Source organism: Rhinolophus hipposideros, assembly GCF_964194185.1.
Source record: "Rhinolophus hipposideros genome assembly, chromosome: 18".
Classification (NCBI taxonomy): Eukaryota; Metazoa; Chordata; class Mammalia; order Chiroptera; family Rhinolophidae; genus Rhinolophus; species Rhinolophus hipposideros.
Window position 1 is genome coordinate 9,027,770 of NC_138064.1, and position 144,179 is coordinate 9,171,948.

Consider the following 144,179-nt stretch of genomic DNA (forward strand, 5'->3'; position numbering starts at 1 on the left):
AAAGTGCTTCCGCTGTTGTGGGAGTTGGGTGAGGCAGGTTCCCAGTGACTCCGCAAGGTGGAGCAGTAGAGCTCACCAGGCCAATCAGATTTAGATTTGGCCTTATGGGGGAGGGCTCAACACAAGCAAAGTGGTGACTGTCCTTCCAGTCTTCCCTCTGACGCCACACAACTCAATTGCTCCTCATATGTCTCCAATGTCACCCCGAGTCACTCTACCTCTGCTAGAGCCCAGGGTGAGTGCCTGTGAGTGAGTAGGTATGTTGGGGTCCTTTAAGAAGGCATCTGGGTTTCCAGTAGCCTTCTATCTTACCTGGACAGTCAGAATCCTCACTGTTTTTCATAGCCAGGTGCTGTGGGGGCTCCTCTTCCTGGCCCTGGTGCTCTCGGCTGAGACCCCTCACTCCTCAGGAGGGAACTCCACCGAGATATTTCTTCTGGTGCTTAATCACCACACACAGGTGGGGCCCGCCTGTTCTGTGTCTCTGTTGCTCCTACCAATCTCATCGTGGCTTCTTTTTTATCGCCTTCGTTATAGAACTTCTGTTCCGCTAGACTTCAGATGGTTCTCCAGGTTGAATGTTCTATAATTTAGTTGTCATTTTAACGTGGTCACTGGAAGAGGCAAGCACAGCATTTATTTACTCTGCCATCTTGGATCTGTTTTCTACAGTATGTTTTTAAAGATATTTTTCATGTTGTGGCAAGCAGCTATGTTTTGTTTTGTTTTTTGTTTTTTCATTTTTGTGGTTGTAAAGTATTCCATTTTATGAAATATACCACAATCTATTTATTCTGTTGATGGGGACATTTGTTTTGGCTCTCGTTCTTATAAGCAACACTGTGATGACTATCCTTTCACATATATCTTGGTGCACATCATTATACTCTTCTGTAGTCTGTGCACTCAGGAACAGAATTCCAAGGTCACAGGGCATGTGTATCCTTGATTTTACTAGTTAAAGAAGCATAATTTTCCAGAATGATTGGATAAATTATTCATCCACTTGAAAGAATGAATGATCTACATCTGATGACCTACATCCTCACAAACAATTGATATTTTCAAAGTTTTTAATTTTTGCCAATCTAGTGGGTGCAAATCTGTAGCTCATTGTGGTTTAATTTACTCGTCCCTGACTTTTAATGAGATAAACACGTTTTCATATGTCTGTTGGCTATTTGGATAACCTCTTTTCCGAAGTGAGTTTTGCCCATTTACTCTGTGTTCTATTGTCTTTTCAATATGCTTCAGTTTTTATATATTCTAAATATTGTGTCTTGGTTAATTATATGTGTCCCAGATATCATTTCCTATTCTATTGCTTGCATTTTCACCCTTGTTATGAAGTCATTTGATGAAGAGTTTCTAATTTTAGGTTGTCAAATTTATCAATCTTTTCCTTTATGAGCAATAGCTTTGTGTTTTAAGAGCTCTTTTCCTGTTATAGAACTTAAAGATATTCTCCTATATTATTTCTCCAAGATCATTTGGTCTTTTACAGTTATATTCCTAATCCACCTGGAACAAATTTTGCATATCATCCACTAGGCTTCCATTTTAATTTTTTTCCCATGTAAGTGCCCAAATTGTCCTCGCATCATGTATTGAAAAGAATGCACTTTCCCCATTTCTCTGCTACCTTTGAAATAAGTGAACTTTTCCTATATGTAGGCATCTTCTTCTGGACTCTTTTTCTGTTCCATTTGCTAATTTGTGTACTCTGGAGACAATACCACAATCTTTATTATTATGGCTTTATGATAAGATTTGGCATCTGGTTGATCAATCTTTCCTATTATTTTCTTCTCAGTCAAGAGTGTGTTGGCTATTCTTGGCCTTTTGTATTCTTATATAAATTTTATACAAATTATACAAACTTTTCGAGTTCTGCAAAATTCCTGCTTGAGCTTTGACTGTCATTGTATTAGTATTATAGATCAATTGGAGATGAATCAATAATTGTATGACATTCAGACTTCCAAACAATAACAATGCTACATATTATATAATAATTTCTATATTACATGATACATATTACATAATATATGTATAATTTCTACATTACATAGTCTACATGATTTTCTGAATTTCATTTATAGTTTGAATTTGTTTTGGCATAAAGTTGATCATAATATCCTCTTACTACCTCTTTATTGACTCCAAGACCTACAGTGATATCCTTTTAAAAAAGTGATACTGTTTATTTGTGCCTACAAAGCTTACAGTCTGGAGTCATTTTCTTCCAGTCTGACCAGAGGTTTATTAATTTTATTATTTTTTCAAAGAACAGAATTTTATCTTTCTTGAATCTTTTAAATTACATGTTGCTTTCTATTTCATTGATTTACTCCTAATCGTTATTTTCTTCATTATATTTCCTTTGGGTCTAAGTTTTTGTGAATGTTCTACCTTCATGAGATAGATGATTTATTCATTGACTTTAATTTTTTCTTCTTTTCCTTAAAGTATTACTTTATCTGTATCCCACATATTTGATATATAATATCACTATCATTCAGTTCAATTGTTTTCTAATTTCCATATGCTTTCTTCTTTGACCAGAAGTTATGGAAAGTATATCACTTAATTTCCAAACTTATGGGAATTTCCTAGTCATATCCCTGTTCTTGAGTTCTATTATAGTATAATGGCATCGTGATCAGAGAAACTAGACTGTATAGGCTCTGTCTCTTGCAAGTTTTGAAGCTGATTTTATGATCTGGCATATTGTCAACTTTTGTAATTGCTTCATGTGTGCTTGAAAATACTGTTTATTTTGGGGTGGTGGGGTAAAGTGCTCTACTTGTGTGATTCATGTTGTTCAAATTATCAAGATGATCTAATTTTTCTCTGTTTCAATTACTGGAATGAAATATGATAAAATTCCCTGCTATGTTTGTGGATTTGTCTATTTGTTTTGTAGTTTTGACTTCAAAGTTCATATTTTGAGGCCATGTTGTTAAATGCATAGACATTTAGAATTATTATGTCATCATATTGATCTAACAGTTTATCATTTAAAGTGTACCTGTTTAATTCTACTAATGCTTTTTGCCTTAGAGTTTGTTTAATCTTTATTAATATAGTCTCACCAATTTTTTTTTGAAACTATTTCCATGTAATGCCTTGGTGGTTCTTTTACTTTCAAACTTTCTGTATCTTTATATTTTAGCATGTCTTTATAAACAACAGAGAGTTGTTTTTTTAAAAAACCCAGTGTGACAATCTTTGATTATTAACTGGAGGATTTAATCTGCTTACATTTATTATGGTTAGTGATATATTTGCATAAAAATATCTACCATCTTCCTGTGTGCATTCTTTATGTCCAGCTGTTCATGTTCCTGTTTCTCTCTTTTCTTGCCTTCTTTTGGACTGCTTGAGTGAGTTTTATCATTCAGTGTTCCTTGTCTTTTACTTAAAAATTATATACTTCTTCATTACTATTATTTTAGTCATTACAACATGTATTCTTGAAATTACAATATGCATTCTTAGTGTATCAATGTCTAATGGCAATCAATATTCAACCCTCATTCCAGGTAACTCAAGGACCTCGAAACAATTTACATTTAGTTTACTCTAGACTCATATGCTATTGTTGTATATATGAATATTAATACTTAGTCACCTCCTTGGAACTTTTTGGGGGTCCCTGAGCTGTTGAAAACCGTGAGACTAGATCATCCAAGCCTTTCTCCACTTTAAGATTCTATAAGCATGGAATTGCAATTTTAAAATATTACCCGGACTAGCCCTGTTGTGGATGATGCATTGTTAAAAGACAATTGCACAGAAATGAGGCATGGGTTTTTCATGTTTCCCAAAACAAGGGAGTTGGTATCTAAACAGTCATGCCCATCTCCTTTCAGTCAAATGCAATTGAAAGCTTCAGGGAAGACTGGTAGATCTGCATATAAAATGAGGTCTATTCAAAAGAGGATAAAAGAACTGCAATTGACAGCAGGTCTACAGCTCACCTGAGATGATTCTACAAAAGCAGAATCACTTTATTTCCTACTAGAAATCTTTTTTGTTTTCTTGTTTCCTTAGCAGACGTAGGCTTGGGGTCCCTTCCCACACTGTGGATGTGGAAGGAAGAAGTAAAGTTATTTCTGTATATGTGTACACATAGTTGTCCAAATTAAGTGATGAATAAAGTTTAAACTGCATGTCGTTTGGTTTAAAAGGTATCTTTTTTCCCCCCTCATGATTAGTCCCAAGTTAAAGCCATTAAAAAGGTGTTACCACTTTCTGGGGAAAAAAAGGTGGGAGATTTCCTTGGTGAAATTAAACTTTAATTAAATTATGTTTCACACAGGCCCAGAAAGCAGAGGTTTTTACCATTCATATTTAATTTAGTTCAATAAGGTGGAAACATTTATTTTCTGTAGCGTGGCTAAAGAAAATGTTTATCCTAAATTTTTACCTGTGCCTGAAGCTATGTGATGATGTAACCAGAGACCTCTTTGACATCTTGGAGTGGGAAGTAAGCATCTTTATTTTACACAGCACCCTGTTGACTCTCTTGGGCTCCAATGGTACAAATAGTGACATCACAGCACTAAGCTTCCCCTTTTCTCCAGAACTCAAACTGCATTTTGCGATTGGGAAATGATGTTTCTATGGCTTCATAGTGAAGGATGTGGAAGTTATGACTTCTTTTTTTCCCTTTTTTTCTTTATTATTTATTTATTTATTTTATTAGTTTCAGGTGTATAAAACAATGTAATAGTTAGACATTTATCATTTATACCCCTCACAAAGTGATACCCTCCCTCTCCCAATCTACTACCCCTCTGACATTGCATACCGCCATTACATTTCCACACGACTTCTAAAGGGCACATGACTCAGGGTTGAGTCACTGAGTCATGGATCCCCTGGGGAAAGAATTCCAGAAGCTCTGACTCTCTGGATATAATGTAAGCCATTTGAATCTCAGGACTTGTATCTGTAAAGAAACCACACGATCCTGTGCTGCAGCCTTACTCTGTTTCCATCTAACAGATGAGACAATTGATGCCCAGAAACATTAAATGATTTATCAAAGTCATGAGACTAGTGATTACCAGTGTTCTTTCATAATGTTTAAATCATGTTTCACCAAGCTCAGCAAATACATGGAAATGAGGATTCCAGAATCCACATCAATAGCTTCATTTTAATGGCAGCTTATCCTGTAGCAACCTGTACCATGATCCTTATTGATCTGCAGTCGTCTTGGGGAATGGGAGACATAGCATTACAACTACAAAATCACATTCACAATTTTTAAGAGAACAAAGCCCCTCACTTGACTCTCTCCTTCACTTTCAGAATCTATTGATGGATGAGGTAGGCATGTAATGTCTTTTGCAGACCAGAACTTGACGGAGATTGAAACCTTCTGTCAAGAGAACCCAAGCCCCCTGTCTTACCGTCTAGGACGCCCGCCAGATTTTGCTGTTAATTGGCTCCCATGCAGGCAGCTAGTTTAGCAACGATTCTGTGGGTCCTCTGTGGCTCATCTTGATTTAAAGTGAAATGTTGGAAACTACTTCTCAGCTACTCAAAGCTTCCAGGTGTACCCATGTTTAAGCGATTGGCTAGAAAGGGAGGCAGTTCTCGAAACTGTTGTGCAGACACGAAACTAGATTATTCAGGCTCCTTCGATTAGAAATTAATTCTCAGAAAGATAGTGGCTGAGGAGTTTGCTTTCTATCTAAAGAGATACATTCCCTTCGGCCACATGGAATTGAAAAGAGTTTATGAGGGAAAAAAATACCTCTGTGGCCTTAAACATGCCACAGTCTCTAGGTTGATGCCATAATAAGGAAGAGAGTGCTGGGAAAATATACTGCACATTTTAATGACTCCACTAGCAGTAGACAAAAAAAAAAAAAGTTGAGCCCAGAATAATTCTGGGAAGAAGGATTTTTGCCAAGGAGATTTTAATGTCAAGAATGTATGTGAGTCTAAAAATAAGAAGCTCACACACATCCCAGAGCTGTGGGTGGGGATATATATATAATCAAATTAAATTATTCCACTTCCACTTATGGAAAAATCCAATGGTAAAAAATGACTAGAAAACATTTTATCGTATTTCACTTGGATTATGCTTATAAATACCAAACTTTAGACTTGTCAAAATAAGCCCCACCAGCACTTCCTGGCCGAGGTGTTAAATAGACCATGACAGCCAGCGATATGCAAAAACGAAAAAGAGCTTACAGAAACATCACGTCTGGAAAAAGCCAAAGGAATTCAGCTCCCCAGTAAAGAGAGGGTTCAGAGAAATCATAGGGGAGAGTGTCCCTGAAGTGTGAGGAATGAGCCCAGAGTGGCTCAAATGTTGAAAGCAAAGAGAGGGGCCTTCAGAGAGCCTCAGACACATAAGACCCAGGTCCCGACTCTGCAACTCGCAGACTGCAGGTTTGACACCCATGATATTTTAGCACTATTTCTTTAGCACTATCAGAGAAAGTACCCCTTAACTTTGACCTTTCTCTGAAGAGCCAGCAGTTGTGTGTCAACTTGTTTGTTGATACAATTGTACTGTGAAGATGGCTGCTGCCAACACACCAATCTGCAAACCGAGGTCATCTGCAGAGTTGACACTAAGTCCCAATGCCTGGAAATGCATTTGTTGGCATTTCAAGGACAAACATCTTCTTGGCTACAACTACTGAACCTCCAATCCAAGGCTGGGCTGGGTGCAGGGGCATCTAGGCCTCTGTAAGTCTTTTATTTACATCTTAAATTGCAATTAGAAGACTCATGTACAATCATGCTTCTTTTAGTCCCCTCTGTTGCCCAAGCTTGGCCCCTGGGCCAGTGATGGCTCTGTCCATAGGGTTCTGGTGCTGACCAGTGGGAAGGAGGAGACCACTTCCCTGCTGCATGAATAGTGGGTGATCTCATATTGGCCAATACTTGCTAATGCAGGTGACACAAACTTATTAGGATGTTTGCGTTGTGCATCCCCCAAGAAATGAAAGGAGCATGGTGAAGCAGTTGGTTCAGGCCCCATGCGCACGCCCAAGGTGGTGAGGGGGTCCCAGAAGAGCGAGTGGGCTCAGCTCAGCACTACCTCTGCCCCGGGATCTAGATGAATTCTGGCTGAGACAGAACCTGCATCTCGTGCCTCTCGATTCTCTCCCGGCACGTCATTTTGGAATCCCGTGATCTTTGCTTCCTAGGGAAAGAATAAAACAGGGAGGGAAAATAATTTGACTTAATGAAAAGGGAAATAAGAACATTCAGAGATAATAGTTGTGGCAAATGAATTAAGGGTCAGACACTGTGCTAAGCACTTTCCACGTAATACCCCCACTTTCCCTCCCCACTAATCATAGCCCTCATTCCCACTAGTCAACACGAGAGCCTGTTGAACAGACATCACTGGCCAAGAGGTAGGCACTGCTATTAGCCCCATTTTAAAGGTGAGCAAACTGAGGTTTATGACATTAAATAACTTGCCCAAGGTCATAGGTAGCTATGAATCCACTTTGGCAGGATTTGGACCTCAGCCACAGGGTCAAACCCAAACTTTAAACCATTCTATTATTCTATTTCCTATGAATTTCTCCACCTACTTCCTGTGGCTTGTTCAGGAACACAGCTGAAAAACAGCAAAAGGATGGAGCTATGCAGGTGGGATCTAATGGCAGCTCTGTTACTAATTATTTCTATACCCTCACTACTATTGTCACTTAGCGTCATGAGCCTTTATTTATCTGGAAGGTGGTAAGAATGGTCCATGTCTTGCTATCACTACAGCATCGTATTGAGGCAATTCTCTGAACAAAAGAAAGATCTATGTGTGACCAGATTGAGACAGTTGCTATAGAAGGTGGTTCAGGAGAAAAAGCATGGGCCACAGCCTGGGCCTGGGTTTGCCTTTGTTAAACTAGCAGGACCTTTCCGGCCCTGACGTGTCTCATGTCTAACCTGCTGGGGAGCTCTGGAATGAGGAAGACACACATTGGGGTCCCAGCGCAGTGGGCGTCGGCATGTGTGACCCAGGCAGGAGTGACCCTTACCTGCTCCACCGGGAGCTGCTGAAAATGCAGTAGATGAGAGGGTTGATAGCGCTATTCAAGGTCGGCAGGTTCTGAATGATCACAGAGGCATAGAAGCGCTCCTTGGTGTCTGGAAGGAAGCTGAAATTGTCCAACATGTCGAAGAGGAAGTACGGACTCCAACAGCAGATAAAGGCTGGGGAGGAGAGAGTCAGGAACAGCATGGCGGGCCGGAACCGGGGGTGCTCTGTGTGACCCCTGACTGGAGCCTCAGCTGGGAGGTTGCTTAGCACCCGGGGTCTCTCAGAAAGGTATAAAATAGCTGGGTGTGTGAACATTCGTGTCATATTTACTGAAAGACATACCCATGTGCACATGCACACAAATACATCCCACAGATACATTTCCAAACCAGGACATGTCCTGGAGCTTCTCTATCTGTAAAGGGAAGGTCCGATTTGATCATGGTTGTGACTGTTGAAAGCTTGGGAACTTCTGAGCATGGAAGGGCAAAATTGCCTTTTGGGAGCATTTTGAAAATCTGTGTTTCTGTATTTGAGGGTGTGTTTGTTGGGGGTGTGGCTCTGGTTTATCCAGAGAGGCCAGCTCCCTTGTGTGAGGCAGGGCGGTCCCACCCATGTCCCATGCATCCTTTGAATTCCCACCTGGACATTTACATAGCAAAAAAACCCCATTTGTAATCATCACAGTCTATTTTACATAGGAATGCAAATATTTTTAATAAATATAGACTTTTCTAGAAATGCAGTTCCCTTGCAAATGAGGAGTGATTACTTTGTTTAATTTGGAACATTAGCAGGGTTTGTTCACCTGCTCAAAAAAATCAAATCACCGACAGCAATCTGCTTAATTTTTTATGTTTCCAGGAAAACACACCTGTATTGGTTTTCATTGGTAACCATTGCGACGTCTAGCTGACTGCTTCATTATTCTTCCAGGGTAGCTTTGCCCAAGTATGTGCACACTGAACTCTGTATTGCTTTATTATAAATTATTTTCTTTCTATTCGTCCTTTATATTATTACATATTGATTGTTTAAGAATTATGTGAGGTCAATAGTATTATGTATACATTCTGTTTCAGGATGGTAGAGAGGCATTGCACAATATTTGTTACAGAAAGGGCTGTTTTGGTCTGCTTGGGCTGTCGACATTGGCTGACGTTCTTGCAGGTTTTCCCTGCTCTCTGACTTAAAGGACACCAAGTCCTGGGCATGTGGTTCCTCATTACGAAAGGTTATGTTGGCTCTGGAACACACGTATAAGATATGCTTCCTGAGTGAGACTTCAGTGGATGTGGGTCTGTGCTTCTGATTGGGAAGGCAAGGGAGTGTTTGATTTACTTCAGAAGCTTCTGGGATAGGCTTTGGAGCCCTGGTGGGTCATCTATGCTTTATCCCCAGGTCTGCCTACAGTGTTGTTTTGTGCCTATATTCTCCTGGCTGAGTCACACCATGTGTGGTCTGTTTGGCATTTTGCTGTTGTGTTTTCAAACGGTGAGAATAGCTGTTTTGGTAACTTGACAGGCAGCTAACAGGAGGGCTATGCTTTCTCAGACCTCCCAAGGGTCACACAGGAGGTAGGGAGGGGTAGTATGTGAGCCACATAAAAAAGAAATCACACAAACCCCCTTCCTTTTGCATATCCTCATTCATTCCTTCATTCACCAAATATTAATTAAGCACCCAGAATATGGGGGCCCTATTAAGGCCTTGGTGATATGTTGTAAGGAACACAAAAGTACAAGTCTTGGCTCTCATGGAATTATGACTCCAGCAGGAGAGACAGACAATAAGCAGATCAATATATATCTGAAAATGTCAGATGGAAGTAGGAATATGAAGGAAAATAAAGCAGAGTAATGGTTACAGGAGGGCTATTTCAGACTAGTCAAGAAGACCTTTGTAAGGAAGTGGCATTGCTGGGAAAGAAATGATGTGAGGGGGTAAGCCATGCCGCCACTTGAAGGCAGACTGAAGGAGAACTTGTGCTGGAAAAGGGAGTGGTGAGATGGGTCTGTTACTAGAGTTCATGGTGACAGCTATTATTATAAAGCTATTGAATGTGCATATGATCATGTCCAGGGGGAAGTTTGTGGGGGAGAGGAGATAAATTGGAGGAGCAAAATTCTTGAGTAGGCAGGTAAGGTTGGAATTCAGGCTCCAGTGAACATTTTGGACATAGAAAGAAGCAGTGCCAGTTTATCCACAGAAGTAAGAGAAAAGATAGAGCACACGAGAGAGACGCTTCCCATCGGAGCAGATGAAGTCAGGAGAAGGAGGACGTTCTAGTCTGTATACTTGTATTTTTCCAGTGAAATAAGAATCAAGGTCATTAGCTGAGGGGGACTAATGGAGAGGAAGTTTGGAAGGTTTGAGAATAACAAAGAACACACGCCAATCTGACACATATTAGATGCTCTAGAAATAACCTTATTTTCTGAGATGAGGTGACTTAATGGGTCTTAAGAGTAGAAAGAAAGGAAAAGAAAAAGGGAGAAGACAGGAGAGTGAGAGAGAAGAGAAGGCATCCATTATGGAGGAATTTACAGTGACCTTGAAATTAAATACCCAGAAGAAATGGGATGCCACTTCTGTCCCCCTTTTAGTCGTGAACTTCAGCCCTGAGGGAGACAATGTCTTAAAGAAAGCAACAGCGTCAGCAGGTGACAGTGAACATCAACTTCATCTAGTAATCAGATTTTCTCCAAATTATCCACCCAGGGCCTTGGTGGACAACTATATTGATAAAGAGAGGAATTAGGAAACAAATGTCATCCTTTGACGGAGCCACAAATAGACTAAGTTCCATAGACTCCTCTCCAATCAGACAGAGGTAAAAGTGCCCCTAGAAAAATTCCTTCCTCCGGTGGGCTTTCCACTACCAGGTCCCAGGTACAAGTTTGCATTTGGAATGTCCACTCAGTTCTGCAACACCAGGAGAGGTGTCCCTACCGAGAATGATGACCATGCTGTACTTGATGGCCTTGATTTTTGCCTTTGAGATGAGCCCTCGGTTGTAACTTGTGCACAGCTTTCCATCTGCAGATACAAAAAGGGAAAGGTAAAACGAAGTGCTGTTTCTGCCAATACGAGCATGGAAGTTAGTCCCCAGCTGTCACAGGACCCCTTGTATCCTGCTTTCCTATGCCCAGGAGGGCCTCCTTGGATATTTTCAGAGTAAAGATGGCTCTGCGCTGGATGTTGGAAACTGTTCTATTTGCAGATTAATATAAAATGCAAATGTATTGGGACATCCGGACTCTCTCAAGAGGTTGGCTGGAGGCCCTGAATCAACTGAAGCTGGAATTAGCCATGTGACCACAGGGGACGATGCTGGGACAGCCATCTGGTTGCTTTAGCAACACAGGGCAAAGCCATTTTCGTAGAATGGTTACTCCAGACTAACTCATTCATCTAACTCTGAAACTCCACTCTCAACAGAAGCTCAAACCAGGGAAATTAAAAATGAAAACTAAAACCTGTCCCAAATAGGAGCCTGGGTATAAATTTAATCCAACTATTAAATTAAATTGTGGGCTATTGTTTGCTGGTAATCACGTAAGGGGTAAATATAAAAATCCATTAGAATATCAGACCGAGAAAAGAATATTTTTTCATTCCTGTATCCTTATCCTCTAAACTTAATGGGTGGATTCATATCTGTTGAATGAATTAATATAAACCTCTTTCTAGTCAAGAAGTGGTAAAAATAAAGGTTGATTCGGAGGGGCAGAATTCAGTGCAATCGCTCTTAGTAAAAGGAGTGGGTAGACGCCACGCTTGGGGAGGGAGACAGTGGATGCAGGGTCCCTGGACGCTGTGGAAGAGTTTTTACTGTCAGGGCTTCTGCCAGCTCATATGGTGCCTTTGTGAAAACGGGGAAGGGTGCCCTTCCTCTGGCTGGATGACGCACCCCCACCCCAGAGCACACCTTAGTGAGGGAAGCAGGGATAGGATGCCAGCCCCATGCATGTTCCGCTAGGTCCACTGATGGGGGCTCCGTGGGCACCACCGTGTTGGTGGCCCAGGCCAAAGGCCTCCCAGGGCACCTAAGTCATCCGAGGCAGGGCAGGCGTACACTAGAGGCCAACTGTGGTGCTCATATGTCCTCTCCACTGCTCAGATTTCATGTTTAAAATGTATTTTAATCCCCATGGAAACTGGCCTGAAGTTCACTTTGCACTGCTCCTTCTGTCCCCTCTCCAACCCCGTCCAGCCCAACAGGCATAGCACATCTGCTAAGAGGTAAGAACCGAACAAAACAGGCTAAAATAGCGTTCCTGTTCTCTAGGAACTTCCGATCTAGTATGAAAGATCACACACTCCCCACGAGGCTGGATGAGATGAGAGAGATGAAAACCAGCTATGAGCGGAGAAGAGAGCCATCCCCCCAATGCTATTGGGGAGGCTGAGCGGCAGATTCCAAAGGCGGAGCTGGGGGTGTGGGCGTGTTACTGGGAAAGACCCATGCGGCAGAGGGAACATGCTCAGCCAGACACAGAAACGACAAGATGTAGGGTGTGTTTGGACGCTGTGCGTCATCCTGACAGCACATTGGGTTTGAGGGTGGGGAGAGAACTGAGGCCCAGGTGGGAAGACCTGGAATGTCTTCCTGAGTTTGGGCTGAATTTCCGAGGCAGCACCAAGCCATTGACCGTTCTGAGTGTTTTCACAGAGTGAACATTTACTCCTTGAAAAGGACAAACTGTTATCGGGAACAACAGGAATAAGGGGCGTTTTATGTGCAATGAGCTGAAGTGCTAATTATAATTGATTTTTAAATTTCTTAATGTATACCCCGTGAGACCACTCTTAGGGCCTTCAAAGTATTCTGTGCATCACAGAACCACAGAACTTCGCTGGGGTGAGGAAGCAGAGGCTTCGGAGGCATTTACAGCAGTGGTTCTCACGTGGGGGCCATATTGCCCCCCGGGATTGATTTGGCAATGTCTGGACACATTTTTGGTTGTCGTATTGCAGGAGGGTACTACTGGAATTTAGTAGGTAGAAGCTGGGAATGCCGCTGAACACCCTTCAATGCATAGGACAGCCCCCCAAAGCTATCCAGTCTAAAACACTGGTAGTGCCACGGTTGAAAAACCTTGATTTCCAAGGTGGTATCTTGGGAAAGATTCAGGCTTCAGGATCAGACCTGAATACATCCCCCAGGTATACCAATTCCTAGCTCTGTCCCCAGCCTCAGTTTCCCCATTTAAAATGTGACACGTAAAACACCAAATTCACAAATTTATTTTGAGGATTAAAAGAAAATAATGTATTCGGGATGCCAAGCCCCGTGCCGAGAATGTCAATTCCTTATTAGTTGGGATGAATGAGGTCTTACAGTATTTCAGGAGGAATATGAGCTGCCTTTATGGAAGAGAACAGAAGGTATTGCTACATTTACATCATTTATTATACAATGTTGTTATCTGTGTATAAGAATTATAGACATCCAAAAATTATCAGGGTGGGATTGCACCCATGCAATGTAAGTAAAAAAAAGCCAAATTACATCCATCCCATTTGCTGGAGTATCAGCTGCTCCTAAACTGTGTGGCTCTGAAGACTTAGTTGGTTTTTCAGAAAAGTTCTCAAGAATGACATTTGTGAAATGTCTGAAATCTGCTTAAAATGGAGACTTGCAGTACTTTCCACAGGGCAACTGGGTGACAATTTGATGAACCACCTGCCCTTCAGTCTCTCAATGAGATCAGTGAAACGCGTCTTTAATCTGACCACTCTAGGAAACGCAAAGCCTCCAGCTTCTAAAGATGACTCTTCAAAGACAGGCGAGCTACAAAATGCCGGTAATTCTCCTTTATTGGGAGATAAAAGGATTATTTCTGCCCAGGCCTTGGCACTGAGCTGGAGTGAAAAGCAGTTAAATTCAGCCGTCGCTGTGCATTAATAGCTGGAGGAGCCGAGAGGCAGCAGGTCCATTAGATTCAGGACTGGAAGCTGCGCACTAATCTGCCTTAGGCTGTTTCAGTTCAAGTATGCGTCCCTGAGGGTGCAGGGGGCAGGGGCACGCTGGAAATTAGTCTGCAAGCGGCCAGTTCCTGCTCTCCTTCCTCACATTTCCTGCCCCTTGCAGAGGCACGGAGAAGCCATTCTTCTTGTGAGCACCAGAAGGGGGAGCAGTCGTTATCCTGAATTTAAACATAAGGCCGAATTTATTCCTGGCGGGTTGGGGGCGCCCTCCGAGGACCCATAACAAGTGCAGGTTATTTGTCAGCAAGGAAGTCTACTTAGTGATGTTTTCAAATGAATAGTTTTCAGATGTTGGGAACTTGTTTGATTTATAAAGTTAAACATATTTTTAGAAGTTATGCCTGGTTTCTAAAATTTTTGAAACTTGAAATTCATGTTTGATTTCCGATCCATGATGGCTTATCTACAAATATAACCCAAATGTTAAATATTTTTAGCACAGATGTCTCATCTGCTTAACTAAGGGACTTTGGCTACTTCCTTCCTTCAGATTTTTTTTTTTTTTTTAACTCTTTAGCCAACCAGAGGTCACAGCTAGATATGAGGCGGTATGACCTAACTCACAGCCTTTTCCGTTCCTCAGCTCCTCAGCTCGGGGGGAACCAGGAACCCTGACAGGCCTCAAATAATTGTGGCAGAGACAGGTTAGCTGTTCATCAAATCCTTTCCTTTCCCCGCTGGAGCACAGAGCTAGACTACATTTCCCAGCCTCCTTTTCAGCAGGATGTAGTCATGTGACTAAGTTCTGCCTATAGGAACATGGGAAGAATCCATGTATACCAGTCCCAGGCCTGACTCAGATAAAGCACCTAAGAAATCCTCCATCTTCTCTTCTCCCCACCCTGCCTGCTGGATGCCGAGGGGTACCTAAGTAGTCATCTGTTTTACGTGACACAGTCTCTATCTGCTTCAGTTTCTGAATGACTGTGTGGAGCACTGTCCTTCCCTTTGACCTTTAAGCAAAGGTCAACTGGACTTTAATTAAGCAAGAAACAAACTTCTATTTTGTTAGGACTACTGTATTTTAGGGTTTCTCTGTTGTAGCTGCTAGTGTTTCCTTAACTAAAGCAGAAATTGGTACCTCATAAGCAGTGCTGTCATAAAACCTTAAACATGTGGCATTGGTCTAGTGGGTAGGCAGCAGGTGGCAAGAAAACTGATCCTGGAAGCTGGGACACTAGAGATGCATTTGGTAGAAGGGTCACATAGGATGCCTGGGAAGGCAGAATCTGTGCCTACTGAGCCTAAAGCCCAAAGTACAGGGTTGGTGTACGACTCAGGGCTCTCCAGAGAAATAAAACCAATAGAAAACACATGTACATACATAATGACAATGACGCTGGCTGTGGTCCTCAAATTAAGCTGTAACATTGAAAAGTTTTAGCCAGCAAAAACCCATTATGAATCATTCCTGAGGCAAAGAGTAGACTAAGGATATGGCCTCCCACCTACTACTTCTGATGGCTGTAAGCTAGCTTCCTTTAAGCTGAGACACAGATTGATTGAGGAAGCAAAACACAAGTCAAACCTGAGAATTATATTATGGAAGACTTTTTGGATATGGTTGCTGGCACATGAAACTGACTGGAAGCAAATATCAGAAGCCTATTATGTTTTTGAGAAACAATAATTGCCAAATAAACCATGAGCTTTATATCTTTGTCAAGACTTAGAAATATCAGACTTTAAAATTTTTAGTAATCCTGGGGTAGAAAATTGTATCTAACTGAGATTTCAATGTGTACTTTCCTGATTATCAGTGAGGCTGAGAATTTTACTTTTGGCCGTCACTCTTTCCCCTTCTGTGAAATGCCTTTGTCTTACTCATTTATTTTTTCTATTTATCTTTAAAGAAATTCTCTTTAAATTGATTCTTAGGACTTCACATATGGATACTAATCTTTTCCCAGGTATATGTGTTGCACATAGTTTCTCCCACTTTGTGGTTTGCTTGACCTTATACATATTAACAGAGTCAAGTTTATCCATCATTTGTTTTCTGATTTAAGGTATCTTTTACCTTGTTTAAGACACTTTCCTTACCCCAGTGTCATAAAGATATCACCCTACATTTTCTTTAAAAAAATTTAAAAGACAAACACTTCACACTTAAGTCTCTAATTCACCTGGAATTTGTTTTGTCTGGGAATCGAGGTAAAGATCAAATTTTATTTCTTTCCCTATGATCTTCCAACATATAGCAAGTTCTCTTATATGTGTAGGTCTGTTTGGGGGATGTTTTATTTTTTATTTGTCTACTGTATTGTGTCAATACCACACCCTATTTATCTCTCTGACTTATGATAAATCTTAATATTTAGTACAGTAAACCTTTCCTCTCTCGTTCTACTTCTCCAGGAGTGTCTCAACTATTCTTGGTTCTTGAAATTCTTGTATGTATTTTTAAATTGGCTTGTCAAGCTCAATAAAATGTCCCATTTCAATTTTGATTGGAATTGTGGATCAGTTGGGGAGAACTGACATCTTTATGCTGTTGAGTCTTACTATCCACGAACCTGTTGTAAGATTCATTTATGTATGTCTTTATGTTTTTTCATGAAGTTCTTTATAGTTTTTGCTAAATGTAGTCGTTTACATTGAAGCTATCTTACCCACATGTACTGAGGAAGAAAAGTGCTAAGGGCAGTTAATGGGCTAATCTTACATTGATTGAGCTAGAAGTCAACAGGACTCAAATCATTCGTCATCCAAAGCTTTTTGCTCTAACTCATTCTACCTCATTTAATTTGAAACATGCAATTTGGATATAGTATGAGTTACGTCATATCTTCTAAGTCATAACGGCCAGACATAGTTGTATCCAGATATGTTACACTTTGTCTAGCTCATGGGTGCCCCTCCCCCAACGCCTGCCCCATGCAATTAATCGTCTGTTTTATAGGAACAGATAGATACCCCTGGGCATCAAGAGCATGCTTGTTTACGAAAGACAACAATGCACAAGTTTGGAAATCTCATCTTCTCTACCCCGTGTTCTCCGCACTTGTTTGTGGGAGTCTCCCAATCATTTATTAAATAGTTCTTTTTTTTCCTTCTTTCTGTCAGCCTTTGTGGGGGAGAAACTAGAGATATTTGGCAGTGAGAAGAGTGGCTATTAAACTAATGATGACTTGAATTTTGCAGCCTGTGTTTACAAAGAGAGCTTCTGTTCAGGCTAATCATTGCTGATGTCCCCTTGTTGATGAGCAATAATCCTTGCGTGCTAACACCACTGGAGATTCTATTTACCAGCCAACTCCAGAGCTGCTTGGCTGTAATGACAGCCAGGAAATAAGTGAGTTCCATTTATGAATAAGATACAGAGAATATACGGGCTTTTGAGAGTACCGTCCCCTGCTCATTCCAGAACAGGGTCACTGATGGTGATATAAGGATAAAGACAACTGAAAAAATAGGGATAATGGAGCTATACATTTGTATTAAAGAATGAAAAGTCATGGTAGCAATTTCCACCTTGAGGGAGGGATAATGTCATACTGTATGTCAATGGCAAAACAGATCTCTATGTGGCTGTGTAATATTTCAGAGACTGGAAGATGGGAACCCAAGAGTACAAGGACTAGAAAATCTAGTAACAGGGAAATATGGGAGACACTGGAAAGAGACAGGGGCCCAACCACCGTGGTGAAAGGTTGGTGAGAAAGGGGTGGTGGGAGATATCTTGGGTGGTGGGGTAGCTGATAGAATGAGGACACCTTTTAACATCCCAAACTGCCAGCAACGTTTGCTCTGTTCATTTCTGTGAGAGATGAACTCAAGGAGAATGAGGTAGATTCCATGGCCCGTTGGACCAGGAGCAGAGCGACGAGAAAGCTCTCGGTCTCCAAGTCTCAGGACCAGCCGCCTAGGTGGTCTGCATGGAGGTTTACTGAAACAAAACTGGGGAAGGTTATAGCGGTGATCTCAGGCTCAGTCTGGTGGGAGCTGGAGTGTTGGGACAGTGAGGAAAGCATGACCCACGCTTTGATTGGCTTAGGACTGTTCTCTGGAGAGATGACAGTTTTCTCTGTCTGTGAACTCAAGCCCAACAGAAATGTGTGTTCTCTTGCTGAATGTATGGTGATTTCCTTGGACAGTCCTCTCTTTTCATCCCAGAATCCTCCAGTGTGCTTCACAGCCAGGCCTGAGACACTGGGGCCACTCCAAATCCTGGCTCTAGGGCTGCTTGGAGAGACTTTGCTGCTACAGCTTGGCCAGACCCCAAACCCCAGCTTTTAGGGAGACCAGGTGGAGAAGGCAGAGCCTGCCCGGAACAGCCTTTGGTGGTTTGATATGCCTACTGGGCCTGATCTAACAGAGCAGGCATGTTATAGCCAGAGCCCAAGCTGACATTTGCGAGAGGAAAACCTCTGTAGAGGCCAAATTAGCCAAGAGTTAGGTAATGCATGTTGGAAACTTACTTACCTGAGCAGTTGGAAATCACCATCTCACAGCCTTTGCTTTTGATCCAAATGGTTCGGATCACAATGGCATAGATGACACTGTGGAAAAAAGCAAAGGTAACATTAACATAGCTGGTGTGACCCTAGTGTGACACAGAGAGAGGACCACTCCCACTTACTAAGTGCGAGGAATGGAGGGCAGGGTCCCTTAACCATGCCTGCCCTCTGTATTTGCTGATTATAGAATCACAGCAAATTGACATTGAAAACCCCCAGGAAGATCATTTGGATACAGCTACTTCTTTTTCTGGTGTGGAGGCTAGGACTGATGGAGTTAAATTTCTGTAAGATAACCTCGGTTGTTAGAGGTATAGCTGAGATTAGAATCTAAACACAGGGTTTGGGGTCAGAAAGATTTAGATTTGTGACTGACTCTACTTCTTGCTAGTTGTATGACCTTGACTTTAGACAGTCTTTCCCATGGCCCCATCATTCCTGCCTTCTGTGCGCGTGCCTTTGTGTGTCCTCTCCCCATGAGTGTGGCGGGAACTGTGGCTTGTTTCTAATCGATGCATTGGCATGAAGGTAATGGGATATTCATGATTCCATCATAGTATAGTGCTTACTGTGTTTCCCTGAAAATAAGACCTAGCTGGACCATCAGCTCTAATGTGTCTTTTGGAGCAAAAATTAATATAAGACCTGGTATTATATTATATTACCCAGTCTTAGTTTACTATAATATAAGACCAAGTCATATAATATAATATAATATAATATAATATAATATAATATAATATAATATAATATAATATAATATAATATAATATAATATAATATAATAAATATAATATATTATAATATAAAAATATAAAACTGGGTCTTACATTAATTTTTGCTCCAGAAGATGCATTAGAGCTGATGGTCTGGATAGGTCGTATTTTCGGGCAAACACGGTAATAGGGACCTTGACCAGTTAGTTCTGGGTATTAGGGAAGCTTTCCCAGAGGAAGTGAAGTTTCAGCTAGGATCTGAAGGACAAAATGGTTTTTAACTGTGGAGTGAAGGGATGATCATTCCAGCAAAGGGAACAGTATGTGCAAAGGTTCAGAATAGGAGGGAGCACTACACATTCAAAGAACTTAGAGAAAGCCAGTGGCTGAAACCTGTGTATAGGCAGTTTGCGTGGCCTAAGGTGAGGATGGAGCGTGAGGTAAGGACCGGAGCACGCAGGGCCTTGTGCACAGAGTTAGAGCTTTTGGACCTTGTTTGGAAACTATGGAAATTCAATGAAGGGCTTTTAGCAGGAAAGTGAAATGGTTGGTCAACACTTTTTTCAAAGATCAGACATTTTTCGGTGCATATAACTTGTTTCTATATAGACGTATATGCTGGTATAGGAATTGAACATTCCTGGAAAGGTATACAAGAAATTCTTAGCAGTGCTACTTCTGAGGACAGGATGGGGGGTGAGGTGGGGTGGCAGGAATACTTTTATTTTCTATTTCATACCCTTTTGTAAGCTTAACAATTTTTCACATAATGGCTCTGGCCGTCGTGTAGAGTAGGGATTTAAAAGGGGTACGAGTAGATAGGGAGCTATTGCACTAGACTGAATGAAAGATGGCAGTCTCATGGGAGTGTAGACCGACTCAATTGTCCTCAAATTTTATTCCATCTTTTTGTGAAATGACTACAGTAGCGCGGCCTGATGATGGGGAGGAGGGACTATGCTCCAGAAGCAACTCAAGCTACTAGGTGCAGGAATCCTGAGATGGGAGCAAGGGCTCACGTGTCTCCCTTCTCACTCCAGTGCCCACATAGGGGATGGTCGGAAGGGAAGCAGTCAGTGTTGAGCCCTGCTGTGTGTCAGGCCCTCTGGGAAGTGCTTTACATCTGATCTCATTCATTTTATTGGTTAACACAGTTCTGGGCACCAGATGCTAAATGCTTACTACATATTGATTGTGGCTTTTGTGTCCTACACATTCTTATTTTATAACTGCATGTGTGAACAATGGGAATTACAGTGTATTGTCCCCATTTTATGGATGACAACGCGGAGGTCCCATGACTAGGAAGTGTCAGAGGCCAGATTCAAAGCAAGGTCTACAGCCCCCAAAGCTCTGATGTAATGTTGTGATGAAAACAGTGTCGATTTGCTCACCATAACAGCTAACTAGGAACTGTGCTAAGCCCTTTATGGAAATTACCTCATTTAATCTCTCAGACAACTTTATATGGTTGGTGCTAGTATTATTCTCATTCTCACGATGTGAAAGCTTCCGTGACTTGTGTGAATTCACACAGCTAGAGAATGGCAGAGCTGGACCCTAGCCTCCCTGGGTCCTCTGACTGAAAAGTCTTGTTAACCAGCGTGAACTCTCTCAGAACGGGGGGTGTACATGCTCCTTTGGGGGCGTGTATTTCAGCTACATATGCTATATGTGGTTCTAGTTACTCCCTGAATGCCTTCTTTGATCCGTAGACCAGGTTAGCACCCCCTGCTAGGAGTCCCACTGAACTATCTATTTACCTTACCATCATACTCCTAACACTGTGTTGTAAGTGCTCCCTTAATTGGCTGCCTTCTCTGTTAGACAAGACAGTTTTTGAACCCAGACATCATGTATGTCCTGTCATTTCTGTTTCCCCCTTGGCTGGTGCAATGTCTGGCAGAGGGTGGGTGTCTTACAGGTATTTCTAGAAATAATGAGTAAGTGGAAATAGGCATAAAGAGTCAGGGCTCACAAGCATATCTGTGTGTAGCTGGGCTCAGGGAGATATGAAGGCAAAACCATCTTTGGGGGGAAAATGTAGGAAAAGCTTGATACTTAAGAGCTAAGAAAAACTTAAAGTTCTGATACATATAGTCCATTGGCACCAGGTTTGATAGGCTCCCAGGAGAGAGAAAGTCAAAGGGATGGCCTGAGTAATCCAGTTGGTGCCACTGAATTAACTGAGATTTCTTAAATGTCCCTGAACAAGAGCTCATTATGATGGCTTCAGAGTTCAGATCAATTCACTGATCAGCAAGTATGGACCATTGGGTATCAGTCAGAATGCTTTTTGTAGCTAGTTGCAGAAAACTCCCAATTCAAACTGGCCTAAGCAGTTAGAAATACTTCTTATCTCTCATGTTTCCAGTCTCAAAGGGTCAAAGCTGAACTTCAGCAACTTGGGTCCTTTCCATCCCTTTCTTTTTTCTTTCCGGTGTAGATGTTTTTCTAAGTCAGGCTGTAGCAATTCCAGGTGCCAACCCAGAGACAGCAATGTCCAGAAAAAGAGGAGAAGCCATCCTCTCCTGGACTTGTTTTCTAAGAATGGAGAAATCTTTTCCAAAAGCTCTTCAGAAGACACTCCCTCAAGTCGCGTTGGTAGAATTGGATCATATGGTCATTCCTGAACCACTCACCTGTCTGGGGGAGGGGTTGCCATGAGTGACTTAGGGTGGAAGGAATATTGGAGATCCAATCACAAACCTCTGCCATAACCTAGCAAAGCAGTGAAAATGGCTTCTTCAAAAGACGTAACTCTTGCCACTCCTCAAGTAACAGTATACAGGATGTCACTTCCCTCATTGATATAACAGGTGATCCTCCTTGGTCTTGGACCTCATGCCCTGGGGCCCTTTTACCCGCCATGGCCTCGTACTCTACAGAGCTGTCACAACTTCAGCACGGGGCTGTCCCGCACTCTGATCCCCATTCTCCAAGCAAAATAAATGGATATAGATATAGATATAGATGTATGTAAATATAGATATATATATATATAAATGGATATATGTACATATATATATTAAATATAACACAAATCAGTGCTCAATGACAAATGTGCTTTTTTCCCCACTATTTCTTGGCAGTTGTTGGCCATGGATATTTTATGCCTCTCCCTTTACCTCACAGAGATAAAAATGATAAGAGAATCAGAAATCCATTAAGTAGCAAGAAAATAACCACAACTAAAGTAATGCAATTACACCAGCGCTAATAACCTCCTCTAGAGAGCTATATCAAGTGAATTTTGGAACAACAGGACTTGTGTTGACCCAGAAAAACAATGTATTGTTTTTATTGTCAGTCATTATGCTTTCAGGTCCTGAGAGCCTGATTTAACTGGTGATAGAACAGCTAAATCTTGATTCCTGCACAGCTCTCTCATGAGTTTGCCTCAGACAATAGAACTCCTTCCATCCTTTCTCCTTGCCGCCCTGTCTGCCTTTCTTCTTCCCTCCCATCTTTTTTTCTCTCTTCTTTCTTTCCCTCCACATATATTGATGGAGGATCTACCCTATGCCAGAAATTTCCGTGTCAGGTGTGTGCGTGAGAGAGACAGAGTGAGGTGACACCTCTGTCTTGTGATTGGAGCAGTGGACAGTGGTCAGTGAGGCTTGCATTGTCTACTCAGTCCAACATGCATAGGTGTCTATTGTGGGGTGGATTTGGAATCCAGAACTTAAGAGACAACAGTTCCTGTACCCAAGAGATGCAGCCACACAGGCTTCCTGTGCACAAGCCGGCGATGACACTACCACAAGCCTCCAAGGTGACACAGACAGCTAAGGGTGAAGGTTGGGAAGGGAGCACCTGAAGCATTACTTGGTGTAGGAAGGGCAGGGACAGCTCCTCGTGGACTGGGTGTGTGAAAGGAGACATGAAGGGTGTGGAGCAGTTTGCCGGAAGTAGGGCACATGAGTTTGGAGGAGGTGCAGCCCACAGGACCGTGCACACAACGCACCACGGTGGCAGGAGTGGGGCGTCCCGGAAGCAACAAACGCTTTGCTCTGGTTGGAATGGTGGGGGCAACGGGAGAGTGTCAGCAGCTTCCCCTGGAATAGCCAGGAATCTGAAAAAGACAAGTGACCTAGCCTATAGTAAATGTATATAAAGCTACAGTAATTAAAACAGTGTGGTATTAGGGGCAGAAAAGCCACTAATTCAGTTTTTTGAGTCCGCTCTCCTTTTCTTAATTATGTCACTCACTATTAACTGAAAATAAAATAAAACCATGTTCAAAATGAAGAAGCAAATGACACACGGGGGAAATATTTGAAAAGTACAAAAAAAAGCTTGTTGCATAAAGAATATCTCTAGAGATAGAGAATAGAGAAAATGAAAGCATAATAAAGGGAACAAAAGTTCAGAAACAAAGAGTATTTATAATATAAATATGCATGTGATAGAATTGCCATTTTATACCATAGAGATACGATAGATTATTTAGTAAGTGGTGTTTTGGATAAGTGATCTAACATTAAAAAAACAAATTTAACTTAGATCTCTAATTCACACCTAACACCAAAAGTAAATGATACTGGGACAATTGGCAAATCAAATCAAATATATTTTTAAGTGATATTTTCAATGTCCTCCCAACCTTGAAATTATTTTCAAATAATTAATGTAATAAATCATAAAAAAGTTAAATCAAAGCATAGATAAGTATGTGGAAGGGACAATTTCCTAAGAAAGACATGAAGTAATAAAATGTAAAGAGGAGCATGACTAGATGTGAATACTAAAATGTAAAACGTCTATATGTTGTCCAAGAGCCATATACATTTCATTCATATTAACACATGTATTTCTAGAAAGTTTTGCAAAGTGCTTTCCTATGATTCTTTTAACTTTTAAAAAACTAGTTATTTGACTTTCTCATTTCTAGTTATAGTTATTCACTCTTTGTTTTCTTAATTATGTCAGTCATATTAAATGAAAGCAAAATAAAACCATATTCCACATGAAAAGGCAAATGACAAACTAGGGAAATATTGTCAACATATAAAAACAGGAAAAGTTTATTATATAAAGAATATCTCTAGAGAATAGGGAAAATAAAATAAAATAAAATAGAGAAAAATGGGTAAAATAATATAAATAGGTAATTTATTTAAAAAGCAAAAATGATGAATATATAAAATGTGTTCAACCTCACTTGAAATGAAAGAAATGCAAATTAAAACAACAATGACATATTTTGCTTATGAATTTGGTAAAATATATATATGTATATATGTATGTATATATATATATATATGATATATGAGAGACAATACAGCATGAGGCATGGGTAATAAAGTGAGTGGCCACCTTATTTGAGTTGTTTCTTTTGTTGACTTTAGCTTGAAATTAAGAGTTTAACCTTATCCAGAAGAGCCACAGACGATAGAATGCTCAGAGTCCAAAGTATGGTAAAGGAAAAGCAAGCCAGCAAGCAAGAAAAGAAAGGAAGCAAGCAAGAAAGAAGTATTGAACTTTAGCTCTGAGAGACATGAACTGTAGTATTGTATCCCAGGAATTAGCTGGAAAATTCTCTGTGGGCCTGGTCTTATTTCAAGAAGAGAGGAGAAGCTGAAAGAGGTCAACAAAAGAAATAACACAACAAGGTGCCATGTCCTCCAGACAGAAGCTCTTTCTACAACAGGAGGAGCCTGACCACAGAAGAGTGAAGATCCTGACTGAGCAGGTAGGAAATGCTTCAGAGAAATTCAAGGACCCAGGGAGGTCACGGAATATTCTTGGTTCTGCCTCAGTGGGAAGCAAGGAGCGGGACTTAAGGAAGCCTTAGTTTGATGAGGGCTGAGTGAAACCCACTTTTAAAATCATCCCCTTTAATCATCAAATTATACTTTGCTTTTTCCAAGGACAGTACAAAAATGCACAAGATGGGCTGTAGACAAGTTTGAGAAGTCCTGGTGGGAAGAAGCAGCTCGAATTAACGGGGGAATTTCAGACCGTGAAAGACCGCCTGACAGATGGGGCCAGCAGCATATTGTGAGCAGGGCGGCCTGCTGAGCAAGGGTTTTGACTGATTTCCGGAGCTGATAGGAAATCAATCAGGAGAGAAGCCAAGACATGCAACTGCCACTGAAATTGATGAGTCAGTTGCCTGTGACAGCCTGAGCCGCTTCCTTCCAAATATTTTCTTAATGGCTGGGACTAGCCTCTCTTCTCTTTTACCTGCCCCTTCTAACGCTGCTATGACTTACCTTTGATTGGATGTCTAAATAACCTTCATCTTTCCTTCAAGATTCCTCCCCAACTTAACTTGGTGGAGAGGGGGACAGTAAGTTGAAATAAAATATAGATGTTGATTTGTCAATTCAGCAGGGATGACTGGACAATCTCCAGTCACAGGGAGGCTGCAGGGCTGGCTATGAGACCACTGTGCCCTGCCCAGCTCACCCTCTGATGGGGAGTAAGTCATTTCACTTCTTTTAGACCTAAGTCTGTTGTAAAAAATTCAGCGGCTGAACTATGTGATGGATAACATTTCTCCAGCTTTAGCCTTTTCTGAGACTAAAGATGAACAAAGACCAAGAACAAGTGATTCCCGTAATGTCAGAAAACCCTTGAAAAATACCTAACCACTTACTGATCAAAGAAATGCATATTGAAACAGTGAGAGACTTTTTTAACCTCTATGTTTGGTAAAGATTTAATAGAGAAATGGCACCACATTCATCGGCTAGGGAAAAGAAAAAGCAGAGCTTGTGTTTGTTGGTAGCAAGGCAGTTTTTCAAAATCCATCAAAGTCTTAAAATGTGCATCATCTTTGATCTAGCAATTCTACTCGAATGAGCTCTGAGGAAATAATCAGATTCATGAGTCATTTTCAGTACAAAGATTTTTTTCCCCACAAAATTATTTATACCATCTAAAACCAAAGGCTGATCTTTCTTTGCCCAGGACAAATTATGTGACACATCCTGGCAGGCTTGGGGACACTCACAGCGTCAGCATGGCCCCCACACACAGGATACATGCTAGGTACCTCCCGCAATCCCCCATCTTGTCCACCCATGCAGAACCATACTTCCAGAGGCAACCCTGCCATGTGACCAGGGAGGCCAGCTGGTTGTGGTCTTTGCTGAAAGGCCCACCATTGGCTGCAGGACACAGGGAACGTCCTATGGCTTGGTTGCTAAGGCCCTTCATGGTTGAGGCTCACCCCACCAGAAAGAGCTTGTTTTCAGCTTCTCTCCCACTGGCACAGCCTTTCTGTCCTTCCCTGTCACCACAATCACTCTGGCCTCTGGGCAACAGGAAACCTGCTTTTTTTCCCTGATCCCCTTCTCCTATCTGGATCCTTCATTGGTGGCTTCCAATAAGTGTTCTCTGCCATTACCTGATTTCACTGTATACACACTAGCATATTTATTGCCTTATTGTGGTTTTGTTGTTTTGTTTCAAGAGGTCTGTCTTTTCAATTATAATATAAGATCTCTGAAATGGGTACTATGTCTTATATTTGAAAGGCTGCATGATATAGGAGAAAGAACAGGGTATGGGATCAGACAAACCTGGGTTCAAATCCTGTGTGATGTTGGGTAAGTTACTTAACCTCTCTGAGCTTGAGTTTTATCATTCATAAAATGGGGACAGCAGTAGTTATTTCCTAGGGTTGTAGTGTGGTTACTGGGATAATTGTTAGTCACTTAGTACCATGCCTGTCCTATACTCCACACTTGGAAATTATGACATCCCTGGCTCCTTACTTTACTTTGGAGGAAGTGGGCTTAGCACAAGCTTTAACTAAAATCGTATGGCCTAGCCAGTTTCCCAAGAACGTGAGGAACAGTAAGTGACCTGCCGGGGAGGAGAGCTGCGGTGGGCAAACCAGGAAAGCTTCTGTGTGAGCCTGGCCTGTTGGCCTCTTACCTGATGATCGTCAGAGGGATGAAGTACACCAGAAAGGCCACAATGGTCATGTACGGGGTCCAGTAGGAGTCATCAGGCCACAGGGCCCAGCACTGCACTTCACCGTTGGACAGTTTCCTTTTCCCGAATATGATCAGGGTGGGAATGGAGAACAGGAAAGAGAGACCCCAGGCAGTCACGATGAGGACCTTGGCTTGCTTTTCTGCTCAAAGAAAAGAGAGGGTTGGCTGGGCATCCAGAAACATTCTTTGGGAGCACACTTGGAGTGTAACATAGAAAAGGCTCATTGTGTGAGAGAAACTCTGGACCTCTACAAGCCTCAGTTTCCTCATTTATAAAACTGGGATAGTAAGACCTGCATCTAGCACTGATGCAGGGACGAAAGAGAACTTCCTTGCCCAGAAGCTGGCATACTGCCTGGCGGAAGGTCCGTGCTCCCCAATTTCTACTTCCCTTCTCCTTCTCTGATTAAACCACCTGACTTGAGTCTTGGAGAGACCAGTTTGTTCCGTATACATTTGATAGGTTGCTGTGCCAATGAGTGTCTCTGGTTACCTCCCTGATCCTCCAGGCAGGGATGGGACTCTTGGTCTGTCTAGTGTCCTTCCATGTGTCGCAGGGGCACCACCCGGAAACAGCCAGTTAAAATTTTGATGATGTGTTCATATATAATATATAAATTACATATATAAAAATGCGATCATAATGTATTTGCTTTCCAAGCAATAAGAGCCTTTCTTGAAATATAATTTTATCTGGAGCTCAGAGCAGGAAGCCCGGGCAAGTCAGGGTGAAGGTGCATGATAGCCAGAACCTTCCAGCCCCGTCCTGGAGTAGCTCCACAGAATGAGCCCTCTGGGGACCAGTGTGTGAAGTGCGATTTGAAAATCACTGGTAAAATAACGTTTTTCCAGGGTTACACTCAACTCCAATTTTATCAATTGCTTAGTATTAAGTATTTAAATAGTTTCCAATTATTTTTTATTGTAAATAATTTATATGTATCTCTTTGCACTGTTCTAATGACTTCCTTAGGATGATAGAAACAGAAGCGTTTGGCAAAAACTGCTAAATTTTTCCCAAAGGGTCTGCAATTTATAGCTCCCACCGCAAGTTTACAGAAGTTCCCATTTCCTTACACTCTCCCAACACAGAGGATTCTTTCTCTTAATATTGTTACCAAGCCAGGAAGAGTTTCTCTCCAACCATTAAATTTTGTAGTTCGTCGATTAGTAGTCAAAAGAGTTTCTTGTTTCTTAATAATTTTTTCATGTTATTTGTCCATTTTTCAAATGGATATGTTCTTATTTCTTTGCCAGGTTTCTTTGTAACAAGGTATCATCCCTTTGCCTGTACTATACAAATATTTTCTATTTGTCAAGTAGCTTTTTAAGTATGTTTCTAATGTTTATTATTTGTATAACAAATTACAATTTTTTCATATATGAAAAACTATCTCTCTTTTCCTTATTGTGTGTGCCTTTGCTGTTATTCCTAGAAAGATCTTTCACCAAAATTATAAAACTTTCACCCATGCCCATACCCTTTCATGTTGAAGATTTGACTTTTCAATCCAACTGGAATTTACTTCGTAATTGGCTATGAAAGGTAGAGATCTAATATATTTAAAAAGTGGTTAGACAGCTATTGGAACACCCTGTGTTGACTAATTTATTCTTTTCTTACTGATTTGATATTCTGTGTACTTTACATAGGTTATTCTGATACCAGTATCCTTTTATTTAAATTATCAAAGTATCATATTATGTTTTAATATCTAGCACTGTGTATCTCTCGTTATTATTAGTAAATGTTTCCCTGATTATTTTTACATTTATTTTTCCTAACAAGTCTTAAAATTGTCCATGTCTCTGGACTTGCTAAGGAAACTACCACTTTAATAAAAAGCAGTAAAAAGTAAGTAAAATATGGCCTCCCCTTCTCGTCTCTCTTGTGGGATAGTTGCCATTGCCTTGTGTCTTCTCAGCCACATGTGGGTCCACCTGCTCCATTCAGTGCGGAAAGGCTGTGCTGCTCTGTGGGGACGGTCTTCTCCCGACTTCTCTTAGCTTAGTCACACACAGCCCTGCCCCTGCCCCTCACAGCTCTCCTTAAATCAGAGGAGTGTCGAGCTCCCTGCACCATCTCATGCCCTGTTCTGACCTATTAACCTCACCCTCTAACTATGAGGATCTTTGCAGCTCCCTACAAGGCCAAGCAGCTTTCCTAGTGGGCTTGGCATCCTTGTTAAACGTGCTCCCAGTGCGCTGGGAATGCCTTCAAGTTTCTGGTATCTGGATGGCTTCTTTCCTTGGCTTCCATCCCAGCAGCAGATCTCCCCCTATTATTTGTATGTTTTCTCCCAGACGTCAGCTGGGGTTGGGCAGAGGAAGGAAAAATGGCTAATGTCTGTTTTCATGCTTGCATCTTTCCCTGAAGCTATTGGAAAGGATTATTTTCCAAGTGCCCTACATGGAGCCTCTATTAATTTTGTAGTGAGGAAATAAATTACTTTACAACTTTAAAAGAACAGTAAAATATTCACTGCTGCCTTTCCTGTAATTTAGACACTGTTCAGAATATTGCACAATGTCTTCCAGAACTTGTGATATTTGCACTGAGCTCAACAGTCGATTTTTTTGAAAACCTAATTAATATGGCAAGACGGGTAACTAACCACGTTTCCTTCTTGGTTCCAAGTCCTCCACCTCCAGCAAGTATCTTGAGGCACTCCTCACATGTTTTCTCATACTTACTTCCCCTTCACTCCTATTTCTTCACCTTAAAATACTCTGGTGTAAATGTCTTTCTGTAAGACACTTCCAGTCCTTTCTGGAACCCGCTGCGTATAATTAAATAGATGGATAAATTAGTGCATTACACCTGTGCATGCATACTCGTATATCATAAAATGTCTCTCCCATTTCCCCTCATTCCTTCCCCTACCTCCTTCTCTATCATAATCACTAGGGCATGACAGTGCCCAGAAAGCTTGGTGCTGGCCGTACACCTTCACTTACACACACACACACACACACACACACACACACGCACACACACACACAAAGCCTACGAAGTCTATTTTTAAATTACCTGTAATTGCATACAACACATCAATATGTTTCTGGTATAAAAACTCCCTTCCTGCCTGTAAATCCCTGTGGTTACTCCCGACCCCGGAAGTGAGGGTAGGCTGGTGTGCGTCCTTGCAGGTAATTGTGTTTTATTCTCGCTTTCTCTCCTCTGCCCTTCTCTTTCTCTCTTTCTCTGTAGGCAATATCTAGCATTGCTTTGAGGTTTTTTTCTTGGCATTAATGTTACCATATTGCATGGATTATTATGTCTGTTGTTTTTATCACTGAAAATGAGAGGCAGATATTTTTATGTCAAGCATATTACTACTGTCCACAGCTCTACCATGTCCTCATTTGGAGAAGCCAGGTATGCCGTCATCAAGGGCGACTGAGCTGGACCCAGACTGAGTTCAAATCCTGCCCATGAACTTCCCAGCTGTGTGACCTTGGGCAAGTTACTCTTCCTTTCTGGATTGTAATTGCCCAGACTGGAAGATGCACATAATAAGAGAACCTACCTCACAGAGCTGTTGTGAGAATTAAAAGTTTTAACATATGTAGACAACTTAGAATCATGAATGGTACACAGTGTGTAATCACTAAACCCAAGCCACTGAAATTTCTCCAAAGGACCTCCAAGGGACACCAAGGTTAGCACTGTCTTGCTGCTATGCTGAACAAGCAACGTTACAATATACAGCACGTGCACTTGCCCACATGTGGGTGTTTCTCCAGAGAAGGTACCGAGAAGTAGAATTTCTATGTCAAAGGGCTACACATTTTATATTTTAATTAGATATTGTTAAGTTGCTATTCAAATTATCTGTGCCAACAGTATCTGATGTACTGAATAGTATCTGAAGACATTAATTCTACTTATAAACTTTGCTTATTTAGGAGTAAATTCTGCAGAGTGATATTTTAGATGTACTATCTGTTTTCCACAGTTTGGCTTTTGTCATGTTTGTTATTATATCTGATTGCACTTTATAGTCAAGATTTCGTATTAGGTTCTTCATTTTATAAATTTTAACTTATAAACTTATAAAATGCCTGCTTGGGAGGCGCCTGCTTGGGAGAGTGTAGTATGGGTCCCCAGACGTTGGATTCTTGCTTGCTTTCAGGGGTCATGGAGGAGAGTGGGCTCTGCCTATGGCAGAGTAATGGACAACGAGTCCTGTGACTATGTCCCCACTACCCCTCCAGGGCATCATTGCTTCTCAGGACGCCACTCTGCCTCTTCATCATCTCCACCACTCAGAGGCAGAGACCTCCATCCCTTGGGGAGAAGGGAGGACAGCAGGCAGGGAGACATGCTGTGATGGACCCTCCTCATTGTGTTCCAGGAATCACCCTGCCAGTTACCTGGAGTCCTAGTCACGGGCATTTGCACGATCTATTCAGGAAGTGCGCTTAACCCTTCTCCCACATGTCTGCAGCATCACCTTTGGGTATTGTGGGCTACGTGGTTTCAGCCTTCCCTCTGACCTATCTGCTTCCTTCTTTCAGGATTCTTCACTATCTCTGAATCAAGGAGGGGTGTCCTTGTTTTCAGTATGATTATCAGGTAAGAACATCTTTCCACTTATGTCTATGGTTTGGGGGTAAAAATGGCAAGGTACTTGTTCCTGGAAAATGAGCTAGTTGAAGTAGGAGTGTTCATTTCTTTGGACTGGTATGTGTGTCAACAGTGCTGTGAAGGAAACATCTGGAAGCATTAGCATCAAGATAAATGGTCAACCAACTACCTTCCCTAGTTAGAGGCTCCTGGCCATCCATGGCAACCATCAATATTTTCCCAGATACCCAAGGATTCTTTTTCACATTGTTTTGGACATCAGACCCATGAAATGGAGGAAATAGAGGGGGAAAGGATAAGGGGAAGAATAAAACCATTATTATGAGTATAACAGTGAAAACAATCCCACCCTCCCCCAAGGATGATCCCTTATGAAATAACACTTGGCTGAGCCAGCTCACCTCCTTGCAGGAACTTCATGGGGTAGACGATGGCATGGTATCTATCTATGCTGAGGGACACCAGGACGTAGGTAGAGGCGTAGAGCAGCACAACCTGGACACAGAAATGAGAGGAGGCGTGTGACTCCAAGAGGCGAGGGACAGCCCATCATGGAAAGAACAACATTTTGTGCTGTTTAGAAACCTGAGCGCTAAACCATGGGAGGGCTGAGGTTTGGGTTGGGGAGAGGAATGACTGGCTCCCTGTTCTAGGAAGCAGTTTGCTGTTCTTGGTGCTGAAGTTTGCGTTGCTAGTGACCGTTGAGAATGCTTCCAGCTCTCACTTGCTCACTCATTCACTGGACTTCTTGGAGACTCCACATTTCAGGATCAGTACCTCTTTCGACATTTGCATGGTACATTTGTGACTGACTTTTAAAGCTAAACTAATTTTCTCTGCCACAATTGACATTCCAGAATAATTAAAAGCAAAAGTTCATTTGTGTTTTTATCTGTATGAGATGTTGAGAGATGATGATAGAAAGGTTTGGTTTCAGGGAATCCATGTGCTGGTTTGAATTATTTATCATCATCTGAGCTGACATTATCAGAGCGCCCCTTCCTCACGCATTTCTCTAGCAGAGCTGTTCTCTAGGGTAGGTCCTTGGCGCTCCTCTTCTTCCTTCCCACTTTTTCTTTTATTAACCTTACCATGCCCTTTAATTATCTGGTGTGCAGTGTTATTTGCATACTTTGCAGAGAAGGAAATTAGTATATAAGAAGTTAATACCTCTTATGTAAAGAGGATACTCAAAAAGTAATTAAATGAAATATCTGAGAGAATGATCAAAGTGGAAATTTTTCAGCTAATGTTGAGCCTCATTTCTACTAAGAGTTCAATCATATCTCTGCTTCATAAGCTTTGCATCAAATCCATAGCCTGTAGGAGAGAAACATGAAGAGTAAAGTCTAAGGGTGAGGGTCTGAATTTCTTCTAAAATGAAATGGAAATAACATGACTGACGATAGCCTTTGTCTGAATCTATACCTTTTTTTCTCTTTCCCTGACTCAGACAAATAACAATCAACTACATTGTTGTTCTTTATTATTTTTATTTCTACGACACAACCACAAATGCATCCCAGCACTAACATTGTGGAAGGTGCCACAGAGAAGGGTTCTGAGGCCTGAACGGAGATTGAAAGCTCCTTGAGGAATATAAGAAGAATTTTCGTCTTGCTAAAAAGGTGATATATGGACAGAAATAAAAATGATGGCCCAATTTAACCCCCCAAAATCAGACAACTGTCTCCATAGAGAAAACTGGGGTTTCTACATGTGATTCATGAATTGTTAAGGCTGGTCACACTCAGTTGAGTAGGTGGCATCGGAGAGGGACGGGCAAGACAACTAACTCCCAAGGGCAAAACCCTGTGGGGTGGAATGTCATGGTGGGAAGCCCATTAGAACCTTGGCTGCCTGTAGCTGTATTGAATGAGGTGGCTGACGCAAGTTCAGAATCTGGAGCAAGAAGAAAGTTCCCAATAAAGCGTGCACGGAGAAGTAGGCGATGCAAACAGAAAGAGCTCGACTTTGGGAACCCAGCCAAAAACTGTATTTAATTTCAGGGGTCTTTACACATCTGGGCAGGATAAAAAATCTTAGAGGTTACATAAAAGAAATGCATCTCACATTGTCATGCTTTTCTCCATGAGAATGAATGCCAGAAAACAGTATAAAAACATGTTCAGAATTTTGAAAGAAAAACTATAGTCCAAAAGTTTTGCGAATATCATTTCTGTGCCAAGGCACGGACTAATTTTCTTAGATATATATAAGAAGGAAGAAAATATAACATCACATAGTCTTCATGAAAAATCTTCCTGGAGGAAATATTTCTGCTCATTGAGAATTGTTTCAAAATTAAGAACTCAAGAAGAGGGAATGGGACTGAATAGTAGCAGCTATGGTAAGCAATTAGTCATAAAAATACAAAATATTTACAAAATAATTATGAATATAGTTATGAAACATTTCAGGGGAAAAATTTGGGGAGTTGAGTGAGAGGAGAGAGTAGAAGGAAAGAAATCATGTTAAATTCCTACTTAGACATTTTAGATATCTCTTGTTTTTTTTACTTTGATAGAGACATATTAATTTAAAATTAAAGGTAAGCTATAATAGCGTGGAATAAAAATGGAGAAAAAATAACTCATTAGTTTCCTATGGCTACTGTAACAAATTACCACAAACTTTGTGACTAAACCAACATAAATTTATTCTGTCATATTTCTGAAGACCAGAAGTCCAAAATCAGTAGTACAGGGTCAAAATCAAGGTGTTAGCAGGACCACTCTCCCTCTAGAGACTGGAAGAGAATCGGTAACCTGCCCCTTTCAGCTTCAGGTAGCCACCAATATTCCCTCATTTGTGGCCACACCAATCCCAGTCTGTGATGACAATGCCTCTTCTGTCTCTGTGTCGAATCTCCCTCTGCCTCTTTTATAAGGAAGGATACATTTGAGCCTACCAGGATAATGCAGAATAATCTCCCTGTTTCAAGATCCTTAACTTAATCACATGTGCAAGTCCTTTGTTAGGACTGTATAAGGTAACATACATAGGTTTTAGAAATTAGGATTTAGATATTGTTTGGGGGCCATTTTTCAGCCTACCACAATTAATAATCGAGTATAAAGGAAAAAACAGGTACATAGGAAAAAAATTAACACAGAAGCAATGAAATGAGGTGACTGAAATAACACCAAACACTATTTGTCACAATAAATATGAGTGGCTTAAGCTCCTTCACTAAAACAAAGACTATTTGCAAAACATTCCCCAAATCCAACTGTTTAGAAGAGAAATTTCTAAAACCAAATGATTATCAAAGTGTGAAAATGAAGTGATGACCAAAAGTATATCAAGCAACTAAAAACTAAAAGAAAACATTCATTACAGTACTACTATTCGATAAGTTAAATTCAAAGCAAATAGCACTACATGGGCTAAAGGGATTATTTATATTAATAGAAGATACAATACATAATGGCAAGAGAACATTAATAAACTTATATGAAACAAGTAACATAACATTAAATATATACTAAGACGTTCAGAGTTTTACAGAGGAAAAACACAATAGTACACATATAGAAAAAATTAAACTTTACAAGTAATACATATTATCGTAAAATATCTAGGTAACATTTCAAAAATTGGTCATAAAATAGACTACCAAGGGGAAAAAAAAAACTCAACAGATTCCAAAACATGAAACTTATGCAATTCACATATTTAAAACAAGCAATAAATAAAAGCTGAAATGAGTATCGTGTTGTTTTGTTTTTAATACCACTTGGAAATTGAAACACCCTTATAATTAACTTGAGTCAAGAAGGAAATCAAAGTACAATTATAGTCAATTCATAAATGTCAACAATGAATATTCTACACATCAACAACATATGGGGTACCACTTGGAGAACAGATGGCAGCTTGAGGACATATGTTTGAATTCGCACTACCCCAACCCTCAATTCTGACAAAAATGACCTAGGAAATATGAAACTAAAGAAAATTTTTGCAGAGAAGTCAGGCTTAAATGGAGGACAGTTAGAGAAATTTTATGTTTTTTAAAGAAAATGCCAGGTTGGATTCATTTAAATGAGGATTCTTGAACTAACGTAAAAAAATTAATGTACTTTTTTTAAAGAACAATTTTAGATTTACAGAAAAAAAAAAAAACTTGAGCAGGAAGTACAGAGAGTCCCATACTAGCGCCCCCCCCCCCCCGCCCCCGGCGTCCCTCCCCACACTCTCCCTTATTATTAACACTCTACATCAGTGTGGTCCATTTGTTAAAATGATGACTCAATATTGACACATTATTAATAACTAAAGTCCATGGTTTATATTAAGGTTCACTCTTTGTGTCGTACAGTCTCATTGGATGTGACAAATGCATAATGTCATGGACCCACCATTAATTACAGTATCATGCAGAAGTTTCACTGCCCTAAAAATCCCCTGTGCTTTACTTATCCAGTCTCTCTAAATCACTGGCAACCTTTGATCTATTTTACTCTCTCCATAGTTTTGCCTTTTCCAGAATGTTGTACAGTTGTAATCACAGCCTTTTCAGACTGACTTCTTTCACTTAGCAATGTGCATTTAAGATTCCTCCATGACTTTTCACGTCTTGATTGCTCGTTTTTTATTATTCCACTATGAGGATATACAATAGTTTATCCTCTATGTCTTTTTTTGTGGCTTGATAGCTCAGTTTATTTTGTCACTGAATAATATTTCATCATGTGGATGTACCAAAGTTTATCCACTCAGCTTTTGAGGATCATCTTGTTTCCAGGTTTTGGTAATTATGAATAAAAATGCTGTAAAGATTCTTGCGCAGGCTTTTGTGTGGACATAAGTTGTCAGCTCAATTGAGTAAATACCTAAGAGCACAATTGCTAGAGTGAGAGTATCTTTAATTTTTATACAAAACTGCCAAACTGTCTTCCAAAGTGAGTGTCCCATAGAATTTCCACAAGGAATGAATCAGAATTCCTATTGTTACACATTCCCACCAGCATTTTATATCGTTTTATTTTTTGTTTTGTTTGTTTGTTTGTTTGGTTGGTTGTTTTCTTGGCCATTCTCATAGGTATGTAGTGGTGTCTTGTTGTTTTAATTTGCAATTCCCTAATGTCATACAATATGGAGCTTCTTTCCATACATTTGCCATCTGTATGTCTTCTTTAGTGAAGTGTGTGTTCAGATTGTTTGCTCATTTTTAGGTGGGTTGTTTTTTTACTTATTGTTGAGTCTTGAGTTCCTTGTATATTTTGGGTACAAATCCTTTATCAATACTGTGTTTTGCAAATATTTGCTTAGTCTGTGTCTTACCTTCTCATTCTCTTACAGTGTCTTTCACAGAGAAGTTTACATTTTTCATGAAATCCAACTTTTCAATTTTTTTCTTTCATGGATTGTCCTTTCAGTGTTGTATCCGAAAAGTCACTGAGAAATCCAAACTCTATATATTCTCCTATGTTATCTTCTAGTAGTTTCATAGTATTACATTTCATTCAGCTCTATGATCCATATTGAGTTAGTTTTTGTGAAAGGTGTACAATCAGTGATAATATTTTTTTTTTCCGTGTAGATGTTCAATGACTCCACCAGCATTTCTTGAATCAGCTATCCCATTCTTTCTCCATTGAATGCCTTTGTTCCTCTGTCAAACATCATTTGACTGTATTGGTGTGTATCTGTTTCTGGACTCTCTATTCTGTTGCATTGATCTATTTGTTGAGTCTCTTGCCAATTTCATGCTGTCCTGATTCCTGTAGCTGTATAGTAAGTCTTGAAATCAGATAGTGTCAGTCTTCTAATCTCCTTCTCCCCCTCCCTCCTCCTCCTTCTTTTTCTTCTTCTTCAGTATTATGTTGGCTATTTTGTGTCTTTTGTCTGTCCACATGAACTTCAGAGTTTGTCTCTCTATATAAAATAATTTGGTGGGATTGTGATTGAGATTGCATTGAATTTGTAAATCACATTGGACAGAACTGACATCTTAACAATAGTGAGTCTTTGTTATGACTCATGGAATATCTATGAACATAAAACATCTACCCATTTATTTGAATATTCTTTGATTTCTTTTGTCAGAGCCTTGTAGTATTTTTCATTTTTATCTTATACATATTTTGTCAGATTTATACATTATTGTTTCATATTTTTGGACCTCACATAAAGGGTATTGTATTTTTAATTTTAAATTCAGATTGTTCATTGCTGATATATGAAAAAAACAATTGACTTTTGTATACTAACCTGGTATTCTGCAACCTTGCTATTTTCACTTAATAGTCCTACAGTGTATTTTGTTTTTTTTTTGTTTTGGGCTGTTCTTTTGGATTGTTTACACAGGCAACCTTGTCGTATGTGAACAAAGTTATTTTTGTTTTGTCTTTTCCAATTTGTATACCTTTAATTTCCTTTTCTTGTCCCATTGAATTAGTTGGGACTGTTGGTGCAATGCTGAATAGGAGTGGTGAGAGGGGACATCCTTGGCTTGTTCCCAGTCGTAGGAGGAAAGCTGGTGGTTTCTCACCATTAAGAATGAGGTTCTTGGTAGGTTTTTTTTCTGTTGATGTTCTTTAACAAGTTGAGGAAGTTTCCCACTATGCATAGTTTGCTGAGGGTTATTTTTTTTTAAAGCATAAATGGGTGTTGAATTTTGTAAAACGCTTTACTGCGTCGATAGATATGATCGTATACATTTTCTTCTTTACTTTGTTGATGTGATGGATTGCATTAATTGACTTTTTTACACATCTTATCATTCTCCTACAGTTCTTGGCTATTTCATTTTATTTTATTTATTGTTTATTGGGGACTATTGGGGAACAGTGTGCTTCTCAGGGCCCATCAGCTCCATTTCGTTGTCCTTTAATCTAGTTGTGGAGGGCACAGCTCAGCTCCAAGTCCAGTCACCATTTTCAATCTTAGTTGCAGGGGACACAGCCTACCATCCCATGTGGAAATCGATCCGGCAACCCTGCCGTGGAGAGCTCGCGCTCTAACCAACTGAGCCATCTGGCTGCCCCTCCATTTTTGAATAGACATTGTTTTTTAGACAGGTTTTATGTTCACAGCACAACTGAGTGGGAAGTACAGGCACTTCCCATAAGTCCACAGCCCTCACAAAGCACAGCTTCCCTCATCATCAAAGGCCCACACAGGAGTGGTACATTTGGTACAATCAACGAACAAATGCCTGGAACCAATATGTCTTCCAGTCATTGCAGAGGGGCTCTGTGTGAATGCTGAGGCATAATTTTGACACTCAGCCAGACAACTGAAGACTGACTGCTTCACGTTCTGCTTGCACAAAGGTCAGCCAAAGGTAAGAGCTTAGGGCTTTCTGTTCCTTCCTAAACATGGCCCGGTCCTGGGCATGCTCGCAGGCTTCCAGATTCTCAGGACTTTGCCAGAGATTTTCAAACCCCTACGAATATTTCATTACCCAGATTATATATATATGTTATTTTAATTAAATTTATTGGGGTGACAATAGTTAGTAAAATTACATAGGTTTCAAGCATACAATTCTATAACACATCATCTATAGACTGTGTTTCCCCAAAAATAAGACCTAGCTGGACAATCAGCTCTAATGTGTCTTTTGGAGCAAAAATTAATATAAGACTTGGTCTTATTTTACTATAATATAAGATCAGGTCTAATATAATATAATATAATATAATATAATATAATATAATATAATATAATATAATATACTGAGTCTAATGTTAATATTTGCTCCAAAAGACGCATTAGAGCTGATTGTACGGCTAGGTCTTATTTTCAGGGAAATACAGTATCACATTGTGTACTCACCACCCAGAATCAGTTCTCCTACCATCACCATATATTTGAACCCCCTTACCCTCTTTTACCATCCCCCCTTTACCCCAGCTTATATTTTTAAGCTTCAGATTAGTCTATTGTTTTCCCCAACAGTTATCCAATATCTCAGACACGTGTGAAGTGAATCAATTGCCTGTAATCCTTTTTGACAAATGCCTTCAGGGAAAAGGCTTTTCACAGTGGGTGAGTTCTCAATCAAGTAAAATACAGGCAACCTTGCAAGTGGGGTCTTCCAGAGAACCACCAGACATGTCAAATAATGACAATTTCCTAGGAATGAGGCTTTTAAAAGAGCTCTGGTCCTCTTCTGCTCTCTCTAGTGGCTGCCAGACTATTTGTTTTCATTGTAAATGTGAGGTGTTAATTTTCAAAGCCACCACAAATCTGGAGACTGGAGGATGAGACTAGTACAAGTTAAAACACCACAAATATCATTTTTCTTATTGAAATTCAGCAATTTTATTTGAATAAATGCTTCTTGAATTATTGAAAACCTTCATTAATTTCCAGAGTGGTTAAAAATTTGATTCTGACAATTTTTAACGGTTTTCTTGTTGCCTCCTCTTGTTGGGGGAGAGAATGATCAGTTTCTTATTCCACCATTTTTATTGTGTCACCAAAATATATTTTGCAAATAGTGTTACCTTGATATTCATTGTAAATACTGTTAGAAGGCATATTACTGACAGGAATAATTCTGGATGAAGAAGACATTTTTAAGTTAACAATTAGAAAAAACAGGTTATAATGTGCTTTTGAAAAATGTGAAGGTATGTGTGACAAACAGCTTCTAAGTTGTTCCCAGGGATCCTTGCCTCCTGGTTTCACTCCCTTTTGCGGTTCCCTTCTCTCCATACCGAATCGGGACTGACTTGTGCGACCAATAGAATACTGTGGAGGGGATGCTATGAGTTCTTAGACTAGTTCATAAACTATATTGCCACTTCTACAGTGGCCTCTTGGATAGCTTATTCTTGGGAAAGCCAGTTGCTATGTTATGAAGACACAATGGAATATATGTGGAGAGGCTCATGTGGAAAAGAACTGAATATTCGGCCACAAAGCTAGCGAGCACTAACTTGCCAGCTGTGTGACTGAGCCACGTTGAAAGTGAATTGTGTAGTCTCGGTCAAACCTTCCAACGACTGTAATCCCAATCAACATCTGACTGAACCTTATGATAAGCCTTTAGCTAGATCTGCCAGGCCAAGCTGTTTCGGAATTCTTGACTAATAGAAACTGTGAGATAATAAATGCTTATTGTTTTAAGCCACTGAATATTGGTGTAATTTGTTTCTCAGTGAAGGATATAGTAAGCAATAGAAAACATTTACTTACATGGAAGCACAAATCCTCAAGAAGAAATTGAAATCTGTTTTAAAATATTTAAATATATCTCTGAGGATAATATTAAGGGCTCTTTCATATCTACTTAACTTTCAAGGTTATGCTCAGAGCACAAAAGAAGATTTTTAATTGTGACTATTCTCTATACATTTTCTGAAGACAGAATAACTCCATTACCAAGATCTGGAAATGATAGAACAAGTGAAAATCATAATCTCACTTATGAATATAGATGCAAATATTTTTTTAAAAATCCGTCTAACAAGTGGAATCCAGCAGGATAAGGTTTTCCAGAAACACATTATACCTCTACAAAGCTACAACAATTTAGACCTGAAATACTGGCATCAGAAATATATTAACGGAAAATAATTTTAAGAACTCAGAAACAGAACGCATCAATCCCAACATCAGTTATGAACTAGTCCATTCTTTTTATACTTAGCTGAACTGCCTTAATATACATTATATACATATATGATGTAATAATAACACAATATATGTATGTGATACATATGTAATATTTTACACCAGATATATATTTTTTACAATTATATTTTTTACATTGAAGCACATTTGACAGGCAAAGAATAAATGTCTTTAATCTAAAATATAGGTATTAGCAATAACAGAAAATAATTATGCTGGTTATAAAAGAATTGAAAAAGGATAACAGACAATTTAGAACAGAAGAAATTCAAGTGGCAATAGATATTTTAAAAGGTTAAACTTAAGTGGTAATACAGGAAATGCAACTTAAAACAAGAGATAATACCTATTTTCTAACAAACTGCTAACGTTTTTCCAAAAGAACAATGGCTAATGTTTAGTTAGTTTGAAGGAAAAAAAGAAAAAAGAAATTGAAAAATTTTGTGGAGATTATTTAGCTAGTGCTAGTATGGTCTGAATATGTCTCCCCCAAATCCACATGTTGGAATCCTAAAGCCCAAGTTGATGGTATTAGGAGATGGTGCCTTTGAGAGGTGATTACGTCGTGAGGGTGGAACCCTCATGAATGGGATTAGTGCCCTTAGAAAAGAGGCCCAGAGCTCCCTGCCCCTCCTACTATGTGAGGATATGATGAGAAGTCTGCAACCTGAAAGAAGTTCCTCCCTAGACCTAGTTGCCACCTTGGACTTTCCAGCCTTCAAAACTGTGAGAAATAAATGTTTGTTGTTTATAAGCCAGCTCTGTAACATTTTTATTATTATAGCCTGACTGGACTAAGACAGACAGAATATGTCAAAAGCTTTAATACTGACCCAGAAATTTTACTTAATGATTGGAATATGAACATTGATATTTTTATTATTTCTTATTTGCATTTTCTTTATATATGTATTATTTTTAGCAAAAATTACATTTAAAAAAATCTTACAAATTTTGCTTGTCCTTTCAACTAGGAGGAACTGAGCAGTTTGTTGTATAGGAATGCCGGGTATTGTATTATTTTCCTTATGAAGAATCTAAGAGCTAATTTTGGTGTCAGTTAGTCTGATCACATTTGGAAGGTGCTACATACCTGCAAATAGCGGACCACTCGGCAAACCAGATCAGGTGCCATGAAGTCTCCAGTGAATCGCCAAATGATATCTGTCAAGATGTTAACAAGTCCTGTGAAAGAGTCTAACAAAAACACACAATTTAATTTCAGTTTCTTTCAAATTTGCAGCCATGCCATAGTAGAAATAAATTTCTTGAAGATTTTTGTTTTCCTTTCCAGTTTATCAGGAGGCCATTGAGGAAAAGTAAGGCAAGATAGGAGTCCCTTGACTTTTATTATTGAAGCTTGTTACCACTTAGATGTAGCCACCTAGGAAGCATCTTGCTATTGACTGACAAGGAATCATACTAATCATAGAGCTGACCTTTTAAGTCACAGAAGAGGAGTTTTAAGGAGGGTTAGACCTGTGCTAAAATAAGGACTGCATGTGGATCAATGAAAGGCAAAATTGAGAAAAGGAAAATATCTTCAGGAAGCCCCTCCAAACTCCCTTTTCTGCATCCACTATTTTACAACTTGGACCTCTTTTTACCTCCCTACCACCAAGTACAGCCCCTCTCCCTCGAGGTTCCCTTGCTTTCTTCTCCTTTCCCCTTTCAACATCTGCCTTTGGTAAAAGTCAAGCGTGTGATCTATCAATTTAATTAACTTGGTTAGACTACAGAGGAACTAAGGCCAAGATCAGAGATGTTGTGATGAACTTTGCTTAATCTTATAGTTATAGACTTATAAGTTGTATAGATGACTACAGCAGAAATGGTAAAATATATATGTCTAGAATCTCCCTCTCTCCCCCTATGATGGATGACACTAATTGAACATGTGATCCAGAATATTCCTCAAAATAATGCTGCAGGGATTCTGTGCTGATTGATGGATAGGACTGGAACTTAAAACTGGATAAGCAAGGATTCATTGACTTAGGGTCACTTTCTTGGGACATAGGATATAACACTGTCAAGGGCCCAAGAACCAGGGCGAACTCATTGTTAGGGTAGAGCTTAGAAGCCTGGAGAGAATCAACAATCCTTCCTACACAACATGGAAATGCTTGGGTTGCTCTGGTAGACTATAGAGGAAAGAATAAAATGGCCAAGGGACGTGGGCATGCTGTAAAGGATATATTATGTGAAGCCAGGAGACCCACCAGAGGGTTACCTTCTGAGGAAGGGCTCAGAAGAAACATCATTTGTCAAGGCCTCCAGGAATGTACATTATGAAGAGGCTCAGTCGTGGCTTCCAGCTGTAGGCCAGAGTAGATGGTAGGAGAGGGGCTCATGAAGCCAGGTCTCGTAACACTATGGTTAAGTATATCCTGCAATGATTCCCCTAGTTCTTCCCCAGAGGGGCCTACGGTAATTATTTGAGTGACTGGGGAAAGAGGAATATCTATATGTTTTGAGAACTGTTAGGCACAGAGCCTATGTTGACATGATACCTAGAGACCTGAAGTGTCATTATGGCCTCCCTATAAGAGTAGAATCTTATGGGGTCAGGTAATAAATAGAATTCTGGATGTAGTGGAACGGTCCACTAGAGCTACAGACCTTTCATTGATCATTCTCCCTGTCTCTGAGTGGTTAATTTGAATTGATATATTTGACAGTTGGAATAACTCCATGCTGGTTTCCGCATGAGTGGGGGAGGCCAAATGGAAGTCTTCAGTTCATTCAAGTCATTCAGTCGAGGTTTGCTCCCTGTAATTACTGGATGAATCCTGGAGAATGACTGCAGACTGCCACAAGCTCAAACAAGGAGTAGTCTTGATTGGAGCTGTCAGCTACTCAGACAGAACACCGGGCAGAACTTTACTCTTAAATAAAGACTATGCATTTGGCTGGCTTGAGGTGCTCAGAAAAGTGAGCTGCTGAACAAAGGAAACTCCAACTTTGGGGATGAACCGAAGACACATCTATTTCCAATGGTTTATTTCTTTTTTCTTTTTTTTTCTGAAAAATGTATTTTATTAGAAACACTGGTTCTGGATGACTGGCTCTTGAAAGCTGAGATAATCAGAAAATGATGACATCCTTTTCTTTTTTAATGAAGCGTATTGAGGTGACATTTGTTAATAGCATTATAGAGGTTTCAAGTGTACAATTCTATAATGCGTCATCTATATGCTGCACTGAGTGCTCATCTCCCAGAATCTAGTCTCCCTCCATCACCATATAACTGACCCCTTCACCCTCTTCATCCTCCCCTCACCCCTTTTCCCTCTGGTAGCCACCATTTTGTTGTCTGTGTCTATGAGTTTGTCTGTTTTGTCTGTTCATTTGTTCCTTTGTGTTTTACGTCCCACATACGAGTGAAATCATACTGTTTTTGTCTTTTTCCATCTCCCTTATTTTGCCTACCATGATACACTCAAGATCCATTTTAATGGTTTATTTTTATTGCTGTTTCTGAAAAGAGTAATAGCAAAAGCTGAAAATCACACTGATTTGGTTAAACTTCTGTGAACTGGAAAATGAGGTTTGTTAATGTAACAGAAGGGTGGCTGGCTTCCTGGGCAGGGTATGACGTGTATGGAGTATGTGCTCAGAATGAACTGTCACTGTAGTTTGGAAAGGGCACCATGGCTTTTTTCAAACTAAACTTTTATTTTAAAATACTTAAAGACTCACAAGACGTTACCAAAACAGCACAGAAGGATTTCATGTCCCTGTCACTCAGTTTCCCCCAGTGGTGACATCTTACATACCTAGAGTTGGCTCTATGGTTTAAAGGAAAATTATTACTCTCCATCTAGGCTGCTGCACAGCACTGAGCGTGCTCTTATGGGTGTCACTGGCAGTTGTGTGCTTGGCAAGATTCTAAGCATTGAAAGTATCTCTACAGAAAATTTAATCTAACAAAAAACTAAGAGATAAGTTCACCATTTTAGACATGGGTAAACTAAATGTGGTTAGAATATTTTAAGATTTTTATAGCAAGTTAGAGATGCAGCTGGACTTGTAACCCAGATTCTGGGGTGTTAGTGTCCATGGTCTTCACCACACTACCCGTGATTTGTTTCTTCCCCCCCACCACCCCTCCCTCCCTCCCTCCCTCCCTTCCTTCCTTCCTTTCTTCCTTCCTTCCTTCCTTTCTTCCTTCCTTTATAATCCTTGTTATATCTGTTTTCTTATATTCCCGAGACTAATGTACAGCCATGAGTCTTCCTCTTGTCTCCTTGTTTCCTGCCCTGATTTCTCTTTTGGCCCCTTCTATTTATAAGGCCATCCCCCACACAGAAGTTGCTTTTATCCCTTTAGAGAACTGGGGAGGTAAATCTTTTTCTTTCTCAGTCTTCACTGTTAACAGGATAAAATCTGAGCCCCCCCGCCAGCTTAGCATAAAAGCCTTCCAGGAACTGACCTTGGCAAGGCCCTACCTGGTATTTTCATACTGAACACCACATTCATCACATATTTGTGTTTTCAAGTATGCATTCCTTCTGCTTGGAATGGTCGTTATTTATCAGTTTGTTGAATTTGTATTTACCTTTCAATACCTAACAGACATGTCCCCCTTTCCAGAAGCTTTCCTTGGCCATTCACATGGCATGGTCCATCCATATCACAAAAGGGTATGTGGACCTTGCAGTCGTATGCCTGTCTGTCTCTTCTTCTTCGTTTCTCTGTAGGTAACAATTAGAAGCATTGGCAAGCCCACAGGAACTACATCAAAAGTTTCAAATGATGGGGAAGAGAAATCTCATGGCAAATCTGGGTAATCAGAGAAGGTCGAACTGAGAAATTCAGACTTAAGCAGGGTCTTGAGAGTTGTGGGTTTTGACCTGATCAAATAGGAATTTCCTGGAGCTTTGCCTGGAAAGAATGGGCTGGATGAATAAGAGGAATGGACACTGGAGTCACCTAGATATTCTTCTCTTCGGGCTTACTTGTTCCTCAAATTAAAAATCATGAGAAAAAAACCCTAAACTTGTGTTTCTCTAGATTGAAGTGGCTAGATGAACAATTGTAATGTACTCCAGTAAAATTTCTTTTCCCCTGGAGCTCGACCTTACATAAGCCCAGATCTGAGAGTAGAGTACATGAGACCATGCCGCAGCATTTGTTATTTGCTATTAAGCAAATGCTGCTCTATCTGACCAGTAAAAAGCTATTTTCTTACCTGTGTAATTGAATATGTTGTGAAAAAACCTTTCCTAAATTATAATTAACAGGACTTTGGGAACAAAGGGTATAATACTTCAAAGGCTTAATCACTTCTATGTTATTACTCCTGCTTTTCAAAATTTATTCAGTAAAAGATCCTAGGAAACAGTGATACTCAGAGAAGCCAAAATAAGCTCACAGCAGGCTTCATTGCTCCTTTGATGCAATTTCTTGCAAACATGAACGTGGGTTTCCAGTTGAAGCAAGTATATGGGTGGAGTAGGGAGAAGTGAAGAATGAAGTGACACCTGAGCTGAACCCTAAAGGGTCAGTAAGGATAGGTCAGGAGGAAAGTGAGTGAAGGACATTCATGCTAGGCACAGATGACAGCACAAACAAAATTATGGGGGTGAGAAAAGGTTAGATGAGAAATTACGTGGTGCATGTATATGAAGCCACCTCAGCTTGTTGCTGATCCCTGGAAAGTGGTGAGAAATGAGGCTGGAGAGACAAGAATCCAGACCTTTTAGGGTCTTGTGTGCCAGTTAAAGGAGCTTACGTTTTTCCTGTATACTGTGGGAACTACTGAATATTTATATATTCAAACACGTGTTTCGAATAGGTTTCTTTAGGTACTGTGTGTGTGGGTGGGGGAGGGGAGGTCAATTTGGTAGATCCAATCCTGGAATTACCATTGTACTTGTGAATTACCATTGTACTTGTTGGGGAACTGTGCAGATATTCAAGAACAAGATAGTTCTTGACCTAGTGTACGTCAAAGAGGAGCAGGGATATAGAGAAGGATGAAAGGTTGAGGTTTACCTTACAAGTACAATGAGGAGGATTTGGTGCCTGAGTATCAGATATTTTCAATGTGAGGTAGAGCAAGTCTATAGTATATTCTGAGTTCCTGGGGTGTCCGTGGTTGCTGGTGGGCCCTGAGAACACCGGAGGGTAAGCTCCTTGTCTTTGGTTGTGTTCGGGTTTGGACTGTTCCAAAGAAAGCTGATCTGAACATTCATGGATAGGATTTTGTGTGATCCGAAGTTTTATTTCCCAAGGATAAATACCCAGGAGTAAGATTGTTGAGCCATAGGTTAAGTATTTGTGTAATATCACCAGAAACTGCCTGGCAGTTTTCCAGAGTTGCTGCAGTGTGCGTTCCTCCCAAAAAGTATGAGAGAGACAGTGGTTCTGCAGCCCTGCCAGCACTTGGGACGATTGCCCCCTTCTCCGCAGGGGGTATGTTCGAAGACCCCCCCCATGGATGTCTAAAACCGCAGGTAGCACCAAACCCCATAAATACTATGTTTTCCCAATGCATACATCATTATGATAAAGTTTAATTTATGTTAGGCACAGTAACAGAATAATAACAAGAATACACAACAAACTAGAACAATTATAACAATATACTCTAATAAAAGTTATGGGGTCATTATTAAGTAAATAACTCTTATTAAGTAAAATAAGAGTTATGTGAACACAAGCACTGTGGTACCTCGACGGTCAATCTGATAACTGAGATGGTTACTAAGTGACTAATGGGGAGCGTGTCCAGCATGGAGACACTGCACAAAGGAATGATTTATGTTCTGGGTGGGATGGAACAGGATGGTGTGAGACTTTATCACGGCGTGCAATTTAAAGCTTGTCAATTGTTTATTTCTGGAATTTTCTATTTAGTATTTTCAGACCTTGGTTGATTGTGGGTTACCGAAACTGAGGAAAGCAAAACTGTGGCTAATGGGCCACTACTGTATTCTCAGAATGTTTCCTTTTAGCATTCTATTAGGAGTACAGTATTCTCTCATCATGACTTCAAACTGCACTTCCCTAATTGTTAATAATGTTGAACATCTTTTTATGTGCTTATTTGCCATGCATATTCCTCTTTCATAAAGTGTTTTTTAAAAGTTGTTTCCCATTTATAATAATTATTTTAAAATTTGTATCTCATGTTCCAATATCTGAGTCCCCTGCCTGGTTCTGTTGATTGTTTAGGCAGCTGACAATGGGTTGTGTTGTCTTTTTGTGTCTCATACCTGTTGATTGAATGGCAGACACTGTGTGGAGAAGATCATAAGAGATTGGTTGGAATAGTATTTCTGCCCGGGTTGGGCACACTTCTCTCAGGCTGTTAGTGTAAGGTGTTGAATCAATCTGCTCGGGAGCCTAGTTAGGCTTGGATTTTGTTGTTGCTATGCTCATCTTCAGCCCCTATAAGCTTCAGATTCCTCCCTGAAGGCTCTATGAGGGTGGGAGCTGGGGTGCTGGAGGGTTTCAATGCTCTACTGTCTACTTTCAGTTGCGTCTGCCTTTCTGTAACACTGCTACTTCTCGTTGCTCAAAGCTTGCCAAGCTGGTGATTGTAGGGCTCTGTTTTGTCCTGGTAAAGTCTCAATCTTACATAGATCTGAGTGTGTGAGCCTGGGGAGGAGGTGGACATTCTCGGTATTATAATTCGTCCCCCCTGTGGTGATCAAACTCTTGTCTTATAACTGTGGGAGGTCTTCTGTGGGAGAGGGTTTCACGCCCTTCCCCTAGTGAAGGGAGACTTCTAATGGAATGAGTATAGTATCCAGCCATTTTATCCCTCCATCCCCAAGAGTTGAGGGGTTTTGTTGTTTGTTTCTGTACTTTTCCTTCAGATCTGGACCAACAGTATTTGGTCCCTCAGGGACCTAAGTTTTTTGTTGAAAAAAGTTACTGGGCATAAGGGCAAGATTTCATGCCTTTCCTGTAAACATGGCCCAAACCTCCTGGAATACCTGCACACTGTCTCTGTAACCGCTCCCCAACTCTGCTGCTGTAGTCTGGAAGCAGTCATAGACAATCCTTTAACTGAATGGGCATAGCTGTGTCCCAATAAAACTTTATAAAAATAGGCTTCAGGATGGATTTGGCCTGTGAGCCGTGGTTTGCAAACCTCATGTCTACAGAATAAACTCCATATGCCCTATTGTGACTTTTGGAGCCCTCCTCCTCTCTCTTCAAGCTGATCTTTTCTTGTCCTATCCCAAAGTCGTATAATAAGAGAAAACTTTTCAACTAGCATATTAATACTGGCAGCTGATAGTTGATCAAAACATTGGTTAAAGTGAAAGAAAGGAAACACACACACACAAACTCACCTTTGAACATTCGAATGTAAAATATTAATGTGCATTTAGGTATCATTTCTTTAAGGCAGGGCCAACACTTTTATTTGATTTTATGCATCATCGTTTCTGTGCGTAAAATACCTCCAGTAATTCACCTTTTATGATATCCAGTTTTGGTTTCTTTAAAATGGAGTGAGACCTTGAGCTGTCAGCAGAGCAATTTGAGGCAGAATCTCATTGTAGAGATTTTCATAATCCTCCTTTCAGTCTTTTGTGCTTGTACTTGAGCTTAATTCTATTGTAGCTTCTTTTAGTGACTCAGTAAAAACAAAACAAAACAAAATCCTCAAGTCTTTCTAAAGTATTCAACTTAACTTTTACAGAAACAACTCTTTAATATTGTTTATGCTAATTATGTAATTGTGATAGTGAGTACAACTGACATAAACTAGTTTGGGAACAAACACATAGAACCCAAGAGGTGGGAGCAGAAATGGACAGGCTCATTAGGGACTGTCTTGCTAGTCATGGCTGCTCAGTAGTCAGGGTGGTTTGCAGAAAGAATGGAATATTGGTTAATCCAGTGAGGCACTTATGAAAATGTAGCTGAGAGAGCTTCTGCTGGGTACCCCTTACTCTTCTTTGAACAGCCCCAGCTGTTAACTCTGCCAGCCCCTTTCTTTATGTAGTTCCCTTGTCTTGGGAGGTTTTTTATGCACCTCTACCTAAAGGATATCTCCTAACTCTTCTAGGTTTAGTTCAAAGTTACCTCCTTTGTGAAGCCTTTTCTGACTAGAGATTGGCTGATTCCCTCCTCTGGACCTTTCCCTATCGTACTATCAAAGTACCTATAACACACCAACACATTCTACTTTTTGTATTTCTAATTCCACTATACTATGGGAGCATAAAGATTATTTCCCTTCATGTCTCTGGACCCTAACATTGTCTTATGACATCGTAAAAGCTTGGTAACTTTTCATTAAATGAGTGACTACATTATTGCTGCTGTGGTTTGATTGGCTGGCTGCAGCAGGCAGGGGTGGTTTCTCAGAGGAGTCTGAGTCACATGACGATCTTCTTCAATGTGGATTGAGATAATGGTTATAGGATCAAGAGAATGAAAGGAGGAACATGATTGGGAACCTTGATCCCCCAGCGGATTTCTAAAAGAACTCTCTGGATTCTGAGGTCTCTGCTAGACCATAAGTTCCTGATTCTCAGTGATCATGCCTTACTCATGTTTCTAATCTTATCGCATTTCATAGACTATTCCAAGGTATTCAGTGCTTGCTAGATAAAGGCGGAAATGCTGGCCTACTAAACAGATTGGCAAACTTCTTGAAAATGCAAAACCAGTAGTGTGGAATTCACCCTGCATAGAGAGCAAGTTGAAGCACCACTTCTTAGATTCCTACTTGCTCTGAGTTGATGTTTGAACTTCCTCATGCAGAGCAGAATTGCAGGAATAATGAATGTCTAGCCAGCTGAGTCTCTCTTTTTCTTGGCACGTGAACATTTCACACACTGGGTAGGGGGCTATTGAATAAAAACACAATTTTTACGGTGACACTGACATTTCCGATAACATAAGATCCTTTTAGCTCCAGCTGTAGTGTTATGGATGAGATGCTCTGGTTTTCCTGGAGGCTCATTGTGGGTAATAATGTCAGCTATGAATCTCCAGGTCATACAATGCTTCCAGCTCAACTCAATGACTCTAGTGTTTATTTTGTTTTTAAAGCAAGGAAGGTTATAATAGCTTGTTTGCTTGCAGTTGCACAAGAAACTATTTTTAATATTACTAAGGGCCCCTCTCTCTTCCACGTTTTTCCTTTTTTAAGGACCATATGCTTGAGGACACTCTCAATGGAACAAGATTTGAAGAGATTATGTGAACGTTTGTTTAATGATAGCGCTTGCATTGCTCAACCTGATGTCAGGTACATAACTGCCAATTAAAATGATTTCTTAAAAAAATAAGTTCTCCTGTCTCTACGTTTGGGCTCATTTTACAATACCAATGTAATCCTGGCACTGTGCCCTTCACCAGGATTAAGTACTGGCTGAGCTTACTGGCCCCAACTGTCCACTCCCGAGCCCTTTATTAATCCCTAGAAAGTGGTCTGCACCTCAGTCATTACTGCTCAGTTAGGTAAATCATCATCACATCCATTCTCATTTGCACACTCTCTTCACAGAACGCTTTGTTCCTGAGATTTTCAATTAGTCTCAACAAGTCATAAATGCCATTAATATCTCTCTTTCTTCGTTAATCCACCAAACAAATAAAAAAAATCATGTTTCTAATGAAAGAAACACAAGTTCTCCCAAAGCCTATTCTCTTTGCTTCTGTTGTGGGCCAAAGCTGAGAATCTCATTGAGTCAGGCCAACTGACCTGCCTGGGTCATTGGTCGTTGCTGAGTGGTGAAGAACTCTTACTCTCATATGTGCAAACATCAGGTTCAGCAAGAGCAAGTGCTTTCTTCAAATGAGGGAAGATCAGGCATTGAGTCACTGCTCTTTTTCCTCCTCACTCCAGTTTAAGGCGAACATTCTCGAAGCATGGTAGTGTACAATCAGCATTACACAGCCTGGGGCTCAAAGTGTGCTCTGAGTGTAAGTATGAGAGACACCCTGTTCCCTCTTCAATGAGATTTTGTTTTCCTAGTAAGAAGAATTGAAATCAATGGTTTGGGATGTTTAGAAATCCAAACAAAGGAGAGGCGAGTTCCATTTGTCATTTTCCAAGAGATTAGTTCCTTGAATGTCATTTTTTCCTTGCAATTCTTGTGCAAGGACAGCTGAGTTGTAGTAGGTTGGTGTGGAAGTGGTAGATTGTAACAAAAAATATTTGGTTCCATCTCACCCTTTCATTCTGCTGTAACCAGGTACAGGCTTACACTTAGGGAGCTGAGGGAGACATGGAGCTATGCTGCTCAGATACCTGTTCAGGAAAAAACTCATTGTCTAGCTGGGAGGAGTGTGTTTCACGGGCATACTCCAGCTGTTAGACTCCTTGGGGTTTGCCTCGGCTTTCTAGTTGAGACCATGCTATTGTTAGTACAGCTCTACCAATGGCTGAGCGAGGTACAGGCAAAAGGGTCTGTCGTTTCCATCGAACACAGGAGCCCTTTAATGAGCTGGCCGAGCCTGTTAGGTTGCCATCATGCTTTGATGGGTCTTTCTGTCCTGCTTCTTCCCTTTCCTTTTCATAGGTGTTACGTCCCCCCAAACCTGTGCGTGGCTAATTCTGTTTCAGTACCTGTTTCCCCAAAACACAGCATGCATCAGGAGGTAAGGCATGAAGGGATACAAGATCATTCACTGTCTAAGGATGGTCTTAATAGCTGCCTCTTTGCATAATCTAAGATCTTAGCAAAAATCCTATTTGTTCAATAATAAATCCACTATGAAAGCCACCAGGATCTAGAAACTACTATGGATAATGACTGCTATGCTCAGAGTCCCTCTGCCATGCAGCCTACATGCCTGGGCTTAGGTATCATGATTTTGGCTCCTAAGGAAGGTCTGTGAGGCTCTCTGATTCACTCATTGTAGGGATGTTGTTGAGGACACTTTACTGATGTACTGTCAGAGTCCTATATATGTTCTTGATAAACAAACATTTTTCAGTGCATTTTTCTCAAGGCTAGGATGAATCATAGCTGATGAGTTTTGCTCTTAGTTTTGGCTGCTAGAAAACACAGAACGAACTATGAGGTCTGACAATTAAGTTCGCGAGCTCATCCTAGACAAAGTGATTCATCCTAGAAAAAAGACATTAATTGCTGAATATCATTATGGCCACCTTCGAAGTACTCCTCTTGGGAAGCTATGCACTGATGCCAGTGCCTAGTCCACCCTTCAAAGCAATTTTGCAACTCTTTTTCTGGCCATCAGAGCTGTCATCCTATTACCCTGATGTCCTGAATGTCACCAAAATGTCTTCCTCTCAATATTTCCTTTATCTTCTGGTAAAGAAAAATATCACTTATTTTTGTACAGTTTTCAAATGAAAAATGGCCTTTAAAATGTTTTAATGATTGAAAAAAAAATCAAAAAAGGAAAAATAGTTGGTGGCACATGAGAATTATATGAAATTCAAATTTCCGTATTTACAAATAAAGTTTTGTTGGAACTTTATGTCATGTCCATTTGTTCATTTGTTCACATTTTGTCTGTGGTTGTTTTCATGCTACAGTGGCAACGTTGGGTAGTTGGGACAGAGACCATATGGCCCGAAAAGTCTAAAATGTTTCATATCTGGCCCTTTACAGAAAAAGCTGGCTGACTTCTGCTCTAGACTTTGGACCTTGATCTTTCCAGTATGCCCAAATACTGGTGAATCCAGATTGCTTGTGACTTTGTCAAATCTTCTGGCATTCTTAAGGAATTATGAAATCCCCATGCAGATTGCCTTTACATGCTCCCTGCTAGCTTATGTAAGAGAGTTTTGAAGGTACCAGATGGGAACAGATGACTTTCTTTCATCTTAACAAAAATCCAGTCTCACGCCCTTTCTTGTTCAAACGGATTTGATTAATTAGGACATGAAGGGGGAAAAAAGAACAACCCAGGCTGTTGCGCTGGGCTGAGCCTGCAGTTTGAACTGCTGGAGGTCCGGCTCCGCCTGCCTACGTCTGACAGGCTCCCTGAACGCCGGGCCTTGTCTAATGGTGGCTGTGTAATAGATAGAGGTTGACTGCACCAGCCTTAGAGTCAGGGACCTGTGTTTGTATAGTGGTCCTCACTTGCTAACTGACTTTGAGCAAGTTATTTAACCTCTCTCACTGTCAGTTTCCACAGGTCTACAAGGGCAGTCATGAGAGTATCTACAGCTTGGGTCATTTGTAGAATTAAATGAGAAAATAAAGTGTTTTTTTTGGTTTGTTTGTTTTTTGCAAGCTGTTGGCTGAGTGAGCATTCAATAAATGTTAGCTATCATTATCATTTTTTTTTTTCTGCTGGTTTGTTTCTTGGAAGATATTTTTAAAACAGTTTTTTTTTTTAAAGAAATACAAGCATGCCATACAAAAGTCAAGCAGCCCAAATAATAAAAATAAATGTCTCACCAAACAATGCATCCTGGAATGTTCGATGCAACACTACTCATACTAGCTCTAAACTGGAAGTTACCCAAATGCCCATCATGCAGAATGGAGAAATCACCTTTAATGTATTCATCCAATGGACCACCGTTCAGGAAAGAGGGCGAGAGGTCTGCAACTATACACAACCTTGTTGACCAAGCTCTTAAGCGGAATGCTGTATAAAAGAAGCCAGACATGAAAAGCATACAGACTGCAAGACTCCATCTAGATAAAGTACAAAATCAGGTGGAGCTCATCTTTGCCTCAGGGATTACCCTTAGTGGAGGTGAGGGGTCATGACTAGAAGTTGCTGGAGGGGGAGTGGGGGCAGCGAGCAATGCTCTCTGTTCCTTGATTTGGGTGCTGGTTACAGAGGTGTAATTCAGTTTGGGAGAATTCATCAGCTGATACTTGTAGTGTGTACACAGGGTTAAACTTCACATTTCAATTTCAAATTTAAAAATAAGAAAGGCAAACATTTCCTAATTTTTTAAAAAACTTTTCCTACTTTTGATTCCCGCTCCCTCAGTCCCCTTCTTAGAAGCAGCCACTGTTACCATCAAAGAGAATATCCAGAGATAGTCACTGAATGTGCTCAGAACATGTCTGCATGGATATATTGTACATATTTTTTTTCTTCTTATTTCCTGAGAGCAAGTTTTTGTTTTATTTTATAAAATCTTATTTTTTAGGGCAGTTAAGTATAGTGAGTTCCCTTGTACCCCTTTCCCCACACACGCACAGCCTCCCCCATTATCAACACCCCACACCAGAGGGGTACATTTACTGCAACTGATGAACCTACACAGTCCCACCGTAATTATTCAAAATCCATAGTTCACATTACAAGTCACTCTCGGTGTTGTCAATCCTGTGGATTTGGACAAATGTATGATAACAGGTAGCCATCACCATAGATTCATACAGAGGATTTTCACTGCCCTAACAAACCTCTGTCTGAGAGCAGGTTTTAGGGGTCCTCGCCTTATGTCCAGTGACCACCTGCAATAAAGGTAGAGCTCAGGAGAAGGTTAGGAGGAGCAGAGGAGATGGAAAGAAGCCCCTATGTTGGGTGAGCCTCTTGGACTTGGTGAGGTTTCTGCAAATGTTGGCGGAACTATGAAAGTGAACTTGGGGGTATGAAGGTGGCTGGGCCTTCTTCCTGGTGCTAGATTGGTACTCAGATAAAGTCACCCCATGCCTTCTTTGTGTTTGAAACTCTAGGTATTTTTGGTCCCAGGACCTTCTGTGTATGATGAGCACGTAGCTGGGTTTGTGATTCAGAATAACATCCATTTTCTCTGTGAAACCATTCTTCTCATTCTGAAGCTGTAACAATGTCTGACAACAGTATGGGATATTTGAACTAAGACCACCTGGGCAGGCATCCTTGTATTCTGGCCTTTTACTCTATCTCATCCTCCGAGCTGGCAGCATCAACAACCCCAAATATTAGTGATCCTGTAAGACCCAATACAAGTTTCACGCCGTCCATGAAATCCCCACCATGCGTCCCCGGGGGACCCTGATTTACATCACTTCTTTTCACATGCTTTAAATGATCATCAGTCTATAATTATTGATTGTTGTTTACTAGGCTTCGGATATCATGCCATGTGCTTGTAACACAGGGAAGATAAGTCCATTCCTGTCCTCATCTTGCTCACATTCCAGTGTCAAAGGGAGTCGTGTTAAATAATTAAACACGGTATTGCATCATATCTGTACAGAGGACAGGATGACTGATTAAATCCTCTCGAGTAGGAACCAAGAATATAAGGCAGGCTTCACAGAGGTGACCTTGAGCTATTTATCTTGAAGAGTGAGCAGAGCTTTGGTAGACAAACCAGAGCGATAGAAGGGCAGCCGGGTAGAGAGAGCAGCACGTGCAAAGGCGTGGAACTATGAAGCACATATTGTCATGTCATTTTATATGCCGTTCAGTTGACTAGTCTTTCCAACTAGATGGTGACAAACTCCTGGATAAGAATCATAACTTAGACTTCTCTATCCCCCACATCCCCAAACACCTAGTAAAACGGTGGATACTAACATCAGATAGAAATAAGAGATTAAGAGCAAATACAGAAAGCGTCTTCTTAAAAGATGTAACCGAGAGTCTGAATTGTAAATATTCAACAGATCTCCATTTTTAGAATGTGAACTTCCCATCAGACTTGGATTATAAAGAAAACCTTCTAAGGAGATAAAAGTGAACTTGAATTGGAGAAGTTATTATAGTCAGGGCCAAATTGTGATTAGCAGTTCGTCTCCTCTGTACTTTCCGTCCTATTCAACTCCCTACCCCTGCGGCCTCAGAGCATGGCTCTCAGTCTCTTAAGAGAATAGAACTCTTTTGAGTGTAATTGGACCTGTCTATGACACTGTCACTACCTGAATCCATTCTTTGCTACTTAATTGCGATGTGACCTTGGGCAACTTAAGTGGACATCTTGGGTCTTAATGACTACCTTATAAAATGGAGGTAATATACTGATCGAGATTAAATGTCGTTTCAGTGTTTGGAACATAATAGTCTCTCAATAATGTAAGCTTTCCTCCTTTTCTCCTCCTTACTTCCCTTTCTATTCCTTCCCTCTTTTTCTTGAAAGGTTTAGGAAGAAATTTTTGGGAAGAGAGCCTAGGAGACAGAGAATGAAGAGATTCTGAGCCGCTGTTGGAGTCTTTGGGAGAGGTAAATGGATGGGTAGAGAGGGACTTTTAAGACATTTTGCTGTGTTTCATGCAGTTTATCACCACCAACCAATATCATTACCTGTGAGAAATTTTGTTAAACCTGAAGTTGGATGTTTGTTTGGGGCAGAACATCAGGGTGAGACTGGCCACAAGGGGGCTTGGTTTTGTAGGGGTTACACGTGTGGCAGAGAAAAGATAGGATGTATTCACCTAGAAGAAGAGAAGGTTCAAGGTCACCCCCTTGATCTTAGTGTGTACCTGTCATACATCCCAAAAGGGCTGTCAGCTTAGACTTCAGACTAAGCGAGGCTGGGAGCAGGGCTTTTCTCAGTCACATCTTAGTGCTTCCAGGTAGCTTGCCTTAGGAGCTGGTGACTATTCCCTTTAGAAGAGGGGATGATACAGAGACCATCAGTCCATTGTCAGGGATTCAGGCACTTGGGGTGGGGCGGGTAGAGGGACGCAGTGACCCACACTTGTCTCACAGACCTGCGTCTATGATTCTGTAATGACTCACCTGTTTCATTCTTGTGTCACCCACCCCACTCCCAGGTAGAAGATTCTCCTCACTCCAGTTAGTCTTTTCTCACCTGCCCCCACCCCCACTCAAGTCCTCCAAACCCGAAGAGCTCTTAAGTGTAAACAAATTTAACTGACTGAAAATTAGTCCTAGTTCTCCAGGGCTAATGGCTAAAGCCACTTATTAGCTCAACAGCATTTTCATTTTACCAAGGGCATCCAACCTTGGCTCAGGAGAGACTCCAATGGAGGGATTCCAGTGTGGAATGCAGGGAGGACCAGAATGGGCTGGCAGCTTGCCCAAGGTCACACAGCAAGGTGGTGGCAAATGATACTGTTTGCCCCAACTCCCAGTCTCACACTGTTGCCCCAGCCTGAGGCTGCCTCATGTTTGGCCACACTGGCGATGTCCAGCCTCATTCTGGAGCTATGTTGGGGCCTGTGTCCCAGCCTGACTGTGAAGAGGCTGTGACGTGAGACCTAAACAGTCCGCCCTCACGGCCAGATCCTAGTATGAGGAATAGTAGCGCTGAGGAGGCTTGATCAACAGGTGTTATGCAAATGCCTAGAGCAACAATGTTCCCTTCCATCACCAAGCTAACAGCCCCCGTAAGGCACGTGTCTCGATCCTGACACTTTTATTTTTCCTGACTTGTCAGACTGAAATCAGGGTCTGACTGATGCCCATATGAAAGCATAAAAGGTACATGGCTGGCCCTGGCCCAATTCCTTTTTCTCTGAATTAGAGGCCCTTGCTCCACAGCTGGCAGAAGTCCCGGCTCTGTGCCATCAATTATGCTCTCTGGCTGAGAGCCTTGCTGAGCAGAACTAGACAGTAAACATGCCTAGAACGACAATGAGCTTCATCTGTGATGTGGTCCCCATAGAAAGAAAGCAGCATGGCAGCGGTCCCCAGGTCCCTCTCCTTCATCCCTTCTTCATCTCCTTCCACCTGTCACCCCAGCTAAGGGATCCTGGCATCTAAGCATGCGTGGTACTTTTGTTTGTAGTTGTACAAGAAAAATAATATTCTTCATCTTCTAAAACTGAAATTCATTGTTAGTATGAACTCCTACTCTGATGGATGTCAAAAACTTAATTGCAGACAAAAAACTTAAACAGGAGACAAATAGGAACATGACACTTGAATTGTAGCATAAGGAATGAGTAAGGTTTGTTTGTAAGGAAATTCCAGGCAGGGGGAACAGCATAGATAAAGGTAGAGAACTTACAAGCAGCCCAGGGCTTTGGAGATTTTCAAGTAGGAAATGGTAGGTTCCAATTATGTTTTAGATGGGTTACACTGGAGTTCAGACAGACAAGGTGAGAGAAGATAAGATGGGCAGGTGAGCAGAGATGAAGAGGAACATTTCATCGTGATATAGATTATAGGCAAGACATGGAGAATCGCCCTGGGAAAATAAGAGGAGAAGATGAGAGGTGACAAGCCAATAGGGACAATGGTTTTCTTTTTTTTTTTTCATATCAGGAGGTGGGGTTGAACCTGAACTCAATTTCCCATTTAGTCTCAAGCAGACAGCTGGCTTTCCTAAACAACTGCTGTGAACAACTGACATTTAAACCACACTGTCAGGGGCCCAAGCAGGGAGCTAGGTCCCTTCCAGAGAAGGCACACTCATCACCTCCCTGAGGTGAGAGAAACACACTGTTTTTATTGACCCTTGCTTTGCAAATTTCATCAAGAACTCCGTCTTTTACCCATACTCATGAGGTGAACTTCAACCTGAGCCCAGTTACATGAGAAACTTTTAGTGTCCGTTGTGAATTCTGGAAAATGTGCATTCAACACGTCATTTGTGTTTATTATGATGCTCTCACGCCTCATGCTGTCTTGAGTTCCTCTGCCTTTGCACATTCTGTTCCCCACCTATAATCGCTTCCTCCTTTGGCCACTTGGAAAATCTCTGCTGAGACTTCAGGATCCATCTGTGCAGTGTTAAGTATCCTCCTCTGGTCTTTACCCCAAGCAGAGAGAGACCACCCTGTCCTCTGTGCAACTGAAAGGGGCAGCATACCCTGGCAGGTCTTAGTACTGGAGCATTTTTTTCCACGATTGGCCAGTCCTCGCAGCCAGAGGTTTACTACAACTATTTGCTTTTTATGTATAGTTCCTTTTTTAAAATTTATTACATAAGTAATATGTATTGGTGAAAAATTAAAAAGTATCAGAAAGCAAAATATGACCCAGAGATAAATACTTTCTAACATTTTGTTCTGACCATTCAGATTTTAAGGAAAAATGGCCTGACACAGTATCAGTTTCTTGACACCTATTTTCTTTTCTTAATAGGCAAACAGGGTGGCTCGTTGTTATTTTTATTTGTGACAGCATTAAACATTTTTGTTTTAAAAAAAGGTTTCCTGGTGAATTGCATTTCCTTTTTGTGTCTTGCCTGTTCACATTGATCAGCCCTGACTGATATCCCGCCAACCCTCTGTAGGGTGCTATTATAGTTAGGAAGGTCAAGAAAGGCTACCCGGAGGAGGGAACGCTGAGCAGAGACCAGAAATAGCTTTGGGGGAAGACGGTCAAGTCAGAGGGAATGGCAAGTACAGAGGGCTGTAGACAGCAGAGTTAAGGACGTGACGGAAAGCAAGTGTGTCAATACATGTCCTACCACTGTTTATTCAACTAATTCCCCAGCATTCATTTCAAAGGCACTTTTCTTCTATCCTAAAGTCTTCTGTATATTTGATTTGTTTCTCACCTTTCACCTATTCCTTCACTTTCAAATATGAAGCCCACACAACCTTGTTTTATGTTGGCTTAAGATTTGAAAATGAAGGAACAGGGTGAAAGGCAAGAAACAAATCAACTATACAGAAAAATTTAGGATAGAAGAAAAGTGCTATATTTCACTCACTGTTTTGCTTCTTTGCAAATTTCTTGAATCCTATCAAGAATATATGTTTCCAGATGTGTTTTAAAATAACATCTGCTAGTTTTAAAATTAAAAATCCAGCTGGTATCTTCATTGGAATTGCACGAATCTAAAACTTTGATTTGGGGATAATTGGAATCTTTGCAGTATGGTAAAGATCACAATTGGTAATTATGATATGGTAATGTGTGATACGGTAAACAATTACAAATGTGTTTCTTCTGACCAGAAACATTGAATGAATATCCAATTATTAAATTTTAAAAATGTCACTCAGTTAACTTCTGTATTTCTTTTTCATATGTCACTACGTTTATTATAATGTGTATTCATATGCATTTTGTGTTTTGGTTGCTATTGAAAATTCGATCTGTTGTTTTTATTATATTTTCTAACAGGTTATTGCTGGTATACAGTAAAGCTAATTGCTTTTTATGTTTATTGGTTTTATAATCAGCTACTTTAATTAAATCTCTTAGTGAAATTAAATCTCAATGGGTTTTCCAAACAATCTTGTGTTCTCTTTTTAGTCACATCATTTGCAATCTGATAATTTCACTCATTTTTTTCCACTTACATCTTTTATTATGTTGTTTTCTTATTGGATTGCACTTAAATTCCTTAGAGGATTTCCTTTGAACTACAGAATCTTTGTACGTGTTCATTGATTTTTCTGTCAGAGGTTGGCCTGTTTTTTCAAGATGCTTAAATATTGCAAACTTCATGGGTACAACCCTTCTTGAGGACTGAACATACTTTGATTCTTTTATTCACAAGGAATTGGACCTTTTAGGACACAAAGAGGCAAAGAGATCAGTCGAGGGGATCTCCATTTCCTTTATTCCCTCTCAAGTGTAAGGTTAAGTAGTCCCTAGGGATCACCAGCTCTGCCACAAGGCAGGGATTTTTGCAAAGCCTGGACCCTGGGTTGGCAAGGCTGCCGGGAAGAGAGGTAGGCTCAGGAGGGTTTTACTCAGAGCCTAACCTCTGAAAGCGGACATAGTGATGGTTCTTGCAAAGGGTAGGTGTGAGGGGTTTGAACACCTTGATCAGAAACTGTGGGCACACTATGACATTGAACCTTTCATTTTTCTCTTGGGAGGAGTAAGTTTCTCTCTTCTCTTTAATAGAAATACACAACACAAGCAAAAATACTTCCTAAACAAAGAGGGAGTGCAATAAGGAATTTATTAAAGAGAGACATTTTATGTTCCATGTGTAGTTTCTCTGAGTATCGCCCCTGTCTTCAGGGCTACGGGTTTCCTGTGAGAAGAAAACTCGTGCATGTAAGTGTCAGGGGTCTCCACCCCTGCAGAGGGGTTTTCCAGAGGGTCTCCCGTTATACCAGACTTGGAGCTGAGACTATATCTTTCAGTGACGATGTCACTCTCATTCAAATACTTCAATGGTTCCTGAAAACCTTAGGTGAGCAGACAAGAGTGGAGGGAGAATATTTTCCCCATCCCATGTGACCAGATCAAAGTTCTGTTGCTTTTCGAGACTGAGCAAGAGATCTAGCTCCACCTAGAGCTTTGGCTCTAGGTGTGTGTGTGTGTGTGTGTGTGTGTGTGTGTGTGTGTGTTGAGGGGGGAGGATGTAGGGTGGAGGCACTGCAGGACCTCTCTATTTATTAGGTTGGTGCAAAAGTAATTGCGGTTTAAAAGGTTTTTTTTTTTTTGCTGTTGTTGTTTGTTTGTTTGTTTTTAAGTTGCAAAAACCACAATTACGTTTGCACCAACCAAATAACATCACCACCCAGGTAAGAACTGACTCTGCGAGCATGCACCCCACTCCCACACCCCTAGACCAACCCGGTCCAGCCTGCCTCCAGCATGCCTCCTTCAGCCCAGTGGAGGGGGAGGATGCCATGATCCAACGTTCTGCCATTCGGTCTGGTGCATTTCTTCCATAACTGACACTCGGAATCTTTTATTTCCAGCTCTTGGTTTCTGAGTTCTGGGATTGAGAATGGCATCTTAATGGGTATCCCTTTCACTTGCTACAAAGGTAGGTTTTTGCTGTTCTTCCCACAAGCTGGCTTTCCATCTCATCTGCTCTGAATCTGGTAAGAAAGCCTCATTTTTTATTTATTTATTTTGCCACATGGATAGTCGTCTTTCCTATCATCATCTCTCTCTCTCTCTCTCTCTCTCTCTCTCTCTCTCTCTCTCTCTCTCTCTCTCTCTCTCTTTCTCTGTGTGTGTGTGTGTGTGTGTGTGTGTGTGTAAATCTTTTTTCCTACATTTATTTTATGTTACTTCAATGAGAATGTTTTGGGGAGAGCAACTAAACTCATGTGAGCTCAATTAGCCAACTTGAAATGGTAGGCAGGGCTCTTACACAGTGTGGTGGGGGTGCTTTCAATCCACGCATCTATAAACAACTCTCAGGTCAGGACTTTATAAAAATAAAAATGATTTGTGAGATTGAGCCTATATTCAAATAAGAAAAACAATGTGCCATTTATTTATGTCGTACATTGTCATCTATTCAGCCACTTGCTTATTTGTTCATTCACTGAGTGACTTAGTGTAACTCAGCGTCTTAGCCCTCGAACAGGATATTGTGGTTACAGGAACCTACACATATCAAATAGCAAATAGCATAGAGCAACATGCACGCATTTTACCTATGTCAATTTCCTGATTTTAATATTGTGTTAGAGCTATGCAACGTGTTATGCAAAAACCATTGGGGAACTAGATGGAACGTGCAGGAGACCGCTCTCTACGGTTTGTGTAACTTCCTTTGAATTTATTATTATTTTAAAATAAGTTTTAAAAAAGCAAACAACATAAACACGATTCTTGCCCCCTTGGAGATCACTGTTTATAAATGAAGTGTAAAAAGCTACCCTTGTTTGAAGATCAGTATCTGCTTCCTTTGAAAAAAATAGATTTCATTGTGTGTGTTTTTTAAGAGCCATTTTAAGTTCACAGCAAAATCGAGAGGAAGGTGCAGAGTTACCTTATACCCCCTTCACCCCCCCCCCCACACACACGGCCTCCCCGCTATCAGCAACCTGCACCAGAGGTGTGCATTTGTCACAATCAGTTGACTTACATTGACACATGACAGTCACCCGAAGTCCACAGTTTCCATTACGGTCTGCTCTTGATGTACATTCTATGGGTTTGGACAAACGTATGTAGTGACTTGTATTTGCCATTGTAATATCAAACAGAATAGTTTCACTGCCCTGAAAATCCTCTGTATTCTGCCTATTCACCCCTTCCTCTTCCCTACCCTGGGCAACTTACTGTTTCCAGCTTAATTTCGGAATAGAATGGTTTTATCTTCTTCAGAATGTCACATAGTTGGAATCACAGAGTATGTAGCCGTTTCAGAGTGGTGGAAGGAAAATTATTTCTCCTCCCCCACAGATGTATCACAGTTTATCTATTCACCTACTGAAGGATATCTCGATTGCTTCCAAGTTTGGGTAATTATAAATAAAGCTGTTATAAAAATCCATGTGCAGGTTTTTAGTGTGGACATGAATTTTCAGTTCCTTTGGGTAAATACCAAGGAGTGTAATAGCTGGATTGTGTGGTAAGAATATATTTAGTTTTGTAAGTAAGCACCAAACTGTCTTCCAAAGTGGCTGCACCGTTTGCATTCCCCCCAGCTCTGAGTTCCTGTTACTCCACATCCTCGCAGCTTCTCCTGTGGTCAGTGGTCTGGGTTTTGGCCATTCTAACAGGTGTGTCGTGGTTTCTCATTGTTTTAATTTGCAATTTTCCGGATGACATGTGATGTGGACCATCTTGCCATGTGTTTATTTGATATCTGTGTGTGTGTATTTTTTTTTTTTTTGGTGAGGTATCTGTTAAGGTCTTTTGCCCATTTTTTAAGTTAGCTTGTTTGTTCTTGCTGTTGAGTTTTAAGAGTTCTTTGTTTATTTTGGTTAACAGTCTCTCATCAGATGTATTTTTTTAATTAAAGTTTATTGGGGTGATAATTGTTAGTCAAGTTACATAGGTTTCAGGTGTACAATTCTGTATTACGTCATCTGTAAATCTCATTGTGTGTTCACCACCCAGAGTTAGTTCTCCTTCCATCACCATATATTTGACAGATGTATTTGTTGCCAATATTTTCTCCCTGGCTGTGGCTTGTCCTCTCATTCTCTTGATCCACTTCCTTTCCATCAATAAGTTGGTGACAATAATTAGCTGGTATAGTGCAGAAAACAGCCTCTGCACTGGGTTCTGCCCACATCTGTGGACCCTAGTATGTTCTTGAGTATATGGGCAGTTCTGGGTGAGATTCTGATTGTGAGCACAACAGGCTCTGGGATCTGTTAACCTGGGTATAACCCGGTTCCATTGTCTATGAGATGTGCAGCCTCACTAAATTACTTTATCTCTCCGTTCTCGGTACCCTCAATCACAGATAGGGATAAAGGCAATACTTATCCTAGGGTAGCTGTCAGGCTAGAATGAGTTAATCCCATACTAGGATTGGGCGCCATTGATGGGAAATAGTAAACTCTCCAAAAGTGTTATTAAAACATGATATTTGATGTCCTTTTTTTGGCTTTAGTGTCCTAATTACTAAGTTTTTAGTCCTGCAAGTATTTTCTCTTTTTGGAATATGAGTGATTTCAGGAATGGTTATGAAAATTGTATCTGCAGTTACCTTGGGCCAGTCAGCAGTCTACCATTCGGGGACCTGTGGTCTTCGTGCTGAGAAGGTTTTCAGAGATCCCATCTTGTTTTGTTCCTGTTTGAAGTGGAGTTTAAATGGCTCATCTATTTGAGTTGCTTGAGAACACTTGTCATTACCGTTAGGAGTTTTTCTCATATAACCCCATGGACAACAGATATTTGGGGATTTATATTTAATTATTTCTGTCCAATAAAATGACAGTTTTGCTGCATTCTATAGCACTATCTGTTTTGAACTTTTCATATAATATAATGATAGTAATAATTACTCTCATTTATTGTCTACTGTAATCCAGACACAGCTAAGTACTTTGCATATATACATTATCTGATTAATTAATTATCCCCCCCCACTTAATAAATGGGAAGATTGAAATTTAGATAGTTAACTGACTTGCCATGTTCCCCCAATTGGTGAGACACAGAGCTGGGCTTTGACCCCAGACTCCCTGACTCTCTGTTCCTCGCCACTGTGTGCAGACCACCACAAGTACTTCACTCCGGAGATTCCCAAACCACCTGAGTAAGAATAACTTTGAAGGGGTAGTTTAAAAATCCAGCTTCCTGTGTACCACCCAGACCTATTGAATCAGGCTGTCTGCTTTCTCTCCCTCTCTGAAAGCCCCTTACCGCCACAAACATGTTATACTTTATCAGAAAAAGAAAACTTCCAGATCCTGGGAGGAGAGAACAGATGTCAGGAAGTGAAGTTGTGTAGGCTTATTGGTAGAACTGAATGAGTTTATAGCCAACGACAAACAAAGGCTGCCAAACTGTAGGGGAAAAGCTTACATAATATCCTTTCTTTCTCTAGAGTTCTCAGGTTTATTTTTCTGAGGCTGTTTCTGTGGCAATATGGCAACACTGCTTAGAGGTTGTCCTCTATGCTAGCTATACTATTTTTCCAGATGTAGACATAGGAGGTGATGAAAAGAAAGTCAACATTAATTGCACTTTTGGAGAAACCAGCTAGTAATTCAGGTTTAAATCACTTTGAGGGCAAAGGTCAAAGTGAAACTATAATGGTTCTTTCTGGATAACAGCATATTCTTTAAACCAAAAGCCTAACTCTTCTGTGTGGGAGGTAGATGGGTTTTGGTTCCACCAAATGGATAAATTTTCTTTCTGGCCTCTGTAGTAACTGGGTTATCTTCTTTGTGTGGTTTTGTAAAGTAAAGATAAAATGAGATATGTTCATAATAAGGTCTGGGAAACTAACAAATGTTCATATCATTTTATCATGATTATCATCATTATTGCTATCAACTATAGCTGGTAAGAAATGTTGAAAAGATCAAGTGAAAACGTAGTCTTTTGATAAAGAATTTCAATGAAGATTTGAAATGGAAATCCCAATGAACTTTTCCTACTTCACATATCTGCTAAAAATAGTTAATTACAGACCACCTTATTCTGTGCCATTAAGAAACATGTGACTCTTCATCCTTCATATAAAACGATGCTTTGTTCAAGTCCTCAGGCACTTGGAGTCCTCAGGGAGAACCTGTCAGTGTGATGAATCTTCCTGTTCTGACAGGAGCTCAATCTGCTGGATGGCATTTTGGAGCAGGTCCTTAGGGAAAGGACTTCATTCCCAATGAAGGTCACAGCGATTATTGCTGGGCAATGGGACATTGCTCTGCCATTGCAAGTCATTGAGGTCAAATGAAAATAGTAACTGTGCTGTGCTTGGCTAATCCAAGATTCCCACGAGTTCTCCACTCAAGAGTAAATGAGGTGCTGAGCTTTTTGCAAAGCAGCCTTGGGGGGGGGTATTTTCGGGGGGACTGCTACTGGATGGATGGATGCACTCTGACTTAGCATGCATAGAGGTTCCACAGAGCAGGGTGCTTTCCTCTCCCTTTGGAAATGAGGATTTAAATTTGGTGTGTGTGTTTGCAATTTGGCTAGGAAAGGCCACTGTGAGACAGGTCAAGTAATGGGACACACATTTCTGGCTCCAGTGGCGGGGCCTCCTCTCCATCCGACTGACTCTTCCTTACAGTTTAAAACTCAGTAATTATCTGCAGCCTCATTCTCGTGTCTAATCGGTCTCCAGCCTCATCAGTTCCTTGTCTTTGCAATCACTCAGGTCTGCCCACAGCCGTCCATTTCCAGCACCACGGTCTGGCTTCGGGCTGCCATCATCTCACCCCTGATTTGCTTCCATTGTCTCTCATACTGACCCAGAATTCCTGTCTCTACACTTGAAAATATAATTGTGTCACAGCCTTGTTTAAATGTCTTACATATAACTTGCAGAGAAACTAGAAAATCCAGATAAGCCAAAAACACACCAATATACAAAACAGAAAATGACAAGCCATCCAGCTGTAACAACTACTAACACTTAACTGTAGAAGATTTCTAGACTTTATTTTCTACATATATATATTATATATATTATATGTATTATATATAACATATATATTCCCAAAGTAGTATATATATTATATCTAACATATAATATATATATTCCCAAAGTAGAATTAGACTATAAATATTGTCTTTTAACTTGCTTTTTAACTATGACAACATATCACAGCTTTTTACCCTATAGATATGTTTTATCTACATTGTTCTGTTGTATTTCATTATAGGTATAAATTATTTTTTATATAACCAATGCCACCACTCTTTTATTCTTGTTCTATTATTTTCACTTTATAACTAACATTATAAATTATATCCTTGTTTAGAAACCATTAGACTCAGCCTTAAATAACTCCTTGGCAAATTTTTCTACTAATAGCATTGTTGGGTTAAGGGTATGCACATTTATATATATTCTTTTCCTAGTATAATATTTGATACATATCTTTTCAGTTTACAACCACATGTAACAATTATATATGCGTATCTGTATTTGAACTATTTCAGGACTTCTTCAATCTTAGGCCTTTAATTCTGCTCCACGTTCTCCATGGGTTGTAGAATACAACTGAGTATATTTTTAAACATTCATTATTAGTGCCATGGTTTTTAAACACTGCATATCTGCATGTATAATTTTGTTACCTTCACACACAAAAGGTCACTTGGCTGCCTATGAAATCCCTGGGCCACACACTATCCCCTTAAGACTACAGATAAGTTCTCACAATGTCCGATATTTGGTTTAGCAAAGAAATCTAACGTCACTGTGGGTACTGTAAGTAAAACATTTTGTTCTACCTAAAACTTTGGGGAACTTTTGCTTTAACCTTTATCATTGCAGTGCCTGGCATATCAAATAAATATTTGTGGCGTGAATGAATAAAAATGCTATGCTAAGATGTGACTAGAGAATGATGGAGGGGAAGGTGGGGTATCTTTTCAATTATTGTGCCTAAAAATGGTGAGCCCTCGGAATCGGCTACACAAGCCTCTCTCTCCCTCTATTTTTAAACTCAGGAAAGATTTCTTCTGTAATAAGTTTGATTCTGCTTTTCTTCCATTTATTCTTATTTCTCTTCCAGGAACACTCTGCTGTCTTCCATTCCTATCTCTTCTTAGGTTTTGACTTCTTATCTTTCCCTGGGCATTCTGGAAAGGCTTTTCAAATTTGTCCTTCCAGGAATTGATGGGATGTTTTCCATCATGAATTGGGCCATTGTTTGGTTGCTTTTGCCTCAAGTGTTTGGTTGTTCCTTTCCCACAATGGTTCCTTTCATGCCATCCTGCTCCTTCACTCATTCTGTCTTTTTGCTTGTGGCACTGTTCCTATTTATGCCTTCTTACATCTTTGAATGACACCAAAGCATTTCCTTGAAATATCTTTTCTCTGGTCATTGAGGTATACATTTTTCAGAGCTCTTCTTTTCTTTGGAGACTTCCAGATATTGTTTCCTTTTTCTTAGTATAGAGTATGCTTCTATAGTTCCAAATTATTTGATGGTTTCCTTAGTTTTTTTTCAAAAAGTCACCAGATTTCTTTTCAGATGATTAGAAACAGATATGGGAAATGGATTCCTCTTATTTCTGTTTTCTGTTCAGAATATTGTGGAACAATAATAAATACCGTTCATTGCACTGAGAGGTTAGGTCAGTGTGCACAAATAGCTCCAGGCCAATTCCAAGTTTCTGGTGGGTCTTTATCCAAGGGAAGGCTTCCTTCTTCTTCAATTGCCTGATTCTTGAGCCCCCTTGATTATTGTAGTTAGATAAACACACACACTACACACTCCCTCCTCCAAATACCATATACACACAGGTGCCACACACCACACGTACCACACACAGAACATACGCCCTACACAGAACTCCCAACAAAGCACTGTTACCAGAGGACTTTTCTCAACTCACACAGTCAGCCTTTTACTTAGAGGACTGCACTTCCCATTTTGTCTCGAGTCTGCTTCTGTATCCTGCCTGTTTCCCCCCTGGGACTTGTATTCCCCTCCAGAGAGGAGTTAATGGGGTAGAGAGTCCCCCTCTGCATGCCTTATAGCCAGCGGCTTCTAACGACGAGCTTCTCCTTGTCCTGTGGGTCAGATCAGGCAATAGGTAGTGCCTCTATGTTGTATCTCCTGACAGTCTATGCTCTGAAACCATCTAGGTGTGGCATAGAGGGTTCCTTGGCTCAGTGCTTCTCACTGCAGCTCCACCTGCCTTATAAACAGTGTCAATTCCCGTGTGATTTTGACATTAGATTGTCTGTCAGTGGTAGTTTTCAATAGTAACGGGAGTTGTTTTATTTTTTTCCTGTATTTTTAAAAAGAAAATAGGACAGGTTGCATTGGGGCTGTGAACCAGGCATAGTCTTGAACTGGAAGTCCATGTAGATTTCTTGCCTAAGAGAATGAAAACATCTGTCTGTGATTTGGGAACATACACTGGCAGCAGCATGAGAATGCATTTTAAATCCTCCTTCAAGAATCAGGTATGAAATATACATTTTGTAGAGTGCCAGCTGTATGAAAAATCCTGTGCTTGTTTCCTGTAACATTTCCCCAACTTGTGCACAGTGCCTAGGGACAGAATGTCATCATTATCTGGGGACTGTGTACTATTGTTTCTTTCTTAGAGCAGATCTTTTTTGGGTCACCTGTTGCTTCAACGGCTCTGAATAACCTAGCGGGCTAACCATCTGATCCCATTCTCCTAACTACGTTATGAGAGAAAACCACTTTGCAGCAAAGTATGCCAGGCATCAGCATCTAAATGAAAGGAGAGGAAAGCCTCCCTCTCACCATCCCCTGAGAGATGAAGGGGGTGGGAGATGTTTGCGTACTTGGCACATGTGGTCTGCGTGCATTTACTGCCATCCCACCCCAGCCCTCTAATAACAAGCTGCTCATTTCACAGACCTCGCCATTGTAATTATTAGGTACTGAGTGCTCATACACTCCTGGCAGAGTTACTACGCACCACGGCTCTAGATACACTTACAGAAAAAATTCCATCCTCCAACTCTCTCTGCTCCCTGCTGACCTGAGACACCTTCTCAGCAAACCAGAGGGCTGGGAAAAGCGTGGGCTGTGAGTTCAACCAAACCTGGCTTCCAATCAGGACTGTGTCACTTTGCTAAGGCAGAGGACTCGTCTATTGTGCTTATTGCTGTGCTTACTCCCCTAAAGGGTCACAGTGGCATTTTACAAAGGCCAGAGGATCTCAAATCCTTTAAGTAAATGGAAGAACAGGCATTCGACATGTTTGATGGCACTCAGAATGTCCTGTGCAGGATGTGTCCTAGTGGAAATGCCTTGGGTTCCACATCTACTGGATATGCACGCTGAGGAGTTCTTGTTCATCGGTGACTAGCATCCTGGATTATCTCATGTGGTCTGCAGTCCCAGGATTTGAAAGTAGTCTTTTCATAAAATGAGACCCTGATTGCCCTACTGAGCCCTTGGGATTATGTCTCATTTGGGGGCATGGCCAATTCACAGCAGGAGAAGCTCTGACCAAATGGTACCTCCATCGTGATCATCTCTGGGGTGCCCAGGGCCTCAGCCTGGAAGTGATACAATCATTTCTGCTCACATTTCATTGGCTTGAACAGATCACATGACCCCATTCAGAACAGAAGAGTAGGAAATGGAAAATAGTAAACATGTGGTGTCACTTCTGCCACGAGTTTAAGATAAGGCCATACAGAATGTTCTGTGAGGCTGAATGTCAATTCCTTGGTAGAGGCTCTAGTGAGAAGAGGATTTTCTGACTCTTAAATGCTTCCGTGAGTGGGCTGCTTCATAATGGGCCTGGTTGGCTGTCCAAAGAGGATTTGTTTGGGAGAAGAAACTTGGGTGTGATTCTGGAATCACATTCCCATTTGCTTATTCCAAGAGCAAGGGGCCAGCATTGCCTTTGCATGCTTGAGCTTCTTGATTTTACTAAATTAGGTATTCTTTCTTTGCTGCCTTTCAGACCGCCCAAATTACCAGGCTGTCATAGCTCTGCTCTATTCTGCAGCATCATTCAGCAGAGGGGACCCTGCAGCAACACAGAATGCTTGCCCTAACAGCCAGGCTCCTCTCATTTACTTTCTCACATCAAGTGTCCTCAATTAGGCTTCCTTCGGATATAGGGAGTTCAATAGGACCTGTCATCTGTGTTAATCTGAGCACATCTACAACATGCACTGTGCAGCTTGGGGCTTCTTTTCAGAGATCACTGCTGCTGGGCTGAGATGGGAGATTTGTGACAGTTTCTTATGGACAAGTGTGAGGTCTTATGTTCTGTTAAATAAGAGCAGGTCTTTATTCATTTGGGTCTCAATCTCTGTCAGTCTCAGTCTCCTTGAAGCACACCTCTGCTTGTGGCCCCAACCCAGCCCTCCTTCACTCCTGAAGCTAGTCAGGAGCAGCTGACTGGGTCTTGGATATGGAAACCTGTGGACCCCCACCTGGTCAGCTCACATCCCAGCTCTGCTAAGTGCATGCCTACCTTCGCTCTGAGTTCATCTTCCAGGAGACCTACCATCTTTGGGAACTCTGTGGGCACTCTAATGTGCAGAGGTCCTCCCGTGGGACCTCCCACGGGAGGACACCATCGGGTTGTCACGTTCTGAACCCGTGTTTCTGTCTGCTTTCATACTGGGATTTCTGCAAGCACAGCCAAGTACTGGCACACGGCCCCGTTACAGCAGTGTGCTCACTCGTCTCCAGAGATGCTCCCCACCTCACCCAATGAGCCATGCTTCATGTTATCCACATCCTTGTGTGGTCCCCTTCTCTTGAATCCTCGCTAGGCCGTAACTCATGCTTGATCGATGGAAAGTGGCAGAAGTGACACTTCATAACTTTGAAACGCTAAACCTGGGCCCCAGGAATGCTTTCAACTTCTGCCTGGTATCCTTGACACCCAGCTGCCACCCATGAAGGAAGCTCTGGAGAGACTCATAAAGAGGAACTGAAGAACCTGCTTGACTTGAACTCCCAGCACGCAGCCAGCGTCCACATGCCAGGCACGACATTCAGGCCATTCCCAGCTGAATCCCAGACATCAGGGAGCCAGGATGAGTCGCTTCACTGTACCTTGTTTGATGTCCTGACCCGCAGAAACATGAAGGGAAATTCAACTGGTGTTTAAGCCACTAGCATTTGGGATTGTTAAATAGCAACGTGTGTATGTGAATAACGTTCCCTGGAGGGGTCCCGGGGACGTGGTGCCTAGCTCGTGGCTGTGGTGCATCGTGAGTTTGTGATCCTACTTCTTGAGGTTCCTAGATCTGGAGGGACTTGGGATAAGGCCTGGGACAGATGGCTGGCTTCCCTGCCAGTGGGGATGGTTTCCATTTCCCAGTCACAGACAATGCAGTCTCCCCAGTTCCAGGCTTTTTTCCAGGACACCAGTTCTGTGCTCTAGTCCTGAAGCCTGGACCTCCCCACAGAGGTGTGAAAACGCAGCCCTTAAATATTGCATTTAATCCCCAGTATATTCTGCAGAGCCCCTGCTCCCGTGGCCTTCCTGCCTACATGTTTGCTCTTTATTTCTTGGAGCTGCACGTTTTACTCTCTGCCTTTGAGCTAAATGATTAATTATTATTGTTTTAGATATATGCTATTTTTTTCTTCTACAAATTCTAATTTGCAGTGGGGATGGGGTGGGATAAGAAGAAGGAATGCCAGAGGCTGTTCCATTTGACATTTTCACTTGAATTCCCTATTTTCTCTCTAGAATACTTTTGGGTATTTGCCTCTTACATCATAAGACTGTGCCAGCAAAACCATGAATATGCTCTTTTAAAAAATGTAAATTCATTGAGAAAAAAATGAAATTATGTCCTAGAGTATTAAATTCACAGTTGTACTCTATTGTTTCACAATGATGGATTTGACAATTGGAATTCTGTTGCTGTGCGGACCAGGGATGGCAACTGCTGACCAGAGACGCATCGTCCCTGCCCAGTCTGCACTTCCTTTAAACAATCACCAAAGAGCTGAGTCCATAAGATCACGCCCACTCGTGATCCCTCTCTGCTGTAGACAACAGCAAATGGCCAGGCTGTTTACATGGATCTCCCGGATCATGCAGAGGATGATTTTATACTCAGATTTTAATAAAACTGGTAGATGGGAATTCAAGCTGTAACGTTCAGCAAGAGAGAATATACTGACATGTGACCCTTTGCCAGATACTAAAATCAGTATAAGGCTATCAGGGCAAGTAAATGGAGAAGAAAATAATTATGGAAGGAAGGCAACTAGAAACAGAGCAGGATGATTATATAAGTCCTTTGAGAAATAAATAAAAGACTCGCTCATAAGTAATTAAGTCTCCTCCTAGATCTATACGCTGCATTTCGGTTTATACGCTTAAACACATCTCTGTTTAAATTGCGCCTCTGCCCAGATCCAGTGCTCTAACTGATTACACCGCCACTCCTGGCCCAGGCTACTGCAGTCTGGCCTCAATCTACCCCTAGAGCAGTGGTTCTCACCATGTGTGTACTTGGGAATCACTGGGACCTTTATAAATTGTAGATGCCTTCTCACATATACAAAAATAGGTCGAATGTTATCATTGAGATGCATGTTAATGACATCAGAGTATATATACCATTATACCTTCCCATTGAGCTTCAGGAATGGATTTTAGTTTTGAAAAGATCACTTTGGCTACAGTGTAAAAGAAAGACATAAACACAAAACAACAACAAAGGAAAACATGGCAAGGAATATAAGGGGAAACGTGGATTGGAGAAGTTGAAGAGTTTCAGATGGGATCTGTGATCTCAGGCAATTAATTAAATTAATATTTCTTAAATATATACTACATGTTAGAACTCTGCTGGGTGCTGAGTACAAGGGGAAAGAGATGGCATAAAAACAAAATGAAACAAAACATAATCCTTGCTCTCCAGTGGTTCACAGTACAGTGGGAGAGATAATATAAATAAACAGCTATAATACAAAGTATATTGTGAAAATTGCAATGGCATAGAGTCCTACAAATCAGTTATAATGGGGAAATAAAGATCAAATCATGCGGAGGATGTTTGCAGAATAATGAACGGGGAAAACAGTGATGCCTGGGTCCCATCCCAGAGATGCTGAATTAATTGGTCAGGGTGGAACAGGGCATCGATACTGTTGCAAAGTCGCCAATGATGGAATGGGCAGCCAATGCCGAGAAGTGTGCTGTCTGGTCTTACCCCCTCCCTGCTTCTAGACAGATGTGGGACGATGGAGTGGACAGTCCTCCAAGAAGCCTGGGTCCACGTCTCCATCTCCCAAACAACGATAGCAAACAAAAGCTAACATTCCTTGAGCAGGCTCTGTGCTGGGCATTTCCTGGGCATCATCAGTGTTTCTCAGCCTTGGCTGCATATTAAAATCATCTGGGGAACTTTGAAAAACTAGCAATGTCTCGGTTTGATCCCAGACTAGTTAAGTCAGAATCTTTGGTGTGGGACCTGAACATTAGTGTTTTGTTTTTTATAAGTTCAGTTGCTCTAGCAGTTGGTTTTTATCCACATGATACCCGATGACCGAGAACCAGCAGCCTTGGAATCCATAACGTGCTTCCAGTGCTTATATGTATAAACTGACTCCTTTACAGAGTTCCTTTTCGCTAGCCAAGCAAGCCTCTTCGCCACATTCTGAAAACACTGTATCCCTCCTGGCATCCTGTTCTCCAGGGCAGGGCAGCTGCCCACCTATCTCTTTGGGAAACCTCTCCATCACTGAAGGTCCATCTCTTCCAGAATGTTCTTTCTGATTTCTCTTATGAGAATATGATTGCACCTTCTTTAAAACCCTCTCAGCTCTTACGTTTATGGATCTTCTTTTCTCATGCCAGTTTCCTCTATTTTGTGTAATTTCAATGAACAACTTTGATTTCTCCCTGCTGGAAGGAAATCCCCCGGTGAGAGACTATTTTCCACTCATGTCACTCTTCCTGGCCAGGCCTAGTGAGGCAATAGATCCCAAGTGAGTATTTCCCCATTGAATCTGTTCACAGACCAAGGAGAGTGCCTCAATTGTCCGATATCAGACCAAATAGAAAGGTCTTTGTCTTCTTGGCTAAAAGTTCTGATTATTCGTGGCCTTTGAGACTTGAGTGCAGGAAACACAAAGGGCCGCCAGGAACAGTGGAATCTAGAAATAGGTGATTCACAGTGGGTTTCTTTCCTCCCTTCTGTTTCTTTCTCTCCTCTCTTTGAAGGGCGGCCGTTATACAATGAGTCTAAAGATCTTGAGGGAGGGCCAAAAGAAATAGGAACAGTCCTTCCCCCAACAAAAACACTCCACTTGTCAGGTCTGCTCAGAGAGTAGCCTTTCTAGGTACTCTAAGTAGGAAGGGCTTTGGATACAAGGAACTAGAGACTTAAGAGAGCTAAGGGAAGATGGGGCTTCAGTTCACAAAATTAAAAAACACCTGAATGACTAGAAAGCTACTGTGGATGACATAAGCACCTTGAGTAAGCACCTCGGTTTTTAACACAAAGATGCTTCCTACCAGCTCAGCCCTTATGCTGTGGGGAAAGATGAATCTCTAGAAGTAGGGCATTTGTCTTCAGTGTAAGCTCACCAGTGTAACTGTATATCTTGTTCACACTGATGAATTCACACTGATGAGCAGATAGATAGCTCAAGTTAGGTCAGGGAAGTGCATGGAAAGGTTTGCTGGGAAGCATGCCTTCCCACACTTGTAAGAAAGCTTCTAAAAGTCAGTCTTTCTCCACGTATGTGGACAAGAGCGTTCCCCAGAGTCAGCATGATCTGTTTGTTATGGGTTGAATTGTGTGTCCTCCCACCCCAATTTTTTCGGTTGAAGTCCTAACTCCCAGTACCTCAGAATGTGATTATATTTTGGGGTAGGGCCTTTTAAAAAGTAATTACGGTAAAATGGGGTCATTTGGGTGGGACCTAATCCATATGACTAGTGTCCTCATAAGAAGAGATTAGAACACAGATATTCACCTACACAGAGAGAAGATAATAGGAGGACAAAGGGAGAAGATGGCCATCTACAAGCCAAAGAGAGAGGCCTCAGGAGAGGTTATCATTCAGATAACCTGTGAACGTTTTTCATTTTAGAGATGAGAAAACAAAACCTGAGAAACCAAACTTGAGAACATTTATTTCATCTTGGACTTCCAGCCTCCAGAGCTGTGAAAACATAAATCACTGCTCTTTAAGCCACCCAGTCTGGTATTTGTCATGGCGACCCCAGCAAGCTGATAAAGCTTCCTCTAACCAGGATGTGGAATAAGGCTTGTGGGGATATCTTTTACATGTCAGAGACAGGCTGCTTGGCTGCGCTGCTGAGTTGCTAAAGCAAATCAGGTCCAAGGCTTATTCTGCCACTGAACTTTGGGTGACAAAAGCAAAATTGTCCCCTTTATTGTTTCAACTGTAACTTATAACCAAATACACAACTGTGCCCTTAGTACCTAGAACCATGCCTCACACAGAAGTGCTTAATAATATTTATTGAACGACTAAAGGAAGGAAGGAAGGAAGGAATGAGCCATATATGGAATTGTATGTTGACTTGGGAAGCCCATGAGGCAGCTAGCAGCAAGGGAGTGGGGCAACCTCATTACTACATTTTGTTGGCCACATTCTTTCTAGATGGGCCAGAAGCCAGACGCCACCATTTTTAAGGGATAGCTAATTCATAAAGGTGACTGGCACTCATTGTAGCAAAAGTTCTTTAATTGGCAGACATTTGAAAATGTAAAAATTCCCCTTAATTTTTATGATTGGAAATTTCTAATTAGAAACATGGGACTAGTAGGACATCTCACGTCTGGCCTCTTAAAATCATTCAGATAACCTGTGAACGCTTTTCATTTTAGAGATGAGAAAACAAAACCTGAGTGAAGATAAGTACCTTTCCCAGGTCACACAGTGGCTAATGGTGGAACAAAGGTAGAGAACCAAATGAAACCCAATTTCTCTAAAAAAGGAAAAGTTTTCCTGGGAGAATAGTTCATTCCTTTCAGTGAAATTTTCCCATAGTGATAGGACAATACCTTCTTTTCCTGCCCGAGAACAAAAGGTTTTCTCCATGAACAGACACCATCTCTTCTCAGACTAGGGAACAACGATGGTATTGTGCAGCCACAGAACGATTAATCTCAATGAAAGGTATGTACACGAGTTCATCTGGTAGCCAATTAAACAATATTTGGTGGAATGAGAGAGTCATATGGTAGAGAGATTTTGTAGCATTAAGTAGAAAAGAGCACACAAACTAGGAAAACACTAGTTCAGGAAACATACTTAAATTTCAAGCAGTGTGTTTTATGTTCTTTTTACATTTTATGGAATGAAAGGTGAGAGAAGATAATAAGGCATTAGTCAGTTGTGAAAAGGGAAATACTGAGAAGTTGACAGAACTAAAAAGGTACTAGGTAATATAAAGAATGGATGTTTTGAAATGATCATAGGGAAAGCAACTTTTAGGATACTTTAGAAACAATAAAAAGGAGACTTAACATTGCTGATAATGGGATCAAAATCAAATCAATGATTAGGAAAAGAATTCCTCCAAGTGGAGGGACCAAATGATGATCGAGAAAGACCTTAGTTACTGACGTATGACTAGTGAGTGTTCCCGAATATGAGATCAGCACAAATGGAAGATAATAAATATTCAGACATAAATCAAATGAGCAAAGACATCACTTTAACCTGCAGATCAAAAGAGCTTACTTGGCAAATAATACAACTGATCTAGCAGACTAGTAAATAGATATACCCAGGTAAAAGGATAAATCCTCAAATTAAAAAATTACCTAGAAACAAAAGACAAAATTTGCTAACCTATAAAGAAAGAAATCTTAGGCTGACTTCAGACTTCTTTTTAATATGAAAGGCCGGAAGTCAATATAGCAACATCTATGGAGATTTGAGTTGTGAATTCAAGATTTCTATACCCATTTATGTGTTCATTGTTGTGGAAGCAAGACAAAGACATTTTCATAAATGCTTGAGACTCCTATCTAGGTACCCACCCCGAAAGGGGAAAAACTTATCACTCAAAGTACTCCAGGAAACTAAGAGCTGTATCAAAATAGAGGAACCAAGAATGGGAAAGCCTATTGTTGGGCACTGAAACATGCAAACACAGAAATAGTTGATAAATATCACAATTATAGTCACAAGGCAGAAGACAAAGAACATAAATATAGTTTTAAATACAATTTTATTAAAAGGTTTAGTCCTTTATTTATTGCATTTATTTTATTGCAATTAAATGCAATAAAAAGAAAATGGATGAACTTAATACTAACGTCAACTAAATAAAATTTAAAGCAAAGTTAATAAATACAACTGAAAGGATTCTCTGTGTGTGTGTGTATGTGTGTGTCTGTGTGTGTGTTTTAAACACACAAACCTACATTGAAAATATACTAGTCAGGAGCCTTTAGGAACCAAATAATAAAATGTTAAAATTTATAAAATGAATATTGATAAAAATATATTAGGAGAAAATGAGAGAAAGAGTGAAAAGTTTTACCAGCACTTTATTACCCATGCCATATCAAATAGGCAAGAAACGCATAAAAGTAGAGAAAATTTGAAGATCTTAATTAATAAGGACAAATGTTAAAAGGTAAATACAAAGAATACATTGACAGACTGAATATACAGATGGGCAATGACTAGCCTATATGTCAAAATAGAACTCTTGACCCATAACCTGCAGAAACCTTTTTAGAAAGCCATACAATAATCAGATAGTAATTGGCCCCAACTAGCCAGGACACGATTAATAAGTGACAGCTCCCCTAATTATTGACCCTACTTCCAACTTAGGACCAACCAGAGAAAGACAAATATGCACCACTAGCCAATCTCACAGGGTGCTCTGCTTCACGGAGCCTGCCTATGGCTCCCATGCCAACAGCCTCCGATCAGGGCACACCTGAAGCCTCCCTTTGTCCCACGACAGAGCTTTCCCACTCTTCTGAGTCTCTGACAACACCCATGATGATGGCTGGCTACCTCACTGCCGTGAGCTCTGAGTAAACAACCATTGCTTGTCCTTATGGGGTGGTGTTTGTTTATTTCCACAACATTAATTAGTATGTCCTATCTTTATCGCACAGTAAATATTTTTCAAAATAATGATTACATCTTATACCTCAAAGACACTTTTAATAAATTCCAAAGTGCAGGAATCTTTCCAAAAATATTTTCCATCTGCAAAGCAATGAAACAAAATGTGAATCATAAAATGTTAAAGAAAACAAAGTCACCCAGAAATTAAAAATAAAAACAAGCAAAAACTACTAAATGGTTATCGTGTGAAAGAAGAAATAAAAACAATACTAAAATATTTAGAGAATAAAAGCCGTGACATTATCTCACATAAAAGTGTATTAATTCACAAAAAAATTCACTCGTAAACGTTATTATGAATGAGGAAAATTACAGGTAATGTCATCAGGATGGTGACACAGGTCATTCCTCAGTTCAGTGCTTCTTACAGGAAGACAAACTAGCAACTGTCCATAGACAAGCCATGAGTGTGAAAATCCCAGAAGCCAGGAGGTGAGGCTTAAGCATCTCTCTGGACCACAGAGACCAAGAAGGACCGTATTACAGGTGGTAATAGGAGTAGCTACACTCTGACTGCATTGTCTCTCCCCCAGACAGGTACAAAGCCATACCAGGAAGGTCCCCAGGACTATGATTTCTTCAGTGGGAAAAAGAAAGATACCAAGGTGGACATCCAGGTCCCCCAATGTTGCAGGATGCTTCCCAGGTGACCCACTAGGTTCTCACCTCACCAGGATCACTAGGGAAATCTGTAGGGCTTGACCACTGAGGGTCAGATACTAACAGAGAAGGAGGGTGGGCTTACAGAAACCAGTGCTCAGATGTTGGCAGGTCACATCCCTCCTCACAGAGGCAGGGGGGCAGAGGAGCAGAGATTCCAGCCAGTGGCTCTGCTCATCTGTGGAGCCCAGTGGGTAGCCCCATCTGGTTCGGGAGCTCAGTGGGCATTTCTGCCTGATTTGGGTTGCAGGATACAGAATTAACAGAAAAATCAGTTGTATTTCTATGCACTAACAATGAATTATCTGAAAAAAAGAAATTTTAAAATGCCATTTACAATAGCGTAAAAAATATAAAACACTTAGGAATAAATTTAACCAAAGAGGTGAAAGATCTGTACATAGAAAAATATAAGACACTGATGAAAGAAATTGAAGAAGACACAAAGAAATGGAAAGCTATCTCCTGTTCATGGGTTGGAAGAATTGATATTGTTAACATGTTCATACTACCCAAAGGAATCAATAGATTCCATGCAATCCCTATCAATATTCCAGTGGCGTTTTTCACAGAAATAGAAAAAAAAAGTCCTAAATTCATATGGAACCACAAAGGACCCCAAATAGCCAAAGCAATCCTGAGAAAGAAGAACACTTCCTGATTTCAAACTATACTACAAAGCTATAATTGTCAAAGCAATATGGTACTGGCATAAATACAGACACACAGACCAATGGAATAGAATCGAGAGCCCAGAAATATATCCGTGCATATACAATCAACTAATATTTGACCAGAGAGCTAAGAGTACTCAGTGGAAAAAAGGATAGTCTCTTCAGTAAGTTGCTGGGAAAACTGGATATTCACATGCAAAAGAATAAAACTGGACTCCTACCTACCATTGATTACAAAAATTAACTCAAAATAGATTAAAGACAAACGTGAAACCTGAAACCATAAAACTCCTAGAAGAATACATAGAGGGAAATCTCATTAACATTGGTCTTGGCAATGATTTTATGAAAATGACACCCAAAACATAAGCAACAAAAGAAAAATCAACTCGTGGGATTGCATCAAACTACAAAGCTTCTGAAGAGCAAAAGAAATGATCAACGAAATGAAAAGACAACCTACACAATGGAAGAAAATATTTGCAAACTGTATTTGATAAGGGATTAATATCCACAGTTCATTAAAATTATGCAACTCAATTACAAAAAAAATAATCCATTAAAATTATGGGCACAGGAACTGAACAGATATTTTTCCAAAGACAGTATTGAAATGGCCAACAGGTATATGAGAAGGTGCTCAACATCGCTAATCCTCAGGTAAATGCACATCAAAACCACAATGAGCTATCACCTCACATATGTCAGAATAATGATTAACAAAAAGACAAGACATAACAAATGTCAGAAAGGATATGGAGAAAGGGGAAATCTTATATACTGTTGGTGGCAATATCAGTTGATACAAGTACTATGCAAAACAGTATGACAGCTCCTTAAAAAATTAAACATGGAATGACCATGTGGTCCAGCAATTCCACTCTTGGGTATGTGTCTGAAGGAAATGAAAGCTCCATCTTCCTGGAGAGCAATTTACTAATGAATGATGGAATTCTTCACCCTCAAAGACTTCCTGTTAATTACCTGAATACAGAGAAAATTGCTCCCCATGTTCATGGCATCATGGTATACAACAGCCAAGACATGAAAACAACCTAAGTGTTCATCAACGAATGAATGGATAAAGAATATTTGGTACAAAGAATAAGTGAATGAACTAATCAGAAACAGTTTTGGGGACAAAGAGGAAAAACTGAGGGTTATTAGATGGGCGCGGGGTGGGTGGGGATAAAGGGAAAGGTGAGGGGATCAGAAAACAGTCGGTAACCACAAAATGGCCTCAGGGTTTTTGAAAAATAATTTGGGGAATGTAATCAATAATGTTGTAAAGATTTTGTAGGGTATCTGATGGACACGTGTCCCATTTGGGAGATCACCTCAGGGAAGATGTAGATGCTTGATCAATGTACTGTACACCTGAAACTGAACAATGGTGAATGCCAACTATAATATTCTCTATATATAGAATATTTGGTACATATATGCAATGGAACATTATTCAGTCATAAAATAGAGATTCTTCCAGTTTTGATAACATAGATATATCTTGAGTGCAACATACTAAGTGAAATAAGTCAGACAGAGAAAGACAAATACTGTGTGATTTCACTTGTATGTAGAATCTGAAAAAACCTCCAACTCATAGAAACAGAAAAAAGATTGGTGTTTGCCAGAGGTGGGGGGCGGGGGGGATGGGTGAAGGTGGTCAAAGTGTATAACTTCCAGTTACGAGATGAATAAGTTCTGAGGATATAATGTTTAACACAGTGACTAGTAAACAATACTGTATCGTGCATTTAAAAGTTGCTCAGAGAAATTTATTAAATTTATTAAAACACACACAAATTGTAGCTATGTGAGGTGATGGATACTAACTAAAATTATTGTGGTAATCATTTAACAATAGAGTTGCATATTGCTTTGGATACCTTAAGCTTATACACGTTCTCTGTCAATTTTATCTCAATAAAGGTGAAAAAAATATAAAAATTAAAAAAAAGAACGAGCAGAATTAAAATAAATAAAATAATTAAGTATGCAATTCAAAACTCCAGGAAAAAAAGTGAATGAAATTGGCATGGGAAAGTGGTATTGAGCTCCACGTATGGCCTTGGACACTTCAGCACTTGCCTGGTCTCAACACCCTGGCTGAACCCCTCAATTTTCTCTGTTTTCAGGTAATTAACAGGAAGTTTTTGAGGGTGAAGAATTCCATCGTTCATTAGTAAATTGCTCTCCAGAAAGGGCTTTGAGGCAAAGCTAATTTTGTTTACTAATATGAGAAGATTTGGCCCTTTCAGAAGAAGGAAGTTATTTGAATGTGTGCCAAAAAAAAATGTTTTCCATTTTCCTTTGTTGAACACTCAATGGGAGTTATTCTCATTACCTCCCCTTCATTATTGCATTTGAATAAAACAGACAAGCCAGTCTTGAGGATGATAAATGACTAATGAATTTTAATTGGCACTTTAGCTCATAAAATATAAACAGTCACTGAATTCATCCAGAAAATTGTTAGAATGGAAATGCTAAAAATTGCAGAGTGTACATAAAGAGCAGTTGGAAGATCTGGTTTCCTTCCATTCCCCAGGGGAATCCTACAGCTAAAATTCCTAACTGATATAGAGAAGAATTTGTTAAAAATTTTTTTTTTAAAGGGTCAGAAATGTGGAGAAGAGGAAAGTTAAAACGTGCAAAATTGAAACACTTCCTCTATTCAAATGTTCTGGTTAGTGGTGTGTTCTTTGTTTTCATGAATACATGAGTATTGCTCTAATGACTGTGGGGGAAAAGAAGACAAATTAGGTTTAGATTCTTATGTGATACACTGGCTACCATGAAAGAAAATGCTCCTTTTTAAAATAAGCAAATTATACTTGATTATGTGTGTGAGTATCATTAACGGATGAACAGAGAGAATCTCTGCCCTGAGGAACTGGTTATGGTTCTATAACTTTTGCAAACCAATAAAGCTTTTGTTTCCAGGGAGGTTTAAAAACAAGACTCACTCTGGATCTCTGCGGGTGGCTTCTAGAACATTTGTCTCATGACATTTTTCATCATCTTTTGGTTCTGGGTGACCTCAAAGGATGTTGGCCACTTTGAAAGCCACAGAAGAGTCTTTCTTTGATGCAGTATGTCCACTTCTATAAACTTTCCTAAATAATAGACCAGATGTATTTATGCTCACAAGGTTTAATTGGGAGAATATTCACTGTAGGTTTGCTGGTAATAACCAAAATAGGCAACAAAAGGAGTTTACCTACATAGTGGGGCAATCATCTAATGGGCCACCACAGTGTATGGACAGCATGCAGAATGCCAGCCTGCCAAGATAAGAGGTCAGAAGAACACAGCCTGGCACCCAGGAGGAAGCATTCTCAGAGCTGGGGAACGGGTGGTCAAACAGCGCTTCTTTGTCTAAACTTCTTTTTTAAAACTTTATTTATTTATTTATTTATTTATTTATTTATTTATTTATTTATTTATTTTCAGTTACAGTTGACATTCAATATTATTTTATATTCATTTCAGGTGTATAGCACAGTGGTTAGACAAGTATATAATTTATGCAGTGATCCCTCTGATTAGTCTAGTACCGACCAGGCACTATACATAGTTGTTGCCATATTATTGATTATATTCTCTATGCTGTACTTTACGTCCCCATGACTATTCTTTTATTCTTTTTTTTTTTCCCATGACTATTCTGTAATTAAATTTGTGTTTCTTAATCCCATCAACTTTTTTATCTTGCCGCTCCCCCAAGCCCACTCTCCTCAGGCAACCATCAGTTTGTTCTTTGTATCTATGAATCTGTTACTATTTTGTTTGTTTGTTTGTTTTATCCTTTAGATTCCACATGTAAGTGAGATCCTATGGTATTTGTCTTTCTCAGTTTGACATATTTCACTCAGCATCATACGCTCTAGGTCCATCCATGTTGTTGCAAATGGTAAAATTTCATTCTTTTTTTATGGCCGAGTAATATTCCATTGTATACATGTACCACATCTTCTTTATCTAAACATCTATTGATGGGCACTTGGGTTGCTTTCATATCTTGGCTATACTATAAATAGTGCTGCAATGAACATAGGGGTGCATATATCTTTTCAAATTCGTGTTTGGGATTTCTTCAGATAAATTACCCAGAAGTGGAATTGCTAGGTCATAACGTAGTTCTTTCTCAATGAAAGTAAAAGTGTGGAAGACACAGTCTGCAAAGCCTGCTACTTACCTCTATTCTTTCATTCTTTCTTAGGAAAAGAAACCTGATTTTATTCTGCCCAATGGGTCCAGGTTAAAAACAAACAGCTGTTTCTTCAGTTAGGGTTGGCAAATGAACTGCAAGTAAAAATTAATGGGTGGGAGTTCTAGGAATGCCAATTAGGAGGAGGACAGAATAGCGGCATGGTCCCCTCTTGTCCTCCCTCCTCTCTTCCTTCCTGTGCACTAGAACTTGGGCATAGTCTCAGAAGTTGTAGCAGCTATCTTGACCCAAAAGTTGTCCTTACCTTGAGCTGACCCTGTCAAAATGTATTAGTCTTAGCTCTTTTCAACTGATAACATTTTCCTCATAAACTACATGTGAAACATTATTTTCATTAAAGTTTATTGGGGTGACCATGGTCAGTAAAGCTACACAGGTTTCAGGTGTACAACTCTGCAACACATCATCCATACATCGCACTGTGTGTCTACCACCCAGAGTCAGTTCTCCTTCCATCATCATAACTTGATCCTGTTTCACCCTCATTTACCACCCCCTCCCCGCTTACCCTCTGGTAACCACTAAACTATTGTCTGTGTCTATGAGTGTTTGTTTCTTTGTTTGTCTTGTTCCTTTGTTGCTTTCAGTTTTATATCCCACATATCAGTGAAATCATATGATTCTTGACTTTTTCTGTGTGAATAGAGTAGAAATAAAGAGAAGTCTGAGTCCTCAGTGATAAGGAAACATATAATGAGTGCTGACCACATACCTCCAGAATTCTTTACATGAGATAAAAATAAATGCTTATAAACTTAAGCCATCATTATCTGGAGTTTATGTACATGTGGTTGTATCTAAGTCTAACTGTTCTACCGACTAAATAAATAAAAGACCAAGTGTTCAAAAGAACAAATCAAAATGTTCTTCAAAGAATCACTCAAGGCTACTGGATGATAAGTAGGAAACTGTTCTCAGGAGGTGGGTCATGATGGAAAATGATATTTAATGAAGGATGTTAGTATTGCCTTACCCAGGAATAACTGTTAGCCCTTATTTTCCTCCCTCAGAGTAGCCAGGTAGAATATCTCTGAATTTAGTTTTCCAAATATTTGTGTCACTGATGACGTCAGTTGAATCTTATAATTTAAGAGTAAGTGTATATGAAAAAGTGTGGTGTCCTTCAAAGCAACACTTGAGAGCCAAAGACATATCTGGGTGAAATACATTGTCCTGAATAAAAGAGCAAGTCAGTTGAGGGAGGCAAAGAACCTCAAGTCTTTGGGTGAAATTTCACTCTTCAGCAAGTTGACGTGAAAGATTTTAAATTAATCATTTCATTCATTTTATTTCAATGAATGAAACACTACCAAGGTAGCATGAACAGCCAGCATTTATTGAATAATTACTCTGTGTCTCACTCTGTGTGAGGCACTTCAGAGATCTCTCATTTAATCTTCTCCACAAGTCTGACAGGTGTCCCCACTTTTGGGATTAGGAAACTGATCTTCAGAGAAATTAAGTCACTTTCCAAAGTCACAGAGCTAGCAAGTAGAATTGCTGAGATTTAAACCTAAGTCTGAATAACCTAAAACATTGAAAAGGCAAAATGGTCATTCAAAAAGGTGAGTTTGTAGAAGTTTCCGTGTATTATTTTTGATCCACAGATGGGAATCTGTACATTCAGTGGACCCACTTAAGTTATACACGGATTTTCAATCCCATGTTGTTCAAAGGTCAACTGTATTTTAAGCAGTGATTTTGTACAGGAGTAGATAGAAGAATAGCTACTTCGAAAAGATCATACTCCCTTCAGAGTATTGATTAAAATAGAAAACTATAAATGTTGCCAGATAGAGCCCTTTCCAAAATTTGGAGCCAATAAATTTTGTTTGCCTTATAAAAACTCCAAATGCTTACCCAAAGGATTTGAAGTAGAAAAGTTTGAAATGGGTGAAATTTGTTCTCAGTGACATTGGCCACTTCCCCATCCTTTACCATCTATTGCCCCCAGGACGCTTCTCTTTCTATGAGCTCTCAGAAATTCATTCACATCAGGAACCGATGAACAAAGCGAGATGTGTGGTAATTGTTCAGAATATTTTCACTTTTTTAGCATGTGTCAAAGAAGTGGTTCTCCAGTGACAGACGTTTCAGCTAAAGTCACTGGTTTGAGAGGCATTGGGATGGGGCAGGAAGACTTCCGGGGTGCTGTCCTGCACGCGTAGTTGTCTGCTGGAGAGGCAATCCTGGTGCTCACTGCGGTGGCTGGAAATCCAGCCAACTGGTCCGCTCCAAATATTTTCAACTGCATCATAGCACTTTCAAACATCCTTTGAGATTTATATTTTGCTCTTATATTCTCCTGCCACTAGTCACTTTTATACTCTAGCTGGTCAATCCAACTTTTTTATTCAACACATTGGCACTAGAATCTCACTGTTGCTCCATCTGACCAGGTTTTCATTATCTGGAGGTGGTTCCGTGTGCCCATGGATTACTCACCGACCTATTGGCCCCTTGGGGAGGTACATCCTCTAATTATTAGAAGCTCAGAATTGGAAGAAAGACTGCCTGGGCTTGAATTTCTGGTCTACCGCTCACTGCATGAGCCTTAATTTCCATGTCTGTGAAAAGGGGATTGCGGCAGGGCTAGGTGGTAGGACTATTGCCAGGATTAAATGATATAATCTACATAAAACGTTTAGCACAGACGCTATTCCGTGATAAGCATTTAGTCAAGTTAGCTTCCAGCATTGTGGCCTCGTCTGCTAATGACTTTCCCCGCCACTGCATGTAAACCCCTAGTCCACTGGACACACTGAATTTCACCATCTCTGCAGTATTCACCTGAGAACTTCTTGCTTCGTGAACTTCTTCCTTCCAGCTCTTTTGTTCAGGTGTTCTCACTAATGCCACCTTAAGACTCTGTGGAGCCCTCTCATTCCTGGCCTCCCTCCACTGTCTCTATATTTTTTCTGACCTGTGCTGCTTTCTTTGCTTTCTTTAGCCACGGTCTCTGTGGTCCAACCCTCTCAATAAGTTCAATGTTCTTGCTTTACTGTGTTCCCATGTTCTTAGCAAAACCTGGTCATGGATTAATTTAAGTATCTGTTTTCTTTCTACACATTGGGGCTCCACACAAAAGGTGATGGTAGCGTGAATGAAGCTTGCAAGACAAAGGGTGAGCTCAAGGCGAAATGTGAACATTTTAGCAAGGCATATGAAGCTCCACTCTTTTCTTGCTATTACCTTTCATCGAAAACCTTCAGCCCTCTTTCTGTCCCACCCATTCTCAATCATGTGTGGCCCTCTGATGCACCTAATTCTTTCCCTTTCTTATGAGTGTTTGTGTCCCTCCAAACTCCACATGTTGAAGCCCTAATCCCCTGTGTGACTGTATTTGAAGATAGGGCCTTTATGGAAATGAGGTCACAAGGGTGGAGCCCTGATCTGACAAGACTAGTGTCCCAGTGAGAAGACACACCATAGTGCTTTCTTTCTCTCTCTCTCCACGTGCAGGCACTTAGGAAAGGCCATGTGAGGACGTATGAAAAAGCTGTCATCTGCAGGCCAGGATGAAAGCTCTTACCGAAACCTGACCATCCTGGCATCCTGATGGCAGCCTTCCAGCCTCCAGCACTGTGAGAAATACATTTCTATTGTTTAAGCCACCCAGTCAGTCTCTGGTATTTTGTTCAGGCAGACTAAGCAGACTAAGACACCCCCTCCTTGATGCTAAGAGAAAAACACCTATAAAATGACAGTCATATTGATGCAAATACATTGGCATAGCAGAGACACGTCAATGATAACAATTTAGTCCTGCTGTGGTTAAGGCACCAGCCTCTGTTTTAATATCCCCCTCACAGGAACAGTGTCTTGTCCGTATTCTTTCCCCCTCATACAGAGAAGCCCAATGCAGAGAAGTCTTCTGGTGGCAGAATTTTAGTGAGAAGCAGATATGAGTATGTGCTGCTCTTGACTTTTCTCCTTATCTAAGTGATCGTCTGAAAATCATGACAACTTCAGATTACATGGGTTGGACTTGATGTCATTAGAAAAATTTTTTTCATGTTTTTATTCTCATTGTTTTTGTTCCTGAGGCATATATTGGTTCAAATATTTTTTTTCAATTATAATAGCAGAATCTGGAGAAGAAAGCCCTAACATAGCAACTTCTTTAAAGATAAGGAATTTTGAAACTTTGTCAAACCTGTGACTTGTCTAAACCATTGTCAATGTTAAGCTCCCTACCTCCCTGCCCTCATTCTCCCTAACCCCAACCCAAACGCTTAATACTCCACTCATATATTGAAGGTGGTGTTCAGACTTTAGGGATGGGCTAGAATTTTAAAATGACGCAAGATATCCAAATTCTGATTTAAAAAAATGTATACACCAGCAGTTGTAAACCAGTGGCGCTTAGGCCAATTCTGTTTTACAGGTGTAGATTGTTAGATCAGCATGGCCTTTGACAAAAGTTGAGTTTGAATGCGTTTAGGCAGGACGTGCATTCTCCATGTCCCCTCAGTCTCCGTCTTAGCCTGTCTCTTCCCCAGGTTCCTTTGCACATTTATGTTATCTGCTCAACTCCTGACGGCATTTGAGAATGCAACCCCTCCTCTATGTTGAGGTGATGTGTTTTGTAGATAAACTTTTACTGAAACAAACTACATAAAGGGCACTAATCATAAATATATGATTTGGTGAATTATCACAAAGGGAACACATCCCTGTAACTATGATCCAACTCAATAAATAGAACATTACTAGTACCAGAAGTCCTAGCTTCATTCCCCACCTCCCACCTCCCAAAGCAAACACTAAGATAAAACCTGTCCTAAGATAAATAGACATTTATTGGGGAGCAAACGTCGAAAAGTGATGATAAGACACAAGACTGGAGCAAGGTAAATTGAGAAGTTTCTTGTGGTAGCTGAAAGCTTTGCAAATATATAATATTTAATTTTAAGATATTTGCTTTTCTATGATGCAGTCTCCTTTGGTTGCTGGGAACATTTGGTAAAGTCTTTTAAACCTAGAAATTCAGGTTTCTGTGGATGATTTTAAAGAAAATAAACAGGAGCAGAGTATCTTGTTAGGGTCAGCATGGAATAACGAAACAAACTACAAACTCACGAGGGCAGGTGAGATGCCCATGAGAGACAGCTAGAATCCAGTGGCATTAGAGAGCAAGAACCAGAAATGATGAGGAAGAATGTTTGTCCAGAAGAGTTGAAGAAATCTTAGGGAAGACTATAACATGGGACAGGGAATGCAAATCAAATTTGCATGAATCTCAGAGAATAGTATCCCTAGTGATACCCGAGTAACTTTTCTGGACTACTCTACTCGTTTACTAAAAGATCTGTGATCATGGCAAAATGGAAATGGAGGGCGTGTTAATATCTTAAATCAGAAGTTAGTTCACTCTTAGACCCTTGGCAAAGCTTACCTCTCCAAGAATTCTTCACTCTAAATACTCCTGATCTGACCCCTTGAGTTTTTCCAAGAGGGAATTAACAAATAAGAAACAGACTATGTAGAACATTCACGAAAAATTAAGTCCAGGTTAATACAACAGACTATGGATTTGAATAGAACATACAACTTTTCTCTTTGACAATGGACGGTGACATTTCAATTATTCCTTTATTGGTTGATTTTGACAGTACTTTAAATTCCAAGGTGATATCCTTGCCACCTCTAAATTCTCACCCTCTAAAAGCACAGTTGGCTGTATAGACTATCAGTCACAACATGGTAATTGAGAAGATATAATGAAAGTAAGTTATTATACCCTTATCCAGGGATTTTGCATCTCAGTATTTGCTGGATATTCCCAATTACCTTTCATAAGAATGAAAAATGGGGATTCCGTTTGAAAGAAAGATCGAAGGGATTTCCTCCCATCACATCACAAGTCCCACTTTTGTGACTCAGGCTCCTCTTACCACCTCTACTTCTTAGCAGTGCTTTGTGTTTCACCCTGGTCACTGTATCCCAGCTCAAGCAGATGGGTTGCTATTCTTTGCTGGGGTTGGGGAGGGTTGTCAGCAACACATGGCTGAGGTTCTCTTGTAAGTTACAGTGTTGTATTTTTCATATATTGTGGCTCAAGACTAAATTCCCAAGAACACTCTACATTCCCAAGAACACTCCACTGCTGTTACTGCCATAAAGGATAACCTGATAAGGTTGAAATGTACCAAACAGCCTTTTCTGACAGTCATCTATCATTGCTCCTTGGTTGCACTCAACCATTTAGTTTTTTTTTTGTTTGCATTTTCTGTACAATCTGATTCAAATTAAACTCACATGACAGCCACCATATTTCCAGAGCTCAGGACTCCACGCCTGTCTCAGGCTGAACCCTCTGGGAATCCCATCTGCCCACTACTTTCTCTGGCCTGTGGAATGGGACTGGCTCCTTTGTTACATTTTCCTCTTGAACATGAAACCTACCAGTTTGAATTTAACCCATCTCTGTGGGGGTCTTTCTTTCACAAATCATATTTTAGCATGAGACTATTTCACCATTCCTTCTCCAGGTGTGATGCATGCACACTTCCACTGCACTGGCCATTCCCCAAATCCCCATTTAAGTATCCTAATCCCAGTTATTATCTTATATCCTTATACCACGCACAGCAGCGGTACTTCATGTCACTTATATTTCAAAAGCAATGCCGATAGACTTAAATCCACAAAGTACATGAGTCTTCACATTTATTATTAAATAGAGATAACCCTGGTCCATTTTCTGGGATCTATTCTTTAAAGTCATAATATGGAATGACATGGTAATACCACATTAGTGAGCTATGGTGCATAGGGAGAGTGGAACCCTGTAGAACACTTTGGTGGCTCTGCTATTGGTATTTTCAAATCTGTTGTATAGTGTGCTATTTTTATAATGGACTCTTATGGATGTTTAAATGTTAAGTGTGCTGGAAGAAACATTCAAATATGGGGTTTATGTCCCTATAGAAGTTACTCTCAGACTTGCCAATGTCGTTTGGACAGATAGCCTGCCATTTCCAGCGGTACAGTCATTGAAAGTGAGAAACCCTAGGAAGTTTGCACACAGCTCATTCCCTTCTCAGCTGCACAGTTACTTACCTGTAATGGCCAGTTGAGTCACAAAGAAGGTCATTCTCGATTTCCTCTTCCTCCTCCACATGGAGAACAGCACAATGGAGTTTCCAACAACGGTGAAAACAAAGAGGACCCACAGAGTTATCAACTGCTCAGTCTGTGAGAAACAAAGCAACAGAAAGCCGGTGTGCTGTGAGGACCAGGGTACTTGACAGCATGCAAGCTTCAGGCTTCGGGGCTGGAATGGCTCCCTCCCGGCCTCACATCCCCACCTGCCAAGGCTCTGCTTTCAAGAGACCAAAGACACGTGGTCCTTATTTACACCGATAGCAGTGGAAATTGATGCAACTTAAAAAAAAAATCTATTTGGAAATATATGTCAAGAGACCAAAAAAGTATATATTCTTTGGCCAAGTAATTTTAAGTCTACGGGAAAGAATTCAAGCTGTGAAAAAGAACACTGTAATCGCAAAGATGTGTATATTTATTGTGAGAAGAAATTGGCAATTGTTTAGAGATAAGGAGAGTTAAGTAAATAAGACACTTCAATTCAGTGAACTATTATGTAGCTATTAACAATGACAGCCATGAAAATTATGTAGCAACCTTTAAAGTGCTTATAATGTTAAGTGGAGAAACATGATGAAATGATATATTGGGTATGATTACAACTGCAAAATTATACATGTAGGAAAAAGACTGAAGTACATTAACATGTTAATAGTGGTTATTTTAGGGTAGTGTGATGATAGGTTATTTTACTTTTTCGTTTGACAGAATTTTATAATATAGTAATATTCAAGTTCCACTGAATAATGTATAATTAGTAAAAACGGAAATAAAGCAAGACTGCTACTCATTTAAAATGTCAAATCCTTCATAATGTTCCCCACAATTCCTTCAAATGGAGCTTTTTGTCTGTTTAAAGTCGGTAGTCCAGAAGAAGCAGAGGCCCAGGGCCCTGAGGGAGACTGGACAGAGCGACAAGGCAGGTCCAGCGTGCTTATGTCACCTTCCACTAGGAGAACAGTCTTTGCTCAGGCCACATGCTTTTCCTCTGGTCCTTTTCTGACGAGGGATGGCATTATTCTGGGTGATTTATTTCTCTAGCAGTCTAGATATGGGTGGCATCCAGAAAGCATCAGGAATGGAAACTAATGATTATGAAAAGGACTATTCTGATTGGAGTGAGGAAACGAGTTTTCCTGAGAGAATGCTGTCCTTTGAGAAAGATGGACAATTGTGCTTTCAGGAGCAGATATAACAGGGAGCGCTTTTGATGTATCAGGTTGATGTTCTCCATTCAGTAGCTGGTGTCGGTGGTGCCATATTAAATAAGTGCTTTGAACTTGGACAACCTACCTTTTGAAACTGAAGAGCAACCTGGGGAACCCTGTATGAAACTAGGTGGATTGGAAGTCTCTGTTAGCAGAGGTCTGAAGGACTGTGATGCTGATGGATGGTCCAGCTGAGGGCCAGGGTGGGGATGAGGCATCTACGTCCCCACTATGGTCCTAATATGGTGTGCTGTCAGGGAAGATGATGGCACCCTGGGGTATGTATGGTTCAAGAAAAGAGGAACGAACTGGTTGAGTGGCAGGTATGGGCATGCCAAGTCCTTTCAAGCCCTGCTGAGGTGCAAATGAGAGATTTTTGAAGATTTTCTCCTGTTTCTTTCAGTGACTCTGTTTCCTAGGAAGAAATGTTTTGATATTTTAAATCAATTTCTTTTTTCTGAATTACAGAACACTGTATCACGTCCAGCAAATTTTCTCAGCCTGCATAGTGGTGTCTGTGTGTATGTGTGGGGGGGGTTATTTCCATACTTGTCCAGTACCAATTCGATCTCTGTTGAACTCTTTTAGCCTCAGAGGAAGAAGCCAGGGAAAGTTAGGATGCTGTGATGTTCTTCAGATAGAGAAATCCAGACCTCCATGGTGAGTGGGGCAAAGTGTTGTCTAGGAGCAGACAAAGAAGGAGGTCTGCTTCTCTGCTGGTGACAGTAGGTTACCAGGAAGGTAGTGGATACAGGGCTGTTTTTCTGATGGAGACTGTCTTCTCCAGCACCACCCAGGGCCCTGCCCAGCTGCCCTCATCCCTTTAGCTGGGAGAAAGCAGTTGGCCTCCTCTGTGAGGTCTGCAGCATTTGGTGAACTTCCAACAGAAATCTGCTCGCTGGAGATGTGCTCCGGCCTCAGCCGCTGGACTCTACGCAGTGGAATCCCCCTGGGGCCAACCTCCCCTCCACCGATTCTCGAGGGAGATTCTTAATTCATCTTAAAACTTACTTTACGGTACATGAGTCTGTCTGCCCTGCCCTCTGAACTCCTTCCCTACTCTACATCTGACAGAGATTCCTCCAATTCCCCAGGAGGTGGGTGTCAACCTCACCTATTTTTTAGTCACACAGAATTTTTTCCAGTAAAATTACACTCTGAAGGCCTTTGGGATGAGGATTGGAAAGAGGAGGTCAATTGGTCAAGTGAACTCAGGTAATTTTGAACTAGAAGTCAACGTTTATTCCAGATTACAGTATTCCTCCTGTTCCCCTTCTCTCACATCACTAACTACCTGTGGTAAGTTTTGTTAGGCTACATTTCCAGAAAAGCAACACCGAAACAGATCAATGGTTTATTTTTCGCGTGGCACGTTGGTGATTATGCTGCTGGAACCAAAATTAAGATTTCCAGAAATTCAGTTTCTCTCTAACGGAGGAGCCGTCAGGCTCCAAGTAGACATGGAATTCTTCATCTTTGTATCGCGCAATCCTGATGCAGGCACCCTATCTCCTCAGAGTAGGTTTGGGGCTCACATCTGCTCTGCTGGGAGCATAGAGTGAGAAACATTGCAAATCAGATTACCCTGGGAGAGGTAGCAGGAATTGGAAGTTGGGCCTCAGGAGGGCTGGAGCAGTCAGGGCTGAGCCTTTTGTTAGCAGCTGGCGATAACTCTGCTTTGGGCTGGCCGACCCAAGGCACCTGTAAACAGATCAGTTCTTCTTGGAATTAGATGACATCGATGGGGCAGGCTGAGCAAGTCCTGTGAAATCCGCCGTCTCCTCTCACTTTGGAATTCTCTGTTGGAAGGCAATCTCATCTTACCTCATAGGCTTCAGGCAATTTCTACATGGAGGAAGTCCCCCTACTCTTGCTCTCTGGAGTCTTCCTAAGAGCCATGTTTATTTATTTGTTTTTTCTGTTAATTCATTCAACATCAATTAATGGCCTACAGTGTAAAGACGTTGGCACTACAAGGGAGAATAAAACAAGTGGATTGTGTAAATTGTCCTCAGCCGAGTTTAGATTCTGTTTCATCAAGTAGGGAGGGTCATTAAGTGTGAAAACACTCAGTTGTCAGTGTTTCTCCTTTATTCGTAGCATTCTTACCCAGATACGCACATACACATAAGCACACACAAATCTCAGGGTGATGTGAGGATTTGGAGAATCATGGTAATGGGAATTGGGGACACAAGTTCAGGGGCATCTGAGTATCACCGTCAGGTGAGTGGTTCAGTGGGAAAGTGGGTAGGCTTTGACAGCAGCCTAACTTGGGATCAGCACGTTTGCTACTTGCTCATGTGATAGCATTGCTAAGTGATAACCTCTTTGAGCCTATTTTCTCATTTATACAAATGAAAATAAGAATAAAATCTGCCTCAGGATACTTGCGATGAATAGACAGCATGAAGACAATGGAGATTTCTAGTTCAGTGTCTGAAGCATAGTCTACATAACAATACAAACTGGTCTATCGCCTTCCCCCGTTTCATGGGCTGCATGTGGGTTTGAGAAGTGATTTATAAATAACTCATGACCTTTGAAGAATGATACTTGAATTCACCCTGTTCATCCTATTTTCAGTTCCAGTCTATTGGAATTTCACCTGAGCCTAACAGGCATTGCACCTCTACCCCCTACACCCAGGTACCGGATGGTGTCCCAACACCATTGTCAGAACTGTTGCAGAATATAGTTGAGGAGTAAATGCCCCCTAGTGGTCACGTGAGGCAAAATTCCATCTAGATGCTCAATACTGAGTAGAAGAGGTGAAATTTGCAATTTTTCAGTGACTAAAGACTAGAGTGTTTTCCACTCAGTTCCGTGGTTGCAGGCTCATGGCTAATTGGTTTTCCACTTCAAGTTACTGAGACCATGCAGTGACTTCAGGTCTCTTGAGATCGGAAAATTCCCACCTGGGACTTAGAGGGATGAATCGAAGTGTTCCCCTTGGTGATGCTGGTGCTGCCACAGGACTGTTACCTGAGGTTTGACTCCAGGGGATACACTTCCAGGGCCAAAAGGATATCCCTGAGGGCAGGCATTAGGTTTGGGTCAGCATTCTAGGCTGGCATTCTGTCTTCCCTTAGAAGGTGCTTTATAAATATCTGGTGGGTGAATATATGGTTGATTACAAGTGCAGGGGCACATGTAAGGATCATAGAAAAGGTTATTTGATATGAGAATTATCTCAGGAAGTACAGGACATTTAGTTGGGTGACTCTAGTTGAAACTGGATATGTCAGACTTGCCTGGAGAGGAAGATATGATTTATCCAAACCCATGGAATAACGATCCTCTTTTCCAGTGCAGTTCTGGAAACTGGAAGAAAAAAATGCCTAAAGGATCTTGAACAATTGTAGGGTGAGTGGGAACTAACATTATCTGAGTGACTCACATTAATCTAGCACCTGACTGACTCAGTTTGTACTGTCTAGTACGTGATGGATTGTCATGTGCCAAGCATTGTTTGAGACGTTTTCCTTATTGCTCACTTCATTATCACAACCTGACCAAAAAGATGTCACTGTCCTCAGCCTTACAGGTAAGAAATGGGGCTCAGAGAAGCTACTAATCTGGAATTCCTGGCTCGTATGTGGTGCAACTGGGGTTTGAGCATAGCTTTGCTTGACTGTAAAGTCCATGCCCTCATTACTGCAGCGGTTTACTGCTCCAATTTGGGGCCGGAGACAGTGAAGTTGCCTCATTTACTTTCCATTTTCAAGTGGGAAACAGACCTTCATTTTCCTTCTGACCCAAAACTTGTCTGAAGCTGGGTTTTTGGAGCCCGGTCAGTTTCATGACTGTTTCCGCCAGGACTAAACATAAGGTCAGTGCTCTCAATATGTGGCTGAATGGGTGGACATTGGAGCAATGTGCGTCCACATGACAGTAATCATAAATGTCACACAAGATACAGCTGCACCATCTGGCCCCGGGAGCACAGAGAATTCTGTACCCTTTACATTTTCATGGTTCATTTTAAGATTATTGTTATTTCTGTGATGTTGAAGGTGAACATCTCAAATACAGCAAAGAGCAAATATATCTTCCTTCCCAACAGAGGAAATGAAGTCTCAGAAAGGTTATAATTCAGCCTCAGTTCACAGTGAGCAGTCAAAGAAACTCTGCTGTCCTGTCACTGAGACCTGGGCGCCACCTATCAGTCATAGCACCCAGTCTCCGAGGCTGCTCAAAGCCTCATTAATTTGTGTGGGTGAGTTAGAAATATCAAAAGCAAAGATCTTCAAATGTCTAATTCCATTGAAGGTGAATCACCATGTAACACAAGGAGCAGAAAATTTAAAGTGAGACAGGTTCAGGAACAGAGAGCAAAGCTTTGGATTCCTTAATTAGACTTGGGGATGAGATACGGTCCCAGGCTCTGGAGACCCCTGGGTAGGAACCATGTCCAAACAGCTGGGAACCTCTCATTCAGGGGTTGGTCCCAACTTCTCTCTGTGTCTCGCCCCACCTGCTGCTTCAGAAACACTGCCAGGTGGTAACAACAAGTAACAGTCTACCAGGAGGCAGGGACGTAGGACTGGGCTTGCTCAGGAGGCTCACCTCGGCCTCTGCCCCACCTCCTCCTGATGATGCCCCTTTGGAAAACCTACAATTTTACCACCCTTTCTGGTAACTCTTTTCTAACTCTTTTACCTAGAGCTATTGGAATTCCATCTTGGATTACCCAAGATAGGCTTTGTTTCTAATATTCAATTATGAAAACATATAACAAGGCTTTTAATTAATTACTATTACAAAAAATAAAATAATGATATCAAGCTACACATAAGAGTGGATGTTAATTGAAGTTTTATATTTTTGTAAAGCTTTTTATATCATTGCAGGTATCCAGAAGGGGGATGTAGGTTGCATTCTCTGACTAGGTGCTGGTGGGACGAACTGACAGGGGGCCTCCTGTGGGAGGAATAGTGAATGTGAATGGGAGGGGAGGTGCTGTCACAGCCTGGGTCTGTTGAGGTGGACGGCAGGGCTGTGGACCAAGGTAGTTCTAGATAGTTGTGGGTTAAGTGTCATTCTGTGAATTCTCACGTAGTACATTAGAGGAGGGAGGCATTTATCCTGAGGGGAGAACCTTGGCACATGTATTTTGGTGTAGAAATGATACTCAGTCCAGAAGTGCGAAACTTGAAATTATGCTGCCGTGAACATGATTATATTGGTTTGCATTCTGTATAATCAAGCTCAACAAACATTTATTGAGAATCTAGTAGTTATGTTCAATATACTGTGGAGATATTAGGAAGGCTAAGACAGGAGCTCATACATAGTCTGATAGTGGAGGCATTGATGCCAGCAAAAGTTTTCAATGTGACCCACTGTAAGGGAGATATCGTAGATCTCAAAGAAAGGGTATGTGGTAGAACTTGGGGAGAGGCTGGTCATGGTTGGTCAAAAGGTATAGCCTATAGAAATTAATATGTGAGTTGAGTCTGAAAAAATGAGAAGTAGCCAAGCAAAGAAGCAGGGTGTCTGGTAAAAATATGAGTGAAGGCAGAGGGTGAAAATCTTTCAGGATAGTGGGGACAGATAGGGGCTGTCCATGAACATTAGGTGGTTTCAGAGCAGAAAAAAGCTTATTAGGAGAAATTGGACCAATTTCCTAAAAATCAGCTATTTCAGAAATGGGGCAAGGACCACCCTGGGTCTTTGTCCTGAGTTACTACCGAGAGAAGATTCTTCCCCACGTGGGATTTTCTCCCATTGTCTTCATTGCCTGAACTGTCTTTGCCCTACCTCTCCACACCATCATCACAGGTGACAGATTACAGCAGCTTTAACACCTTCAAACTGGGGCTGCACAGGAGAGTGATTGACGGCCTAACATTTATTCCTTAGTTCCAGGCCATATTAAATAACTACATCCGGTCTTCCTACTCTGATCAGAAAGGGTTAATTATTGGCCTGGAGTATTTCATCATTACTGCCATGGGTCATAGTTCATGTTTAATTAGCTGTGTTCATTTCCCACTGCCTGACTGTTCTCATTGCAATCAGAATTGGGTGCATGGGACTCCACTTGCATAAGTGTCTGATTCAGCTTTCTGGTTACTAGTGAATCCTCAAATGTCACCAGAAACAGAAATGCCAGGGTCCCACATTTGTTTTATATATCAAAAAACTACACTTGTTTCTCCCAATGATCCATATAATTAAAAAAATGATCCCGTGGGAATTTGTGTATTTTTGTTGTCGTTGTTCTGGATGTGCTAGGAAACAAGGTAAGGTGAGAGAAACCTTTCCCCTGAGGGCTGATCACAGCTCAGACCCTGATACTTTCAATTTGTAGTTTTTAGTTCATCCGGGAAGTTCAAAATAAGTAGTTGAAAGATACCTGGGGGAGCTAGCAAATGAAGAGCAGAAGCACCTGTGAGGCGAGGGCACGGAGGTGAACATCCTCGTAGGGGACAACAGGTGTGGGAAAGGGGCACGAGAGGGGCTCAGTGCAAGGATTCAGGAAGAATGTCCTAAATTGAAGTGTCCAGCGGCAGCAGACAGGAATCATGTGTGACTGCCTGATTGGGGTCCTAGTAGACAGGGTTGGATCCATTCATCCCACTGAAGATGAGCCTATTGTCCACAGATGGTGGCCCCTGTCCTGTGTAGCTTGCAACAGATTTGTGTGGCTGAACTTCTACAATCAGGTGTTGAAACAGAAAAATGAAGAGCAAGCATATGAATGTTAATGTGCCTTTCCCTGTACCTGCCTGGTGGCTTCGGGCTCAGAGGTGATGGTCTCTAAGCCTCACGTACAGAACCAGAGCTGGTAGCATGGGGAGCGGGACACACAGACCTTGGATGTTGTTTGCTTTAGGTCTAAAGATCTGTCTACACATACTCCCCCTCCACTGTAGCTTGCTGTGGTGTCAGGGACTCCCCCAAATCATGCTGTCTTTACCAATCCAAACTTAATGGCTTATAGAATAAGGAGTAAGACTCCATCCACTCTAAACTGTTTACATGAAAGTATTGAGCCTTTAGGAAAAAACTTGCTATGCAGATTGTTTCTTGAAAGTGTCTTTTGTTCAACAAAATATTTATTGACCATTTATCTACCGTGTAGCAAACAGTAGGCTAAGGGTAGTGGGACCTAGGGCTGCCCCTAAAGAACTGACAACTAGTGCGTGTGTGTGTCTGTGTGTATGTGTATGGGTCGGTATGCGTCTATGTGTGTTGGCAGACATGCATGTCAGGAGATGAATCGTGTCGCATGTCAGGAGATGAATCGTGTCGCACAGAGATGGGTTGTGCTTTGTGAGTAGAAGGATAGTGATGGTGTTGGATGACTGAACGAATCTGAAGGCTGCACAGAAGAGGGGGAATTGAGGTTAGATGAGATATCAGAAGAAAATGGTGTGAGAAAGGCACTTCTACCCAAGGTGAACAGAAACTCATTTCCTTGGAGTATGGTGACATATTCAATGCAGTGTGGTACAGGATGTGAGGTTAGCAGCAGGGACGGTGGTCGGCTCAGACGGTGAAAGGCTGGCAGGCCAGGCTGAAGAGTTTGGCTTGTATCCTGCAGAAGATGAAGATCAAACCACGCTTTAAAACAGTGTACTGTGTTTCCCACTCAAAGGGTGTTCAGTGAAGCCACATTTCTCATGTCCATCAGCTAATTCATTCTTGCCAATGGATTGGAGTCAAAGTCCTGTGTCATTTAAGGCCAACGCAGATACGGGAAAGTTTGGAAAACCCTTGTTCTAGAACAAGTGACCTGCTTGCCCCTATGACATGAGAAAAAAATAAATCTTTGATGTGTTCAACCATTGAGATACAGGGGTTAATCTGTATTGTTGCAGAACCTAATCTATCCTGACTAAAATCGGCAGAAGAATCATATTTAAAAAGTTTTTTCTTTCTTTCCTTCCTTCCTTCCTCTTTTCCTTCCTTCCTTCCTTCTTTCCTTCCTTCCTTCCTTCTTTGTCTCTTATTTTATGTTACTTTTTAGGAAGTTCACTTTAACTTCTGTTAGACTTCATGTACTCATGTGGTTAAAAGAAAACAAAAATGTTACTTTAAACCATCCTAGAGCTGAAGGGAGGTTCAAATGAAATCATGTGACATCATGTTGTTAGATGTAAAGTGCTGACTAGAGTGAGAGATCCATCATTTTTAGGCAGCCATCAATATGGCCTAAATGAGAAAGAAAAGAACCCCGATTACTCCTTAGTGATTTCATCATGACCGTGCCTGGTTTTGCTTTCTTGTGGCCCGGAAGGTCTTTTTTGGTGCACAGAAGCCCATTCTTTCTTTCCCTGGATAGGGCATCATTTTCCATTTCTGGAAACAGCCCTTCATGTGTTGGGCCATTAAGCTTGTCTAGATAAAAATTAGACATTATATCAGGATAATAAAATAAGAAATGGAATCATCTCTAAATATTTTATTCTACATTTTTTATGGTCTAATTGAAAGAAAAGAAGCAGCTCAATTCACCATCAGTATTTGAGGATGTAATGCCTATTGAAGCAGTCCTGGAGAGTTTCAGCCTGCAGACATTTCTCAGAGCTTCTTCCATACAGACGATGACAACTCATCACCTCTCAGGAAGTAGCTTTGGGAAAAGAGTGAAAGAACTAATTCCTGGGGATATAATAGCTCACCTTTACTGAACACTGTTCTCCAGGACACCCCCTGTTCTTAAAAGCTTCACAAGCTTTCAGTCACTTAGCTTTTCATGACCACCCTCCAAGGGACGTTCAACTATTAGTATCCTTTTTTGGATGAGCAAATCAAGGCACAGGCAAAAGCAAACTGCCAAGGTCACACAGCTAGATAGTGATGGCACTGGGGCTTGACCCCAGCAGTCTGCATGATTAGAGCCCCTGCCTCACGAACATGATGAAGATTGGAGAGCCCGGGCTTACCTGGGGATGACGAGGCTGCATATTCTATAATCAGGTGGACTGAGGAGTCCAGAGAGAAGCTAAGCTCAGTCTCAGAAAAATAAAATTAAATTTCTTATCCACTTGAGTTCATGGCTCAGAACATTCCTACCCCCTATATCAACAGGAAATTATTTCAAGGATGTATCTGGATGATATTTTGAAATATTAATAGATGGGCTCTTTCCTACTTGCTTAATAAAACAGCCCCAGCCAGGCAGTCAGAGAGCTTTACTCCATGTGTCCTCAGGGTACAATCTTTACTCTTTCAATGCAGACGAAGAGAAAGAAGTCGGACTCAGGCTTTCAAAATGCCTCATGGAGGATATCATAATAGCACGAAGAGAAATAGCTTTTTTTGCCTTGCAAGAGGATGTGTCTTTTGAGCATTCAAAGTAAAGAGCCTAGAATAAGTTTGGAAGAACACAGAGTGATCACTTCCCCACGACAGAGAAAGTAGGCTGAGGGAGATGGGAGTTTTAGAGGGTACAAGAGTGGTACACGATGTGAGGAAAGCTAGACACTGGTGAGAAGATATATTGCCACCTCCACAGGTTTAGCACAAAAAGAGAGGAAGAGACAACTCCTGCTAACTTTGGGAGCTCAGGATTAGAACGGTGTTTACTGTATCAGAACCAGGAATGGCAGCTCCTGGGAATTTTCCCAGCCATCATTGGGTGGGAGTTGTAGGATGGTCTCCTGGTCAGAGAAAGGACCAGAGACAACAGCACTTTAATTTCTGCTGCCCAGAACTAGGAGTGAAGAAGTGAAACTTTTCATTCCCTGTAAGGACACAGAAATCTAGCCAGGATTGAGAGAGGGAAAGAGGGAGCTGTGAGCACCCGTGTCCCCGAAGAAAATGTGACAGAGGGACACTGCGGCAGAAAGCAGTGCAGTCCTGACCTGGGCCAGATGGGAATCCAAACAAGGGTCTGGAACCAGGATGACCGCTTCTGAAGGCCAGATAGAACTCTTCGTCTCAGCTGCAGCCAACTTGCACAGACCTCTCCCTGGGCTGGGCCCCCTCCCTCGTCCCCACCACACACACGTGAACACGCTACAAAAGCACATCCCCTGGAACTTAAGTCTCAAAATGGGAAAGTCCTTCACAGGCTGAACAACTCTGTAATGACTGAGTTTCCTCAGAAGTAACCAGGGTCATGTTTCCTGCCACCAGCCGTATTAGTTACACAAAGAGAAATTTAGTTGATGAAGTTTTCCTTTTTTATAACTAGAGCATACTCCTATGACTTGGGAACTAACTGCATGACGATTTCGTGGAGCTAAGAGGCAATGTCTGAGCCTTTGTCAATGACACAGAATGAAACTGGACATGGAGTGTACCTCGGGTAGGGGATTCGAAAGTGGTGTGTCAGGTCTGTGTGGCAGAAACAGGCAGTAAATAACAGACCTTTAATAATTGTTTCACTGAGCAAATCTAGTCATTTCCTTATGAACAGCTGCACTATTCAACTTGCAGAAACTTAAAACGAACATACTGAGTGGAAGTAAGTAGAAGGGGACAAAATACATGCTGTAAATGCAAGACCGCTGGTTATAACTTGCAGGTCAGGAATCAAGAGCTCCTGGGTTCCAGGAAAAGCATCACTGACATCGTCCGGGGCAGGACGAGAGATCGGCAAGTCCCAAAGGGATGTGATGGCAGGAGAGGAGGGTTCAGGGAAGCAGGCGAGTGGGCAGAGAGGAGTTGAAATTACAGTCACTGAAGGGGAAATGCTGGTACTCAGTAGCTAGAATCAGTCCTTTGAAATAAATCGCCAACCTAAATATGAAAACAAGCGTAGTACAGTATACTGAAGCTGCTTAGAATTGAGCTTTTGCGTCAAGCCTAGTGTGAGATAATTGGGACATGGATTGAACTGGAATTTGCTTCTGTTGTATTAATGGAGGGAGGATGTGCTAGGAAAATTAACAGGAAGACAGCAGGCAGGGAGAATGAGCAAACAAGGGGAACAAAGTGTGTCCAATCACCCTCGAGCACTTAGAAGCCACCATTTACATATAAACAATAGTTAGACTAATTGCATACCGTTTGTGACTACCACTAAAGGAGATTTTCAATCAAAGATTGTCATTAGGTAATATTTAGCAGTCTCGGTTCTTGTTTCTCCCCTCACCTAAGAGCAATAGAACTGAGCTCATTTGCATTATTTTATAACTTCGGCAATTTACTAATTGAAACAGGTTCCCTCCCAGTTACTTTGAATTAATATTATTATCATTAAGAATCAGAGATTTTGGAAATACTGCCAGTGGATTCACTGGGAAAGTAAAGCCTATTATGAAGAAGCTATTATTTCATCTTTGTTTTCTGCTTGGACAGCTCTACATTCAGGGGCCCTAGGCACTTTCTGATAAGCCAGGTCCCATCCTCCTTGCAAACTTCTGGTAGATTCTTGAAGCCCATATAATTCCTTAATGCTGGGGTTTAGGAATTGAGGAGGTAAGCTGGGTGGGACCGTGCAAGTAGGAGAAATTAGAAACGATGAAGGAAACCAGGGCCTGACCTGAGGACCTTGAACTCGCGACCACATAGTCTCAGTCCCATGAAGTTCATGATAGAGGAAGAAAGTGGTGAACTCAGCCCCCCCCCACTGCTGTTATCCAAGGACGTGTTTAGGACAGCAGAGCAGGTTAGAGCAGTGGAAAGCAGGGTGACATTTTGGGGTTGGAGATGGGAAGGAAGAAAAGGCTTTCAGCCTGTGAAAGAAGAATTAGTAAGATTTAGACAGGGATAACTTGTCTTCTGCCAAGAGCGCTTTGGGGTTCAGAGGGGAACTGGAGCGCTAGGAGGAAACTAAGTTAGAAGCCCAGGCATGTGGACTGAGGCAAGACAGCTGAGACTGCAATGCAGTGGGTCCAGGTTCCCCAGGGCTAAACCAGGTGCATGATGCCACAACTAATTCCCACTAGGATCTATAATTCGCCTTGGTCACGTTGGCTTAGAAATGAGATCAGGATGAGCTGAATGTATCTGCAGAGAAGCACTTTGTTGAGTACAGCTGGTAGAGACCAGACAAGGCAGGGGTTAGTCTGTGGAGTAGAGGTTAACAAGGCCCCCCCACCCCCCGACTCTATCACTGAGAAAGCAAGCTTTCTGTCTGCTGCCCAGTCTGACTGCAGGCGATTGACAGAAACAGAACATCACACTTCATTTCTATGGTAAATGTTTATTGAGTATGCCCAGGATGCGGCTGGTTTCTGGAGAGAATCTAAAACAAACATCAAAGAGCTTAATGACTGTTACACATTTACCTGACACATATTGAAACAGCAGTTGAAGACAGAGTTCGATTAAGAGGCAAGGAGAGAAATACACTCCATGAAACTACTGGAACTCAGGGGAGGGGTGAGTCCAGGGGGGCTTCATGGAGGAAGCAACACAAGAGGGGCCTTAAACAGTGGGTAGAATTTAGACAAACACAGATGAAGATGGAAGGCAATTCCAGATGGAAGAATACACCATGGGTTGTGAGAATTAAATGAGACATTTCACAGAAGTCATTTAGAAAGACTCCCGTCACCAAGATAGCCCACAGCAAAACAGGTGTATGGCCACTTCATGATTAGTGCTGTTACCATTTTTATTTTTATTAAATTTGTACTGCTTTTGGTAAAGGCAATGGGGATTTAATGGGCATTCTTGGAAGATAGTAAAGAAGCACAACCCTGACTTTTTTTGTTGAGAAGTATGTGGGATAAAAGCATCACAGTAAACCAGGCTCCTGTTCGTTTTGTTTTTTAATCAGAACTGTTTCTGCATCAAAACTGCCTGTGGCTCAAAGAGGGCCATAGAAATAAGTGACACTAAGTCGTTTAAGCTGCGTTCCCACAAACACCACTATTGACTGCTGAGGAACTAACATCACTATTTTTTGTTGTTGTTGTTTTTTGTTTGTTTTTTAGGTAACATTTATTAGGAACCTGCTAAGTTCTGGGTGCTGTTTTATTATTACTAGTATTATCATTATTATTATTATTATTACTAGTTTCGGGTGTACAAAACAACATAGTGATTAGACATTTATATACCTTACACAGTAATAACTCCAATAAGTCTATTACCCATCTGACACTATACATAGTTATTGGAATATTATTGACTATATTCCCTATACTGTACTGTATATCCCAATGACTATTTAAAAAAAATTATAGTTGACATTCAATATTATTTTATATTAGTGTACAGTGTAGTGGTTAGACATTTACATAATTTATGAAGTGACCCCCGATAAGTCTAGTACCTATCTGACACTATACACAGTTTTTACAAAATTATTGACTATATTCTTCATGCTGTATTTTACATGCCTGTGACTCTTTTGTAACGACCGATTTGTACTTCTTAATCCCTTCTCCTTTCTCACTGTTTTTAGTCAATGCTTGCATCTCTCAAAAAATGAAATGAAATCTCCTGACCACACCGCACACCTTCCTTTCTGCTTCTCTCTTTGTCCAGTGGTCCAGTTGTTTGATGGCAGACATACCACTAGGAAAGAGATAAGAATGATGTGATTCTCTTCAGTGCCTAGAGACCATTGTCTGCTAGGACAGAGTACAAATTCTCGTAGGGAGAAAACGGGGATTTGTTTGTCCGAATATTCAAAACATCCCCTTAGGAAGTACATTCAAAAAATGGCAAATGAGGTTTCAGCTGAGAGAGATTATTGCCTGAGTCTCAGAACAACCGCCTTATTGCCCATGATTAGCCCTTTGCCATGGCCAGTCTCTCTTCATTCTGTTTGCTGTCACGTTCTATAAATATCAAAGAGATGGCAGTGCTTCCTGGGTGCACAAAGCCTGCTTCTCCAAGGTAGAATCTCTGGGTCTGCAGGCTGATTTTACAGAGGGGATTGTTCAGTCAATGGTAAATGGCAACACACTCCAATTTCAGTGTCTATTTTCTGTTGTGGAGCCGGGCAGCTGGGCTGCACGGGCGCATGCTTTAGGGGGTGGTTCCCAGGGACTGGGTCCCGTGAAGCCAGTCTAAGTGACCTACTCGGGCTCTGCTGTTTTATAAGAGTGTCTTGATCCTTGAGGAGTGTGAGGCTGACTCTAGGGACAGATCCCCACTGAAAGTTTCATTCTCAGTGTTTGCGTGGAAGCAAAGCTTGAGTAGAGAGGTGGATGTTATAGTAAATCTACCTTGTCGAGTACAAACCAAATTACTTCCAGAACACCAAAGAGGGTTAAAAGAAAAACAAAACAACCTGCTGGAATTTTTCTCGAAATATTTTCCTTTATGGCATCAAGGACCACTTTGAGACCTGGGAATTATTGCAATGACTGAATGCACCACCGGGCAGCATATGAAATAACCTGAAATAACCTGACATTCCAAGCTTTCTGACCCAAGAAGCAGGAAACTTGTCTTCCCGATGCCCGGTTTGTTCCTGACACAGTCTTGTAGAAGAGGGAAGTGTTAGTTTAATGAGGATCACTGCCTCCGTGTGGCTCTTACATACTTTCAAGGTGAAAACTCATCTAACTCTTGAACTTTTATTTGTTCTCGGAGACAACTTGTTGCAAAGAGTGGCACGGCTCACTCCAGTCCAAGAATCTATTTCCCACTGATAGTCAGTGCAAAGAATCAGCAAAGAAAGTCTGGTCCTTCCTTCCTTCTTTCCTTGCTGCTGTATCTCTCCTGGCATCAGGTACTGTCCTAGGAGGTGTGGGCTTTCCACACCTCTGACGTTCCTGGCAAAAACTCACAGCAGTAACCCCTAAGAGCCACTACCCCTAGCACTACCACAGGACTGATTAAACGTGCTTTCACCAAGGAAAGGAGGAAAAATTTGAAAATCATGCACTCATGAATGTTACTCACAATGCACATATTTTCTGCAGCAGCAGGAGAAGAAAAAGACCTGTCTTTATAAGAAACAATATAGGTCTTTGCATGGTATGAAAAACTTGTTGCTTTTCCTTATCAGTTATTTATTTATTTATTCTTTTTAGTAAAGAAAATAAACTGCACCCGTGTACAATGTTAGCTATTCCCCTTTAACTGGGTCTCTTACATTTTATGGGTTATTTAAAATCGGTGTTCAGAAGGAAGGCAGGACACTTACCTTAAAGGAGTAATAGAAGGAGCCCCACTCCTCTTCCTCCTTTACTTCCGGGAAAGTTGTGGGGAAGCAGAGGACTGCATGAGAATCCAGCATCTGTGTGGTCCCCTTGGAATTGGGGCTGTCCTCTGTGAGGTTGGCTGGCATGGCTCAGGGGGAATTGAGACTGGCTGTGTCTGCACCCTCAGCCGGGGAACGATCTGGCTTCTCCTGAGAGCACGGCAGCATCCACACCTCCTCTGCCTCCCTGGGCTTCCGGCTGGAGCTCCGCTGAGCAGAGGCACAAATCCCTCCCGGAGCCCACCTCACTGAAGAGCTCTGCCTGACGACGGGGAGAATCCACGTGCTGCTCTCTCCTCAGCAGCTGTGATCCAGGAGCTGGCACAGCCTCGTCACCCCACAAGCCCGCCCCGGGCCCTGGCCTCATCTCAGGAGCAGATCAGAGCCCACTGCAGCCATCCATGTGACTCCCTGGACAGGCCTCCCTGCCCACTTGTGCATTCTGTAGCTTCTAAAATGGACCCTTGCCACCCATTCTTTCCTCCAGTTTCAGCAACACTGGAATTTAGACTAATCAGCAGGTAGAATAATTGAGGTCCTGTGTTAGCATTTCTGAAATCTGATCATAATTATGCATTGTTTCAGCTGGGGCTGCCCTCCGGCTTAGAATCCTCAACCAGCCACTTACTTAGTAGCCTGCACATTAGTTCAGTAAACGTCAGTAAATAGCACATTTGTATTTCACACCCGTGATTCTAGTTTAGTTTTGCACAGGGCAGTCCTCTGAGAAGGCTGGGGTCTGTGTTTGTCAATAAGCCACGATGCCTTGTAATGACTGGGAATGGTGCCTGGTAAATACTTAACGCCTCAATATCCTTTTATTTGATATCCAAAACCAGTCTGTGAGGGAAGCAGGGAATGTGTCTGTATGTTTTCATTTTACACCAGAAAAGACTGGCTCTGAGAGGTGGAGTGGCTTGTCCAACATCCCAAAGCTGGTGATGGAAACGAGATGATAACCCATGTCTTCAGAAATTCCTAGACAGCAGTGCTTTTACTGTAACATACACTGATTTGCACCAAATCCCAAGGCCTATGGGAGGCATGAAGTTAACGTGTTAGCAGGTCAGGTGTAAAACAGGAACTAAACTGCTTGTATTGTATTCAAGCATAGTACTGGTTACTTACATTGAAAATGCGCTGTGAGCCAATATGCACAGCCATTGGTTAGTGACACCTGGTTTGAGAAGTTTAGTGATGATAACAAAAGACTGTAGCTCCATGAAGTTTTCTGGCGAAGCTTTAGCATAATCCGTGCAGTACAAAAAAGAGCCCCAGAGATTCCACAAAAAAGAGAGGGGCATTGATGGATCATAGGACTTAGAGTAAAACCACAAGACACCCGCCAGAAAAGCTTAAATCCTAAAGCAGGGAAAGACCACATGTTGTTGGTAAGGGTGTGTAAGACATACGAGGTCGGACAATTCAGTTTGCCAACTCATCCTAGACAAAGCGATTCATCCTAGAAAAAAGATATTCATTGCTGAATATCACTATGGTCACCTTCAAAGTTCTCCCCTTGGGAAGCTAAGCACCAATGCCAGCACCTAGTACACCCTTCAAAGCTATTTTGGAACTCTTTTTCTGGAATGGCCATCAGAGCTATCGTTATATTACCCTTGATGTTCTGAATGCCATCAAAATGTCTTCCTTTCAATATTTCCTTTATCTTCGGGTAAAGAAAGAAGTCTTTGGAGGCCAGACCAGGTGAGTAGGGAGGGTGTTCCAATACAGTTATTTGTTTACTGGCTAAAAACTCCCTCACAGACAGTGCTGTGTGAGCTGGTGCATTGTCGTGACGCACGAGCCATGAATTGTTGGCAAAAAGTTCAGGTCATTTAACTTTTTCACGCAGCCTTTTCAGCACTTCCAAATAGTAAACTTGGTTAACTGTTTGTCCAGTTGGTACAGATTCATAATGAATAATCCCTCTGATATAAAAAAAGGGCTAGCAACAGCGGTGCAACAAGTTCGTGAACTTAATTGTCAGACCTCATAGAAGTATCACACGCTAGTGTAGCGATATAAATTGGTGCACACGCTTTGGAAAATGTTTTGGCAGTACTACGTAAAGCTGAACACAGGCATGTTCTATGACCCACAGTTTCACGGCCAGGAACATAGCCAACACAAATGCGTACTTAGGTTAACCAAAAAAATGTAAAGATGAATAGAGCACTTTTGTTTGTAATTGCCCCTAACTGGAAACTACCTAAGTGCTCATCAAACAGTAAAGTGGATAAAGAAATTGTGGTATATTCAGACATTGGAAATCGTGCACTAATGAGAATGAATGACCTACTGTTGCAAGTAACAACATGTGTAAGTCTCAAAGTCATAAATTTTGAATTACAGAGGAGTTGGACACTAAATAATGCATAGTGTTTTATTTCATTTATATAAAATAAAAGCTAAAAAACCCTTAGGTGTGTGGTGCCTGGCATGGGCTGAAATTTCACTATTATTTGTTCAGATTTTGCTTTTCGGCTCCTGTTTCACATGTGCTATATATATCCTTTCAATGCAAAGTCTCAAATCTCTACGTTTCCTGTAGAAACTGGGAGTTGCCTCAAAGTCCTGGATTTTACACATTCACTGCTCTCCAGGACAAGTTTCTCAACTCTGGCTGCACATGGAACAACCTCGGGTGCTTTTACAAATACTAATACTTGGGTGTCATCCCCAAAGGTCATGGTTAGATTGTTCTGGCACAGAGCCTGGACACTGGGATTTTTTTGAAACTCTCCAGGTGATTTTAATGTGCACCCAGGGAACAGAAACCCTAGCCTAGGAGAACAGCAACCTCTAGCTCCCTCCTCTCAGTCGGCCACGTTTGCTACCTGCAGCCTTATTTCTAGGGCTGCTGTCCTCATTGTCTGGTTCCAAGGGCTGCTTCTGGTACTGCTGGGACCACAGTGAGCCCAACATCATGCCTGGGCTCTGCTTGTTCAAGACCCAGTTTCAGTCACTGGGCACCCGTAGTCTCAGTGGAGCAGAGAGCGGGAGGAAACTTTCATTTCTTTAACTTTGGGCCGCCAGGGTTTCTTCTCTCGTTTTCAGCAACAGGAAATGATAGTTAATCTCCAGTTTGGAGGCATTCAGATGTGCAATTGGATCACCTTTCTAGGACTATTGCCTTTCTTAAAAACTATCCAACGAGAGCCTGAAAGAAGAATTTCCAGGTAAGGAAGCGAGGATGGATTAGAAAGGTCCAACTCTGCCTGTTCGATTTTCTCTGCCCTTAGAATTCATTCTGCTTTCCTGACCTCGGGGAGGTGGATCTCACAGGTTAGTTCTTGTACCTGAGAGCAACAGATCCTGGACTGGGATATTACTGAGGCTTGGCAATATCAAAAGAGAAACCCACACAAACCACTTTGGACAAACTTAATGGGTATCCTTTGCTCTTCCTGCTTCTCAGGCTGTGGGCCTTTGGAAAAGAGGTGGCGTCCTGGGAGTTTCACCTTTTATTTTGTGTTCCTCCTGTATCCCAGGCGCGTGCTCAGTGCTGTGTTCCTTGGACTCCTCTGCCCCTTCCTGACACATCAGGACCATCCCAAGCGTCTACTTGGGATGAAGATACCTCACGCCAGCCAGTGGCAGTCAGGGAACCTCCCTTGCTACCTGGTCACTCTCCAGGTGACCAGGCAGTGTTCACACACTGAGACATGGGCAGTGTTCTCACACTGATGGAGAATCTAAAGCTTCAGCTAAAACAAATGCTGTCTGTGGCCAATGTCAGGACCACATGGACTCAGGCTGGCTCTGCTCCCAGCTGGCCTCTGATGGCTACAGTGGGTTAAGGATGGGGAGTTTCCCCCAATCCCAGGGCACAGATAAGCATTACCCCTATAGGACAGTCTATGGGGACAGGCTGGCCTTTGTTGATTATGGGTGATTACCAGATGTTAACGAAAGGACAGCTGGGAGCTGACTTGGGTTTTGTAGAGCCTCCTACCATTGGCTGCCAAATGAGCCGTCCTGCAGTTACCTTTTCCTCCAAAGCAGTGATGAGTGCGCAGCTCTTCATGTTTGCCAGGGGAGGGGATGTCCTTGGGCTGCAAGTAATGGGATTGTATAAGTACTGCGGAGAAGGAACACATTTATTTTGAAATATTATCTTGCCATATTTTGATCATTACGAAGAAGCAGGATTTTCTTGGTTTTGTTTTGAGGCCTTTTGGTATTCTTTGCCCTCCACTCTCAGCCTCTTCTCTTTCTAGGTGAAGGTTACCTTTCCCAGGTTACTGGCTCCCTTTCTTCATCTCTACTTTGAAAACCTATGCTAAGAGTCAGTCTCATATCAGCCACATACCCCTTGAAGTTATCTGGTAGGGGGCACTTGTTTTTTTATTTAAGTCTTAACCTTCCTAGAATGAAAAGTTTTGCCCCTGGGACGAGACTTTCAACTTCAGCAGACAGAATAATGGAGAGGTTTGAAGAAAGATGCTCAAAGTTTCATGAATTCCCCCCAGCTTCCTGCTTCATACATTTATTATGGGAGCCCTGGCTGCAATATTTATATCCTTGAACAAATATGTTGTTTTTCTGTAGTGCAAAAAGGGAAAAGTTTATAAGCTTTGGAATAAAAATTAGAGGCACAATATTTAAACTGGTTTCTTTTTTTAATAATTGTATTATTTTTCAATTACAGTTGACACACAATGTTATATTAGTTTTAGGTGTACCACATAGTGATCAAACATTTATATAACTTACGAAGTGATCATCTGATAAATCTAGTACCCATCTGGCACCATACATAGTTATTACAATATTATTGACTATATTCCTTATGCAATACTTTATATCCCCATGACTATTTTCTAACTAGCAATTTGTACTTCTTAATGCCTTCCCCTTTTTCACCCACCCTTTTAACCCCCCTCCCATCTGGCAACCATTGAAATGTTCTCTTTATCCATGAGTTTATTTCTGTTTTGTTTGTTATATATGTACTTTTGATGGTTATTGGGGTCCATCTCAATAGGGATTGCAATTCTGCCTCATTGCAGTCTGAATGACTAAGGGTTTCTCCTCATTAATTCTTTGTAAATGAGATAGAGAGTTCTAGAGCACCTGGATAGTTCTGGACCGTCTCAGAACTCATTCGCTATTTGAAATTTTCATTTATTAACTATGACCTGGGCTGCCAGCGTGATCTGGAGCTGAATTTGGCTCTGCCACCTCCTTTCTGTGAGTCCATGGACACCCCCAACCCTCTCTTTCCAGTTAATTGGGGTGATAACATCACTGCACTGTGAGGGTGTTGGAGAATTCAATAATACAATGCTTGTGCATGAATGCTCATGTCTTCCTTTTTCCTTCTCCTTCTTATAACTATGACTATTTATTTGTACATGTGTAAACCTTTCTGGGCTCTTCATTTAGTCCCCACATTCCTGAAGGGAAGAAGCTGCCTCTTTTCTTTGTATCCTCTGACAACATTGAACTTTATACCTAAGCCCTGAGATCGTGGAAAACAGAGACGTTAACCATTTCTTTGTGTTCCAGAAACGGCTTATTGCAAGTAACCATGATTCAGCTCAGACTCATGATGCCCCCTGGTGGGTCATCTACACCTATTACAAGGCTGGACACGTCCTCCAATTCCCTTTCTTTGCTTCATAAATGTTTAGCTAAACTGTTTCGTCTTCATTGTTCAATTGGACCAAAATGCCGGTTAAACAAAATTGTGGTTAAGATTCTGCCCTTCCCTGGGCCCCCATCAGGCTGAGCCAGTCTCTAATGCCTCCTTAACAGCCTTTCACTAGAATACGCAGCCGGTTGGGACAGACATTGTCTTCCTTACTGTCAAACAGGCTACTTCTTTCATCTCTCTTCACCACATCTGCTTTTGTCCGGCTTTGTAGCCAACCTCCCTTGTGCCTAACCAGCGAGATGTTTGCAGAGATCTTGGTGGGGATTTGACTCTCCTTGTTGCAATGGTGCCTTTCCTTCTCTGGCAACAATCCTTTTAAATAGTCTCTTCTTACCAAAGTCCCAAGTTGTTTGTTGATACCTCCAATCTGTTCAGAGATTCGTATGGGACTGAATTGAAAAATACTGTTGGTTATAAGAAATCTATTTAAGCAATTGCCATACGAGGAACATATAATGTCAAGTGCTATGAGGACATTCATGGTTTGGTTACAAAGAATGGACAGAAATGCTCCAGGTTCAATCTCCGGAGAGTAAAACAACGTAGATGCAGTCAGTGACACTGATTTCCAAGGGAGAATTAGTATTCTGAGATCAGAGGAGGCAAGGATCATAATTTTGAGGTTTAAATGTAGGTTTTGGTGTTTTTATTAGGTTGGTGCAAAAATAGTTGTGTATTTTGCAATTATTTTTAACCTTTGAAACCGCAATTACTTTTGCACCGACCTAATGAGGACTTTGGATGAAGCACACAACCTTTCTTTTTTCAGCGACGTGAAGAATGGTAAGTGTGGCCCTAGGACAAAGGAAATTAAAGTTCCCATGGTACATTTTGAACCTCTGATACCAGGATTTGCCACTGTCTGCAGAGACTAACTTGAAGGTGCTAACAGACACTCCACCCCGGTGAATTTTCTCTCAAAGGAATGAACAGCAGCCTGAGCTTGCAGTAGACAGGATATCGCCTGAGTAAGATATAACAGAGCTGCTGCACTTTGTCTACGAGCCTCTTTTAGAATCTGAGTAAACACGGATTGGTTAGAGGAGTTTGAATTACGCAGGTAGGAGTAGGAAAGGACATGTGGGAGGGAAATGGGGGGATTCTACCTAATCACTGTGTGGGGTGCTTATGGATGTCACGTTGAATTCCCAGAATATTAGTTTAAAGTGGGTGCAAGTTTCCCCATTTCAAAGGTGCAGAGAGAGAGAGCTTTTGGTTGAAGGGGAGCTTTTCCAGGAGAGAAACAGAATTAGAAATGATGGTTGACTGTTCACGCCAGTTCACTTTCCGTGGTTCCTTTATTTTTGCCCTGTGGTGGTGAGGGCTCTAAATCATTAGTATGAAATAATAGTCGCCTTTGAGAGAAAATTGCTTTGAGGGAGGAGAAAATCCTTGGGATCTTGGAGAAAAGATAAATGCAGTATTACATCGGGTAATTGCTTGCTCTAATAGGTACAAGAGGTTACACATGTCGCAATGATTTAAGAGATATATTCCCTAAAGAAATGGAATGTAGTGTTCTACTTTAAAGAGGACACGAGAAGAAATATGATTTAGCAGCCCATGTTTTTAGGTTGTATTTTTAAAATTTTAACAGTAAAACTCGCCTGCTCTGAGTAAATACCTGGACATGCAAAGACACACGTTATATTAACTGCCAATGTATTCCTGCGTCCCCAAGTGAGACCATACTATATACTCGACTTTACATTCTCCTTTTCTAATTCACATATGATAGGCTTTTATTTATATCAATACATAATAATGGTGATTTCTAGTGTCTCTGTAATGCTTATATGTAATGTTGCCACGATTTATACAATCATCCCCGTCTTAATTAAGATTTAAGTTGTGTCTGATTTTTAAAAACTGTTCACTGAACAGTTATCTTTGAGTAATTGTCTGATAATTTCCTCAATGGAATTTCTTGAGGTACAATTGCGACTGCTGCTTCTTCACCTGTCCCTTCTTCTGTCTTAATTTTGCTGTTCTTTTTCTGAATCCTTAAATTAAATGCTTTGTATTTATTTTCACTTTTTCAAGTTTAAAGCAATGAATTTCCTCTGAATATGCTTTTAGCAAGGTCATTTAGATTCGGAGACATATCATTCTTACTTTCGTTATGTCCTATAGTAAATGTTGTGAGTTTTGATTTCTTCTTAGACAAAAGACGTATTTGTGAGGTTTTTACAAATGTTGATATTTTTGTTCAATCCAGTGCAATTTCACATTTTTATTTATTTCTTGAATTATGTTTTGAAGACAAGATCTATCTATATTTTGAAATATTTTTAAATTTTGATATAATTGAGTTTTGGAACAACATGGAGTTCTCTTAATAAGACAAGTAGTCACATACACACAAATGTTTTCAATGTGTATGCGTCAAGTGCCCTTATTAATTCTACTGTATTCTTTAACACCTCAATTTCCTTACTGTTATTTTTTTTCTATGTGTTTTTTTAAAGACTCAGACAAGTTTGCTTGTGTTTCCAATTACAATTGAAATCTTATGTTTCTCCTTGTATTTCCTTCAGGTTTTCCTCTGTACATTTTGATATATTATTATCATAGAAAATTTATGATGCATACTCATGTTGGATTATATCAGCAAATAAAAGTGATTCTCTGTCACATTTAATCTTTTTTTTCACCTTGGATTTTGGTTTGTTCTGTATTGATTTTTATGATTTTGTATCAGTTAAGAATTGCTTTCGGGTGCAAGAAACAGAGCTCTGAAAAAGAGTAGTTGAAGAGGGATAGTTTTGTGTGTGTTTTTCCTGCTTCTCTCAAGTAACAGAGTCAAGAAGTAGCAGCTACTGTGCTATACACCTGAAGCTGAAGTAAAACAATATTAAACGTCAACTATAATTAAGTATATATGTATAGTCACAGTGTGTAAAGGACAGCATAGGGAATATACTCATGGTATTTTAACAGCTATATATGATATCAGAGAGGTAGTAGATTTATACCCCTCACTCTGTGAGGGGTATAAATGTCTAATTATTACATTGTTTTGTATACCTAAAACAAAACAAAACAAAACAAAAAGAGGTAGCAGCAGGCCAGGGTCGGTGGAGTGGTTCCATGATGTCACTAGTGACCCTGACTTCTTGTATCTTCCTGCTCTGACATCCTTGGTGAATGGCTCTCATCCTTAAGGTCAGTATGTGGTTGTAAGATGGACACTTCAGTTCTACCATGTTTGTATGCCAGCCAACGGAAGGTGAAAAGACGGGGGGAAATCTAATAGGTACTCAGCTCTTTTTAAAGGTGCTCTCCTAGAAACCTCCCCCAGCACCTTCCACTTCTGTTGCATTAGTTATTTTGCCTCTCTTATTTGCAAAGGAAGTTGGGAATATTGTCATGCCCCGTAAAATAAGGGTTCTTTAAATAAGTCAGTTATGCAAAGATATTGGAATTGGCAGATATCAGTCCCTGACATGTATGCCTTTATTCTTTTCCATTAATATTCTTTGTATATATTTTCCTCATCTGTTTTATTTTTCTTAGCTTTCTTCATCATTGGCTTTAGGTTTGTCTGTAGATTATATTCATTTATTTTTTGTTTAATATATATTAGAGTTCTTTTTAACAAGGGTGTGGTTTAACCATCTATAGTTATTACTACCAAACATTTTTTATTTGGTCTTTTTATGTACTTCTTGATTCTTACCTATGTTTCTTGCCTGTACTATTATTTTAAATATTATTTTTGTTTTTATGTTATCTTTCCTTTTTTTCTGTTATCTTTTTTTAAGGTTTTGTTTAACTTGTTTCTTCTTTAATATGAAAAATATACAAGTTTTTTTTCTGCTAATATATATGTTTCTATCTTTAAAAAATTTAACTCAGTCTCAGTTTGATAATTTATTGACACTGGAACTGAGACATTATTTATTGAGTTCCCCTTGTGAAAAAGGAGAAAAGCTGCTCGCATACATTTCCTCTCACTCTACTCCAACCATCTCTTGACAAAATTTTTAACAAGTAGGCACTGGAAATTTTGATGTAATAAGTTGAATATGGTAGTAGTCTTTCAAGAAATATAACATGTACATTTTGTTCAGACATGATATTTGCCAGATCAATGTATGTATAATTTGAAGTTAACATTGATTCATTGCCCACTGTCAGTACGTCACAGGTACTTAATCTGTGTGAGTATTGACATCAAACAATTAGAGTAGTTGGTGTGCTCCCAGAGTCTAGAAGAAAGGGCCTCTTGAAAACAGTGGAAGTGAGCGGTAACTCATAGAAACACTGCCAATTGCCTGTGTATGTGCATTCGAGAGTGGGTAGGGAGAAGGCATGATGGCATTCTGGTTATAGGGAGACCTAGAGAAAAGCTGTGGAGATAAGAATAAGAAAGGGATAATAGGAGAAAAGTAGAGACTAGACTGTAGGTAGAAGGAAATAAGATTTAAAAACTAAATCACTGGCAGATTTTGGAGGGTTCTGAGTGACAGGCTAAGGAATCTGAACTTGATTCTGTAGGGAAAAAAAGGAGATATTAGAGGTCTTTGAGCAAGAAAGTGGTATGATAGCATCCTGATTTACAAGAGAGAGGCTTTTCTTTTTTTCATCACCATATTTAAAAATAGGATTTTAATGGATAGTTGATGGTTAAAAAACAGATGTTTGTTGGGTTGTTCTCAGGAGCAACTTTTTGCCTTATATCAAGACATTGGTAATATTGGTTTATTAAGTTTAGACACTAAGTGTTACAAAGACAAAAAGTGATTATTACAAAGGTAGAAAGCAAAACAGGACTTCCTCCTATGCAGGTTGGCTGTATTGTTTTGTTGAAATAATTTGAATATCATGTTGATATTGGAAGTGACCTGTACTTGGGGACTCTGAAACCAGATTAACTAGTTCAGATCCCAGCTCTGTCACTCTCTGTTGTGTGATCTTGGGAAGTTACTTAACCTATTTTTGACTCAGTTTCTTGATACATAAAATGGAGATCACACTAGTATGTATCTTTATATATAAAGCATGTCAGTAGGTGCTCAATACATGTGAATTATTAATAGTAATTGTTCAGCTTAATTTGTAAATACGTTTTACTCCATCAATCTTCATTGAATGGCAGTCTCATTTGCCATGCACCTTGCTGTGACCTGGCGGGAAATGAAGAAACCTGCATTTATGGAGCATCTGTTGTACACTAAGCAACACTATCGCTACAAATACTTATTAAAAGCTTAGGATGCTCTGGGAACTGTGCCAGGTGCTTTATACATGTTATCTATAATCTTCATTTTGCTGATGAGGAAACTGAAGGTCAAGGAGAGTTTTAAGGAGTGTACCTAAAATCATATTTAGCTAGCTAGTTAAGAGATAAAATTCTAATTCAGGTATGTGCAATACCAAAACTTAAAATATTTCCACCTAGGACATAATGGAGAACGTTATGTGCTTGGGGTTAAGAGGTCTGGGTACTATTGTGGACATCGTTCCTTGATAACTCTAATTTTGTGAAATTATTTAATCTCTCTCGTACTGTTCATAAAAATGGATGTAATATTATCTGTTCCAGAGTTGATGTAAGAATTAAATGAGGTAATAAATGTAAAAGTGTTGTAAAAGCTTCTGGTGCAAGATGTATGAATGACGTTTGAGTGAATGAAATTGAAGTTATCATCCTCATGCTTATCCTCATTAATAAATGTAGGGAGGAAATTGGAAAATTTCAGGAGAAACTCAGAGTTTCTTGTACCATATGTGAGCTTTGTACCTGGTATTTCCTATCTCAACTCCATCGTTTTCTTTAGAAAATTTAAAAGCTGGAGGAATTTATGTAAAACTCAGATCAGGACATAAAAGGAATTCTGTGGAAAGTAAGACAGGCAAGGCTTTCCAAAGAAGTAGACACCATTGACTTAAAATGATATTTACCCATACTTTGGATAAAATTAGTTTCTCTATACAGTTGACATCTGATTATCCACATCAGTTAAACCTTCAAGTGACAAAAATTAATTTTATTTTGTGAATCAAAAGATGGAATGTGTTTTAAGAAGTAACACATGCCCAAAATTAATTTGAACTGCTTAGAACATTTTGAAAAATTAGAAATTTATAAGCATAGAACGTAATCATATATCTGTTGTAAAAACCATATGTTGCCTGGATAAGAATTCATTAATCTACTCATTATTTGTCAGTGATTTGCTTTTAATGAGACTTTAATCATTAACTATTAGTGACCATTTTCTAGATTTATATTGCCTCAAGTTGTTCGTTACAATTAAGGTACTTTTGGGGCGAGAATTAGTGAAATAGTACATATATATTTAGCATCTATTTTCAAACATTTCGGAATTGAAGGGATAACTTATGCTCTCAGAATCGTATTGGAATCATAGAGTCCACTTTATTTTGAATTTGTGTTGTCTGGATTCTAGAATCCTTCCTACTGTGGAACAGAGAGGGTTGGCACAGACCTTTTACACACATGGAAAAATTGCTGGTTGCACAGTCACTATGCTAATACATTTCTAGAGGATACGTATAGAAAGTTATATATTTTTTCCAATTCATAAGTCCAGTTTTTGTGGGATTCTCAGAATTGAGCCAGGTGGCAGCTAAATTCTCTAAGCAGGTCTAGAACTGCAAAGAAAAAGTATGTAACTACATTTTAGAGATAGATTATTCACTTTGCTTCTAAGAATCTTGTGCCAAGAAAACTTTAACAAAGAAACAATTTACATCCTTTAAAATTTAAAAGAGGAACAGTTGTAGTTGTGTTGCCTTTGTCTACATACGGCTTTTTGAAGTAGAAACAATGCCAAAGCAAAGCCTTAAGTCTCTGGCCAGGAAGATGACCGGGTCATGGATACTCTGAATTCTGTTAGAACGATGTTTGCAATAACAGCATCACGAAGTGTGATATTATGAATACGATCGTCCCCCCCCTGGCTGCAGGGCCAAGGGGTCTTTCACGTGGAAATCCTCGGCTTCACAGAGAACCATTTATTGTAGTGACTCACGTAAGAGCTGAGCAAACAATGGGGGCTCTAGATGGACGTAGCTTGGTACTTCCTTTAACCTCCTTCAAACTGCTTATATATTTGCAATTGTTCTGACCTGTCTTTCAGTGTCTTTGAGCCTGTGCTCCAATCACTTTCCTTTCAGTCCTTCAAATTTTACCTCTACCAAACAGAAAGAAGGGCAAATAATAACCATCTCCTTTATACAAATGGAAGCAAGACATGTTTTTCCTGAGATCTTATGAGTTAGAAGAAGGAACAAGATGTCAACTCAATGTACAATTATAAGAAGACAAGATAGTCACGTTATTACAATTTTGTATGTGTGGCATATTTAGAAAATCCCCGAAAGGTTACAGAAGGAAGAAATAAAACACTATGGCTGTTGCACTCAAGCAGAATCTAGAATCTGAGAAGCATACAAGACATGTATAAATACAAAAACTATATGCACGTGTAGTAACTATGAATTCCATATTGCTAAGGCCTTTACAGATACTATTTAATTTTACCCTAATAACAAATCTATGATGTAGATATTAGAGAGACACCATTGACCACAGAGACTAAACAATTTATTGAAGTATGCATAAATAGTACATGGAAAGTCAGGATTCAGACCCAGGTTGTGTGACATTAAATGATGTGAATGATGTGTGTGATGACAGAGCATTTGCAGAAATGTCTTCTCCTGTCTGTTTGTTGCCATTCCCAGATTTCCTTGCTTTTTGTTGTTAGCACCAGTTTCATGGTATCTCGGTAGGGATAGTAACACTGGCCTACCAGGACCCCCTGCTCAGAAACCCTAGTCCTAGCTCCACAGGTGCCTGCCACAAGTCCCTTAGGTGTCACCCCAGTACCAGCCAGGCAGTGCCCTCTCCTCAGAGGTCTCCATCCCAGTTTCTCAGGACTCCTCCTCTAGGTGTGTAAATTTTCATAGTCTCAGTCTCTTCTCTTTGTCCTCCCAACCCTAGGGTGAGTGTCTGCTCCTTGCAGTTAGAACCTCTGTAATATCTCAGTGCCCCTTATTTGCATTTTCCTTTCTCCAATACCCAATTTACTCTATTTTGTGTTAAATTAATTCAGTAAAAGTAACTGGTATGATCACTGCCTCCTTACTGGGTACTGACTGAGATTAGCCTAGAAGAAGGATAACTGGTTATTGATGGAGAAGTAAAAAGTTCTCACTTTCATCCATTGAAGGTTGGCATCAAAATTATCCTCCCAAACAAGATCTATATTCGAAGACTATTCAAATAATGGATAGTGTTTTCAAAGGAAAAATATTAAAACTGAAAGGATAGAGAATACACATTTTAAAATAAATGATATTGAACTATAAAAACCATAAAATAGAACTGTCTGAATTATAGAGGTTAACACGATAGAAAGGAAACAAATGTGAAAGGAATTCTTAAAGGAGATGACTCATAATGTATTACAGAAAGAGATAAAAATGAATCAGATGTAATATACCTTATTATTTCAATTATATATGTGAGTAGGAAAGGGCAAGCAGAAGTAAAAATGTATTGAACATTTTATCTGATGGTCAATATCAATGGGTGCAATTGCATATGTCATATTGGAAGACATTATTTTTCTCTAAAATAAAGGCTGTAAACATGATAAAGATAGCTCATCTATACATCCAATATTCAAAGAGACAGCAATCTAGTTGCTCTTTTCTTTAACATAGAAACACAATTATCCTTTTATTATTTTGAGTCTCTAGCGTTATATGTTTATTTTAGAATTAAGTAGGAGATACAGATAAGCCAAAAACAATATCATCCAGACAAGTGTTAACATTAATATCTTGGTTTGTGTTCTCAAGACATTTTTCTATGTGTTTATGTATTTATGTATGTATTTCCATGCTTATTTGGAGACTATAAACATTTATAACTGTTTCTTTTCTTAAAATACATCATGAATATGTTTTCCTCATCATTAAATATTACATAATAGGTATGTTGGCTGATTGCTATTTCCTCTCAGATTCACTCCCTACCTTTTACTATTTTGTTCAGAATTGCAAGGCATTACATATCCCACACTCCCTTGCCTCTCTAATTTCCAGGTAGATTCACCAATGGAGGGAACTGGTAGAAGATTGGAAGGGAAAAGGCAGGATATTTCTCTGCCTTTCTCCTTCTGTTGAGTACTCCTTCTGAAAGCAACTAATCTCTTCATTGGCTCCAGTAAGAACACGACAGCCCTTCTGGTATGGTCCCAGGTTTCTCTGGGACCTTGCTCCAGTTCCTGCTGGGACCCTGGCTCCCACAGGAAGGCCTTAACTTCTGGCTCCAGTAAGGACACTTTGTTCTTTCCTCAGTCTAGGCTTAGGGGTGTGAGAACTTCCTGCTGTCGCTAAACTTTGCATTGCCTTTTCATTCCCTGTTTGCCTTCTCAGTACTTTTGTCACCAGTATAACCAGTTGCCTGACTAGACGGGACTGTCAATGATTCTACTGCTGAAACCTTTCCCGACAAATGGATTTGCCATAAAATATTTGGGATGGATTCAGTGAGAGATTTTTAGATACCTGTTTGAATATGTTGTTCCAGACACAGGGAAAATGCAATACTCATGATGTGTCTATTTTATTATGAGGAAAGAAGTTAGATTGCCTGTCAGGTGCACAAAGCTGTTTCAGTGGGAGTCATTTGCAGGCTACAGAGCCCATCCCTGCTCGGCCTCTTTCCCAGGTGTGCAGGTGCAGACAGAAGTTTATCTGGACCTGTTTTCTGAGTGGTGTCGGGAGCACCCTGGAGTAAGCACTCAGGCCCATCATTCCCTGTGCTAAGGTCACTCATGCATTTGACTTCTCCCTAATGTTGGCTCCCTGCACTGTCTCCTCTCACAGAGTGGCTCAGCTGGGCCCTCAGCTTTGAGCCTTTCAAGGCTGGAACCAGGGTGTTGGGAGAACTGTGTTCCTGTCTGGAGGCTCTGGGGATGAATCTGCACCTGAGCTCTTTCAGGCTGCTGGATGAACCACTTCCTAGTGGTTGTAGGACTGAGGTCCCCATCTCCTCGTTGGCTGTCACCTGGGGCAGAGCTTCATTCCTGGACACTACCTGAGTTCCTTCTCATATTTTCCATGTAGCTCCTCTAGAAATGGCATGACAAGTCCTTTCACATTTCAGATCTTTCCCACTTCCCCTTCTGCCACATCCTTCTGACTCCAGCTGGAGATTTCTCTCATCTTTTAAGGCTTCATGTGATTGGATTGGCCCACCTGGGGAATTCAGGGAAATCTCCCTATTTTCAGGTCTATAACCTTAATCACACTTGCGAAGTACCTTTTGCCATGTAACGTAACATACAAGTCGAGGGACAAGAGTGCATCCATTGGTTGGGGTTCCTCCTGCCTCCCACAAGCTCTAAGTGTCCCCTTGTCATCATTGGGTGAAGAGGTGGTGTTTCTTCTCATCATAACAACAAAGCATCCTTTGTTGCGTGCCTGCTAGTCTGGGCTCTATACTCAGCCTGTCATTTAATTCCTGCAACAATTCCGGAAGTGAGGTATCCTTATCTTCTTACTACCAATCAAAACTAAAGGCTCTGATGATGGAATTTATAAACAAATAGGTGATTTTAATAACAATAATGATAAAAACAATGCTGTGGGTGCCATGGAAGAGAAGTCCTTGGGGTTGGCACAAACGTGGATCTAAAGTGATTTGCAAGAGTGTTGAGAAGTCCAGCCCAAACTTTGAGTACTGAGAAGAAACCCATTCGTAGCTATTATAGGAAGGTAACAGCACCAGTCAGTGAAGCAAAGCCAGAGCTAGGGGACTGAGCAATGAGGTCATAAAGACGTTAGGTGAGGGCAAAAACGGCGGACTCAAGTCATAGATAAAAGCATTTCAGCACTAGTCTGTGAATAAAAACTATGTGTCAGAGTGTGCCCTTTACAGGTGCCTAGTACGGGGAGGGTGGATAGGTGCAGAGGCTTATAGGCTTACAGCTGGACCTTTGAAAGTCGCCCAGAACCTTCTCTTGTCAGAGCACCATTGTGGAAGCCCTCACCCCTCACTTGAAGTAGCTGATACGAAGCTTTCCTTTAGCATGATCCTGGGGCTGCTATGAAAATATCAAAGCTAAACCAATTCCCTAAGTAGTTAAGGGGAAACATAAAAATAATATAAACAATAAGATCCTCTAGGCAGCTATTGAAAACAATCAGTGAACAGGCTGTGGCTCCAGTAACAGTTATATCCCTCACGTGGAATCTTTTCTTCACCACATTTTCCCTTGTTTCTTAAGAATATCAGGACTGGGTCCTTTGCCTAAAATGACCGAGCTTCTGCCCCGTTGCTGGCACCCCAGGCCGGGCCTCAGCGGAAGCCAGTGATGTTCCTAAGAGAAAGCAGAAGTCTCAGATCTCCACAGGGCATGAATCTTCCAGAGGTAAAAGTACCAGATAGGAATTTAAATCCTAGAATTTCATGTTGGGATCTTAATTTGAGCCTTCCCAATTAGAGAGAAAAATTAATTCTGCCTATGTACCTTCCTAATCAGCAGAGTGACTCTCTCATTATAATTGTTAAATAGCATATTTTCAAATGAATTGATAATTAAAGGAAGGGAGAGACTCAACTGCTCCCCTCCCCCACAAAGAGGAGCAAAAAGAAGATTCTTGACTGTTGTGACACACTTTTCTTGTTTTGTGTCACTTCTTTCTGAGGACCCAGCCGCCTTCAGAGACCCAAGTGCGCTCTGTGGAAGCTGCCCAGCATCATGGGTGAGCTGGGTGATGAAGGACAAGTAACATGCCAGCCTTAGTCTCATATCTTTTATCGTAAAAACTGGTCCTTCTTTTCATCCTAACCGGTTTAAGTATCACTACATTACTCATTTGGAACTGGCAGAACTTAATATAAAACTCAGTATAGTGTGGGGCTTGGTAATAACAGCTGACATACACAGCATGACTGTTCACCAAGAATTGTTCCAAGCCAGAAGTTGCAAACGTTCTCATTTTGTGGCATTCATAGTGAAAATAATTTCTCTTCATGGCACATCTGGGCCAAAAGAAAAACCCATCACATCCATTTATTAAGTAGTTAGGTCTCAAGAACTTAATACATATTTATGTCCTGACAACTTACATAGTCATTTGAAAAAAAAATGACATCCATAAATTAGAAGAAAAGATAATACTTTTATTTCATTCTGTTGGGTGCTGCACATTTCCAGATGTAGAAACCGAATTAGACACTGCCACCCTCATTCCCTGCTCCACTTTGATTCTTGGGTGATACTTGCCTTTTCCCCACAGCATTAACTGAAAAGCCAGCGTTGTTGAGATATACCATCAACAGAACCAATGCACTGTGTTCTCATGTTGAAACAGTAAACGACTTTGAGCGAGTAGTTCACTCAATGTCTGACAGAAGTCAGATATCATCACATGTCCCCTTGAAAATTTTAAATGTCCCAACAACCCTCTAGGAGTTCAACGCAGTGCCCTGGGGCACCTGGGTGCACTGAGTGGGAACTGCAGAGCGAAGAACTTCAAATGTGTTAACTCATTCAATCCTCACGACAGCCTTGCGATCTGCTGTCTGTTACTATTCCCCATTTTGGAGATGATGACACTGAGGCACAGACTGATTAAAAGGAACATGCACCATGGTCACATAGATAGTGGGACCAGAATCTGAACCCATGTATTTTGGCTCTGACGTCCTTACACTGCACAAGTGACCAAGTGAGGGGTCAGAGACTGTTGGAGCCACCTCAGGGTGTGCGTGGCCTTGGGCAAGCTCACTGACCCCTCTAAGCCTCAGTGTCGTTTTCTGATGAAATAAAATAGTAACAGTTGTCTTAAGGATTAATTGAGGTAACAGATTTGAAAACTTGAGGTGAGTGCCATCGCTTAAAACTGGTAAAATTTTGCAGAAGATTTCATTTATCCATTGTGTTCACTTTTGTTTCTCTTTCCCATCAGAACTTTTCATTTTTCTGTTAATATAAAGGGAGAGTGAAAAATATTGTAGAGCCCTCCTTATATGATAAAATAGAAAAACTGTTTCAGTGTGGTTCTGAGGACCATCTTTCTTTTTCATAATAAGTAAAAAAACAAAAATACTTCTTACACTATTATTTTTACAACTAAATTTTTACATAGATACATAAAGAAAAGTTTGTGGGGATGTTCATTGCTGCATTGTTTAAAAATATCCTGGCAGCAACTTAGGTGCCAGTCCTAAAATAATGGATTATTGTAATGTGGTGTGTAATTACTGGGGAAGGAGAAAGAAAAGAAATGAGAGTTGGAGATCTACAGGAAAGAAACTAATTAAGGAAAACAAAAATAAGAGGTGGTCCTTCCATGTGTGGATAATGTCAATTAAATGTTCTATGAATTGAGAAGTGTGATGAATTCCAACACAAAACAAACAAACCACTCCAAAATATCATTTGTCTTGTGTCTTTGCATACTAGTGTTATACTTTTAAAAGAAAGTTCTCTTAAATTGAATTGTTAGGTCAAAGATTATATGCATTTTTAATTTTAATTTATATCACCAGGTTCTTGTTTCTTTACCATTTCAAAATTTTTTCTCACATAGTCTCATCCATTTATAACTTAGGTTGAATTTAGACTGAATTAATTTCCTTTTCTTCTAAAAGAAATTCTTTGTATTCTAATAAAAATAGCAATTTAGGATTACATAAGCGAATAGCTTAATTGAATAGGGTAATTGACCTCTTTTCAATCCAAGAAAATTTTTTATAAGCATAAAAACTAAGGAGAAATCATAAATGAAAACATTGAAATGTTAACAATGTTTTTTTCTTGAGTAATGAGGCTAAGTGTTTTTTTCTCCCTTTGGTCCACTTTTCAGGGTTTTTCAAATATTGTTTAATATGCTTGTTTTATTTTTATAGTGAAAGCAGTTATTTAAAAAGTGAACCATCTGGCAATAGGTCAAGGAGAAATGGCTATTTCCAAAACTTCTTTTTAATGAGAAGGGAGGTTTGAGAGTTGCATTTTAAATGTCAGAAGTTTTTCTTAATCAAAGTTGGTTACAACAATTAGAGAAGTAGAAAAATTGATTTTATAGTATCGGTAAGTTAAACTGCTTTCGTTACGAAGCAATGTTCCAAAACCACGTGGGTTTCATTATGTGGCATGGTACCTGAGGACGGTGTTACCAAACTTCTCTTGGTGAAGCACGGTGCACAAATGGTCATTTTGGGGGGTCCTGATATATTTAATGCTCAGAAATTCTCAGAAGGCAGTAGATTCTTCCTAGGGGCCATCAGCCCGTCTTGGTAGAAGGATGGATTGTAGAGATCGTGCCTCTCCAAAAGTGCAGAATAAATGTTTGAGGCTTACCCTTACCTAATAACAGAAAACCATGTATATCAAATATTCAGAGTGCTAGGTTTTCTGAACAAGGAGGGGCATCCAATGAAGTCTGTGCCATAATAGAAGCAGGACGTGAGACTACTTCACACCTGTGCATTTCAGCTTCATCTTAACTCTATGTCTTGGGACACAAAAGAAGGAGGGAAGATGGAGTTGGGAGGGGTAAGGGGGACAGGAAATGAGAACGTGTAAGGACATGCTGTAGTGGAATCCAAGCCAATCAACGCTGGGCCTCGGGACTGCTCTGTGGCGCCTGAGACTGGAAGGAGGCGAATCGGCGTGTAAAATTCTTCTCTCATTACATTGTTCTGGGGAATTCTGCAGGAAGCCATTATGGTTGAATGTTACAGGCTCTAGACTCCATTAGCTGACATGAGCAGAATATGAAATTAGAATAAAGTTTGGACTTTAACAACACAGTGTTGTTAATTTTGTTTGTTTGTTTTTTAATTAAAGTTTACTGGGGTGACAATTGTTAGTAAAGTTTTTTAAATTTTAATTTCCCTCTGGAATTTGATTAAGGGAGACATTTTAATAATCAAATTCCGGTTGTATCAATCTGGTTGGCAATTTATTCATTTGTTTTTATGCTGACTGGCCATAATTTGGCATAAGAAAGAAAATAGAGAGCAAATGGGAGCCTTGGGAAGCCTTGGGAACTGAACGACTTTGGGGTTGTCCTAATTAATTAACCAATTTCTGAGTCCTAGAGAGGCAAATTATATATGTCATCTCAGCAGTCTTACGAGAATACTCAAAGAAACTGAGATTGGTGCTTAGGCAGGGGCCTAACAAAGATGGGAGCAGGTCTTCCCTATAGCCCTAAGGGAACAGCCAGACACGTAACTGACCAAAGGCTTAAGCTTAATGGACAAAGATAAAAACAGTTCAGGCAACGTAAGGAAGTGAGCCTGGTAACCTTTTCTCCCTTCATGTGGGGGGACATTCAATAGCATGAGACTCCTAGCCTCTGGAGTAACTACTCCAATTGGTGAGTTACATAGGGGAAACCTGCCCAGTCTCTCCCTCTCTGCCCCTTGGGATAAGCTTCTCTTAGGAGCAACACTCCCCTATGCTCCTTCATGTTGTAATTCTCACCCCTTAGCAGGACCAACAATCCACAGGAAGTTTTTGGAGCCTTGCTCTCATCCAGTATTGCTGGTATCAAGTAGGTACCTGTCTAGTTTGAGTCACATTCCCCTATCTCTTCCTCCCTCTAAACTCTCTTGGGAGACAGTCTTCTGGCAGAGAGCATGGATTCTGTTATTCTCTGTCATGTTTCAAAATATCTACTCCTCTAGGCCCCTTAAGTCCAACTAATTCCCTATTTGGAAGCCCATTTGATCACAGATATAAGCTCCGCTCTCCAGTGCTGCTGGCAGCCATTTCCAGTAAGGAGATATTCTGCGTACTCTGACCTATTTTCAGGTGGAATGGATCGCAGCAACTGGGTGTTGTAGACTATGTACTTGGCCTGTGAGAACACCGGGCTCATGGACTTACCACCTTATTGTGTTTTGTTCTTAAGATTTGGGGCTCTCAGACAAGCATGGTAAAGAAGGGGCAAATTCTCATTAACGTTAGCAAAGGAACCAAACAGACATTGTAGTTTTCAGAACTCTGACTCAGTTACTGAAGGCAAGTCCACTCCTTAGCTCCATGAAAGGTATTACCTCTAAATCATAGCCATTGCAACCTTATGTTTATAGCGTTAAGTGTAGCTTTTATTCCAACAGCTTCTGCAAAGCTGGAGGAAGCATATTGGAGAGAATTTTACTGCAGCCCCAAACCTGCTTGTTCACCCTTCTGCTAATGCAGGGAGTGCAATTAAAATACAGCTTTGCCTGTAAAACCCACTTTAGCTTATCCCTCAGAATTTTTAGGACGCATCCACTTGCTAAATATTAATACTCAGAATGAAGAGGATTAAATACTTTCACAATTCCAGTAGTTAAGAGGAATTGAGGGAAATCATTCTGCCTTTGATTACTGGCTCCCAACTCTCCCCAGTACATTGTTTGAGGCTGGTGACTTAGTTATTAAACGTCAAAAAACCTTTTTTTAAACGAATATTTCACTTCCAATGGTGCAGCATAGTGCAATAGGTAAGAACGGAAACATTGGGGTCAGATACCTGGGTTTGAATTTCATCTCACTAACTGTGACCTTGGGAAAATTACTTATCCTTCACGTATCTCTGTTTTCTTATCTAGAAGAGGGGATATTTTGCTTCATCGGGTTGAGCATTAAATAAGTTACTACTTGCAGAGCTTTCAAAATAGTCCCTACTTATAGTAAGGGCTATGTAAGTGTCTGTTACATACATTTAAAAATAAAATATTAATAATATCAGTATCCTTACAATTCCCAACTATTACATTTAGCAACAAAGCTGATAAAAATCTTTCATGACATTTAACAGATGAGGAAAACAGGCTTCTAAAGGTTAATAATTTCCTAGAGACAGGGAAGTAGTGTGATCCATCAGGGTCTGGGTCCCTGACCTTCTAGCTTGCGGTCTCATGATTTATCCTCTGCATCATCAACTGAGCTGGACGAGAAAAGTTAGGCATGCCGGATGACATTGTCTTTGGGGTACAGAAGCCGTGGGATGGACGCTGCAGGACAGGAACCAGGAAACGCACAAGTGGGAAACTTCAGACTTTCAAATCTATTTACCTGTAATCTTCCAGATGTTCGGAACTGTTTCTTTCCTATATTTACACTTGCAACTAAGAGAAAGTATAGTTCTGATGTGAGTGAAAGTAACATTGATTTAGGTTTTGGGTGCTTTCCATCTGCCAAGTGATAGAGAGATGACTTGGGATTTGTGTGTATGTGTTTAATTGCTTTTTAAAGCATGACTCTAACAACAAGTATTTTTTTAGTTACCACTTTACTTTTCAGAACTACCTACACACACACAGACACATTCAGAGGGTGCCAAAAAAAATGTACACACATTTTAAGAAAGGAAAAAGATGATGGTAACCACTCTGAGCACCTCTTGTAATTGCAGAAGTCAAATGTGACTTGTATTCATCTTTTGTTATCAGTATATATTCAATATTACAATTTTAATGCAGTTTTTTCCTTTCTTAAAATGTGTATACTTTTTTTGACACCCTCTGTGTGTGTGTGTGTGTGTGTGTGTAAGTGTGTAATTTTTTATTTTTTCAAATGCCTGCCATTTCTCATGGATTACTGATACTTTCTTTTCTCCCCCACTGTATTGAATTCTGGCAACATTGTTATTCTTTACATTGAGTTTATTCTCTGCTTAGTAATTCTTTTGAAGTAATTGGCACTAACTTTAACTCTGTATTTCTATGTAGTTTCTTTCAAAGGAAGTTGACAGTGTGATTAATCGGTGACTAGCCATGAGTGCTCTATCAGGCAGTGTTGAAAAGCTCTCTAACTTCAAGAGCTTTCTGGATGGTGAAATGCTGGATGGCTAATATTTTTCCACCTGCAGCTCTGCTAACATGGCAAAGTGTGGTTGTTTACACACTGTCCTGGTGGATCCCTGGAGGCAGCAGTGGTGATCAGTCAGTATGCATTTGTGATGCCCTACGGTGGTTATTACGGTGGTGATTGAAGTATCTCTTTTGATCCTTTTGTGTCTTTGCCTTACCAGTGGTTCAATATCATTATTATCATCTTCCCCAAGGTCTTATGGCTGTTCCTCATGGCAGAGGGGGAGGGGAGAGTCCAGCCGGTGAATCTCCAGGCCCCACCTCTGCTTTGAATTTATCCCCTTTTGATATTGCCTTCCTCATCATATTTCATCTGCAGAAAGAGACCAGGAGCTAAAATATTTTGAATCAGTGATGTGTGAGTGAAGAGTATAGTGTTGAGTCAGATCAGGAGAGAGCTTTTGTCAAGACAAGTAGTGACAGCTTGGAAAATTACTTAACTTTCTGAGGCTTGGTTTCTTGATTTTAAAAAAGAAAGGGATTTGACTAGATAATCTGCACATTTTTTGTTTTCTCTCACTGTAACTTGGTGTGATTCACTGGGACTAATGGAAAAGCAGTTAATGCCAGTAGCACAAGCTGTTATTCAAATGAAGATATAGCTAGCAACATGAAAAGGGAAGATTAGAGGGAGCAGAAATCAAGACTGGGGAGATGAGAAGGGAAGCACAAGACTTGCACACAACGGGCCCATTTTACAGGTGAGGAAACAAGGCTGTCTGACCACATGGCCTCATGAAATCATATTAGATTTTGTCTCAATTTTTCATCGACTGGGATTGAAACAGATAAAGGGCTTGATGCTGTAGATGTAGAATGGAATCCCAGAACTCAATAAAATAGGAAGTTTGGTAGGTGCTTATGTTTGGTCTCTAAGAAATCATAACAATTGTTTACCTTGATTTGCCACAGACTTTCCTGTAGGTGAGACTGCTGAATTCCTAGAATTTTGTTTTTGAACGATTAGGCAGGCCTGAGAGTCTCATGGGATTGCTTAATTAAGATCAGGGAAAATAAATAGTGACATATAAATATGGTAGGGTAGGATTTTTAAAAAATCTGCTGAGACATTAGTTTCCATATTTTCTTCATTTGGGGGAAGAATTTCAGAATTTCTACCTTTCTCTGCCTCTACACTTTATCACTCTCTGGGAGGAGTAACTCCTGATTGCCAGAGGCGCAAGTGGGAGCTTTTAATCTTTCAAAAGCCGATTAATATCCCAAACAAGATGGCACACCACTATAGAGACAGTACAAACATTAAGAGTTAAAGAAAAATAATTCAACATGTATCAGGCCAAATATAGCAGCATCCCTGTTCTTCCAGAAAAAAACATTTCCATAGAACTCCTAGGAACGCTACATTAGAGTTAGATATTGACCAAATGATTGGTTCCTCTGAGTGGAAATCAAGAACTCTGCCTAAGGATTCATGTAAGAGAAGAGACAGCTCTTTGGAAATTCTGTGATTAGTCCTTTCCTTTGATCTGAGGACTTTGTAGGAAGGAAAAGAAAATCACTTCATATTGGTTGCACAGAACTCATTTACTTCACTGCCATGCAGTGAGTTTTCACTTTTATGAGTATAAATTATTGAGGTTCCTTTGTGGCCCAATGGCGGAAGAGGTGGTCCTCAGAGAGCCAGAACTAGACTGGGGTAAACAAATGGCCTGCTGATGAACAGGCCCTGCCCTATTACTTTGTCTATGTTTCTCAGGTGGGCAGTTCCCTCATAATTTCATTTGAGCATAATAAGAGTTAAGGGACCTTGACATAAGCTCCCTTCAATCATTTCATCAGAATACCTTTCAATTTGCAGAGACTTGCACAAGAAAAAAGAGGAAGATCAAACTTCTTAAATCCCTTGAAGGCAATGCACATTTTATAGACACCATATTGTGGAATGGTTTCTTATAAGTCCACTTTGCCTGCTCTTTTGTCCAGTCTTTGTCTTGGCCAATTTTCTCTTTGCTTGTGAGGAGAGGTAAGGGTGGTGGAGTGGAAGGAGTAATATGTTAGGTGTCAGAAGACCTCGGTTTAAATATCTGTCCGAGCCTCTGAATCCCACTCTCCAAAATGCGGAGTGAGTGATCCTATTTTTTATTACCTCTCACGGTGGTGGTGAGATGCAAATGAAAATAATGTCAGGGACAGCGCTGTCACAAGTGATTTTTAAACATTCGCAGTTATTACTTGTTTTTCTCAAGGAGAAGCTCAAAGCTCTGCTCTGTTTCACCCTACGCTTGAGAGAGGAGTTAAGATTAAAGAGGTCAAGGTTAAGGTTGTTTTATCAAGGTTAAGGTTGTGAATCTCACTGTCTGATGGACAGCACAGCTCTTTCGGGAGTCCCTTAGTTACACTCAGTGGCAGTTGAACTCTAGAGGAACCCGCTCAGCTCTCTGTCCATCACATATTACTTCTCTGTGACATCCATAAATTCTGCAGGTTCTTGAGAACCACTTAGACCACAGGCACTCATTTCATGTAGAATTTGTGTGCGGTGTTTGTTGTTGTTGTTGTTGTTGTTCCCCCAAACTGCTGAATTTTCTATGGTCAATATGGTTTTCTTTTTTGCATAAAGACCTGCATTTTCTTAGTGGCTCACCACATTCTAAAATTGCAAGGGTATTGGGAGTTCTAGACTATGTGTGTGAAGGCTAAAAGACCAATCCGAACCATTTTCAAGAACAAAAATAAAATTTCTTTGCAGTGCAATGAATGCTAGCATGTCAGGGACCGATGACTCATGCTAACTGGTACTGGAAGGAGAAAACCTTGCCCGTGCAGCTACTTTGAGAAAGTCAGAGAGCTACACAAAGAACTGTGATGAGTAAAGCCTGGATGGTGAGCCATTTAACCAGAGGTCATCTCTTCCTGCAGCCGACCCTGTCAGTGCCCTGCCCATAGACCCTTATCTACCCCAATGTCATTAGAAGAGCGGTCTTGTACTGCCTGAGGGTGTTTGCGGTCTGCAGGCGTGTGCACTGCACCCACCCATCTCTGCTGCACAGCAGGTTGGAATTGCTGGGAATGACCCTCTACCAAAGAATAATGAGAACTGGTGTCATCAGTTATAGAATCTAGGTGGTGGGCATACGGACATCAACACACAATCTTTATACCTTTCTGAATGGTTGAAAATTTTCATGATAACATGTTGGATGAGATGGTATTGTAGAAAACAAAACATGGGAAAATGTTCACTGTAACTCGTTCAGTAAAAGTGAAGATTACCGAACAATTAGACTATGATCATAATTTTGTAAATATAAAATGGTTGTATATCTATACTAAGAACACTCACACATATAAAGAGAGAGAGACCTATAGTGAGATAGATGTGTATGCCACTTTCTATACCTTGACCTGTATTATAAAACATTTCTGGAAGTAAAAACTGTAAAAATATAGCAATTAGTGGGTAGTGGGCATGTAGAGAATTTTTAAATTATTTTTTATTACTTCTCTGTAACTTCCAAAAATTCTACAATGTATTAGTTTATATAAAACCCTATTATTTAAAACCCTATTATTTACGAATTGTGTTTAGAAGAGTGTTTAATGTGGGGGAAATACAGCTTACCTAGTTATTGTTTCATGTTATGATTACAACTGGAAAACTACATATGTGATTTTGAAGGTTTTAAGAGCTTTTTATTGATGGTAACAGATAAGAGTATATTGGAAGTTAAATCATAAGAGTAATAATGCTTATCTCTGAGATGTGCTTTTATGGCGAACGTTTTTTAATTCTTAAAGCATTTTGTAAGGCCAGATTTTCTACAAGAACACTTATTTTCACAAACAAAACATTTCCTTTTAAAGGGAAAAGACCTAAGTTCCTATTCCAGGCCCGATACTGTTTGTAGCTATGCTCACCTCAGAGGACTGTCAGGAGTTACAAATGTATGAGAAAACACTTTTTGTCCATGTAGAAATGGAGGAATTGCAGCATATATTAAGGTAGTTTTCCTACATCTTTTCAAACTCATGAGATTATTTTGAGCATTAAGAATTTGATACTTTTATTACAAATAAATCTTCAGGCTGTCATGATTCACCTTTCCTGAGACTCATTTTTCATTGACTACGCAGAGCACGACAAGCCTCCTAGGCCCTTCTCTAAGTTGAAGAGCAGTGAGAATCCATAGCAGGGGGGCATTTTATTAGTCCAGTGCCCACCAGGGCTCTGTTCCACATTCAGACCCCAGAGCCACATTGCTCAGTGGAAACGTGTGGACCACGTGAATGGGCTTGAAGTTGGGACACAGAGGCAACCATGAGGTACCTCAGGTCCCGTAGAGTGTGATGGTTTGACTGCCATCAGTCACTTTTCTCCCTGTCCACTCATGCCAGTTCTCCATTGAGCCAAGGAGTCTGTTCCTTCACTCAGTTCATTCTGGGCCGGCCTGAATGCTTTGAACATTGAAATATGATAGAAGTGATATGCCAGGTTTGGGGCTCACCTTGAGGGGGGCTGGCAGTTCCTGCTTTCTCCTGTTGAAGCCCTGAGCTGCATGTAAGAAGTCCAGGCTAGTCTTCTGAAAAGAGAGCGCATGTGTAATCGCAGCACCGAGGCGCCTAATGTATGACTTTCTTCTACATCCCCTCTCTCTTCCTCGGCCACGTGTATAGTGTCCCCTCTGTTGGGGAACCATAGCGTCATCCAGCTCTGTTAGTGACCAGATTGGCAAGTTGTTGTTTTTTGTGTTTTTTTTTGTGAGTGGCAGAGAGAGGAGTAGATGATTCCAGGTGCCCCATGGCTGCCAGCTCTGAGCTGCTGTCCCCTAGGAGCTTTCTCAATGACAAGACTCTTGCATTCTCCACCGGTCTCAGTACCTTGTCTGAATTCTAACCCTAGAAGTGGGGATGAGGGAAGAGGTTCGATTTGTTATTATCCTCTCAAACCTTGACACTTGAGAGGATTTTTCTTTATCTATTTAATTAGAAAAATTGCCAGGATGAATTCTAGCATGGGTCTCTTGTCACTGATCTTGTCTGCATGGCAGGGAGCCATTTCAATTCCATACAGAAGTCTCCGGGTCATCAGAGTGTTCTGATATAATTAGCCCCTGCCATACAAGTGTCATCGGCTCCCAAGTTTTAGTCAGTGAGCAAAAACACATACATTTTCTCGTTAACATTAATGTGAAAACTGCTGTACTTTTTCTATTAATGGAAAAGAAAGTTCAAGCTTTAAGCTGTTAATATCAATAATGAGTGCTGTAATTACATACTGGAGATAATTATAATTGTAATTATTATGCAACATCAGTGGCATATTATGGCATATTATGGCAACATCAGTGTTTGCCATTTTGCCAGTTTTTTTTGTTTTTTTTTGTTTTGTTTGTTTTATTTGTGAAAATTACAAGTGATGGCTGAAATGTATCTGGGGCACAATTTTGTCACAATTTAAAATGTTGTTAAAGGTAAAGCTCTATCTAAATCCTAAAAATTGAAAAATACATGAGCAAAATTTTATGCCCCATGCCTCTGAGCTGACTACAACCAGCTTCAACATTGTAGAAGTAAAAAACAACAACAACAACAACGAAAGTACTGCTTTGTATAGCAAAAATAGGTGATTTATCAATATGTGGGCATATTGTGTGAAAGCCATAAAGATAGCAGATGAATGGATGTATATCTTTGAGTATAGCTTCTGTTACTCTTTGTCTGACCTTCCATTCTGTAACATGAGAACTTGTATCTAGTCTTCATGTTCATCAACTTATTGTTTCGATCTCAGTTTATTTCCTGAATATTCTGGGAAGTTATCCTAGTTATCTCTCCATCATGACCTATAATCCTTGCTTTTCTGTTCCATGAAGATCATAGTTTCTTGAATGCTTTTGACAGATGACAATGATGACGCCAGAAGTATTTTGACACCTAACAATGTGCTACCCCAAATAGTCATTGTTTTGTGCTATTTTGCCAACGCAATCCCATTGCAGGTATATTATGAATTAGAGTCTCAGGAAGGTCATGCAAACTGTGCCAGGTCTTGCAGTTATTAAATACTGAAACTGGAGCACAAAACCCTGCTTCCCTGATTTGAAAGCCTATGTTTTTCACCACAAGATTATATATATGGCACACAGTCTTTTGAAATGTTACTGTGGATTCTGCCTAGATCATTTTCATGTGTATTTCTTCTCTGAATCACCCTAATATAGGGCCATTTTGCTTTCCACTCACCTAATACAAACCCTAATAGGTTTAATAGATGTTTACTGTTTCCTTTTCTGCAGACAATGTAAATTTCCTCGCTGCCATTATCCATTCACATTTAATCTGCTAAACATAAATAAATTCCAATTGTACTTCTTTTTCACTTTTCATTTTTATACTGAAAGAGGTTGCTCATCTTGCCAACAGTTAATTTCTCTACCTGCCCTGCACCTCATGCTCCTTGCAGCTCTCTCACCAGGGACTCACTCCGATTATTCTCTCCACATGGTCCCTCCAAAGGGCATTTGAACAATTCGCTCCCATTTCAAACAAAACCAAACCCAAACCAGAAAGCCTCCTTTGACCCGCGTTTTTTTTTTTTTTTTCTCGATTTCCCTACCTCTCCTGCCACAACCAACCCTCCTGAAAGAGTTTGCGGAAATATCTGTCTCCATAGCCTCATGCTATAGCCTTTCTTCAAGCTATAATAATAATAAGCTAACACGTTAGCTCCTCTCTCCCCCACCTCCACTGCCCCATAGCAGGTTCTCACTCCTTGAATCAGATGAACACCTTTCTCTGTGTAGTTCATTTGCCCTTCAGTGTCATCTGGCTTTGTGTACAACCCACTCCTGGAAGGTGTCTCTCTTTGGAAGTTCTCTTTCCTTGCACAAAAGGGCCTTGTATTTTCTTTCCGCTTCTCTAGATCCTTTCTCTGAGTCTCTTCAGCAGGCTCTTGTGTCTCTACCCACTCTCAAATGTTTACACTAGTCATTCTTTAGTGCCCTTTCTCCTTCTCCCCTTAGATGTGTTTTGAATACATTTGCCACTTTCTGTCTACACTGCCAGGAACCAGATTCCAGCAACAGCGTTCAGCCAAGTCTCCCTGTTTTTGGTTTTGCATTCGTGGTCATTCTAAAATGTGACTAACCGTGTCGCTTCCCTACTTAAAATACTGTAATGGTAAACTTAGGTGACATTCAAATGACTTTCCATGGTGTAAACTTTTGAGCTGGGCCCGAATAATGTTGCTTTACAGAGTTAGGGGTTAGAATTCCAGTGGAGTGGCAGGGTTCCATGAAGATGACCCCTTGTTAGTTTATGAAAGAATGCTATTGTCACAGATTTAACCTGTCACCCATGTTTCTATTGTTATGAGTTTGGGGAAGCTGGTTTACCTTAACAAATAGGCCCTAAATTTTTAAGTGTATTTTTTCTTTACATTATGGTTTGAAGTGACTCTTTCTGTAAGATAGACGGCTCTCCCCTACTTGGGATTCAGAGACCCTCTGGTGCCTCATTATAGGTATCCAGCTGCCACGAAGGTAAATAGAGTATGGGGGGAGGGGACATGGCACCAGAAACTGAAGAACGTAATTTCCACTTTCCTTCTCTTCACAATAACTGTTCACATGGTTATACCTCGATAAAATGGGTTAGGAAATGGAGTTCCATCACTGATATAAAAGAAAAAAAGAAAAAGAATTGTTGATAACTTGAGATGTGTCAAACAGGAAGGTAACTCAGTGATTGGGATTGGATGTGATGCCCAGTCTTTTGGAGATGTGGGCAGGATGCTATGGAAATACAGGGGGTGGGAGTGGTGGGTGCGGTGGTCATGAGGGACGAGACACGTGAGTTTATTCTTGATTATTTTCATCCTCTCAGGAGACAGAGGCTACTTGGTCTATTTTGTCATTCCATATCCAACATATCCAACATGATATAATATTTTGGCTGATCCTACTGCTCCCATTTTATATTAGGCAATTGGGAAAATGAAACATTTTGTAAAGAGGAACATGTCATTCTCTAAAAGAGCCCATTAAGTATAGTTGGTTGAGGTTGTAGGAGCCTGTATATTCTATGCTTTGAAAAATTTCACTGGAATTCTGACTCCAGCTAGAGCTAAGCTGTCAAACCAGGAAATGAGTCAGAACCCTACTGGGGATCATCTCTCCTTTGCAGCAATGGCTTCTGAATAGAGAAAAGTCTTCAAATTTTTTCTTGAATGTATTTATCAGTAAGGAACTGGCCCTGAAAATGCAAGGTTCTCTTGCAATCTTGCATCCTAAGACAATGAAATATTGGCATTTAATTACTGCTGGTAACAACGATATACAAACCGACTGCTTACCCCACACATAGAGCTGATCACTGAAACTGTATACCTGGGGCACACCATTTTAGCAGGCATCTACACAGGAGAAGCCAATCCTTGTGAGATATTGGACAAGTCACTTCACCTGATTTGCACATGCAAAAAAGGTGCTAGTAATAACAATCTCCAAGTTTGTGATGAAGATTAAACAAGATAGCTGTCACGTGGGGTGGCCAAAGGGGTCTCTGGTCCTGCTCCCCACATAAGAACGAAAGACATGGCTAGGCCAAAAAGAAACACCCATGGAGCCATAGATGGGGGAGTCATACCACTATATCCTCTCTGCCAGCATCCACCTTTCTGCAATCTGCGCTTGCCAACCAGCCACCATCTTCTTGCTAGCCCCCATTTTTTCTGCTAGCGTAGCCACGGCAGTTATATTAGTGGCCAATGGCTCACTGATTACAGCTGACAGCCAACTAGCCACAGCTGATGGCTATCCAATCACAGTTGATGGCCATTTACTAGCTGAGCCAGCGCCTTTCTATGTGAGGGCGAGAGCCTGGAAACAGCACTCCTGGCTCTGTCCCCACAATAGCCTATAGGAAAGAAAGCACTTTGACAGAATAGGTGCCCAAGAAAGGTGAATTCCTCCCCTTCCTCCCTTTTTCCCTCCCTCCTCCGTTCCTTCTTCCCTTCCGTCCTTTCTTACTCCCCTCCTTTCTCCTCCCTTCCCTTGTGTGGTAGAGCTGAGATTCACAGCAGAGGACCATGGAGAGCCTGATGGATGAGACTGGCTCTGGGCACTGTAAAGGCAGGAGAGAGAAGTCAGAGAACTGGGCAAAGGGCAGATAACAAGTGAGGGCATGGAGCTGGAAGCCCCCCAACCCTTCAAAAACAGAAAGAAAGGGTTTTGCAATTCGAACGTGTTGTCATAGGAGAAGTGTGAAGCTGAAGAGGTCAAAGGAAGATGAGGATTCCATGCCTCACACAATTAGCACCTACGGCTGAACACAGGACTCCTCCAGGCTGAGTTGGCTTGACCTTTGGTCTGGCGAGGGTCTAACATGCAGAGAAGGGAGCTGAGCAAGGCCCTGTCGTATGCCAGCAGCTCAGGTAAAAGGGACATGCAGACCTTAGGCTTCTCTGGACTTCCGCTCTGGTGCCTGGACTCGAGCTGGCTTGCCGCCGCAACACAGAGGTTGGCACCGAGGGCTGTGCTGAGGCCTGCAGCCTTCCTCCACGGTCTGTCTGTGGAGTCCTTTCTGCCTACACGCCGCTCATTTCTCTGGTCCTCTCTCTCTCTCTCCCTCTGCCTTGGAGTCCTGGCTTCCTCGCCCAGCTGGATCCTCCGATGTCCTGCCCTTCTTTACCTCGTTGATTCCTGTCACTCCCTCACTGCACTCTCAGCTCTGTGTGCAGCCCCATCTCGGGAAGAGACCCGTCCTTCCAGCCAGGCAGACGGTCCTGCTGGGCCAGCTGAGCTCCCACTGCTACACTGTGTGTCCTTAGCTGTGTTCCGCAGAAGACCATCGCCCCCAGTGACTTGTGACTGCCCCTGGGTGGGAGGAAGACGTGCCTGAGGCCCCTTTCATGCCTCTGTAGAGGGAAGCGCTCCTTGGTGGCTTCCCATAGGAGCACAGAGCTTGCTAAAGCCAGCCAGCCAGAACACGGAGATTTCAAGTAGAACCGTTTATGGCTGCATTAAAAGTGATTTCTGTTCCTTTGGGGAGGTAGATGCCATGTCAGAGAATTAGAGTGGAAAACTCTGCTCTAAGATCCTGAGGCCAAAACCCTTCTTCCCCAGGTGAGTCTGGCCTGGACGTGCCTGCATTAAAGGTAGACAGCATCCTGCAAAGGATGGGAAGATGTAGAAAACGAAACAATGCATAAGTAAAACCCATTTTCGTGAGGGACTTAATATAGATCATTTAAATCATGGCCTAAAAGGAAAATCAGGAAATCAGAGCATTCGAATGAGAGAATCTCCCAAGAGCAAAGTATCTACAAATGCCAGAGACCATTGTGTCTCTTTGAAATACTACACAAGGTAGGAAGGTTGGATAACCCAGGGCCAGGCAGCCTTAGCTGTGGCCTTGGGACAATGCTAGTGCCCCTGTGATGGGTGTTTGTGTGGGTCATGCCAAACCTCTTGTTCTAGCCTTGTTGTCCCTCCTTTTCCATCTTAGCACCTGCTGTTTCCAGGTCATTCTGAGAAAGAAAGGAAAACAAGTGGTAACACTTGCAGCTGTATTAGTTGTCTACGGCTGTCATAACAAAAAATCACCACAAATTGGGTGGCTTAAAACAAGAATTTATTTTCTCCTAGTTTTGGATGTCTGGAGTTCAAAATCAAGGTGTCAATAAGGTCACGCTCCCTCTGGAAGTGATAGGGGAGAATCCTTCCTTTCTTCTTCCATTGCCTGGTGGTTCCAGGCCTTCTTTTGCCTATAGAAGCTTAACTCTGACACTTCCATCTTCATATCATCTTCTCCATGTGTTCTCTTCTCTTCTGAGGATACTTCTCATTGGGTTTAGGACCCACCATAATTCAGAATGATTTTTATCTAGAGATCCTAAACTTGATCTGCAAAGTCCCTCCCCCTTTTTTTCCTTTTACAAATGAGGTCACATTTACAGGTTCTGGTGGACATGTATTTTGAAGGCTCATCATTCAACCCACTACAGCAACCTCTGGGGTAGTATCTTCTAAGACAGCATGGAAGACAGAACCTGAGGTTCGCTTCCTAAGACAGCAGCTCACCAGTTCACTCTGAGTGCTACTACTCGTCGGGTGGTCACTGGCCTCACACCACCGGGCCACACTGCCCTGTGTTAAGTTCTTGAATTCACCTACCCCCTTCCGACCTTGGAGTCTTTGTACTTTTCCAAGGACAGTTGTCTCATGGCTTACTCCTTCTCACTCTGTAACTCTCATCTCTGATGGTTACCTCCTCCCAGGAAGCCTATCTGTGACCACCCAATTTTTATCACAACTTCTGTTTTTGGGGTTTTTTTTTAAAAGCACTGACCACAACTTTCAATTACTTAATTGACTATTTTCTCTTTTTCCCACTAACTGAAGTAGTAACTGGGCAAGAAACAGGTCTACCCTGTTTATACTACATACCCAACACCACGCATAGTGCCGGGTTCTCAAAAACTAGTCATTAACAAAGAAGGATGGAATGCGTTCAAGGAATGAGCAGCATATAATGTCTATGACATCATTTCTCCTCCTTGTTTGTACCTCTTTCATCCTTTTCTGGACTTAACTTTCTGTGTCAAGTGATCGTATTCTTCTCTAATCCCTGTTGGGATAATAAGTGATGGACACCCTTGCACTACTGCTCATCTAAATAATTAACTCCATGTATCTCTCTGAATTCTACTGGAAATGAGAATGAAACAACCAAAC

General features: G+C 40.8%; 1 protein-coding gene across 2 annotated transcripts; it reads right to left on the bottom strand.

Moving 5' to 3' along the window:
* Window positions 1–4,828: 4,828 nt before the first annotated feature.
* NPSR1 (neuropeptide S receptor 1) lies at window positions 4,829–109,235 on the bottom strand. 2 transcript variants are annotated; one of them, XM_081080135.1, is made up of 9 exons: window positions 108,902–109,235; window positions 92,639–92,771; window positions 42,433–42,503; window positions 32,147–32,240; window positions 27,093–27,294; window positions 18,452–18,528; window positions 10,985–11,071; window positions 8,031–8,205; window positions 4,829–7,183 (listed from the first exon to the last, which is right to left on the bottom strand). In XM_081080135.1, exons 1-9 carry the CDS (start codon window positions 109,043–109,045, stop codon window positions 7,093–7,095), a joined length of 1,074 nt encoding a protein of 357 aa, XP_080936261.1. In that variant the 5' UTR covers window positions 109,046–109,235; the 3' UTR covers window positions 4,829–7,092. The 2 variants fall into 2 exon arrangements, with proteins under 2 accessions (XP_080936261.1, XP_080936260.1); XM_081080134.1 differs by having other exon boundaries at window positions 42,433–42,536.
* Between the last annotated feature and the right edge of the window lie 34,944 nt (window positions 109,236–144,179).

Excerpts from the sequence above, each read along its gene's own strand:
- NPSR1 (XM_081080134.1), bottom strand. The coding sequence starts at position 109,045 with ATGCCAGCCAACCTCACAGAGGACAGCCCCAATTCCAAGGGGACCACA. Across the intron at positions 11,072-18,451 it reads GGTGATTTCCAACTGCTCAG|ATGGAAAGCTGTGCACAAGT; the intron begins GTAAGTAAGTTT and ends TTGTATCTGCAG. Across the intron at positions 7,184-8,030 it reads AGCAGCTCCCGGTGGAGCAG|GAAGCAAAGATCACGGGATT; the intron begins GTAAGGGTCACT and ends TTCTTTCCCTAG.